The following is a 136,508-nucleotide window of genomic DNA, read 5'->3' as shown; positions in this document are numbered from 1 at the left end:
TTCAGCCAGATCAGGCCTGCAAAGAAACTGCGTTTCACAGGCCTTTGGAAGAGATGTTCCCACTAGGCTGTAAGAGCACTGTGCAGAGCGAGTTGTTTCTTAGCTTCCCAAAGAGCTGGAAGCAAGATGCTGTGGGGCCCAACTCGCCCTTTGGAAAGAAGCCTGCACGTTGTGCCTTTCAGCTCTAGGGCAAAGTAGCACACCCAGAGCAGAAGTCCTACTTCAGCCAGATCAGGCCTGCAAAGAAACTGCGTTTCACAGGCCTTTGGAAGAGATGTTCCCACTAGGCTGTAAGAGCACTGTGCAGAGCGAGTTGTTTCTTAGCTTCCCACAGAGCTGGAAGCAAGATGCTGTGGGGCCCAACTCGCCCTTTGGAAAGAAGCCTGCACGTTGTGCCTTTCAGCTCTAGGGCAAAGTAGCACACCCAGAGCAGAAGTCCTACTTCAGCCAGATCAGGCCTGCAAAGAAACTGCGTTTCACAGGCCTTTGGAAGAGATGTTCCCGGTAGGCTGTAAGAGCACTGTGCAGAGCGAGTTGTTTCTTAGCTTCCCATAGAGCTGGAAGCAAGATGCTGTGGGGCCCAACTCGCCCTTTGGAAAGAAGCCTGCACGTTGTGCCTTTCAGCTCTAGGGCAAAGTAGCACACCCAGAGCAGAAGTCCTACTTCAGCCAGATCAGGCCTGCAAAGAAACTGCGTTTCACAGGCCTTTGGAAGACATGTTCCCGGTAGGCTGTAAGAGAACTGTGCAGATCGAGTTGTTTCTTAGCTTCCCAAAGAGCTGGAAGCAAGATGCTGTGGGGCCCAACTCGCCCTTTGGAAAGAAGCCTGCACGTTGTGCCTTTCAGCTCTAGGGCAAAGTAGCACACCCAGAGCAGAAGTCCTACTTCAGCCAGATCAGGCCAGCAAAGAAACTGCGTTTCACAGGCCTTTGGAAGAGATGTTCCCACTACGCTGTAAGAGCACTGTGCAGAGCGAGTTGTTTCTTAGCTTCCCAAAGAGCTGGAAGCAAGATGCTGTGGGGCCCAACTCGCCCTTTGGAAAGAAGCCTGCACGTTGTGCCTTTCAGCTCTAGGGCAAAGTAGCACACCCAGAGCAGAAGTCCTACTTCAGCCAGATCAGGCCTGCAAAGAAACTGCGTTTCACAGGCCTTTGGAAGACATGTTCCCGGTAGGCTGTAAGAGCACTGTGCAGAGCGAGTTGTTTCTTAATTTCCCAAAGAGCTGGAAGCAAGATGCTGTGGGGCCCAACTCGCCCTTTGGAAAGAAGCCTGCACGTTGTGCCTTTCAGCTCTAGGGCAAAGTAGCACACCCAGAGCAGAAGTCCTACTTCAGCCAGATCAGGCCTGCAAAGAAACTGCGTTTCACAGGCCTTTGGAAGAGATGTTCCCACTAGGCTGTAAGAGCACTGTGCAGAGCGAGTTGTTTCTTAGCTTCCCACAGAGCTGGAAGCAAGATGCTGTGGGGCCCAACTCGCCCTTTGGAAAGAAGCCTGCACGTTGTGCCTTTCAGCTCTAGGGCAAAGTAGCACACCCAGAGCAGAAGTCCTACTTCAGCCAGATCAGGCCTGCAAAGAAACTGCGTTTCACAGGCCTTTGGAAGAGATGTTCCCGGTAGGCTGTAAGAGCACTGTGCAGAGCGAGTTGTTTCTTAGCTTCCCATAGAGCTGGAAGCAAGATGCTGTGGGGCCCAACTCGCCCTTTGGAAAGAAGCCTGCACGTTGTGCCTTTCAGCTCTAGGGCAAAGTAGCACACCCAGAGCAGAAGTCCTACTTCAGCCAGATCAGGCCTGCAAAGAAACTGCGTTTCACAGGCCTTTGGAAGACATGTTCCCGGTAGGCTGTAAGAGCACTGTGCAGAGCGAGTTGTTTCTTAGCTTCCCATAGAGCTGGAAGCAAGATGCTGTGGGGCCCAACTCACCCTTTGGAAAGAAGCCTGCACGTTGTGCCTTTCAGCTCTAGGGCAAAGTAGCACACCCAGAGCAGAAGTCCTACTTCAGCCAGATCAGGCCTGCAAAGAAACTGCGTTTCACAGGCCTTTGGGAGAGATGTTCCCACTAGGCTGTAAGAGAACTGTGCAGAGCGAGTTGTTTCTTAGCTTCCCAAAGAGCTGGAAGCAAGATGCTGTGGGGACCAACTCGCCCTTTGGAAAGAAGCCTGCACGTTGTGCCTTTCAGCTCTAGGGCAAAGTAGCACACCCAGAGCAGAAGTCCTACTTCAGCCAGATCAGGCCTGCAAAGAAACTGCGTTTCACAGGCCTTTGGAAGAGATGTTCCCACTAGGCTGTAAGAGCACTGTGCAGAGCGAGTTGTTTCTTAGCTTCCCACAGAGCTGGAAGCAAGATGCTGTGGGGCCCAACTCGCCCTTTGGAAAGAAGCCTGCACGTTGTGCCTTTCAGCTCTAGGGCAAAGTAGCACACCCAGAGCAGAAGTCCTACTTCAGCCAGATCAGGCCTGCAAAGAAACTGCGTTTCACAGGCCTTTGGAAGAGATGTTCCCGGTAGGCTGTAAGAGCACTGTGCAGAGCAAGTTGTTTCTTAGCTTCCCAAAGAGCTGGAAGCAAGATGCTGTGGGGCCCAACTCGCCCTTTGGAAAGAAGCCTGCACGTTGTGCCTTTCAGCTCTAGGGCAAAGTAGCACACCCAGAGCAGAAGTCCTACTTCAGCCAGATCAGGCCTGCAAAGAAACTGCGTTTCACAGGCCTTTGGAAGAGATGTTCCCACTAGGCTGTAAGAGCACTGTGCAGAGCGAGTTGTTTCTTAGCTTCCCAAAGAGCTGGAAGCAAGATGCTGTGGGGCCCAACTCGCCCTTTGGAAAGAAGCCTGCACGTTGTGCCTTTCAGCTCTAGGGCAAAGTAGCACACCCAGAGCAGAAGTCCTACTTCAGCCAGATCAGGCCTGCAAAGAAACTGCGTTTCACAGGCCTTTGGAAGAGATGTTCCCACTAGGCTGTAAGAGCACTGTGCAGAGCGAGTTGTTTCTTAGCTTCCCAAAGAGCTGGAAGCAAGATGCTGTGGGGCCCAACTCGCCCTTTGGAAAGAAGCCTGCACGTTGTGCCTTTCAGCTCTAGGGCAAAGTAGCACACCCAGAGCAGAAGTCCTACTTCAGCCAGATCAGGCCTGCAAAGAAACTGCGTTTCACAGGCCTTTGGAAGAGATGTTAACACTAGGCTGTAAGAGCACTGTGCAGAGCGAGTTGTTTCTTAGCTTCCCAAAGAGCTGGAAGCAAGATGCTGTGGGGCCCAACTCGCCCTTTGGAAAGAAGCCTGCACGTTGTGCCTTTCAGCTCTAGGGCAAAGTAGCACACCCAGAGCAGAAGTCCTACTTCAGCCAGATCAGGCCTGCAAAGAAACTGCGTTTCACAGGCCTTTGGAAGAGATGTTCCCACTAGGCTGTAAGAGCACTGTGCAGAGCGAGTTGTTTCTTAGCTTCCCAAAGAGCTGGAAGCAAGATGCTGTAGGGCCCAACTCGCCCTTTGGAAAGAAGCCTGCACGTTGTGCCTTTCAGCTCTAGGGCAAAGTAGCACACCCAGAGCAGAAGTCCTACTTCAGCCAGATCAGGCCTGCAAAGAAACTGCGTTTCACAGGCCTTTGGGAGAGATGTTCCCACTAGGCTGTAAGAGCACTGTGCAGAGCGAGTTGTTTCTTAGCTTCCCAAAGAGCTGGAAGCAAGATGCTGTGGGGCCCAACTCGCCCTTTGGAAAGAAGCCTGCACGTTGTGCCTTTCAGCTCTAGGGCAAAGTAGCACACCCAGAGCAGAAGTCCTACTTCAGCCAGATCAGGCCTGCAAAGAAACTGCGTTTCACAGGCCTTTGGAAGAGATGTTCCCGGTAGGCTGTAAGAGCACTGTGCAGAGCGAGTTGTTTCTTAGCTTCCCATAGAGCTGGAAGCAAGATGCTGTGGGGCCCAACTCGCCCTTTGGAAAGAAGCCTGCACGTTGTGCCTTTCAGCTCTAGGGCAAAGTAGCACACCCAGAGCAGAAGTCCTACTTCAGCCAGATCAGGCCTGCAAAGAAACTGCGTTTCACAGGCCTTTGGAAGAGATGTTCCCGGTAGGCTGTAAGAACACTGTGCAGAGCGAGTTGTTTCTTAGCTTCCCAAAGAGCTGGATGCAAGATGCTGTGGGGCCCAACTCGCCCTTTGGAAAGAAGCCTGCACGTTGTGCCTTTCAGCTCTAGGGCAAAGTAGCACACCCAGAGCAGAAGTCCTACTTCAGCCAGATCAGGCCTGCAAAGAAACTGCGTTTCACAGGCCTTTGGAAGACATGTTCCCGGTAGGCTGTAAGAGCACTGTGCAGAGCGAGTTGTTTCTTAGCTTCCCATAGAGCTGGAAGCAAGATGCTGTGGGGCCCAACTCACCCTTTGGAAAGAAGCCTGCACGTTGTGCCTTTCAGCTCTAGGGCAAAGTAGCACACCCAGAGCAGAAGTCCTACTTCAGCCAGATCAGGCCTGCAAAGAAACTGCGTTTCACAGGCCTTTGGGAGAGATGTTCCCACTAGGCTGTAAGAGAACTGTGCAGAGCGAGTTGTTTCTTAGCTTCCCAAAGAGCTGGAAGCAAGATGCTGTGGGGACCAACTCGCCCTTTGGAAAGAAGCCTGCACGTTGTGCCTTTCAGCTCTAGGGCAAAGTAGCACACCCAGAGCAGAAGTCCTACTTCAGCCAGATCAGGCCTGCAAAGAAACTGCGTTTCACAGGCCTTTGGAAGAGATGTTCCCACTAGGCTGTAAGAGCACTGTGCAGAGCGAGTTGTTTCTTAGCTTCCCACAGAGCTGGAAGCAAGATGCTGTGGGGCCCAACTCGCCCTTTGGAAAGAAGCCTGCACGTTGTGCCTTTCAGCTCTAGGGCAAAGTAGCACACCCAGAGCAGAAGTCCTACTTCAGCCAGATCAGGCCTGCAAAGAAACTGCGTTTCACAGGCCTTTGGAAGAGATGTTCCCGGTAGGCTGTAAGAGCACTGTGCAGAGCAAGTTGTTTCTTAGCTTCCCAAAGAGCTGGAAGCAAGATGCTGTGGGGCCCAACTCGCCCTTTGGAAAGAAGCCTGCACGTTGTGCCTTTCAGCTCTAGGGCAAAGTAGCACACCCAGAGCAGAAGTCCTACTTCAGCCAGATCAGGCCTGCAAAGAAACTGCGTTTCACAGGCCTTTGGAAGAGATGTTCCCACTAGGCTGTAAGAGCACTGTGCAGAGCGAGTTGTTTCTTAGCTTCCCAAAGAGCTGGAAGCAAGATGCTGTGGGGCCCAACTCGCCCTTTGGAAAGAAGCCTGCACGTTGTGCCTTTCAGCTCTAGGGCAAAGTAGCACACCCAGAGCAGAAGTCCTACTTCAGCCAGATCAGGCCTGCAAAGAAACTGCGTTTCACAGGCCTTTGGAAGAGATGTTCCCACTAGGCTGTAAGAGCACTGTGCAGAGCGAGTTGTTTCTTAGCTTCCCAAAGAGCTGGAAGCAAGATGCTGTGGGGCCCAACTCGCCCTTTGGAAAGAAGCCTGCACGTTGTGCCTTTCAGCTCTAGGGCAAAGTAGCACACCCAGAGCAGAAGTCCTACTTCAGCCAGATCAGGCCTGCAAAGAAACTGCGTTTCACAGGCCTTTGGAAGAGATGTTCTCGGTAGGCTGTAAGAGCACTGTGCAGAGCAAGTTGTTTCTTAGCTTCCCAAAGAGCTGGAAGCAAGATGCTGTGGGGCCCAACTCGCCCTTTGGAAAGAAGCCTGCACGTTGTGCCTTTCAGCTCTAGGGCAAAGTAGCACACCCAGAGCAGAAGTCCTACTTCAGCCAGATCAGGCCTGCAAAGAAACTGCGTTTCACAGGCCTTTGGGAGAGATGTTCCCACTAGGCTGTAAGAGCACTGTGCAGAGCGAGTTGTTTCTTAGCTTCCCAAAGAGCTGGAAGCAAGATGCTGTGGGGCCCAACTCGCCCTTTGGAAAGAAGCCTGCACGTTGTGCCTTTCAGCTCTAGGGCAAAGTAGCACACCCAGAGCAGAAGTCCTACTTCAGCCAGATCAGGCCTGCAAAGAAACTGCGTTTCACAGGCCTTTGGAAGACATGTTCCCACTAGGCTGTAAGAGCACTGTGCAGAGCGAGTTGTTTCTTAGCTTCCCAAAGAGCTGGAAGCAAGATGCTGTGGGGCCCAACTCGCCCTTTGGAAAGAAGCCTGCACGTTGTGCCTTTCAGCTCTAGGGCAAAGTAGCACACCCAGAGCAGAAGTCCTACTTCAGCCAGATCAGGCCTGCAAAGAAACTGCGTTTCACAGGCCTTTGGAAGACATGTTCCCGGTAGGCTGTAAGAGCACTGTGCAGAGCGAGTTGTTTCTTAGCTTCCCAAAGAGCTGGAAGCAAGATGCTGTGGGGCCCAACTCGCCCTTTGGAAAGAAGCCTGCACGTTGTGCCTTTCAGCTCTAGGGCAAAGTAGCACACCCAGAGCAGAAGTCCTACTTCAGCCAGATCAGGCCTGCAAAGGAACTGCGTTTCACAGGCCTTTGGAAGACATGTTCCCGGTAGGCTGTAAGAGCACTGTGCAGAGCGAGTTGTTTCTTAGCTTCCCAAAGAGCTGGAAGCAAGATGCTGTGGAGCCCAACTCGCCCTTTGGAAAGAAGCCTGCACGTTGTGCCTTTCAGCTCTAGGGCAAAGTAGCACACCCAGAGCAGAAGTCCTACTTCAGCCAGATCAGGCCTGCAAAGAAACTGCGTTTCACAGGCCTTTGGAAGAGATGTTCCCACTATGCTGTAAGAGAACCGTGCAGAGCGAGTTGTTTCTTAGCTTCCCAAGGAGCTGGAAGCAAGATGCTGTGGGGCCCAACTCGCCCTTTGGAAAGAAGCCTGCACGTTGTGCCTTTCAGCTCTAGGGCAAAGTAGCACACCCAGAGCAGAAGTCCTACTTCAGCCAGATCAGGCCTGCAAAGAAACTGCGTTTCACAGGCCTTTGGAAGAGATGTTCCCACTAGGCTGTAAGAGCACTGTGCAGAGCGAGTTGTTTCTTAGCTTCCCAAAGAGCTGGAAGCAAGATGCTGTGGGGCCCAACTCGCCCTTTGGAAAGAAGCCTGCACGTTGTGCCTTTCAGCTCTAGGGCAAAGTAGCACACCCAGAACAGAAGTCCTACTTCAGCCAGATCAGGCCTGCAAAGAAACTGCGTTTCACAGGCCTTTGGAAGACATGTTCCCACTAGGCTGTAAGAGCACTGTGCAGAGCGAGTTGTTTCTTAGCTTCCCAAAGAGCTGGAAGCAAGATGCTGTGGGGCCCAACTCGCCCTTTGGAAAGAAGCCTGCACGTTGTGCCTTTCAGCTCTAGGGCAAAGTAGCACACCCAGAGCAGAAGTCCTACTTCAGCCAGATCAGGCCTGCAAAGAAACTGCGTTTCACAGGCCTTTGGAAGAGATGTTCCCACTAGGCTGTAAGAGCACTGTGCAGAGCGAGTTGTTTCTTAGCTTCCCAAAGAGCTGGAAGCAAGATGCTGTGGGGCCCAACTCGCCCTTTGGAAAGAAGCCTGCACGTTGTGCCTTTCAGCTCTAGGGCAAAGTAGCACACCCAGAGCAGAAGTCCTACTTCAGCCAGATCAGGCCTGCAAAGAAACTGCGTTTCACAGGCCTTTGGGAGAGATGTTCCCACTAGGCTGTAAGAGCACTGTGCAGAGCGAGTTGTTTCTTAGCTTCCCAAAGAGCTGGAAGCAAGATGCTGTGGGGCCCAACTCGCCCTTTGGAAAGAAGCCTGCACGTTGTGCCTTTCAGCTCTAGGGCAAAGTAGCACACCCAGAGCAGAAGTCCTACTTCAGCCAGATCAGGCCTGCAAAGAAACTGCGTTTCACAGGCCTTTGGAAGACATGTTCCCGGTAGGCTGTAAGAGCACTGTGCAGAGCGAGTTGTTTCTTAGCTTCCCAAAGAGCTGGAAGCAAGATGCTGTGGGGCCCAACTCGCCCTTTGGAAAGAAGCCTGCACATTGTGCCTTTCAGCTCTAGGGCAAAGTAGCACACCCAGAGCAGAAGTCCTACTTCAGCCAGATCAGGCCTGCAAAGAAACTGCGTTTCACAGGCCTTTGGAAGACATGTTCCCGGTAGGCTGTAAGAGCACTGTGCAGAGCGAGTTGTTTCTTAGCTTCCCATAGAGCTGGAAGCAAGATGCTGTGGGGCCCAACTCGCCCTTTGGAAAGAAGCCTGCACGTTGTGCCTTTCAGCTCTAGGGCAAAGTAGCACACCCAGAGCAGAAGTCCTACTTCAGCCAGATCAGGCCTGCAAAGAAACTGCGTTTCACAGGCCTTTGGAAGAGATGTTCCCACTAGGCTGTAAGAGCACTGTGCAGAGCGAGTTGTTTCTTAGCTTCCCAAAGAGCTGGAAGCAAGATGCTGTGGGGCCCAACTCGCCCTTTGGAAAGAAGCCTGCACGTTGTGCCTTTCAGCTCTAGGGCAAAGTAGCACACCCAGAGCAGAAGTCCTACTTCAGCCAGATCAGGCCTGCAAAGAAACTGCGTTTCACAGGCCTTTGGAAGACATGTTCCCGGTAGGCTGTAAGAGCACTGTGCAGAGCGAGTTGTTTCTTAGCTTCCCATAGAGCTGGAAGCAAGATGCTGTGGGGCCCAACTCGCCCTTTGGAAAGAAGCCTGCACGTTGTGCCTTTCAGCTCTAGGGCAAAGTAGCACACCCAGAGCAGAAGTCCTACTTCAGCCAGATCAGGCCTGCAAAGAAACTGCGTTTCACAGGCCTTTGGAAGAGATGTTCCCACTAGGCTGTAAGAGCACTGTGCAGAGCGAGTTGTTTCTTAGCTTCCCAAAGAGCTGGAAGCAAGATGCTGTGGGGCCCAACTCGCCCTTTGGAAAGAAGCCTGCACGTTGTGCCTTTCAGCTCTAGGGCAAAGTAGCACACCCAGAGCAGAAGTCCTACTTCAGCCAGATCAGGCCTGCAAAGAAACTGCGTTTCACAGGCCTTTGGGAGAGATGTTCCCACTAGGCTGTAAGAGCACTGTGCAGAGCGAGTTGTTTCTTAGCTTCCCAAAGAGCTGGAAGCAAGATGCTGTGGGGCCCAACTCGCCCTTTGGAAAGAAGCCTGCACGTTGTGCCTTTCAGCTCTAGGGCAAAGTAGCACACCCAGAGCAGAAGTCCTACTTCAGCCAGATCAGGCCTGCAAAGAAACTGCGTTTCACAGGCCTTTGGGAGAGATGTTCCCACTAGGCTGTAAGAGCACTGTGCAGAGCGAGTTGTTTCTTAGCTTCCCAAAGAGCTGGAAGCAAGATGCTGTGGGGCCCAACTCGCCCTTTGGAAAGAAGCCTGCACGTTGTGCCTTTCAGCTCTAGGGCAAAGTAGCACACCCAGAGCAGAAGTCCTACTTCAGCCAGATCAGGCCTGCAAAGAAACTGCGTTTCACAGGCCTTTGGAAGACATGTTCCCGGTAGGCGGTAAGAGCACTGTGCAGAGCGAGTTGTTTCTTAGCTTCCCAAAGAGCTGGAAGCAAGATGCTGTGGGGCCCAACTCGCCCTTTGGAAAGAAGCCTGCACGTTGTGCCTTTCAGCTCTAGGGCAAAGTAGCACACCCAGAGCAGAAGTCCTACTTCAGCCAGATCAGGCCTGCAAAGAAACTGCGTTTCACAGGCCTTTGGAAGACATGTTCCCGGTAGGCTGTAAGAGCACTGTGCAGAGCGAGTTGTTTCTTAGCTTCCCATAGAGCTGGAAGCAAGATGCTGTGGGGCCCAACTCGCCCTTTGGAAAGAAGCCTGCACGTTGTGCCTTTCAGCTCTAGGGCAAAGTAGCACACCCAGAGCAGAAGTCCTACTTCAGCCAGATCAGGCCTGCAAAGAAACTGCGTTTCACAGGCCTTTGGAAGAGATGTTCCCACTAGGCTGTAAGAGCACTGTGCAGAGCGAGTTGTTTCTTAGCTTCCCAAAGAGCTGGAAGCAAGATGCTGTGGGGCCCAACTCGCCCTTTGGAAAGAAGCCTGCACGTTGTGCCTTTCAGCTCTAGGGCAAAGTAGCACACCCAGAGCAGAAGTCCTACTTCAGCCAGATCAGGCCTGCAAAGAAACTGCGTTTCACAGGCCTTTGGGAGAGATGTTCCCACTAGGCTGTAAGAGCACTGTGCAGAGCGAGTTGTTTCTTAGCTTCCCAAAGAGCTGGAAGCAAGATGCTGTGGGGCCCAACTCGCCCTTTGGAAAGAAGCCTGCACGTTGTGCCTTTCAGCTCTAGGGCAAAGTAGCACACCCAGAGCAGAAGTCCTACTTCAGCCAGATCAGGCCTGCAAAGAAACTGCGTTTCACAGGCCTTTGGAAGAGATGTTCCCACTAGGCTGTAAGAGCACTGTGCAGAGCGAGTTGTTTCTTAGCTTCCCAAAGAGCTGGAAGCAAGATGCTGTGGGGCCCAACTCGCCCTTTGGAAAGAAGCCTGCACGTTGTGCCTTTCAGCTCTAGGGCAAAGTAGCACACCCAGAGCAGAAGTCCTACTTCAGCCAGATCAGGCCTGCAAAGAAACTGCGTTTCACAGGCCTTTGGAAGACATGTTCCCGGTAGGCTGTAAGAGCACTGTGCAGAGCGAGTTGTTTCTTAGCTTCCCAAAGAGCTGGAAGCAAGATGCTGTGGGGCCCAACTCGCCCTTTGGAAAGAAGCCTGCACGTTGTGCCTTTCAGCTCTAGGGCAAAGTAGCACACCCAGAGCAGAAGTCCTACTTCAGCCAGATCAGGCCTGCAAAGAAACTGCGTTTCACAGGCCTTTGGAAGAGATGTTCCCACTAGGCTGTAAGAGCACTGTGCAGAGCGAGTTGTTTCTTAGCTTCCCAAAGAGCTGGAAGCAAGATGCTGTGGGGCCCAACTCGCCCTTTGGAAAGAAGCCTGCACGTTGTGCCTTTCAGCTCTAGGGCAAAGTAGCACACCCAGAGCAGAAGTCCTACTTCAGCCAGATCAGGCCTGCAAAGAAACTGCGTTTCACAGGCCTTTGGGAGAGATGTTCCCACTAGGCTGTAAGAGCACTGTGCAGAGCGAGTTGTTTCTTAGCTTCCCAAAGAGCTGGAAGCAAGATGCTGTGGGGCCCAACTCGCCCTTTGGAAAGAAGCCTGCACGTTGTGCCTTTCAGCTCTAGGGCAAAGTAGCACACCCAGAGCAGAAGTCCTACTTCAGCCAGATCAGGCCTGCAAAGAAACTGCGTTTCACAGGCCTTTGGAAGAGATGTTCCCACTATGCTGTAAGAGAACCGTGCAGAGCGAGTTGTTTCTTAGCTTCCCAAGGAGCTGGAAGCAAGATGCTGTGGGGCCCAACTCGCCCTTTGGAAAGAAGCCTGCACGTTGTGCCTTTCAGCTCTAGGGCAAAGTAGCACACCCAGAGCAGAAGTCCTACTTCAGCCAGATCAGGCCTGCAAAGAAACTGCGTTTCACAGGCCTTTGGAAGACATGTTCCCACTAGGCTGTAAGAGCACTGTGCAGAGCGAGTTGTTTCTTAGCTTCCCAAAGAGCTGGAAGCAAGATGCTGTGGGGCCCAACTCGCCCTTTGGAAAGAAGCCTGCACGTTGTGCCTTTCAGCTCTAGGGCAAAGTAGCACACCCAGAGCAGAAGTCCTACTTCAGCCAGATCAGGCCTGCAAAGAAACTGCGTTTCACAGGCCTTTGGGAGAGATGTTCCCACTAGGCTGTAAGAGCACTGTGCAGAGCGAGTTGTTTCTTAGCTTCCCAAAGAGCTGGAAGCAAGATGCTGTGGGGCCCAACTCGCCCTTTGGAAAGAAGCCTGCACGTTGTGCCTTTCAGCTCTAGGGCAAAGTAGCACACCCAGAGCAGAAGTCCTACTTCAGCCAGATCAGGCCTGCAAAGAAACTGCGTTTCACAGGCCTTTGGAAGACATGTTCCCACTAGGCTGTAAGAGCACTGTGCAGAGCGAGTTGTTTCTTAGCTTCCCAAAGAGCTGGAAGCAAGATGCTGTGGGGCCCAACTCGCCCTTTGGAAAGAAGCCTGCACGTTGTGCCTTTCAGCTCTAGGGCAAAGTAGCACACCCAGAGCAGAAGTCCTACTTCAGCCAGATCAGGCCTGCAAAGAAACTGCGTTTCACAGGCCTTTGGAAGAGATGTTCCCGGTAGGCTGTAAGAGCACTGTGCAGAGCGAGTTGTTTCTTAGCTTCCCAAAGAGCTGGAAGCAAGATGCTGTGGGGCCCAACTCGCCCTTTGGAAAGAAGCCTGCACGTTGTGCCTTTCAGCTCTAGGGCAAAGTAGCACACCCAGAGCAGAAGTCCTACTTCAGCCAGATCAGGCCTGCAAAGAAACTGCGTTTCACAGGCCTTTGGAAGAGATGTTCCCACTAGGCTGTAAGAGCACTGTGCAGAGCGAGTTGTTTCTTAGCTTCCCAAAGAGCTGGAAGCAAGATGCTGTGGGGCCCAACTCGCCCTTTGGAAAGAAGCCTGCACGTTGTGCCTTTCAGCTCTAGGGCAAAGTAGCACACCCAGAGCAGAAGTCCTACTTCAGCCAGATCAGGCCTGCAAAGAAACTGCGTTTCACAGGCCTTTGGAAGAGATGTTCCCACTAGGCTGTAAGAGCACTGTGCAGAGCGAGTTGTTTCTTAGCTTCCCAAAGAGCTGGAAGCAAGATGCTGTGGGGCCCAACTCGCCCTTTGGAAAGAAGCCTGCACGTTGTGCCTTTCAGCTCTAGGGCAAAGTAGCACACCCAGAGCAGAAGTCCTACTTCAGCCAGATCAGGCCTGCAAAGAAACTGCGTTTCACAGGCCTTTTGAAGAGATGTTCCCACTAGGCTGTAAGAGCACTGTGCAGAGCGAGTTGTTTCTTAGCTTCCCAAAGAGCTGGAAGCAAGATGCTGTGGGGCCCAACTCGCCCTTTGGAAAGAAGCCTGCACGTTGTGCCTTTCAGCTCTAGGGCAAAGTAGCACACCCAGAGCAGAAGTCCTACTTCAGCCAGATCAGGCCTGCAAAGAAACTGCGTTTCACAGGCCTTTGGAAGTCATGTTCCCGGTAGGCTGTAAGAGCACTGTGCAGAGCGAGTTGTTTCTTAGCTTCCCAAAGAGCTGGAAGCAAGATGCTGTGGGGCCCAACTCGCCCTTTGGAAAGAAGCCTGCACGTTGTGCCTTTCAGCTCTAGGGCAAAGTAGCACACCCAGAGCAGAAGTCCTACTTCAGCCAGATCAGGCCTGCAAAGGAACTGCGTTTCACAGGCCTTTGGAAGACATGTTCCCGGTAGGCTGTAAGAGCACTGTGCAGAGCGAGTTGTTTCTTAGCTTCCCAAAGAGCTGGAAGCAAGATGCTGTGGAGCCCAACTCGCCCTTTGGAAAGAAGCCTGCACGTTGTGCCTTTCAGCTCTAGGGCAAAGTAGCACACCCAGAGCAGAAGTCCTACTTCAGCCAGATCAGGCCTGCAAAGAAACTGCGTTTCACAGGCCTTTGGAAGAGATGTTCCCACTATGCTGTAAGAGAACCGTGCAGAGCGAGTTGTTTCTTAGCTTCCCAAGGAGCTGGAAGCAAGATGCTGTGGGGCCCAACTCGCCCTTTGGAAAGAAGCCTGCACGTTGTGCCTTTCAGCTCTAGGGCAAAGTAGCACACCCAGAGCAGAAGTCCTACTTCAGCCAGATCAGGCCTGCAAAGAAACTGCGTTTCACAGGCCTTTGGAAGAGATGTTCCCACTAGGCTGTAAGAGCACTGTGCAGAGCGAGTTGTTTCTTAGCTTCCCAAAGAGCTGGAAGCAAGATGCTGTGGGGCCCAACTCGCCCTTTGGAAAGAAGCCTGCACGTTGTGCCTTTCAGCTCTAGGGCAAAGTAGCACACCCAGAGCAGAAGTCCTACTTCAGCCAGATCAGGCCTGCAAAGAAACTGCGTTTCACAGGCCTTTGGGAGAGATGTTCCCACTAGGCTGTAAGAGCACTGTGCAGAGCGAGTTGTTTCTTAGCTTCCCAAAGAGCTGGAAGCAAGATGCTGTGGGGCCCAACTCGCCCTTTGGAAAGAAGCCTGCACGTTGTGCCTTTCAGCTCTAGGGCAAAGTAGCACACCCAGAACAGAAGTCCTACTTCAGCCAGATCAGGCCTGCAAAGAAACTGCGTTTCACAGGCCTTTGGAAGACATGTTCCCAGTAGGCTGTAAGAGCACTGTGCAGAGCGAGTTGTTTCTTAGCTTCCCAAAGAGCTGGAAGCAAGATGCTGTGGGGCCCAACTCGCCCTTTGGAAAGAAGCCTGCACGTTGTGCCTTTCAGCTCTAGGGCAAAGTAGCACACCCAGAGCAGAAGTCCTACTTCAGCCAGATCAGGCCTGCAAAGAAACTGCGTTTCACAGGCCTTTGGAAGAGATGTTCCCACTAGGCTGTAAGAGCACTGTGCAGAGCGAGTTGTTTCTTAGCTTCCCAAAGAGCTGGAAGCAAGATGCTGTGGGGCCCAACTCGCCCTTTGGAAAGAAGCCTGCACGTTGTGCCTTTCAGCTCTAGGGCAAAGTAGCACACCCAGAGCAGAAGTCCTACTTCAGCCAGATCAGGCCTGCAAAGAAACTGCGTTTCACAGGCCTTTGGAAGAGATGTTCCCACTAGGCTGTAAGAGCACTGTGCAGAGCGAGTTGTTTCTTAGCTTCCCAAAGAGCTGGAAGCAAGATGCTGTGGGGCCCAACTCGCCCTTTGGAAAGAAGCCTGCACGTTGTGCCTTTCAGCTCTAGGGCAAAGTAGCACACCCAGAGCAGAAGTCCTACTTCAGCCAGATCAGGCCTGCAAAGAAACTGCGTTTCACAGGCCTTTGGGAGAGATGTTCCCACTAGGCTGTAAGAGCACTGTGCAGAGCGAGTTGTTTCTTAGCTTCCCAAAGAGCTGGAAGCAAGATGCTGTGGGGCCCAACTCGCCCTTTGGAAAGAAGCCTGCACGTTGTGCCTTTCAGCTCTAGGGCAAAGTAGCACACCCAGAGCAGAAGTCCTACTTCAGCCAGATCAGGCCTGCAAAGAAACTGCGTTTCACAGGCCTTTGGAAGAGATGTTCCCGGTAGGCTGTAAGAGCACTGTGCAGAGCGAGTTGTTTCTTAGCTTCCCAAAGAGCTGGAAGCAAGATGCTGTGGGGCCCAACTCGCCCTTTGGAAAGAAGCCTGCACGTTGTGCCTTTCAGCTCTAGGGCAAAGTAGCACACCCAGAGCAGAAGTCCTACTTCAGCCAGATCAGGCCTGCAAAGAAACTGCGTTTCACAGGCCTTTGGAAGAGATGTTCCCACTAGGCTGTAAGAGCACTGTGCAGAGCGAGTTGTTTCTTAGCTTCCCAAAGAGCTGGAAGCAAGATGCTGTGGGGCCCAACTCGCCCTTTGGAAAGAAGCCTGCACGTTGTGCCTTTCAGCTCTAGGGCAAAGTAGCACACCCAGAGCAGAAGTCCTACTTCAGCCAGATCAGGCCTGCAAAGGAACTGCGTTTCACAGGCCTTTGGAAGACATGTTCCCGGTAGGCTGTAAGAGCACTGTGCAGAGCGAGTTGTTTCTTAGCTTCCCATAGAGCTGGAAGCAAGATGCTGTGGAGCCCAACTCGCCCTTTGGAAAGAAGCCTGCACGTTGTGCCTTTCAGCTCTAGGGCAAAGTAGCACACCCAGAGCAGAAGTCCTACTTCAGCCAGATCAGGCCTGCAAAGAAACTGCGTTTCACAGGCCTTTGGAAGAGATGTTCCCACTAGGCTGTAAGAGAACCGTGCAGAGCGAGTTGTTTCTTAGCTTCCCAAGGAGCTGGAAGCAAGATGCTGTGGGGCCCAACTCGCCCTTTGGAAAGAAGCCTGCACATTGTGCCTTTCAGCTCTAGGGCAAAGTAGCACACCCAGAGCAGAAGTCCTACTTCAGCCAGATCAGGCCTGCAAAGAAACTGCGTTTCACAGGCCTTTGGAAGAGATGTTCCCACTAGGCTGTAAGAGCACTGTGCAGAGCGAGTTGTTTCTTAGCTTCCCAAAGAGCTGGAAGCAAGATGCTGTGGGGCCCAACTCGCCCTTTGGAAAGAAGCCTGCACGTTGTGCCTTTCAGCTCTAGGGCAAAGTAGCACACCCAGAGCAGAAGTCCTACTTCAGCCAGATCAGGCCTGCAAAGAAACTGCGTTTCACAGGCCTTTGGAAGAGATGTTCCCACTAGGCTGTAAGAGCACTGTGCAGAGCGAGTTGTTTCTTAGCTTCCCAAAGAGCTGGAAGCAAGATGCTGTGGGGCCCAACTCGCCCTTTGGAAAGAAGCCTGCACGTTGTGCCTTTCAGCTCTAGGGCAAAGTAGCACACCCAGAGCAGAAGTCCTACTTCAGCCAGATCAGGCCTGCAAAGAAACTGCGTTTCACAGGCCTTTGGGAGAGATGTTCCCACTAGGCTGTAAGAGCACTGTGCAGAGCGAGTTGTTTCTTAGCTTCCCAAAGAGCTGGAAGCAAGATGCTGTGGGGCCCAACTCGCCCTTTGGAAAGAAGCCTGCACGTTGTGCCTTTCAGCTCTAGGGCAAAGTAGCACACCCAGAGCAGAAGTCCTACTTCAGCCAGATCAGGCCTGCAAAGAAACTGCGTTTCACAGGCCTTTGGAAGACATGTTCCCGGTAGGCGGTAAGAGCACTGTGCAGAGCGAGTTGTTTCTTAGCTTCCCAAAGAGCTGGAAGCAAGATGCTGTGGGGCCCAACTCGCCCTTTGGAAAGAAGCCTGCACGTTGTGCCTTTCAGCTCTAGGGCAAAGTAGCACACCCAGAGCAGAAGTCCTACTTCAGCCAGATCAGGCCTGCAAAGAAACTGCGTTTCACAGGCCTTTGGAAGACATGTTCCCGGTAGGCTGTAAGAGCACTGTGCAGAGCGAGTTGTTTCTTAGCTTCCCATAGAGCTGGAAGCAAGATGCTGTGGGGCCCAACTCGCCCTTTGGAAAGAAGCCTGCACGTTGTGCCTTTCAGCTCTAGGGCAAAGTAGCACACCCAGAGCAGAAGTCCTACTTCAGCCAGATCAGGCCTGCAAAGAAACTGCGTTTCACAGGCCTTTGGGAGAGATGTTCCCACTAGGCTGTAAGAGAACTGTGCAGAGCGAGTTGTTTCTTAGCTTCCCAAAGAGCTGGAAGCAAGATGCTGTGGGGCCCAACTCGCCCTTTGGAAAGAAGCCTGCACGTTGTGCCTTTCAGCTCTAGGGCAAAGTAGCACACCCAGAGCAGAAGTCCTACTACAGCCAGATCAGGCCTGCAAAGAAACTGCGTTTCACAGGCCTTTGGAAGAGATGTTCCCGGTAGGCTGTAAGAGCACTGTGCAGAGCGAGTTGTTTCTTAGCTTCCCAAAGAGCTGGAAGCAAGATGCTGTGGGGCCCAACTCGCCCTTTGGAAAGAAGCCTGCACGTTGTGCCTTTCAGCTCTAGGGCAAAGTAGCACACCCAGAGCAGAAGTCCTACTTCAGCCAGATCAGGCCTGCAAAGAAACTGCGTTTCACAGGCCTTTGGGAGAGATGTTCCCACTAGGCTGTAAGAGCACTGTGCAGAGCGAGTTGTTTCTTAGCTTCCCAAAGAGCTGGAAGCAAGATGCTGTGGGGCCCAACTCGCCCTTTGGAAAGAAGCCTGCACGTTGTGCCTTTCAGCTCTAGGGCAAAGTAGCACACCCAGAGCAGAAGTCCTACTTCAGCCAGATCAGGCCTGCAAAGAAACTGCGTTTCACAGGCCTTTGGAAGAGATGTCCCCGGTAGGCTGTAAGAGCACTGTGCAGAGCGAGTTGTTTCTTAGCTTCCCATAGAGCTGGAAGCAAGATGCTGTGGGGCCCAACTCGCCCTTTGGAAAGAAGCCTGCACGTTGTGCCTTTCAGCTCTAGGGCAAAGTAGCACACCCAGAGCAGAAGTCCTACTTCAGCCAGATCAGGCCTGCAAAGAAACTGCGTTTCACAGGCCTTTGGGAGAGATGTTCCCACTAGGCTGTAAGAGAACTGTGCAGAGCGAGTTGTTTCTTAGCTTCCCAAAGAGCTGGAAGCAAGATGCTGTGGGGACCAACTCGCCCTTTGGAAAGAAGCCTGCACGTTGTGCCTTTCAGCTCTAGGGCAAAGTAGCACACCCAGAGCAGAAGTCCTACTTCAGCCAGATCAGGCCTGCAAAGAAACTGCGTTTCACAGGCCTTTGGAAGAGATGTCCCCACTAGGCTGTAAGAGCACTGTGCAGAGCGAGTTGTTTCTTAGCTTCCCACAGAGCTGGAAGCAAGATGCTGTGGGGCCCAACTCGCCCTTTGGAAAGAAGCCTGCACGTTGTGCCTTTCAGCTCTAGGGCAAAGTAGCACACCCAGAGCAGAAGTCCTACTTCAGCCAGATCAGGCCTGCAAAGAAACTGCGTTTCACAGGCCTTTGGAAGAGATGTTCCCGGTAGGCTGTAAGAGCACTGTGCAGAGCAAGTTGTTTCTTAGCTTCCCAAAGAGCTGGAAGCAAGATGCTGTGGGGCCCAACTCGCCCTTTGGAAAGAAGCCTGCACGTTGTGCCTTTCAGCTCTAGGGCAAAGTAGCACACCCAGAGCAGAAGTCCTACTTCAGCCAGATCAGGCCTGCAAAGAAACTGCGTTTCACAGGCCTTTGGAAGAGATGTTCCCACTAGGCTGTAAGAGCACTGTGCAGAGCGAGTTGTTTCTTAGCTTCCCAAAGAGCTGGAAGCAAGATGCTGTGGGGCCCAACTCGCCCTTTGGAAAGAAGCCTGCACGTTGTGCCTTTCAGCTCTAGGGCAAAGTAGCACACCCAGAGCAGAAGTCCTACTTCAGCCAGATCAGGCCTGCAAAGAAACTGCGTTTCACAGGCCTTTGGGAGAGATGTTCCCACTAGGCTGTAAGAGCACTGTGCAGAGCGAGTTGTTTCTTAGCTTCCCAAAGAGCTGGAAGCAAGATGCTGTGGGGCCCAACTCGCCCTTTGGAAAGAAGCCTGCACGTTGTGCCTTTCAGCTCTAGGGCAAAGTAGCACACCCAGAGCAGAAGTCCTACTTCAGCCAGATCAGGCCTGCAAAGAAACTGCGTTTCACAGGCCTTTGGAAGAGATGTTCCCACTAGGCTGTAAGAGCACTGTGCAGAGCGAGTTGTTTCTTAGCTTCCCAAAGAGCTGGAAGCAAGATGCTGTGGGGCCCAACTCGCCCTTTGGAAAGAAGCCTGCACGTTGTGCCTTTCAGCTCTAGGGCAAAGTAGCACACCCAGAGCAGAAGTCCTACTTCAGCCAGATCAGGCCTGCAAAGAAACTGCGTTTCACAGGCCTTTGGAAGACATGTTCCCGGTAGGCTGTAAGAGCACTGTGCAGAGCGAGTTGTTTCTTAGCTTCCCAAAGAGCTGGAAGCAAGATGCTGTGGGGCCCAACTCGCCCTTTGGAAAGAAGCCTGCACGTTGTGCCTTTCAGCTCTAGGGCAAAGTAGCACACCCAGAGCAGAAGTCCTACTTCAGCCAGATCAGGCCTGCAAAGAAACTGCGTTTCACAGGCCTTTGGAAGAGATGTTCCCACTAGGCTGTAAGAGCACTGTGCAGAGCGAGTTGTTTCTTAGCTTCCCAAAGAGCTGGAAGCAAGATGCTGTGGGGCCCAACTCGCCCTTTGGAAAGAAGCCTGCACGTTGTGCCTTTCAGCTCTAGGGCAAAGTAGCACACCCAGAGCAGAAGTCCTACTTCAGCCAGATCAGGCCTGCAAAGAAACTGCGTTTCACAGGCCTTTGGGAGAGATGTTCCCACTAGGCTGTAAGAGCACTGTGCAGAGCGAGTTGTTTCTTAGCTTCCCAAAGAGCTGGAAGCAAGATGCTGTGGGGCCCAACTCGCCCTTTGGAAAGAAGCCTGCACGTTGTGCCTTTCAGCTCTAGGGCAAAGTAGCACACCCAGAGCAGAAGTCCTACTTCAGCCAGATCAGGCCTGCAAAGAAACTGCGTTTCACAGGCCTTTGGAAGAGATGTTGCCACTAGGCTGTAAGAGCACTGTGCAGAGCGAGTTGTTTCTTAGCTTCCCAAAGAGCTGGAAGCAAGATGCTGTGGGGCCCAACTCGCCCTTTGGAAAGAAGCCTGCACGTTGTGCCTTTCAGCTCTAGGGCAAAGTAGCACACCCAGAGCAGAAGTCCTACTTCAGCCAGATCAGGCCTGCAAAGAAACTGCGTTTCACAGGCCTTTGGAAGAGATGTTCCCACTAGGCTGTAAGAGCACTGTGCAGAGCGAGTTGTTTCTTAGCTTCCCAAAGAGCTGGAAGCAAGATGCTGTGGGGCCCAACTCGCCCTTTGGAAAGAAGCCTGCACGTTGTGCCTTTCAGCTCTAGGGCAAAGTAGCACACCCAGAGCAGAAGTCCTACTTCAGCCAGATCAGGCCTGCAAAGAAACTGCGTTTCACAGGCCTTTGGAAGAGATGTTCCCACTAGGCTGTAAGAGCACTGTGCAGAGCGAGTTGTTTCTTAGCTTCCCAAAGAGCTGGAAGCAAGATGCTGTGGGGCCCAACTCGCCCATTGGAAAGAAGCCTGCACGTTGTGCCTTTCAGCTCTAGGGCAAAGTAGCACACCCAGAGCAGAAGTCCTACTTCAGCCAGATCAGGCCTGCAAAGAAACTGCGTTTCACAGGCCTTTGGAAGACATGTTCCCGGTAGGCTGTAAGAGCACTGTGCAGAGCGAGTTGTTTCTTAGCTTCCCAAAGAGCTGGAAGCAAGATGCTGTGGAGCCCAACTCGCCCTTTGGAAAGAAGCCTGCACGTTGTGCCTTTCAGCTCTAGGGCAAAGTAGCACACCCAGAGCAGAAGTCCTACTTCAGCCAGATCAGGCCTGCAAAGAAACTGCGTTTCACAGGCCTTTGGAAGAGATGTTCCCACTAGGCTGTAAGAGCACTGTGCAGAGCGAGTTGTTTCTTAGCTTCCCAAAGAGCTGGAAGCAAGATGCTGTGGGGCCCAACTCGCCCTTTGGAAAGAAGCCTGCACGTTGTGCCTTTCAGCTCTAGGGCAAAGTAGCACACCCAGAGCAGAAGTCCTACTTCAGCCAGATCAGGCCTGCAAAGAAACTGCGTTTCACAGTCCTTTGGAAGACATGTTCCCGGTAGGCTGTAAGAGCACTGTGCAGAGCGAGTTGTTTCTTAGCTTCCCAAAGAGCTGGAAGCAAGATGCTGTGGGGCCCAACTCGCCCTTTGGAAAGAAGCCTGCACGTTGTGCCTTTCAGCTCTAGGGCAAAGTAGCACACCCAGAGCAGAAGTCCTACTTCAGCCAGATCAGGCCTGCAAAGGAACTGCGTTTCACAGGCCTTTGGAAGACATGTTCCCGGTAGGCTGTAAGAGCACTGTGCAGAGCGAGTTGTTTCTTAGCTTCCCAAAGAGCTGGAAGCAAGACGCTGTGGAGCCCAACTCGCCCTTTGGAAAGAAGCCTGCACGTTGTGCCTTTCAGCTCTAGGGCAAAGTAGCACACCCAGAGCAGAAGTCCTACTTCAGCCAGATCAGGCCTGCAAAGAAACTGCGTTTCACAGGCCTTTGGAAGAGACGTTCCCACTATGCTGTAAGAGAACCGTGCAGAGCGAGTTGTTTCTTAGCTTCCCAAGGAGCTGGAAGCAAGATGCTGTGGGGCCCAACTCGCCCTTTGGAAAGAAGCCTGCACGTTGTGCCTTTCAGCTCTAGGGCAAAGTAGCACACCCAGAGCAGAAGTCCTACTTCAGCCAGATCAGGCCTGCAAAGAAACTGCGTTTCACAGGCCTTTGGAAGACATGTTCCCACTAGGCTGTAAGAGCACTGTGCAGAGCGAGTTGTTTCTTAGCTTCCCAAAGAGCTGGAAGCAAGATGCTGTGGGGCCCAACTCGCCCTTTGGAAAGAAGCCTGCACGTTGTGCCTTTCAGCTCTAGGGCAAAGTAGCACACCCAGAGCAGAAGTCCTACTTCAGCCAGATCAGGCCTGCAAAGAAACTGCGTTTCACAGGCCTTTGGGAGAGATGTTCCCACTAGGCTGTAAGAGCACTGTGCAGAGCGAGTTGTTTCTTAGCTTCCCAAAGAGCTGGAAGCAAGATGCTGTGGGGCCCAACTCGCCCTTTGGAAAGAAGCCTGCACGTTGTGCCTTTCAGCTCTAGGGCAAAGTAGCACACCCAGAGCAGAAGTCCTACTTCAGCCAGATCAGGCCTGCAAAGAAACTGCGTTTCACAGGCCTTTGGAAGACATGTTCCCACTAGGCTGTAAGAGCACTGTGCAGAGCGAGTTGTTTCTTAGCTTCCCAAAGAGCTGGAAGCAAGATGCTGTGGGGCCCAACTCGCCCTTTGGAAAGAAGCCTGCACGTTGTGCCTTTCAGCTCTAGGGCAAAGTAGCACACCCAGAGCAGAAGTCCTACTTCAGCCAGATCAGGCCTGCAAAGAAACTGCGTTTCACAGGCCTTTGGAAGAGATGTTCCCGGTAGGCTGTAAGAGCACTGTGCAGAGCGAGTTGTTTCTTAGCTTCCCAAAGAGCTGGAAGCAAGATGCTGTGGGGCCCAACTCGCCCTTTGGAAAGAAGCCTGCACGTTGTGCCTTTCAGCTCTAGGGCAAAGTAGCACACCCAGAGCAGAAGTCCTACTTCAGCCAGATCAGGCCTGCAAAGAAACTGCGTTTCACAGGCCTTTGGAAGAGATGTTCCCGGTAGGCTGTAAGAACACTGTGCAGAGCGAGTTGTTTCTTAGCTTCCCAAAGAGCTGGAAGCAAGATGCTGTGGGGCCCAACTCGCCCTTTGGAAAGAAGCCTGCACGTTGTGCCTTTCAGCTCTAGGGCAAAGTAGCACACCCAGAGCAGAAGTCCTACTTCAGCCAGATCAGGCCTGCAAAGAAACTGCGTTTCACAGGCCTTTGGAAGAGATGTTCCCACTAGGCTGTAAGAGCACTGTGCAGAGCGAGTTGTTTCTTAGCTTCCCAAAGAGCTGGAAGCAAGATGCTGTGGGGCCCAACTCGCCCTTTGGAAAGAAGCCTGCACGTTGTGCCTTTCAGCTCTAGGGCAAAGTAGCACACCCAGAGCAGAAGTCCTACTTCAGCCAGATCAGGCCTGCAAAGAAACTGCGTTTCACAGGCCTTTGGAAGAGATGTTCCCACTAGGCTGTAAGAGCACTGTGCAGAGCGAGTTGTTTCTTAGCTTCCCAAAGAGCTGGAAGCAAGATGCTGTGGGGCCCAACTCGCCCATTGGAAAGAAGCCTGCACGTTGTGCCTTTCAGCTCTAGGGCAAAGTAGCACACCCAGAGCAGAAGTCCTACTTCAGCCAGATCAGGCCTGCAAAGAAACTGCGTTTCACAGGCCTTTGGAAGACATGTTCCTGGTAGGCTGTAAGAGCACTGTGCAGAGCGAGTTGTTTCTTAGCTTCCCAAAGAGCTGGAAGCAAGATGCTGTGGAGCCCAACTCGCCCTTTGGAAAGAAGCCTGCACGTTGTGCCTTTCAGCTCTAGGGCAAAGTAGCACACCCAGAGCAGAAGTCCTACTTCAGCCAGATCAGGCCTGCAAAGAAACTGCGTTTCACAGGCCTTTTGAAGAGATGTTCCCACTAGGCTGTAAGAGCACTGTGCAGAGCGAGTTGTTTCTTAGCTTCCCAAAGAGCTGGAAGCAAGATGCTGTGGGGCCCAACTCGCCCTTTGGAAAGAAGCCTGCACGTTGTGCCTTTCAGCTCTAGGGCAAAGTAGCACACCCAGAGCAGAAGTCCTACTTCAGCCAGATCAGGCCTGCAAAGAAACTGCGTTTCACAGGCCTTTGGAAGACATGTTCCCGGTAGGCTGTAAGAGCACTGTGCAGAGCGAGTTGTTTCTTAGCTTCCCAAAGAGCTGGAAGCAAGATGCTGTGGGGCCCAACTCGCCCTTTGGAAAGAAGCCTGCACGTTGTGCCTTTCAGCTCTAGGGCAAAGTAGCACACCCAGAGCAGAAGTCCTACTTCAGCCAGATCAGGCCTGCAAAGGAACTGCGTTTCACAGGCCTTTGGAAGACATGTTCCCGGTAGGCTGTAAGAGCACTGTGCAGAGCGAGTTGTTTCTTAGCTTCCCAAAGAGCTGGAAGCAAGATGCTGTGGAGCCCAACTCGCCCTTTGGAAAGAAGCCTGCACGTTGTGCCTTTCAGCTCTAGGGCAAAGTAGCACACCCAGAGCAGAAGTCCTACTTCAGCCAGATCAGGCCTGCAAAGAAACTGCGTTTCACAGGCCTTTGGAAGAGATGTTCCCACTATGCTGTAAGAGAACCGTGCAGAGCGAGTTGTTTCTTAGCTTCCCAAGGAGCTGGAAGCAAGATGCTGTGGGGCCCAACTCGCCCTTTGGAAAGAAGCCTGCACGTTGTGCCTTTCAGCTCTAGGGCAAAGTAGCACACCCAGAGCAGAAGTCCTACTTCAGCCAGATCAGGCCTGCAAAGAAACTGCGTTTCACAGGCCTTTGGAAGAGATGTTCCCACTAGGCTGTAAGAGCACTGTGCAGAGCGAGTTGTTTCTTAGCTTCCCAAAGAGCTGGAAGCAAGATGCTGTGGGGCCCAACTCGCCCTTTGGAAAGAAGCCTGCACGTTGTGCCTTTCAGCTCTAGGGCAAAGTAGCACACCCAGAGCAGAAGTCCTACTTCAGCCAGATCAGGCCTGCAAAGAAACTGCGTTTCACAGGCCTTTGGGAGAGATGTTCCCACTAGGCTGTAAGAGCACTGTGCAGAGCGAGTTGTTTCTTAGCTCCCCAAAGAGCTGGAAGCAAGATGCTGTGGGGCCCAACTCGCCCTTTGGAAAGAAGCCTGCACGTTGTGCCTTTCAGCTCTAGGGCAAAGTAGCACACCCAGAACAGAAGTCCTACTTCAGCCAGATCAGGCCTGCAAAGAAACTGCGTTTCACAGGCCTTTGGAAGACATGTTCCCACTAGGCTGTAAGAGCACTGTGCAGAGCGAGTTGTTTCTTAGCTTCCCAAAGAGCTGGAAGCAAGATGCTGTGGGGCCCAACTCGCCCTTTGGAAAGAAGCCTGCACGTTGTGCCTTTCAGCTCTAGGGCAAAGTAGCACACCCAGAGCAGAAGTCCTACTTCAGCCAGATCAGGCCTGCAAAGAAACTGCGTTTCACAGGCCTTTGGAAGAGATGTTCCCACTAGGCTGTAAGAGCACTGTGCAGAGCGAGTTGTTTCTTAGCTTCCCAAAGAGCTGGAAGCAAGATGCTGTGGGGCCCAACTCGCCCTTTGGAAAGAAGCCTGCACGTTGTGCCTTTCAGCTCTAGGGCAAAGTAGCACACCCAGAGCAGAAGTCCTACTTCAGCCAGATGAGGCCTGCAAAGAAACTGCGTTTCACAGGCCTTTGGAAGAGATGTTCCCACTAGGCTGTAAGAGCACTGTGCAGAGCGAGTTGTTTCTTAGCTTCCCAAAGAGCTGGAAGCAAGATGCTGTGGGGCCCAACTCGCCCTTTGGAAAGAAGCCTGCACGTTGTGCCTTTCAGCTCTAGGGCAAAGTAGCACACCCAGAGCAGAAGTCCTACTTCAGCCAGATCAGGCCTGCAAAGAAACTGCGTTTCACAGGCCTTTGGAAGACATGTTCCCGGTAGGCTGTAAGAGCACTGTGCAGAGCGAGTTGTTTCTTAGCTTCCCATAGAGCTGGAAGCAAGATGCTGTGGGGCCCAACTCGCCCTTTGGAAAGAAGCCTGCACGTTGTGCCTTTCAGCTCTAGGGCAAAGTAGCACACCCAGAGCAGAAGTCCTACTTCAGCCAGATCAGGCCTGCAAAGAAACTGCGTTTCACAGGCCTTTGGAAGAGATGTTCCCACTAGGCTGTAAGAGCACTGTGCAGAGCGAGTTGTTTCTTAGCTTCCCAAAGAGCTGGAAGCAAGATGCTGTGGGGCCCAACTCGCCCTTTGGAAAGAAGCCTGCACGTTGTGCCTTTCAGCTCTAGGGCAAAGTAGCACACCCAGAGCAGAAGTCCTACTTCAGCCAGATCAGGCCTGCAAAGAAACTGCGTTTCACAGGCCTTTGGAAGAGATGTTCCCACTAGGCTGTAAGAGCACTGTGCAGAGCGAGTTGTTTCTTAGCTTCCCAAAGAGCTGGAAGCAAGATGCTGTGGGGCCCAACTCGCCCTTTGGAAAGAAGCCTGCACGTTGTGCCTTTCAGCTCTAGGGCAAAGTAGCACACCCAGAGCAGAAGTCCTACTTCAGCCAGATCAGGCCTGCAAAGAAACTGCGTTTCACAGGCCTTTGGGAGAGATGTTCCCACTAGGCTGTAAGAGCACTGTGCAGAGCGAGTTGTTTCTTAGCTTCCCAAAGAGCTGGAAGCAAGATGCTGTGGGGCCCAACTCGCCCTTTGGAAAGAAGCCTGCACGTTGTGCCTTTCAGCTCTAGGGCAAAGTAGCACACCCAGAGCAGAAGTCCTACTTCAGCCAGATCAGGCCTGCAAAGAAACTGCGTTTCACAGGCCTTTGGAAGAGATGTTCCCGGTAGGCTGTAAGAGCACTGTGCAGAGCGAGTTGTTTCTTAGCTTCCCATAGAGCTGGAAGCAAGATGCTTTGGGGCCCAACTCGCCCTTTGGAAAGAAGCCTGCACGTTGTGCCTTTCAGCTCTAGGGCAAAGTAGCACACCTAGAGCAGAAGTCCTACTTCAGCCAGATCAGGCCTGCAAAGAAACTGCGTTTCACAGGCCTTTGGAAGAGATGTTCCCGGTAGGCTGTAAGAACACTGTGCAGAGCGAGTTGTTTCTTAGCTTCCCAAAGAGCTGGAAGCAAGATGCTGTGGATCCCAACTCGCCCTTTGGAAAGAAGCCTGCACGTTGTGCCTTTCAGCTCTAGGGCAAAGTAGCACACCCAGAGCAGAAGTCCTACTTCAGCCAGATCAGGCCTGCAAAGAAACTGCGTTTCACAGGCCTTTGGAAGACATGTTCCCGGTAGGCTGTAAGAGCACTGTGCAGAGCGAGTTGTTTCTTAGCTTCCCATAGAGCTGGAAGCAAGATGCTGTGGGGCCCAACTCACCCTTTGGAAAGAAGCCTGCACGTTGTGCCTTTCAGCTCTAGGGCAAAGTAGCACACCCAGAGCAGAAGTCCTACTTCAGCCAGATCAGGCCTGCAAAGAAACTGCGTTTCACAGGCCTTTGGGAGAGATGTTCCCACTAGGCTGTAAGAGAACTGTGCAGAGCGAGTTGTTTCTTAGCTTCCCAAAGAGCTGGAAGCAAGATGCTGTGGGGCCCAACTCGCCCTTTGGAAAGAAGCCTGCACGTTGTGCCTTTCAGCTCTAGGGCAAAGTAGCACACCCAGAGCAGAAGTCCTACTTCAGCCAGATCAGGCCTGCAAAGAAACTGCGTTTCACAGGCCTTTGGAAGAGATGTTCCCACTAGGCTGTAAGAGCACTGTGCAGAGCGAGTTGTTTCTTAGCTTCCCAAAGAGCTGGAAGCAAGATGCTGTGGGGCCCAACTCGCCCTTTGGAAAGAAGCCTGCACGTTGTGCCTTTCAGCTCTAGGGCAAAGTAGCACACCCAGAGCAGAAGTCCTACTTCAGCCAGATCAGGCCTGCAAAGAAACTGCGTTTCACAGGCCTTTGGGAGAGATGTTCCCACTAGGCTGTAAGAGCACTGTGCAGAGCGAGTTGTTTCTTAGCTTCCCAAAGAGCTGGAAGCAAGATGCTGTGGGGCCCAACTCGCCCTTTGGAAAGAAGCCTGCACGTTGTGCCTTTCAGCTCTAGGGCAAAGTAGCACACCCAGAGCAGAAGTCCTACTTCAGCCAGATCAGGCCTGCAAAGAAACTGCGTTTCACAGGCCTTTGGAAGAGATGTTCCCGGTAGGCTGTAAGAGCACTGTGCAGAGCGAGTTGTTTCTTAGCTTCCCATAGAGCTGGAAGCAAGATGCTGTGGGGCCCAACTCGCCCTTTGGAAAGAAGCCTGCACGTTGTGCCTTTCAGCTCTAGGGCAAAGTAGCACACCCAGAGCAGAAGTCCTACTTCAGCCAGATCAGGCCTGCAAAGAAACTGCGTTTCACAGGCCTTTGGAAGAGATGTTCCCGGTAGGCTGTAAGAACACTGTGCAGAGCGAGTTGTTTCTTAGCTTCCCAAAGAGCTGGAAGCAAGATGCTGTGGATCCCAACTCGCCCTTTGGAAAGAAGCCTGCACGTTGTGCCTTTCAGCTCTAGGGCAAAGTAGCACACCCAGAGCAGAAGTCCTACTTCAGCCAGATCAGGCCTGCAAAGAAACTGCGTTTCACAGGCCTTTGGAAGACATGTTCCCGGTAGGCTGTAAGAGCACTGTGCAGAGCGAGTTGTTTCTTAGCTTCCCATAGAGCTGGAAGCAAGATGCTGTGGGGCCCAACTCACCCTTTGGAAAGAAGCCTGCACGTTGTGCCTTTCAGCTCTAGGGCAAAGTAGCACACCCAGAGCAGAAGTCCTACTTCAGCCAGATCAGGCCTGCAAAGAAACTGCGTTTCACAGGCCTTTGGGAGAGATGTTCCCACTAGGCTGTAAGAGAACTGTGCAGAGCGAGTTGTTTCTTAGCTTCCCAAAGAGCTGGAAGCAAGATGCTGTGGGGCCCAACTCGCCCTTTGGAAAGAAGCCTGCACGTTGTGCCTTTCAGCTCTAGGGCAAAGTAGCACACCCAGAGCAGAAGTCCTACTTCAGCCAGATCAGGCCTGCAAAGAAACTGCGTTTCACAGGCCTTTGGAAGACATGTTCCCACTAGGCTGTAAGAGCACTGTGCAGAGCGAGTTGTTTCTTAGCTTCCCACAGAGCTGGAAGCAAGATGCTGTGGGGCCCAACTCGCCCTTTGGAAAGAAGCCTGCACGTTGTGCCTTTCAGCTCTAGGGCAAAGTAGCACACCCAGAGCAGAAGTCCTACTTCAGCCAGATCAGGCCTGCAAAGAAACTGCGTTTCACAGGCCTTTGGAAGACATGTTCCCGGTAGGCTGTAAGAGCACTGTGCAGAGCAAGTTGTTTCTTAGCTTCCCAAAGAGCTGGAAGCAAGATGCTGTGGGGCCCAACTCGCCCTTTGGAAAGAAGCCTGCACGTTGTGCCTTTCAGCTCTAGGGCAAAGTAGCACACCCAGAGCAGAAGTCCTACTTCAGCCAGATCAGGCCTGCAAAGAAACTGCGTTTCACAGGCCTTTGGAAGAGATGTTCCCACTAGGCTGTAAGAGCACTGTGCAGAGCGAGTTGTTTCTTAGCTTCCCAAAGAGCTGGAAGCAAGATGCTGTGGGGCCCAACTCGCCCTTTGGAAAGAAGCCTGCACGTTGTGCCTTTCAGCTCTAGGGCAAAGTAGCACACCCAGAGCAGAAGTCCTACTTCAGCCAGATCAGGCCTGCAAAGAAACTGCGTTTCACAGGCCTTTGGAAGAGATGTTCCCACTAGGCTGTAAGAGCACTGTGCAGAGCGAGTTGTTTCTTAGCTTCCCAAAGAGCTGGAAGCAAGATGCTGTGGGGCCCAACTCGCCCTTTGGAAAGAAGCCTGCACGTTGTGCCTTTCAGCTCTAGGGCAAAGTAGCACACCCAGAGCAGAAGTCCTACTTCAGCCAGATCAGGCCTGCAAAGAAACTGCGTTTCACAGGCCTTTGGGAGAGATGTTCCCACTAGGCTGTAAGAGCACTGTGCAGAGCGAGTTGTTTCTTAGCTTCCCAAAGAGCTGGAAGCAAGATGCTGTGGGGCCCAACTCGCCCTTTGGAAAGAAGCCTGCACGTTGTGCCTTTCAGCTCTAGGGCAAAGTAGCACACCCAGAGCAGAAGTCCTACTTCAGCCAGATCAGGCCTGCAAAGAAACTGCGTTTCACAGGCCTTTGGAAGAGATGTTCCCGGTAGGCTGTAAGAGCACTGTGCAGAGCGAGTTGTTTCTTAGCTTCCCATAGAGCTGGAAGCAAGATGCTGTGGGGCCCAACTCGCCCTTTGGAAAGAAGCCTGCACGTTGTGCCTTTCAGCTCTAGGGCAAAGTAGCACACCCAGAGCAGAAGTCCTACTTCAGCCAGATCAGGCCTGCAAAGAAACTGCGTTTCACAGGCCTTTGGAAGAGATGTTCCCGGTAGGCTGTAAGAACACTGTGCAGAGCGAGTTGTTTCTTAGCTTCCCAAAGAGCTGGAAGCAAGATGCTGTGGGGCCCAACTCGCCCTTTGGAAAGAAGCCTGCACGTTGTGCCTTTCAGCTCTAGGGCAAAGTAGCACACCCAGAGCAGAAGTCCTACTTCAGCCAGATCAGGCCTGCAAAGAAACTGCGTTTCACAGGCCTTTGGAAGACATGTTCCCGGTAGGCTGTAAGAGCACTGTGCAGAGCGAGTTGTTTCTTAGCTTCCCATAGAGCTGGAAGCAAGATGCTGTGGGGCCCAACTCACCCTTTGGAAAGAAGCCTGCACGTTGTGCCTTTCAGCTCTAGGGCAAAGTAGCACACCCAGAGCAGAAGTCCTACTTCAGCCAGATCAGGCCTGCAAAGAAACTGCGTTTCACAGGCCTTTGGGAGAGATGTTCCCACTAGGCTGTAAGAGAACTGTGCAGAGCGAGTTGTTTCTTAGCTTCCCACAGAGCTGGAAGCAAGATGCTGTGGGGCCCAACTCGCCCTTTGGAAAGAAGCCTGCACGTTGTGCCTTTCAGCTCTAGGGCAAAGTAGCACACCCAGAGCAGAAGTCCTACTTCAGCCAGATCAGGCCTGCAAAGAAACTGCGTTTCACAGGCCTTTGGAAGAGATGTTCCCGGTAGGCTGTAAGAGCACTGTGCAGAGCAAGTTGTTTCTTAGCTTCCCAAAGAGCTGGAAGCAAGATGCTGTGGGGCCCAACTCGCCCTTTGGAAAGAAGCCTGCACGTTGTGCCTTTCAGCTCTAGGGCAAAGTAGCACACCCAGAGCAGAAGTCCTACTTCAGCCAGATCAGGCCTGCAAAGAAACTGCGTTTCACAGGCCTTTGGAAGAGATGTTCCCACTAGGCTGTAAGAGCACTGTGCAGAGCGAGTTGTTTCTTAGCTTCCCAAAGAGCTGGAAGCAAGATGCTGTGGGGCCCAACTCGCCCTTTGGAAAGAAGCCTGCACGTTGTGCCTTTCAGCTCTAGGGCAAAGTAGCACACCCAGAGCAGAAGTCCTACTTCAGCCAGATCAGGCCTGCAAAGAAACTGCGTTTCACAGGCCTTTGGAAGAGATGTTCCCACTAGGCTGTAAGAGCACTGTGCAGAGCGAGTTGTTTCTTAGCTTCCCAAAGAGCTGGAAGCAAGATGCTGTGGGGCCCAACTCGCCCTTTGGAAAGAAGCCTGCACGTTGTGCCTTTCAGCTCTAGGGCAAAGTAGCACACCCAGAGCAGAAGTGCTACTTCAGCCAGATCAGGCCTGCAAAGAAACTGCGTTTCACAGGCCTTTGGAAGAGATGTTCCCGGTAGGCTGTAAGAGCACTGTGCAGAGCAAGTTGTTTCTTAGCTTCCCAAAGAGCTGGAAGCAAGATGCTGTGGGGCCCAACTCGCCCTTTGGAAAGAAGCCTGCACGTTGTGCCTTTCAGCTCTAGGGCAAAGTAGCACACCCAGAGCAGAAGTCCTACTTCAGCCAGATCAGGCCTGCAAAGAAACTGCGTTTCACAGGCCTTTGGGAGAGATGTTCCCACTAGGCTGTAAGAGCACTGTGCAGAGCGAGTTGTTTCTTAGCTTCCCAAAGAGCTGGAAGCAAGATGCTGTGGGGCCCAACTCGCCCTTTGGAAAGAAGCCTGCACGTTGTGCCTTTCAGCTCTAGGGCAAAGTAGCACACCCAGAGCAGAAGTCCTACTTCAGCCAGATCAGGCCTGCAAAGAAACTGCGTTTCACAGGCCTTTGGAAGACATGTTCCCACTAGGCTGTAAGAGCACTGTGCAGAGCGAGTAGTTTCTTAGCTTCCCAAAGAGCTGGAAGCAAGATGCTGTGGGGCCCAACTCGCCCTTTGGAAAGAAGCCTGCACGTTGTGCCTTTCAGCTCTAGGGCAAAGTAGCACACCCAGAGCAGAAGTCCTACTTCAGCCAGATCAGGCCTGCAAAGAAACTGCGTTTCACAGGCCTTTGGAAGACATGTTCCCGGTAGGCTGTAAGAGCACTGTGCAGAGCGAGTTGTTTCTTAGCTTCCCAAAGAGCTGGAAGCAAGATGCTGTGGGGCCCAACTCGCCCTTTGGAAAGAAGCCTGCACGTTGTGCCTTTCAGCTCTAGGGCAAAGTAGCACACCCAGAGCAGAAGTCCTACTTCAGCCAGATCAGGCCTGCAAAGGAACTGCGTTTCACAGGCCTTTGGAAGACATGTTCCCGGTAGGCTGTAAGAGCACTGTGCAGAGCGAGTTGTTTCTTAGCTTCCCAAAGAGCTGGAAGCAAGATGCTGTGGAGCCCAACTCGCCCTTTGGAAAGAAGCCTGCACGTTGTGCCTTTCAGCTCTAGGGCAAAGTAGCACACCCAGAGCAGAAGTCCTACTTCAGCCAGATCAGGCCTGCAAAGAAACTGCGTTTCACAGGCCTTTGGAAGAGATGTTCCCACTATGCTGTAAGAGAACCGTGCAGAGCGATTTGTTTCTTAGCTTCCCAAGGAGCTGGAAGCAAGATGCTGTGGGGCCCAACTCGCCCTTTGGAAAGAAGCCTGCACGTTGTGCCTTTCAGCTCTAGGGCAAAGTAGCACACCCAGAGCAGAAGTCCTACTTCAGCCAGATCAGGCCTGCAAAGAAACTGCGTTTCACAGGCCTTTGGGAGAGATGTTCCCACTAGGCTGTAAGAGCACTGTGCAGAGCGAGTTGTTTCTTAGCTTCCCAAAGAGCTGGAAGCAAGATGCTGTGGGGCCCAACTCGCCCTTTGGAAAGAAGCCTGCACGTTGTGCCTTTCAGCTCTAGGGCAAAGTAGCACACCCAGAACAGAAGTCCTACTTCAGCCAGATCAGGCCTGCAAAGAAACTGCGTTTCACAGGCCTTTGGAAGACATGTTCCCACTAGGCTGTAAGAGCACTGTGCAGAGCGAGTTGTTTCTTAGCTTCCCAAAGAGCTGGAAGCAAGATGCTGTGGGGCCCAACTCGCCCTTTGGAAAGAAGCCTGCACGTTGTGCCTTTCAGCTCTAGGGCAAAGTAGCACACCCAGAGCAGAAGTCCTACTTCAGCCAGATCAGGCCTGCAAAGAAACTGCGTTTCACAGGCCTTTGGAAGAGATGTTCCCGGTAGGCTGTAAGAGCACTGTGCAGAGCGAGTTGTTTCTTAGCTTCCCAAAGAGCTGGAAGCAAGATGCTGTGGGGCCCAACTCGCCCTTTGGAAAGAAGCCTGCACGTTGTGCCTTTCAGCTCTAGGGCAAAGTAGCACACCCAGAGCAGAAGTCCTACTTCAGCCAGATGAGGCCTGCAAAGAAACTGCGTTTCACAGGCCTTTGGAAGAGATGTTCCCACTAGGCTGTAAGAGCACTGTGCAGAGCGAGTTGTTTCTTAGCTTCCCAAAGAGCTGGAAGCAAGATGCTGTGGGGCCCAACTCGCCCTTTGGAAAGAAGCCTGCACGTTGTGCCTTTCAGCTCTAGGGCAAAGTAGCACACCCAGAGCAGAAGTCCTACTTCAGCCAGATCAGGCCTGCAAAGAAACTGCGTTTCACAGGCCTTTGGGAGAGATGTTCCCACTAGGCTGTAAGAGCACTGTGCAGAGCGAGTTGTTTCTTAGCTTCCCAAAGAGCTGGAAGCAAGATGCTGTGGGGCCCAACTCGCCCTTTGGAAAGAAGCCTGCACGTTGTGCCTTTCAGCTCTAGGGCAAAGTAGCACACCCAGAGCAGAAGTCCTACTTCAGCCAGATCAGGCCTGCAAAGAAACTGCGTTTCACAGGCCTTTGGAAGAGATGTTCCCGGTAGGCTGTAAGAGCACTGTGCAGAGCGAGTTGTTTCTTAGCTTCCCAAAGAGCTGGAAGCAAGATGCTGTGGGGCCCAACTCGCCCTTTGGAAAGAAGCCTGCACGTTGTGCCTTTCAGCTCTAGGGCAAAGTAGCACACCCAGAGCAGAAGTCCTACTTCAGCCAGATCAGGCCTGCAAAGAAACTGCGTTTCACAGGCCTTTGGAAGACATGTTCCCGGTAGGCTGTAAGAGCACTGTGCAGAGCGAGTTGTTTCTTAGCTTCCCATAGAGCTGGAAGCAAGATGCTGTGGGGCCCAACTCGCCCTTTGGAAAGAAGCCTGCACGTTGTGCCTTTCAGCTCTAGGGCAAAGTAGCACACCCAGAGCAGAAGTCCTACTTCAGCCAGATCAGGCCTGCAAAGAAACTGCGTTTCACAGGCCTTTGGAAGAGATGTTCCCACTAGGCTGTAAGAGCACTGTGCAGAGCGAGTTGTTTCTTAGCTTCCCAAAGAGCTGGAAGCAAGATGCTGTGGGGCCCAACTCGCCCTTTGGAAAGAAGCCTGCACGTTGTGCCTTTCAGCTCTAGGGCAAAGTAGCACACCCAGAGCAGAAGTCCTACTTCAGCCAGATCAGGCCTGCAAAGAAACTGCGTTTCACAGGCCTTTGGAAGACATGTTCCCGGTAGGCTGTAAGAGCACTGTGCAGAGCGAGTTGTTTCTTAGCTTCCCATAGAGCTGGAAGCAAGATGCTGTGGGGCCCAACTCGCCCTTTGGAAAGAAGCCTGCACGTTGTGCCTTTCAGCTCTAGGGCAAAGTAGCACACCCAGAGCAGAAGTCCTACTTCAGCCAGATCAGGCCTGCAAAGAAACTGCGTTTCACAGGCCTTTGGAAGAGATGTTCCCACTAGGCTGTAAGAGCACTGTGCAGAGCGAGTTGTTTCTTAGCTTCCCAAAGAGCTGGAAGCAAGATGCTGTGGGGCCCAACTCGCCCTTTGGAAAGAAGCCTGCACGTTGTGCCTTTCAGCTCTAGGGCAAAGTAGCACACCCAGAGCAGAAGTCCTACTTCAGCCAGATCAGGCCTGCAAAGAAACTGCGTTTCACAGGCCTTTGGAAGAGATGTTCCCACTAGGCTGTAAGAGCACTGTGCAGAGCGAGTTGTTTCTTAGCTTCCCAAAGAGCTGGAAGCAAGATGCTGTGGGGCCCAACTCGCCCTTTGGAAAGAAGCCTGCACGTTGTGCCTTTCAGCTCTAGGGCAAAGTAGCACACCCAGAGCAGAAGTCCTACTTCAGCCAGATCAGGCCTGCAAAGAAACTGCGTTTCACAGGCCTTTGGGAGAGATGTTCCCACTAGGCTGTAAGAGCACTGTGCAGAGCGAGTTGTTTCTTAGCTTCCCAAAGAGCTGGAAGCAAGATGCTGTGGGGCCCAACTCGCCCTTTGGAAAGAAGCCTGCACGTTGTGCCTTTCAGCTCTAGGGCAAAGTAGCACACCCAGAGCAGAAGTCCTACTTCAGCCAGATCAGGCCTGCAAAGAAACTGCGTTTCACAGGCCTTTGGGAGAGATGTTCCCACTAGGCTGTAAGAGCACTGTGCAGAGCGAGTTGTTTCTTAGCTTCCCAAAGAGCTGGAAGCAAGATGCTGTGGGGCCCAACTCGCCCTTTGGAAAGAAGCCTGCACGTTGTGCCTTTCAGCTCTAGGGCAAAGTAGCACACCCAGAGCAGAAGTCCTACTTCAGCCAGATCAGGCCTGCAAAGAAACTGCGTTTCACAGGCCTTTGGAAGACATGTTCCCGGTAGGCGGTAAGAGCACTGTGCAGAGCGAGTTGTTTCTTAGCTTCCCAAAGAGCTGGAAGCAAGATGCTGTGGGGCCCAACTCGCCCTTTGGAAAGAAGCCTGCACGTTGTGCCTTTCAGCTCTAGGGCAAAGTAGCACACCCAGAGCAGAAGTCCTACTTCAGCCAGATCAGGCCTGCAAAGAAACTGCGTTTCACAGGCCTTTGGAAGACATGTTCCCGGTAGGCTGTAAGAGCACTGTGCAGAGCGAGTTGTTTCTTAGCTTCCCATAGAGCTGGAAGCAAGATGCTGTGGGGCCCAACTCGCCCTTTGGAAAGAAGCCTGCACGTTGTGCCTTTCAGCTCTAGGGCAAAGTAGCACACCCAGAGCAGAAGTCCTACTTCAGCCAGATCAGGCCTGCAAAGAAACTGCGTTTCACAGGCCTTTGGAAGAGATGTTCCCACTAGGCTGTAAGAGCACTGTGCAGAGCGAGTTGTTTCTTAGCTTCCCAAAGAGCTGGAAGCAAGATGCTGTGGGGCCCAACTCGCCCTTTGGAAAGAAGCCTGCACGTTGTGCCTTTCAGCTCTAGGGCAAAGTAGCACACCCAGAGCAGAAGTCCTACTACAGCCAGATCAGGCCTGCAAAGAAACTGCGTTTCACAGGCCTTTGGAAGAGATGTTCCCGGTAGGCTGTAAGAGCACTGTGCAGAGCGAGTTGTTTCTTAGCTTCCCAAAGAGCTGGAAGCAAGATGCTGTGGGGCCCAACTCGCCCTTTGGAAAGAAGCCTGCACGTTGTGCCTTTCAGCTCTAGGGCAAAGTAGCACACCCAGAGCAGAAGTCCTACTTCAGCCAGATCAGGCCTGCAAAGAAACTGCGTTTCACAGGCCTTTGGGAGAGATGTTCCCACTAGGCTGTAAGAGCACTGTGCAGAGCGAGTTGTTTCTTAGCTTCCCAAAGAGCTGGAAGCAAGATGCTGTGGGGCCCAACTCGCCCTTTGGAAAGAAGCCTGCACGTTGTGCCTTTCAGCTCTAGGGCAAAGTAGCACACCCAGAGCAGAAGTCCTACTTCAGCCAGATCAGGCCTGCAAAGAAACTGCGTTTCACAGGCCTTTGGAAGAGATGTTCCCGGTAGCCTGTAAGAGCACTGTGCAGAGCGAGTTGTTTCTTAGCTTCCCATAGAGCTGGAAGCAAGATGCTGTGGGGCCCAACTCGCCCTTTGGAAAGAAGCCTGCACGTTGTGCCTTTCAGCTCTAGGGCAAAGTAGCACACCCAGAGCAGAAGTCCTACTTCAGCCAGATCAGGCCTGCAAAGAAACTGCGTTTCACAGGCCTTTGGGAGAGATGTTCCCACTAGGCTGTAAGAGAACTGTGCAGAGCGAGTTGTTTCTTAGCTTCCCAAAGAGCTGGAAGCAAGATGCTGTGGGGACCAACTCGCCCTTTGGAAAGAAGCCTGCACGTTGTGCCTTTCAGCTCTAGGGCAAAGTAGCACATCCAGAGCAGAAGTCCTACTTCAGCCAGATCAGGCCTGCAAAGAAACTGCGTTTCACAGGCCTTTGGAAGAGATGTCCCCACTAGGCTGTAAGAGCACTGTGCAGAGCGAGTTGTTTCTTAGCTTCCCACAGAGCTGGAAGCAAGATGCTGTGGGGCCCAACTCGCCCTTTGGAAAGAAGCCTGCACGTTGTGCCTTTCAGCTCTAGGGCAAAGTAGCACACCCAGAGCAGAAGTCCTACTTCAGCCAGATCAGGCCTGCAAAGAAACTGCGTTTCACAGGCCTTTGGAAGAGATGTTCCCGGTAGGCTGTAAGAACACTGTGCAGAGCGAGTTGTTTCTTAGCTTCCCAAAGAGCTGGAAGCAAGATGCTGTGGGGCCCAACTCGCCCTTTGGAAAGAAGCCTGCACGTTGTGCCTTTCAGCTCTAGGGCAAAGTAGCACACCCAGAGCAGAAGTCCTACTTCAGCCAGATCAGGCCTGCAAAGAAACTGCGTTTCACAGGCCTTTGGAAGAGATGTTCCCACTAGGCTGTAAGAGCACTGTGCAGAGCGAGTTGTTTCTTAGCTTCCCAAAGAGCTGGAAGCAAGATGCTGTGGGGCCCAACTCGCCCTTTGGAAAGAAGCCTGCACGTTGTGCCTTTCAGCTCTAGGGCAAAGTAGCACACCCAGAGCAGAAGTCCTACTTCAGCCAGATCAGGCCTGCAAAGAAACTGCGTTTCACAGGCCTTTGGGAGAGATGTTCCCACTAGGCTGTAAGAGCACTGTGCAGAGCGAGTTGTTTCTTAGCTTCCCAAAGAGCTGGAAGCAAGATGCTGTGGGGCCCAACTCGCCCTTTGGAAAGAAGCCTGCACGTTGTGCCTTTCAGCTCTAGGGCAAAGTAGCACACCCAGAGCAGAAGTCCTACTTCAGCCAGATCAGGCCTGCAAAGAAACTGCGTTTCACAGGCCTTTGGGAGAGATGTTCCCACTAGGCTGTAAGAGCACTGTGCAGAGCGAGTTGTTTCTTAGCTTCCCAAAGAGCTGGAAGCAAGATGCTGTGGGGCCCAACTCGCCCTTTGGAAAGAAGCCTGCACGTTGTGCCTTTCAGCTCTAGGGCAAAGTAGCACACCCAGAGCAGAAGTCCTACTTCAGCCAGATCAGGCCTGCAAAGAAACTGCGTTTCACAGGCCTTTGGAAGAGATGTTCCCACTAGGCTGTAAGAGCACTGTGCAGAGCGAGTTGTTTCTTAGCTTCCCAAAGAGCTGGAAGCAAGATGCTGTGGGGCCCAACTCGCCCTTTGGAAAGAAGCCTGCACGTTGTGCCTTTCAGCTCTAGGGCAAAGTAGCACACCCAGAGCAGAAGTCCTACTTCAGCCAGATCAGGCCTGCAAAGAAACTGCGTTTCACAGGCCTTTGGAAGACATGTTCCCGGTAGGCTGTAAGAGCACTGTGCAGAGCGAGTTGTTTCTTAGCTTCCCAAAGAGCTGGAAGCAAGATGCTGTGGGGCCCAACTCGCCCTTTGGAAAGAAGCCTGCACGTTGTGCCTTTCAGCTCTAGGGCAAAGTAGCACACCCAGAGCAGAAGTCCTACTTCAGCCAGATCAGGCCTGCAAAGAAACTGCGTTTCACAGGCCTTTGGAAGAGATGTTCCCACTAGGCTGTAAGAGCACTGTGCAGAGCGAGTTGTTTCTTAGCTTCCCAAAGAGCTGGAAGCAAGATGCTGTGGGGCCCAACTCGCCCTTTGGAAAGAAGCCTGCACGTTGTGCCTTTCAGCTCTAGGGCAAAGTAGCACACCCAGAGCAGAAGTCCTACTTCAGCCAGATCAGGCCTGCAAAGAAACTGCGTTTCACAGGCCTTTGGGAGAGATGTTCCCACTAGGCTGTAAGAGCACTGTGCAGAGCGAGTTGTTTCTTAGCTTCCCAAAGAGCTGGAAGCAAGATGCTGTGGGGCCCAACTCGCCCTTTGGAAAGAAGCCTGCACGTTGTGCCTTTCAGCTCTAGGGCAAAGTAGCACACCCAGAGCAGAAGTCCTACTTCAGCCAGATCAGGCCTGCAAAGAAACTGCGTTTCACAGGCCTTTGGAAGAGATGTTCCCACTAGGCTGTAAGAGCACTGTGCAGAGCGAGTTGTTTCTTAGCTTCCCAAAGAGCTGGAAGCAAGATGCTGTGGGGCCCAACTCGCCCTTTGGAAAGAAGCCTGCACGTTGTGCCTTTCAGCTCTAGGGCAAAGTAGCACACCCAGAGCAGAAGTCCTACTTCAGCCAGATCAGGCCTGCAAAGAAACTGCGTTTCACAGGCCTTTGGAAGAGATGTTCCCACTAGGCTGTAAGAGCACTGTGCAGAGCGAGTTGTTTCTTAGCTTCCCAAAGAGCTGGAAGCAAGATGCTGTGGGGCCCAACTCGCCCTTTGGAAAGAAGCCTGCACGTTGTGCCTTTCAGCTCTAGGGCAAAGTAGCACACCCAGAGCAGAAGTCCTACTTCAGCCAGATCAGGCCTGCAAAGAAACTGCGTTTCACAGGCCTTTGGAAGACATGTTCCCACTAGGCTGTAAGAGCACTGTGCAGAGCGAGTTGTTTCTTAGCTTCCCAAAGAGCTGGAAGCAAGATGCTGTGGGGCCCAACTCGCCCTTTGGAAAGAAGCCTGCACGTTGTGCCTTTCAGCTCTAGGGCAAAGTAGCACACCCAGAGCAGAAGTCCTACTTCAGCCAGATCAGGCCTGCAAAGAAACTGCGTTTCACAGGCCTTTGGAAGAGATGTTCCCGGTAGGCTGTAAGAGCACTGTGCAGAGCGAGTTGTTTCTTAGCTTCCCAAAGAGCTGGAAGCAAGATGCTGTGGGGCCCAACTCGCCCTTTGGAAAGAAGCCTGCACGTTGTGCCTTTCAGCTCTAGGGCAAAGTAGCACACCCAGAGCAGAAGTCCTACTTCAGCCAGATCAGGCCTGCAAAGAAACTGCGTTTCACAGGCCTTTGGAAGAGATGTTCCCGGTAGGCTGTAAGAACACTGTGCAGAGCGAGTTGTTTCTTAGCTTCCCAAAGAGCTGGAAGCAAGATGCTGTGGGGCCCAACTCGCCCTTTGGAAAGAAGCCTGCACGTTGTGCCTTTCAGCTCTAGGGCAAAGTAGCACACCCAGAGCAGAAGTCCTACTTCAGCCAGATCAGGCCTGCAAAGAAACTGCGTTTCACAGGCCTTTGGAAGAGATGTTCCCACTAGGCTGTAAGAGCACTGTGCAGAGCGAGTTGTTTCTTAGCTTCCCAAAGAGCTGGAAGCAAGATGCTGTGGGGCCCAACTCGCCCTTTGGAAAGAAGCCTGCACGTTGTGCCTTTCAGCTCTAGGGCAAAGTAGCACACCCAGAGCAGAAGTCCTACTTCAGCCAGATCAGGCCTGCAAAGAAACTGCGTTTCACAGGCCTTTGGAAGAGATGTTCCCACTAGGCTGTAAGAGCACTGTGCAGAGCGAGTTGTTTCTTAGCTTCCCAAAGAGCTGGAAGCAAGATGCTGTGGGTCCCAACTCGCCCATTGGAAAGAAGCCTGCACGTTGTGCCTTTCAGCTCTAGGGCAAAGTAGCACACCCAGAGCAGAAGTCCTACTTCAGCCAGATCAGGCCTGCAAAGAAACTGCGTTTCACAGGCCTTTGGAAGACATGTTCCCGGTAGGCTGTAAGAGCACTGTGCAGAGCGAGTTGTTTCTTAGCTTCCCAAAGAGCTGGAAGCAAGATGCTGTGGAGCCCAACTCGCCCTTTGGAAAGAAGCCTGCACGTTGTGCCTTTCAGCTCTAGGGCAAAGTAGCACACCCAGAGCAGAAGTCCTACTTCAGCCAGATCAGGCCTGCAAAGAAACTGCGTTTCACATGCCTTTTGAAGAGATGTTCCCACTAGGCTGTAAGAGCACTGTGCAGAGCGAGTTGTTTCTTAGCTTCCCAAAGAGCTGGAAGCAAGATGCTGTGGGGCCCAACTCGCCCTTTGGAAAGAAGCCTGCACGTTGTGCCTTTCAGCTCTAGGGCAAAGTAGCACACCCAGAGCAGAAGTCCTACTTCAGCCAGATCAGGCCTGCAAAGAAACTGCGTTTCACAGGCCTTTGGAAGACATGTTCCCGGTAGGCTGTAAGAGCACTGTGCAGAGCGAGTTGTTTCTTAGCTTCCCAAAGAGCTGGAAGCAAGATGCTGTGGGGCCCAACTCGCCCTTTGGAAAGAAGCCTGCACGTTGTGCCTTTCAGCTCTAGGGCAAAGTAGCACACCCAGAGCAGAAGTCCTACTTCAGCCAGATCAGGCCTGCAAAGGAACTGCGTTTCACAGGCCTTTGGAAGACATGTTCCCGGTAGGCTGTAAGAGCACTGTGCAGAGCGAGTTGTTTCTTAGCTTCCCAAAGAGCTGGAAGCAAGATGCTGTGGAGCCCAACTCGCCCTTTGGAAAGAAGCCTGCACGTTGTGCCTTTCAGCTCTAGGGCAAAGTAGCACACCCAGAGCAGAAGTCCTACTTCAGCCAGATCAGGCCTGCAAAGAAACTGCGTTTCACAGGCCTTTGGAAGAGATGTTCCCACTATGCTGTAAGAGAACCGTGCAGAGCGAGTTGATTCTTAGCTTCCCAAGGAGCTGGAAGCAAGATGCTGTGGGGCCCAACTCGCCCTTTGGAAAGAAGCCTGCACGTTGTGCCTTTCAGCTCTAGGGCAAAGTAGCACACCCAGAGCAGAAGTCCTACTTCAGCCAGATCAGGCCTGCAAAGAAACTGCGTTTCACAGGCCTTTGGAAGAGATGTTCCCACTAGGCTGTAAGAGCACTGTGCAGAGCGAGTTGTTTCTTAGCTTCCCAAAGAGCTGGAAGCAAGATGCTGTGGGGCCCAACTCGCCCTTTGGAAAGAAGCCTGCACGTTGTGCCTTTCAGCTCTAGGGCAAAGTAGCACACCCAGAGCAGAAGTCCTACTTCAGCCAGATCAGGCCTGCAAAGAAACTGCGTTTCACAGGCCTTTGGGAGAGATGTTCCCACTAGGCTGTAAGAGCACTGTGCAGAGCGAGTTGTTTCTTAGCTTCCCAAAGAGCTGGAAGCAAGATGCTGTGGGGCCCAACTCGCCCTTTGGAAAGAAGCCTGCACGTTGTGCCTTTCAGCTCTAGGGCAAAGTAGCACACCCAGAACAGAAGTCCTACTTCAGCCAGATCAGGCCTGCAAAGAAACTGCGTTTCACAGGCCTTTGGAAGACATGTTCCCACTAGGCTGTAAGAGCACTGTGCAGAGCGAGTTGTTTCTTAGCTTCCCAAAGAGCTGGAAGCAAGATGCTGTGGGGCCCAACTCGCCCTTTGGAAAGAAGCCTGCACGTTGTGCCTTTCAGCTCTAGGGCAAAGTAGCACACCCAGAGCAGAAGTCCTACTTCAGCCAGATCAGGCCTGCAAAGAAACTGCGTTTCACAGGCCTTTGGAAGAGATGTTCCCGGTAGGCTGTAAGAGCACTGTGCAGAGCGAGTTGTTTCTTAGCTTCCCAAAGAGCTGGAAGCAAGATGCTGTGGGGCCCAACTCGCCCTTTGGAAAGAAGCCTGCACGTTGTGCCTTTCAGCTCTAGGGCAAAGTAGCACACCCAGAGCAGAAGTCCTACTTCAGCCAGATGAGGCCTGCAAAGAAACTGCGTTTCACAGGCCTTTGGAAGAGATGTTCCCACTAGGCTGTAAGAGCACTGTGCAGAGCGAGTTGTTTCTTAGCTTCCCAAAGAGCTGGAAGCAAGATGCTGTGGGGCCCAACTCGCCCTTTGGAAAGAAGCCTGCACGTTGTGCCTTTCAGCTCTAGGGCAAAGTAGCACACCCAGAGCAGAAGTCCTACTTCAGCCAGATCAGGCCTGCAAAGAAACTGCGTTTCACAGGCCTTTGGGAGAGATGTTCCCACTAGGCTGTAAGAGCACTGTGCAGAGCGAGTTGTTTCTTAGCTTCCCAAAGAGCTGGAAGCAAGATGCTGTGGGGCCCAACTCGCCCTTTGGAAAGAAGCCTGCACGTTGTGCCTTTCAGCTCTAGGGCAAAGTAGCACACCCAGAGCAGAAGTCCTACTTCAGCCAGATCAGGCCTGCAAAGAAACTGCGTTTCACAGGCCTTTGGAAGACATGTTCCCGGTAGGCTGTAAGAGCACTGTGCAGAGCGAGTTGTTTCTTAGCTTCCCAAAGAGCTGGAAGCAAGATGCTGTGGGGCCCAACTCGCCCTTTGGAAAGAAGCCTGCACGTTGTGCCTTTCAGCTCTAGGGCAAAGTAGCACACCCAGAGCAGAAGTCCTACTTCAGCCAGATCAGGCCTGCAAAGAAACTGCGTTTCACAGGCCTTTGGAAGAGATGTTCCCGGTAGGCTGTAAGAGCACTGTGCAGAGCGAGTTGTTTCTTAGCTTCCCATAGAGCTGGAAGCAAGATGCTGTGGGGCCCAACTCGCCCTTTGGAAAGAAGCCTGCACGTTGTGCCTTTCAGCTCTAGGGCAAAGTAGCACACCCAGAGCAGAAGTCCTACTTCAGCCAGATCAGGCCTGCAAAGAAACTGCGTTTCACAGGCCTTTGGAAGAGATGTTCCCACTAGGCTGTAAGAGCACTGTGCAGAGCGAGTTGTTTCTTAGCTTCCCAAAGAGCTGGAAGCAAGATGCTGTGGGGCCCAACTCGCCCTTTGGAAAGAAGCCTGCACGTTGTGCCTTTCAGCTCTAGGGCAAAGTAGCACACCCAGAGCAGAAGTCCTACTTCAGCCAGATCAGGCCTGCAAAGAAACTGCGTTTCACAGGCCTTTGGAAGAGATGTTCCCGGTAGGCTGTAAGAGCACTGTGCAGAGCGAGTTGTTTCTTAGCTTCCCATAGAGCTGGAAGCAAGATGCTGTGGGGCCCAACTCGCCCTTTGGAAAGAAGCCTGCACGTTGTGCCTTTCAGCTCTAGGGCAAAGTAGCACACCCAGAGCAGAAGTCCTACTTCAGCCAGATCAGGCCTGCAAAGAAACTGCGTTTCACAGGCCTTTGGAAGACATGTTCCCACTAGGCTGTAAGAGCACTGTGCAGAGCGAGTTGTTTCTTAGCTTCCCAAAGAGCTGGAAGCAAGATGCTGTGGGGCCCAACTCGCCCTTTGGAAAGAAGCCTGCACGTTGTGCCTTTCAGCTCTAGGGCAAAGTAGCACACCCAGAGCAGAAGTCCTACTTCAGCCAGATGAGGCCTGCAAAGAAACTGCGTTTCACAGGCCTTTGGAAGAGATGTTCCCACTAGGCTGTAAGAGCACTGTGCAGAGCGAGTTGTTTCTTAGCTTCCCAAAGAGCTGGAAGCAAGATGCTGTGGGGCCCAACTCGCCCTTTGGAAAGAAGCCTGCACGTTGTGCCTTTCAGCTCTAGGGCAAAGTAGCACACCCAGAGCAGAAGTCCTACTTCAGCCAGATCAGGCCTGCAAAGAAACTGCGTTTCACAGGCCTTTGGGAGAGATGTTCCCACTAGGCTGTAAGAGCACTGTGCAGAGCGAGTTGTTTCTTAGCTTCCCAAAGAGCTGGAAGCAAGATGCTGTGGGGCCCAACTCGCCCTTTGGAAAGAAGCCTGCACGTTGTGCCTTTCAGCTCTAGGGCAAAGTAGCACACCCAGAGCAGAAGTCCTACTTCAGCCAGATCAGGCCTGCAAAGAAACTGCGTTTCACAGGCCTTTGGGAGAGATGTTCCCACTAGGCTGTAAGAGCACTGTGCAGAGCGAGTTGTTTCTTAGCTTCCCAAAGAGCTGGAAGCAAGATGCTGTGGGGCCCAACTCGCCCTTTGGAAAGAAGCCTGCACGTTGTGCCTTTCAGCTCTAGGGCAAAGTAGCACACCCAGAGCAGAAGTCCTACTTCAGCCAGATCAGGCCTGCAAAGAAACTGCGTTTCACAGGCCTTTGGGAGAGATGTTCCCACTAGGCTGTAAGAGCACTGTGCAGAGCGAGTTGTTTCTTAGCTTCCCAAAGAGCTGGAAGCAAGATGCTGTGGGGCCCAACTCGCCCTTTGGAAAGAAGCCTGCACGTTGTGCCTTTCAGCTCTAGGGCAAAGTAGCACACCCAGAACAGAAGTCCTACTTCAGCCAGATCAGGCCTGCAAAGAAACTGCGTTTCACAGGCCTTTGGAAGACATGTTCCCACTAGGCTGTAAGAGCACTGTGCAGAGCGAGTTGTTTCTTAGCTTCCCAAAGAGCTGGAAGCAAGATGCTGTGGGGCCCAACTCGCCCTTTGGAAAGAAGCCTGCACGTTGTGCCTTTCAGCTCTAGGGCAAAGTAGCACACCCAGAGCAGAAGTCCTACTTCAGCCAGATCAGGCCTGCAAAGAAACTGCGTTTCACAGGCCTTTGGAAGAGATGTTCCCGGTAGGCTGTAAGAGCACTGTGCAGAGCGAGTTGTTTCTTAGCTTCCCAAAGAGCTGGAAGCAAGATGCTGTGGGGCCCAACTCGCCCTTTGGAAAGAAGCCTGCACGTTGTGCCTTTCAGCTCTAGGGCAAAGTAGCACACCCAGAGCAGAAGTCCTACTTCAGCCAGATGAGGCCTGCAAAGAAACTGCGTTTCACAGGCCTTTGGAAGAGATGTTCCCACTAGGCTGTAAGAGCACTGTGCAGAGCGAGTTGTTTCTTAGCTTCCCAAAGAGCTGGAAGCAAGATGCTGTGGGGCCCAACTCGCCCTTTGGAAAGAAGCCTGCACGTTGTGCCTTTCAGCTCTAGGGCAAAGTAGCACACCCAGAGCAGAAGTCCTACTTCAGCCAGATCAGGCCTGCAAAGAAACTGCGTTTCACAGGCCTTTGGGAGAGATGTTCCCACTAGGCTGTAAGAGCACTGTGCAGAGCGAGTTGTTTCTTAGCTTCCCAAAGAGCTGGAAGCAAGATGCTGTGGGGCCCAACTCGCCCTTTGGAAAGAAGCCTGCACGTTGTGCCTTTCAGCTCTAGGGCAAAGTAGCACACCCAGAGCAGAAGTCCTACTTCAGCCAGATCAGGCCTGCAAAGAAACTGCGTTTCACAGGCCTTTGGAAGACATGTTCCCGGTAGGCTGTAAGAGCACTGTGCAGAGCGAGTTGTTTCTTAGCTTCCCAAAGAGCTGGAAGCAAGATGCTGTGGGGCCCAACTCGCCCTTTGGAAAGAAGCCTGCACGTTGTGCCTTTCAGCTCTAGGGCAAAGTAGCACACCCAGAGCAGAAGTCCTACTTCAGCCAGATCAGGCCTGCAAAGAAACTGCGTTTCACAGGCCTTTGGAAGAGATGTTCCCGGTAGGCTGTAAGAGCACTGTGCAGAGCGAGTTGTTTCTTAGCTTCCCATAGAGCTGGAAGCAAGATGCTGTGGGGCCCAACTCGCCCTTTGGAAAGAAGCCTGCACGTTGTGCCTTTCAGCTCTAGGGCAAAGTAGCACACCCAGAGCAGAAGTCCTACTTCAGCCAGATCAGGCCTGCAAAGAAACTGCGTTTCACAGGCCTTTGGAAGAGATGTTCCCACTAGGCTGTAAGAGCACTGTGCAGAGCGAGTTGTTTCTTAGCTTCCCAAAGAGCTGGAAGCAAGATGCTGTGGGGCCCAACTCGCCCTTTGGAAAGAAGCCTGCACGTTGTGCCTTTCAGCTCTAGGGCAAAGTAGCACACCCAGAGCAGAAGTCCTACTTCAGCCAGATCAGGCCTGCAAAGAAACTGCGTTTCACAGGCCTTTGGAAGAGATGTTCCCGGTAGGCTGTAAGAGCACTGTGCAGAGCGAGTTGTTTCTTAGCTTCCCATAGAGCTGGAAGCAAGATGCTGTGGGGCCCAACTCGCCCTTTGGAAAGAAGCCTGCACGTTGTGCCTTTCAGCTCTAGGGCAAAGTAGCACACCCAGAGCAGAAGTCCTACTTCAGCCAGATCAGGCCTGCAAAGAAACTGCGTTTCACAGGCCTTTGGAAGACATGTTCCCACTAGGCTGTAAGAGCACTGTGCAGAGCGAGTTGTTTCTTAGCTTCCCAAAGAGCTGGAAGCAAGATGCTGTGGGGCCCAACTCGCCCTTTGGAAAGAAGCCTGCACGTTGTGCCTTTCAGCTCTAGGGCAAAGTAGCACACCCAGAGCAGAAGTCCTACTTCAGCCAGATGAGGCCTGCAAAGAAACTGCGTTTCACAGGCCTTTGGAAGAGATGTTCCCACTAGGCTGTAAGAGCACTGTGCAGAGCGAGTTGTTTCTTAGCTTCCCAAAGAGCTGGAAGCAAGATGCTGTGGGGCCCAACTCGCCCTTTGGAAAGAAGCCTGCACGTTGTGCCTTTCAGCTCTAGGGCAAAGTAGCACACCCAGAGCAGAAGTCCTACTTCAGCCAGATCAGGCCTGCAAAGAAACTGCGTTTCACAGGCCTTTGGGAGAGATGTTCCCACTAGGCTGTAAGAGCACTGTGCAGAGCGAGTTGTTTCTTAGCTTCCCAAAGAGCTGGAAGCAAGATGCTGTGGGGCCCAACTCGCCCTTTGGAAAGAAGCCTGCACGTTGTGCCTTTCAGCTCTAGGGCAAAGTAGCACACCCAGAGCAGAAGTCCTACTTCAGCCAGATCAGGCCTGCAAAGAAACTGCGTTTCACAGGCCTTTGGGAGAGATGTTCCCACTAGGCTGTAAGAGCACTGTGCAGAGCGAGTTGTTTCTTAGCTTCCCAAAGAGCTGGAAGCAAGATGCTGTGGGGCCCAACTCGCCCTTTGGAAAGAAGCCTGCACGTTGTGCCTTTCAGCTCTAGGGCAAAGTAGCACACCCAGAGCAGAAGTCCTACTTCAGCCAGATCAGGCCTGCAAAGAAACTGCGTTTCACAGGCCTTTGGGAGAGATGTTCCCACTAGGCTGTAAGAGCACTGTGCAGAGCGAGTTGTTTCTTAGCTTCCCAAAGAGCTGGAAGCAAGATGCTGTGGGGCCCAACTCGCCCTTTGGAAAGAAGCCTGCACGTTGTGCCTTTCAGCTCTAGGGCAAAGTAGCACACCCAGAGCAGAAGTCCTACTTCAGCCAGATCAGGCCTGCAAAGAAACTGCGTTTCACAGGCCTTTGGAAGACATGTTCCCGGTAGGCGGTAAGAGCACTGTGCAGAGCGAGTTGTTTCTTAGCTTCCCAAAGAGCTGGAAGCAAGATGCTGTGGGGCCCAACTCGCCCTTTGGAAAGAAGCCTGCACGTTGTGCCTTTCAGCTCTAGGGCAAAGTAGCACACCCAGAGCAGAAGTCCTACTTCAGCCAGATCAGGCCTGCAAAGGAACTGCGTTTCACAGGCCTTTGGAAGACATGTTCCCGGTAGGCTGTAAGAGCACTGTGCAGAGCGAGTTGTTTCTTAGCTTCCCAAAGAGCTGGAAGCAAGATGCTGTGGAGCCCAACTCGCCCTTTGGAAAGAAGCCTGCACGTTGTGCCTTTCAGCTCTAGGGCAAAGTAGCACACCCAGAGCAGAAGTCCTACTTCAGCCAGATCAGGCCTGCAAAGAAACTGCGTTTCACAGGCCTTTGGAAGAGATGTTCCCACTATGCTGTAAGAGAACCGTGCAGAGCGAGTTGTTTCTTAGCTTCCCAAGGAGCTGGAAGCAAGATGCTGTGGGGCCCAACTCGCCCTTTGGAAAGAAGCCTGCACGTTGTGCCTTTCAGCTCTAGGGCAAAGTAGCACACCCAGAGCAGAAGTCCTACTTCAGCCAGATCAGGCCTGCAAAGAAACTGCGTTTCACAGGCCTTTGGAAGAGATGTTCCCACTAGGCTGTAAGAGCACTGTGCAGAGCGAGTTGTTTCTTAGCTTCCCAAAGAGCTGGAAGCAAGATGCTGTGGGGCCCAACTCGCCCTTTGGAAAGAAGCCTGCACGTTGTGCCTTTCAGCTCTAGGGCAAAGTAGCACACCCAGAGCAGAAGTCCTACTTCAGCCAGATCAGGCCTGCAAAGAAACTGCGTTTCACAGGCCTTTGGAAGACATGTTCCCACTAGGCTGTAAGAGCACTGTGCAGAGCGAGTTGTTTCTTAGCTTCCCAAAGAGCTGGAAGCAAGATGCTGTGGGGCCCAACTCGCCCTTTGGAAAGAAGCCTGCACGTTGTGCCTTTCAGCTCTAGGGCAAAGTAGCACACCCAGAGCAGAAGTCCTACTTCAGCCAGATCAGGCCTGCAAAGAAACTGCGTTTCACAGGCCTTTGGGAGAGATGTTCCCACTAGGCTGTAAGAGCACTGTGCAGAGCGAGTTGTTTCTTAGCTTCCCAAAGAGCTGGAAGCAAGATGCTGTGGGGCCCAACTCGCCCTTTGGAAAGAAGCCTGCACGTTGTGCCTTTCAGCTCTAGGGCAAAGTAGCACACCCAGAGCAGAAGTCCTACTTCAGCCAGATCAGGCCTGCAAAGAAACTGCGTTTCACAGGCCTTTGGAAGAGATGTTCCCGGTAGGCTGTAAGAGCACTGTGCAGAGCGAGTTGTTTCTTAGCTTCCCATAGAGCTGGAAGCAAGATGCTGTGGGGCCCAACTCGCCCTTTGGAAAGAAGCCTGCACGTTGTGCCTTTCAGCTCTAGGGCAAAGTAGCACACCCAGAGCAGAAGTCCTACTTCAGCCAGATCAGGCCTGCAAAGAAACTGCGTTTCACAGGCCTTTGGAAGACATGTTCCCGGTAGGCTGTAAGAGCACTGTGCAGAGCGAGTTGTTTCTTAGCTTCCCATAGAGCTGGAAGCAAGATGCTGTGGGGCCCAACTCACCCTTTGGAAAGAAGCCTGCACGTTGTGCCTTTCAGCTCTAGGGCAAAGTAGCACACCCAGAGCAGAAGTCCTACTTCAGCCAGATCAGGCCTGCAAAGAAACTGCGTTTCACAGGCCTTTGGGAGAGATGTTCCCACTAGGCTGTAAGAGAACTGTGCAGAGCGAGTTGTTTCTTAGCTTCCCAAAGAGCTGGAAGCAAGATGCTGTGGGGACCAACTCGCCCTTTGGAAAGAAGCCTGCACGTTGTGCCTTTCAGCTCTAGGGCAAAGTAGCACACCCAGAGCAGAAGTCCTACTTCAGCCAGATCAGGCCTGCAAAGAAACTGCGTTTCACAGGCCTTTGGAAGAGATGTTCCCACTAGGCTGTAAGAGCACTGTGCAGAGCGAGTTGTTTCTTAGCTTCCCACAGAGCTGGAAGCAAGATGCTGTGGGGCCCAACTCGCCCTTTGGAAAGAAGCCTGCACGTTGTGCCTTTCAGCTCTAGGGCAAAGTAGCACACCCAGAGCAGAAGTCCTACTTCAGCCAGATCAGGCCTGCAAAGAAACTGCGTTTCACAGGCCTTTGGAAGAGATGTTCCCGGTAGGCTGTAAGAGCACTGTGCAGAGCAAGTTGTTTCTTAGCTTCCCAAAGAGCTGGAAGCAAGATGCTGTGGGGCCCAACTCGCCCTTTGGAAAGAAGCCTGCACGTTGTGCCTTTCAGCTCTAGGGCAAAGTAGCACACCCAGAGCAGAAGTCCTACTTCAGCCAGATCAGGCCTGCAAAGAAACTGCGTTTCACAGGCCTTTGGAAGAGATGTTCCCACTAGGCTGTAAGAGCACTGTGCAGAGCGAGTTGTTTCTTAGCTTCCCAAAGAGCTGGAAGCAAGATGCTGTGGGGCCCAACTCGCCCTTTGGAAAGAAGCCTGCACGTTGTGCCTTTCAGCTCTAGGGCAAAGTAGCACACCCAGAGCAGAAGTCCTACTTCAGCCAGATCAGGCCTGCAAAGAAACTGCGTTTCACAGGCCTTTGGAAGAGATGTTCCCACTAGGCTGTAAGAGCACTGTGCAGACCGAGTTGTTTCTTAGCTTCCCAAAGAGCTGGAAGCAAGATGCTGTGGGGCCCAACTCGCCCTTTGGAAAGAAGCCTGCACGTTGTGCCTTTCAGCTCTAGGGCAAAGTAGCACACCCAGAGCAGAAGTCCTACTTCAGCCAGATCAGGCCTGCAAAGAAACTGCGTTTCACAGGCCTTTGGGAGAGATGTTCCCACTAGGCTGTAAGAGCACTGTGCAGAGCGAGTTGTTTCTTAGCTTCCCAAAGAGCTGGAAGCAAGATGCTGTGGGGCCCAACTCGCCCTTTGGAAAGAAGCCTGCACGTTGTGCCTTTCAGCTCTAGGGCAAAGTAGCACACCCAGAGCAGAAGTCCTACTTCAGCCAGATCAGGCCTGCAAAGAAACTGCGTTTCACAGGCCTTTGGAAGAGATGTTCCCGGTAGGCTGTAAGAGCACTGTGCAGAGCGAGTTGTTTCTTAGCTTCCCATAGAGCTGGAAGCAAGATGCTGTGGGGCCCAACTCGCCCTTTGGAAAGAAGCCTGCACGTTGTGCCTTTCAGCTCTAGGGCAAAGTAGCACACCCAGAGCAGAAGTCCTACTTCAGCCAGATCAGGCCTGCAAAGAAACTGCGTTTCACAGGCCTTTGGGAGAGATGTTCCCACTAGGCTGTAAGAGAACTGTGCAGAGCGAGTTGTTTCTTAGCTTCCCAAAGAGCTGGAAGCAAGATGCTGTGGGGCCCAACTCGCCCTTTGGAAAGAAGCCTGCACGTTGTGCCTTTCAGCTCTAGGGCAAAGTAGCACACCCAGAGCAGAAGTCCTACTTCAGCCAGATCAGGCCTGCAAAGAAACTGCGTTTCACAGGCCTTTGGAAGACATGTTCCCACTAGGCTGTAAGAGCACTGTGCAGAGCGAGTTGTTTCTTAGCTTCCCACAGAGCTGGAAGCAAGATGCTGTGGGGCCCAACTCGCCCTTTGGAAAGAAGCCTGCACGTTGTGCCTTTCAGCTCTAGGGCAAAGTAGCACACCCAGAGCAGAAGTCCTACTTCAGCCAGATCAGGCCTGCAAAGAAACTGCGTTTCACAGGCCTTTGGAAGAGATGTTCCCGGTAGGCTGTAAGAACACTGTGCAGAGCGAGTTGTTTCTTAGCTTCCCAAAGAGCTGGAAGCAAGATGCTGTGGGGCCCAACTCGCCCTTTGGAAAGAAGCCTGCACGTTGTGCCTTTCAGCTCTAGGGCAAAGTAGCACACCCAGAGCAGAAGTCCTACTTCAGCCAGATCAGGCCTGCAAAGAAACTGCGTTTCACAGGCCTTTGGAAGAGATGTTCCCACTAGGCTGTAAGAGCACTGTGCAGAGCGAGTTGTTTCTTAGCTTCCCAAAGAGCTGGAAGCAAGATGCTGTGGGGCCCAACTCGCCCTTTGGAAAGAAGCCTGCACGTTGTGCCTTTCAGCTCTAGGGCAAAGTAGCACACCCAGAGCAGAAGTCCTACTTCAGCCAGATCAGGCCTGCAAAGAAACTGCGTTTCACAGGCCTTTGGGAGAGATGTTCCCACTAGGCTGTAAGAGCACTGTGCAGAGCGAGTTGTTTCTTAGCTTCCCAAAGAGCTGGAAGCAAGATGCTGTGGGGCCCAACTCGCCCTTTGGAAAGAAGCCTGCACGTTGTGCCTTTCAGCTCTAGGGCAAAGTAGCACACCCAGAGCAGAAGTCCTACTTCAGCCAGATCAGGCCTGCAAAGAAACTGCGTTTCACAGGCCTTTGGGAGAGATGTTCCCACTAGGCTGTAAGAGCACTGTGCAGAGCGAGTTGTTTCTTAGCTTCCCAAAGAGCTGGAAGCAAGATGCTGTGGGGCCCAACTCGCCCTTTGGAAAGAAGCCTGCACGTTGTGCCTTTCAGCTCTAGGGCAAAGTAGCACACCCAGAGCAGAAGTCCTACTTCAGCCAGATCAGGCCTGCAAAGAAACTGCGTTTCACAGGCCTTTGGAAGAGATGTTCCCACTAGGCTGTAAGAGCACTGTGCAGAGCGAGTTGTTTCTTAGCTTCCCAAAGAGCTGGAAGCAAGATGCTGTGGGGCCCAACTCGCCCTTTGGAAAGAAGCCTGCACGTTGTGCCTTTCAGCTCTAGGGCAAAGTAGCACACCCAGAGCAGAAGTCCTACTTCAGCCAGATCAGGCCTGCAAAGAAACTGCGTTTCACAGGCCTTTGGAAGACATGTTCCCGGTAGGCTGTAAGAGCACTGTGCAGAGCGAGTTGTTTCTTAGCTTCCCAAAGAGCTGGAAGCAAGATGCTGTGGGGCCCAACTCGCCCTTTGGAAAGAAGCCTGCACGTTGTGCCTTTCAGCTCTAGGGCAAAGTAGCACACCCAGAGCAGAAGTCCTACTTCAGCCAGATCAGGCCTGCAAAGAAACTGCGTTTCACAGGCCTTTGGAAGAGATGTTCCCACTAGGCTGTAAGAGCACTGTGCAGAGCGAGTTGTTTCTTAGCTTCCCAAAGAGCTGGAAGCAAGATGCTGTGGGGCCCAACTCGCCCTTTGGAAAGAAGCCTGCACGTTGTGCCTTTCAGCTCTAGGGCAAAGTAGCACACCCAGAGCAGAAGTCCTACTTCAGCCAGATCAGGCCTGCAAAGAAACTGCGTTTCACAGGCCTTTGGGAGAGATGTTCCCACTAGGCTGTAAGAGCACTGTGCAGAGCGAGTTGTTTCTTAGCTTCCCAAAGAGCTGGAAGCAAGATGCTGTGGGGCCCAACTCGCCCTTTGGAAAGAAGCCTGCACGTTGTGCCTTTCAGCTCTAGGGCAAAGTAGCACACCCAGAGCAGAAGTCCTACTTCAGCCAGATCAGGCCTGCAAAGAAACTGCGTTTCACAGGCCTTTGGAAGAGATGTTCCCACTAGGCTGTAAGAGCACTGTGCAGAGCGAGTTGTTTCTTAGCTTCCCAAAGAGCTGGAAGCAAGATGCTGTGGGGCCCAACTCGCCCTTTGGAAAGAAGCCTGCACGTTGTGCCTTTCAGCTCTAGGGCAAAGTAGCACACCCAGAGCAGAAGTCCTACTTCAGCCAGATCAGGCCTGCAAAGAAACTGCGTTTCACAGGCCTTTGGAAGAGATGTTCCCACTAGGCTGTAAGAGCACTGTGCAGAGCGAGTTGTTTCTTAGCTTCCCAAAGAGCTGGAAGCAAGATGCTGTGGGGCCCAACTCGCCCTTTGGAAAGAAGCCTGCACGTTGTGCCTTTCAGCTCTAGGGCAAAGTAGCACACCCAGAGCAGAAGTCCTACTTCAGCCAGATCAGGCCTGCAAAGAAACTGCGTTTCACAGGCCTTTGGAAGACATGTTCCCACTAGGCTGTAAGAGCACTGTGCAGAGCGAGTTGTTTCTTAGCTTCCCAAAGAGCTGGAAGCAAGATGCTGTGGGGCCCAACTCGCCCTTTGGAAAGAAGCCTGCACGTTGTGCCTTTCAGCTCTAGGGCAAAGTAGCACACCCAGAGCAGAAGTCCTACTTCAGCCAGATCAGGCCTGCAAAGAAACTGCGTTTCACAGGCCTTTGGAAGAGATGTTCCCGGTAGGCTGTAAGAGCACTGTGCAGAGCGAGTTGTTTCTTAGCTTCCCAAAGAGCTGGAAGCAAGATGCTGTGGGGCCCAACTCGCCCTTTGGAAAGAAGCCTGCACGTTGTGCCTTTCAGCTCTAGGGCAAAGTAGCACACCCAGAGCAGAAGTCCTACTTCAGCCAGATCAGGCCTGCAAAGAAACTGCGTTTCACAGGCCTTTGGAAGAGATGTTCCCGGTAGGCTGTAAGAACACTGTGCAGAGCGAGTTGTTTCTTAGCTTCCCAAAGAGCTGGAAGCAAGATGCTGTGGGGCCCAACTCGCCCTTTGGAAAGAAGCCTGCACGTTGTGCCTTTCAGCTCTAGGGCAAAGTAGCACACCCAGAGCAGAAGTCCTACTTCAGCCAGATCAGGCCTGCAAAGAAACTGCGTTTCACAGGCCTTTGGAAGAGATGTTCCCACTAGGCTGTAAGAGCACTGTGCAGAGCGAGTTGTTTCTTAGCTTCCCAAAGAGCTGGAAGCAAGATGCTGTGGGGCCCAACTCGCCCTTTGGAAAGAAGCCTGCACGTTGTGCCTTTCAGCTCTAGGGCAAAGTAGCACACCCAGAGCAGAAGTCCTACTTCAGCCAGATCAGGCCTGCAAAGAAACTGCGTTTCACAGGCCTTTGGAAGAGATGTTCCCACTAGGCTGTAAGAGCACTGTGCAGAGCGAGTTGTTTCTTAGCTTCCCAAAGAGCTGGAAGCAAGATGCTGTGGGGCCCAACTCGCCCATTGGAAAGAAGCCTGCACGTTGTGCCTTTCAGCTCTAGGGCAAAGTAGCACACCCAGAGCAGAAGTCCTACTTCAGCCAGATCAGGCCTGCAAAGAAACTGCGTTTCACAGGCCTTTGGAAGACATGTTCCCGGTAGGCTGTAAGAGCACTGTGCAGAGCGAGTTGTTTCTTAGCTTCCCAAAGAGCTGGAAGCAAGATGCTGTGGAGCCCAACTCGCCCTTTGGAAAGAAGCCTGCACGTTGTGCCTTTCAGCTCTAGGGCAAAGTAGCACACCCAGAGCAGAAGTCCTACTTCAGCCAGATCAGGCCTGCAAAGAAACTGCGTTTCACATGCCTTTTGAAGAGATGTTCCCACTAGGCTGTAAGAGCACTGTGCAGAGCGAGTTGTTTCTTAGCTTCCCAAAGAGCTGGAAGCAAGATGCTGTGGGGCCCAACTCGCCCTTTGGAAAGAAGCCTGCACGTTGTGCCTTTCAGCTCTAGGGCAAAGTAGCACACCCAGAGCAGAAGTCCTACTTCAGCCAGATCAGGCCTGCAAAGAAACTGCGTTTCACAGGCCTTTGGAAGACATGTTCCCGGTAGGCTGTAAGAGCACTGTGCAGAGCGAGTTGTTTCTTAGCTTCCCAAAGAGCTGGAAGCAAGATGCTGTGGGGCCCAACTCGCCCTTTGGAAAGAAGCCTGCACGTTGTGCCTTTCAGCTCTAGGGCAAAGTAGCACACCCAGAGCAGAAGTCCTACTTCAGCCAGATCAGGCCTGCAAAGGAACTGCGTTTCACAGGCCTTTGGAAGACATGTTCCCGGTAGGCTGTAAGAGCACTGTGCAGAGCGAGTTGTTTCTTAGCTTCCCAAAGAGCTGGAAGCAAGATGCTGTGGAGCCCAACTCGCCCTTTGGAAAGAAGCCTGCACGTTGTGCCTTTCAGCTCTAGGGCAAAGTAGCACACCCAGAGCAGAAGTCCTACTTCAGCCAGATCAGGCCTGCAAAGAAACTGCGTTTCACAGGCCTTTGGAAGAGATGTTCCCACTATGCTGTAAGAGAACCGTGCAGAGCGAGTTGATTCTTAGCTTCCCAAGGAGCTGGAAGCAAGATGCTGTGGGGCCCAACTCGCCCTTTGGAAAGAAGCCTGCACGTTGTGCCTTTCAGCTCTAGGGCAAAGTAGCACACCCAGAGCAGAAGTCCTACTTCAGCCAGATCAGGCCTGCAAAGAAACTGCGTTTCACAGGCCTTTGGAAGAGATGTTCCCACTAGGCTGTAAGAGCACTGTGCAGAGCGAGTTGTTTCTTAGCTTCCCAAAGAGCTGGAAGCAAGATGCTGTGGGGCCCAACTCGCCCTTTGGAAAGAAGCCTGCACGTTGTGCCTTTCAGCTCTAGGGCAAAGTAGCACACCCAGAGCAGAAGTCCTACTTCAGCCAGATCAGGCCTGCAAAGAAACTGCGTTTCACAGGCCTTTGGGAGAGATGTTCCCACTAGGCTGTAAGAGCACTGTGCAGAGCGAGTTGTTTCTTAGCTTCCCAAAGAGCTGGAAGCAAGATGCTGTGGGGCCCAACTCGCCCTTTGGAAAGAAGCCTGCACGTTGTGCCTTTCAGCTCTAGGGCAAAGTAGCACACCCAGAACAGAAGTCCTACTTCAGCCAGATCAGGCCTGCAAAGAAACTGCGTTTCACAGGCCTTTGGAAGACATGTTCCCACTAGGCTGTAAGAGCACTGTGCAGAGCGAGTTGTTTCTTAGCTTCCCAAAGAGCTGGAAGCAAGATGCTGTGGGGCCCAACTCGCCCTTTGGAAAGAAGCCTGCACGTTGTGCCTTTCAGCTCTAGGGCAAAGTAGCACACCCAGAGCAGAAGTCCTACTTCAGCCAGATCAGGCCTGCAAAGAAACTGCGTTTCACAGGCCTTTGGAAGAGATGTTCCCGGTAGGCTGTAAGAGCACTGTGCAGAGCGAGTTGTTTCTTAGCTTCCCAAAGAGCTGGAAGCAAGATGCTGTGGGGCCCAACTCGCCCTTTGGAAAGAAGCCTGCACGTTGTGCCTTTCAGCTCTAGGGCAAAGTAGCACACCCAGAGCAGAAGTCCTACTTCAGCCAGATGAGGCCTGCAAAGAAACTGCGTTTCACAGGCCTTTGGGAGAGATGTTCCCACTAGGCTGTAAGAGCACTGTGCAGAGCGAGTTGTTTCTTAGCTTCCCAAAGAGCTGGAAGCAAGATGCTGTGGGGCCCAACTCGCCCTTTGGAAAGAAGCCTGCACGTTGTGCCTTTCAGCTCTAGGGCAAAGTAGCACACCCAGAGCAGAAGTCCTACTTCAGCCAGATCAGGCCTGCAAAGAAACTGCGTTTCACAGGCCTTTGGAAGACATGTTCCCGGTAGGCTGTAAGAGCACTGTGCAGAGCGAGTTGTTTCTTAGCTTCCCAAAGAGCTGGAAGCAAGATGCTGTGGGGACCAACTCGCCCTTTGGAAAGAAGCCTGCACGTTGTGCCTTTCAGCTCTAGGGCAAAGTAGCACACCCAGAGCAGAAGTCCTACTTCAGCCAGATCAGGCCTGCAAAGAAACTGCGTTTCACAGGCCTTTGGAAGAGATGTTCCCGGTAGGCTGTAAGAGCACTGTGCAGAGCGAGTTGTTTCTTAGCTTCCCATAGAGCTGGAAGCAAGATGCTGTGGGGCCCAACTCGCCCTTTGGAAAGAAGCCTGCACGTTGTGCCTTTCAGCTCTAGGGCAAAGTAGCACACCCAGAGCAGAAGTCCTACTTCAGCCAGATCAGGCCTGCAAAGAAACTGCGTTTCACAGGCCTTTGGAAGAGATGTTCCCACTAGGCTGTAAGAGCACTGTGCAGAGCGAGTTGTTTCTTAGCTTCCCAAAGAGCTGGAAGCAAGATGCTGTGGGGCCCAACTCGCCCTTTGGAAAGAAGCCTGCACGTTGTGCCTTTCAGCTCTAGGGCAAAGTAGCACACCCAGAGCAGAAGTCCTACTTCAGCCAGATCAGGCCTGCAAAGAAACTGCGTTTCACAGGCCTTTGGAAGAGATGTTCCCGGTAGGCTGTAAGAGCACTGTGCAGAGCGAGTTGTTTCTTAGCTTCCCATAGAGCTGGAAGCAAGATGCTGTGGGGCCCAACTCGCCCTTTGGAAAGAAGCCTGCACGTTGTGCCTTTCAGCTCTAGGGCAAAGTAGCACACCCAGAGCAGAAGTCCTACTTCAGCCAGATCAGGCCTGCAAAGAAACTGCGTTTCACAGGCCTTTGGAAGACATGTTCCCACTAGGCTGTAAGAGCACTGTGCAGAGCGAGTTGTTTCTTAGCTTCCCAAAGAGCTGGAAGCAAGATGCTGTGGGGCCCAACTCGCCCTTTGGAAAGAAGCCTGCACGTTGTGCCTTTCAGCTCTAGGGCAAAGTAGCACACCCAGAGCAGAAGTCCTACTTCAGCCAGATCAGGCCTGCAAAGAAACTGCGTTTCACAGGCCTTTGGAAGAGATGTTCCCACTAGGCTGTAAGAGCACTGTGCAGAGCGAGTTGTTTCTTAGCTTCCCAAAGAGCTGGAAGCAAGATGCTGTGGGGCCCAACTCGCCCTTTGGAAAGAAGCCTGCACGTTGTGCCTTTCAGCTCTAGGGCAAAGTAGCACACCCAGAGCAGAAGTCCTACTTCAGCCAGATCAGGCCTGCAAAGAAACTGCGTTTCACAGGCCTTTGGGAGAGATGTTCCCACTAGGCTGTAAGAGCACTGTGCAGAGCGAGTTGTTTCTTAGCTTCCCAAAGAGCTGGAAGCAAGATGCTGTGGGGCCCAACTCGCCCTTTGGAAAGAAGCCTGCACGTTGTGCCTTTCAGCTCTAGGGCAAAGTAGCACACCCAGAGCAGAAGTCCTACTTCAGCCAGATCAGGCCTGCAAAGAAACTGCGTTTCACAGGCCTTTGGGAGAGATGTTCCCACTAGGCTGTAAGAGCACTGTGCAGAGCGAGTTGTTTCTTAGCTTCCCAAAGAGCTGGAAGCAAGATGCTGTGGGGCCCAACTCGCCCTTTGGAAAGAAGCCTGCACGTTGTGCCTTTCAGCTCTAGGGCAAAGTAGCACACCCAGAGCAGAAGTCCTACTTCAGCCAGATCAGGCCTGCAAAGAAACTGCGTTTCACAGGCCTTTGGGAGAGATGTTCCCACTAGGCTGTAAGAGCACTGTGCAGAGCGAGTTGTTTCTTAGCTTCCCAAAGAGCTGGAAGCAAGATGCTGTGGGGCCCAACTCGCCCTTTGGAAAGAAGCCTGCACGTTGTGCCTTTCAGCTCTAGGGCAAAGTAGCACACCCAGAGCAGAAGTCCTACTTCAGCCAGATCAGGCCTGCAAAGAAACTGCGTTTCACAGGCCTTTGGAAGACATGTTCCCGGTAGGCGGTAAGAGCACTGTGCAGAGCGAGTTGTTTCTTAGCTTCCCAAAGAGCTGGAAGCAAGATGCTGTGGGGCCCAACTCGCCCTTTGGAAAGAAGCCTGCACGTTGTGCCTTTCAGCTCTAGGGCAAAGTAGCACACCCAGAGCAGAAGTCCTACTTCAGCCAGATCAGGCCTGCAAAGAAACTGCGTTTCACAGGCCTTTGGAAGACATGTTCCCGGTAGGCTGTAAGAGCACTGTGCAGAGCGAGTTGTTTCTTAGCTTCCCAAAGAGCTGGAAGCAAGATGCTGTGGAGCCCAACTCGCCCTTTGGAAAGAAGCCTGCACGTTGTGCCTTTCAGCTCTAGGGCAAAGTAGCACACCCAGAGCAGAAGTCCTACTTCAGCCAGATCAGGCCTGCAAAGAAACTGCGTTTCACAGGCCTTTGGAAGAGATGTTCCCACTATGCTGTAAGAGAACCGTGCAGAGCGAGTTGTTTCTTAGCTTCCCAAGGAGCTGGAAGCAAGATGCTGTGGGGCCCAACTCGCCCTTTGGAAAGAAGCCTGCACGTTGTGCCTTTCAGCTCTAGGGCAAAGTAGCACACCCAGAGCAGAAGTCCTACTTCAGCCAGATCAGGCCTGCAAAGAAACTGCGTTTCACAGGCCTTTGGAAGAGATGTTCCCACTAGGCTGTAAGAGCACTGTGCAGAGCGAGTTGTTTCTTAGCTTCCCAAAGAGCTGGAAGCAAGATGCTGTGGGGCCCAACTCGCCCTTTGGAAAGAAGCCTGCACGTTGTGCCTTTCAGCTCTAGGGCAAAGTAGCACACCCAGAGCAGAAGTCCTACTTCAGCCAGATCAGGCCTGCAAAGAAACTGCGTTTCACAGGCCTTTGGAAGACATGTTCCCACTAGGCTGTAAGAGCACTGTGCAGAGCGAGTTGTTTCTTAGCTTCCCAAAGAGCTGGAAGCAAGATGCTGTGGGGCCCAACTCGCCCTTTGGAAAGAAGCCTGCACGTTGTGCCTTTCAGCTCTAGGGCAAAGTAGCACACCCAGAGCAGAAGTCCTACTTCAGCCAGATCAGGCCTGCAAAGAAACTGCGTTTCACAGGCCTTTGGGAGAGATGTTCCCACTAGGCTGTAAGAGCACTGTGCAGAGCGAGTTGTTTCTTAGCTTCCCAAAGAGCTGGAAGCAAGATGCTGTGGGGCCCAACTCGCCCTTTGGAAAGAAGCCTGCACGTTGTGCCTTTCAGCTCTAGGGCAAAGTAGCACACCCAGAGCAGAAGTCCTACTTCAGCCAGATCAGGCCTGCAAAGAAACTGCGTTTCACAGGCCTTTGGAAGAGATGTTCCCGGTAGGCTGTAAGAGCACTGTGCAGAGCGAGTTGTTTCTTAGCTTCCCACAGAGCTGGAAGCAAGATGCTGTGGGGCCCAACTCGCCCTTTGGAAAGAAGCCTGCACGTTGTGCCTTTCAGCTCTAGGGCAAAGTAGCACACCCAGAGCAGAAGTCCTACTTCAGCCAGATCAGGCCTGCAAAGAAACTGCGTTTCACAGGCCTTTGGAAGACATGTTCCCGGTAGGCTGTAAGAGCACTGTGCAGAGCGAGTTGTTTCTTAGCTTCCCATAGAGCTGGAAGCAAGATGCTGTGGGGCCCAACTCACCCTTTGGAAAGAAGCCTGCACGTTGTGCCTTTCAGCTCTAGGGCAAAGTAGCACACCCAGAGCAGAAGTCCTACTTCAGCCAGATCAGGCCTGCAAAGAAACTGCGTTTCACAGGCCTTTGGGAGAGATGTTCCCACTAGGCTGTAAGAGCACTGTGCAGAGCGAGTTGTTTCTTAGCTTCCCAAAGAGCTGGAAGCAAGATGCTGTGGGGCCCAACTCGCCCTTTGGAAAGAAGCCTGCACGTTGTGCCTTTCAGCTCTAGGGCAAAGTAGCACACCCAGAGCAGAAGTCCTACTTCAGCCAGATCAGGCCTGCAAAGAAACGGCGTTTCACAGGCCTTTGGAAGACATGTTCCCGGTAGGCGGTAAGAGCACTGTGCAGAGCGAGTTGTTTCTTAGCTTCCCAAAGAGCTGGAAGCAAGATGCTGTGGGGCCCAACTCGCCCTTTGGAAAGAAGCCTGCACGTTGTGCCTTTCAGCTCTAGGGCAAAGTAGCACACCCAGAGCAGAAGTCCTACTTCAGCCAGATCAGGCCTGCAAAGGAACTGCGTTTCACAGGCCTTTGGAAGACATGTTCCCGGTAGGCTGTAAGAGCACTGTGCAGAGCGAGTTGTTTCTTAGCTTCCCAAAGAGCTGGAAGCAAGATGCTGTGGAGCCCAACTCGCCCTTTGGAAAGAAGCCTGCACGTTGTGCCTTTCAGCTCTAGGGCAAAGTAGCACACCCAGAGCAGAAGTCCTACTTCAGCCAGATCAGGCCTGCAAAGAAACTGCGTTTCACAGGCCTTTGGAAGAGATGTTCCCACTATGCTGTAAGAGAACCGTGCAGAGCGAGTTGTTTCTTAGCTTCCCAAGGAGCTGGAAGCAAGATGCTGTGGGGCCCAACTCGCCCTTTGGAAAGAAGCCTGCACGTTGTGCCTTTCAGCTCTAGGGCAAAGTAGCACACCCAGAGCAGAAGTCCTACTTCAGCCAGATCAGGCCTGCAAAGAAACTGCGTTTCACAGGCCTTTGGAAGAGATGTTCCCACTAGGCTGTAAGAGCACTGTGCAGAGCGAGTTGTTTCTTAGCTTCCCAAAGAGCTGGAAGCAAGATGCTGTGGGGCCCAACTCGCCCTTTGGAAAGAAGCCTGCACGTTGTGCCTTTCAGCTCTAGGGCAAAGTAGCACACCCAGAGCAGAAGTCCTACTTCAGCCAGATCAGGCCTGCAAAGAAACTGCGTTTCACAGGCCTTTGGAAGACATGTTCCCACTAGGCTGTAAGAGCACTGTGCAGAGCGAGTTGTTTCTTAGCTTCCCAAAGAGCTGGAAGCAAGATGCTGTGGGGCCCAACTCGCCCTTTGGAAAGAAGCCTGCACGTTGTGCCTTTCAGCTCTAGGGCAAAGTAGCACACCCAGAGCAGAAGTCCTACTTCAGCCAGATCAGGCCTGCAAAGAAACTGCGTTTCACAGGCCTTTGGGAGAGATGTTCCCACTAGGCTGTAAGAGCACTGTGCAGAGCGAGTTGTTTCTTAGCTTCCCAAAGAGCTGGAAGCAAGATGCTGTGGGGCCCAACTCGCCCTTTGGAAAGAAGCCTGCACGTTGTGCCTTTCAGCTCTAGGGCAAAGTAGCACACCCAGAGCAGAAGTCCTACTTCAGCCAGATCAGGCCTGCAAAGAAACTGCGTTTCACAGGCCTTTGGAAGAGATGTTCCCGGTAGGCTGTAAGAGCACTGTGCAGAGCGAGTTGTTTCTTAGCTTCCCATAGAGCTGGAAGCAAGATGCTGTGGGGCCCAACTCGCCCTTTGGAAAGAAGCCTGCACGTTGTGCCTTTCAGCTCTAGGGCAAAGTAGCACACCCAGAGCAGAAGTCCTACTTCAGCCAGATCAGGCCTGCAAAGAAACTGCGTTTCACAGGCCTTTGGAAGACATGTTCCCGGTAGGCTGTAAGAGCACTGTGCAGAGCGAGTTGTTTCTTAGCTTCCCATAGAGCTGGAAGCAAGATGCTGTGGGGCCCAACTCACCCTTTGGAAAGAAGCCTGCACGTTGTGCCTTTCAGCTCTAGGGCAAAGTAGCACACCCAGAGCAGAAGTCCTACTTCAGCCAGATCAGGCCTGCAAAGAAACTGCGTTTCACAGGCCTTTGGGAGAGATGTCCCCACTAGGCTGTAAGAGAACTGTGCAGAGCGAGTTGTTTCTTAGCTTCCCAAAGAGCTGGAAGCAAGATGCTGTGGGGACCAACTCGCCCTTTGGAAAGAAGCCTGCACGTTGTGCCTTTCAGCTCTAGGGCAAAGTAGCACACCCAGAGCAGAAGTCCTACTTCAGCCAGATCAGGCCTGCAAAGAAACTGCGTTTCACAGGCCTTTGGAAGAGATGTTCCCGGTAGGCTGTAAGAGCACTGTGCAGAGCAAGTTGTTTCTTAGCTTCCCAAAGAGCTGGAAGCAAGATGCTGTGGGGCCCAACTCGCCCTTTGGAAAGAAGCCTGCACGTTGTGCCTTTCAGCTCTAGGGCAAAGTAGCACACCCAGAGCAGAAGTCCTACTTCAGCCAGATCAGGCCTGCAAAGAAACTGCGTTTCACAGGCCTTTGGAAGAGATGTTCCCACTAGGCTGTAAGAGCACTGTGCAGAGCGAGTTGTTTCTTAGCTTCCCAAAGAGCTGGAAGCAAGATGCTGTGGGGCCCAACTCGCCCTTTGGAAAGAAGCCTGCACGTTGTGCCTTTCAGCTCTAGGGCAAAGTAGCACACCCAGAGCAGAAGTCCTACTTCAGCCAGATCAGGCCTGCAAAGAAACTGCGTTTCACAGGCCTTTGGAAGAGATGTTCCCACTAGGCTGTAAGAGCACTGTGCAGACCGAGTTGTTTCTTAGCTTCCCAAAGAGCTGGAAGCAAGATGCTGTGGGGCCCAACTCGCCCTTTGGAAAGAAGCCTGCACGTTGTGCCTTTCAGCTCTAGGGCAAAGTAGCACACCCAGAGCAGAAGTCCTACTTCAGCCAGATCAGGCCTGCAAAGAAACTGCGTTTCACAGGCCTTTGGGAGAGATGTTCCCACTAGGCTGTAAGAGCACTGTGCAGAGCGAGTTGTTTCTTAGCTTCCCAAAGAGCTGGAAGCAAGATGCTGTGGGGCCCAACTCGCCCTTTGGAAAGAAGCCTGCACGTTGTGCCTTTCAGCTCTAGGGCAAAGTAGCACACCCAGAGCAGAAGTCCTACTTCAGCCAGATCAGGCCTGCAAAGAAACTGCGTTTCACAGGCCTTTGGAAGAGATGTTCCCGGTAGGCTGTAAGAGCACTGTGCAGAGCGAGTTGTTTCTTAGCTTCCCATAGAGCTGGAAGCAAGATGCTGTGGGGCCCAACTCGCCCTTTGGAAAGAAGCCTGCACGTTGTGCCTTTCAGCTCTAGGGCAAAGTAGCACACCCAGAGCAGAAGTCCTACTTCAGCCAGATCAGGCCTGCAAAGAAACTGCGTTTCACAGGCCTTTGGGAGAGATGTTCCCACTAGGCTGTAAGAGAACTGTGCAGAGCGAGTTGTTTCTTAGCTTCCCAAAGAGCTGGAAGCAAGATGCTGTGGGGCCCAACTCGCCCTTTGGAAAGAAGCCTGCACGTTGTGCCTTTCAGCTCTAGGGCAAAGTAGCACACCCAGAGCAGAAGTCCTACTTCAGCCAGATCAGGCCTGCAAAGAAACTGCGTTTCACAGGCCTTTGGAAGACATGTTCCCACTAGGCTGTAAGAGCACTGTGCAGAGCGAGTTGTTTCTTAGCTTCCCACAGAGCTGGAAGCAAGATGCTGTGGGGCCCAACTCGCCCTTTGGAAAGAAGCCTGCACGTTGTGCCTTTCAGCTCTAGGGCAAAGTAGCACACCCAGAGCAGAAGTCCTACTTCAGCCAGATCAGGCCTGCAAAGAAACTGCGTTTCACAGGCCTTTGGAAGAGATGTTCCCGGTAGGCTGTAAGAGCACTGTGCAGAGCAAGTTGTTTCTTAGCTTCCCAAAGAGCTGGAAGCAAGATGCTGTGGGGACCAACTCGCCCTTTGGAAAGAAGCCTGCACGTTGTGCCTTTCAGCTCTAGGGCAAAGTAGCACACCCAGAGCAGAAGTCCTACTTCAGCCAGATCAGGCCTGCAAAGAAACTGCGTTTCACAGGCCTTTGGAAGAGATGTCCCCACTAGGCTGTAAGAGCACTGTGCAGAGCGAGTTGTTTCTTAGCTTCCCAAAGAGCTGGAAGCAAGATGCTGTGGGGCCCAACTCGCCCTTTGGAAAGAAGCCTGCACGTTGTGCCTTTCAGCTCTAGGGCAAAGTAGCACACCCAGAGCAGAAGTCCTACTTCAGCCAGATCAGGCCTGCAAAGAAACTGCGTTTCACAGGCCTTTGGAAGAGATGTTCCCGGTAGGCTGTAAGAGCACTGTGCAGAGCAAGTTGTTTCTTAGCTTCCCAAAGAGCTGGAAGCAAGATGCTGTGGGGCCCAACTCGCCCTTTGGAAAGAAGCCTGCACGTTGTGCCTTTCAGCTCTAGGGCAAAGTAGCACACCCAGAGCAGAAGTCCTACTTCAGCCAGATCAGGCCTGCAAAGAAACTGCGTTTCACAGGCCTTTGGAAGAGATGTTCCCACTAGGCTGTAAGAGCACTGTGCAGAGCGAGTTGTTTCTTAGCTTCCCAAAGAGCTGGAAGCAAGATGCTGTGGGGCCCAACTCGCCCTTTGGAAAGAAGCCTGCACGTTGTGCCTTTCAGCTCTAGGGCAAAGTAGCACACCCAGAGCAGAAGTCCTACTTCAGCCAGATCAGGCCTGCAAAGAAACTGCGTTTCACAGGCCTTTGGAAGAGATGTTCCCACTAGGCTGTAAGAGCACTGTGCAGAGCGAGTTGTTTCTTAGCTTCCCAAAGAGCTGGAAGCAAGATGCTGTGGGGCCCAACTCGCCCTTTGGAAAGAAGCCTGCACGTTGTGCCTTTCAGCTCTAGGGCAAAGTAGCACACCCAGAGCAGAAGTCCTACTTCAGCCAGATCAGGCCTGCAAAGAAACTGCGTTTCACAGGCCTTTGGAAGAGATGTTCCCGGTAGGCTGTAAGAGCACTGTGCAGAGCGAGTTGTTTCTTAGCTTCCCAAAGAGCTGGAAGCAAGATGCTGTGGGGCCCAACTCGCCCTTTGGAAAGAAGCCTGCACGTTGTGCCTTTCAGCTCTAGGGCAAAGTAGCACACCCAGAGCAGAAGTCCTACTTCAGCCAGATCAGGCCTGCAAAGAAACTGCGTTTCACAGGCCTTTGGGAGAGATGTTCCCACTAGGCTGTAAGAGCACTGTGCAGAGCGAGTTGTTTCTTAGCTTCCCAAAGAGCTGGAAGCAAGATGCTGTGGGGCCCAACTCGCCCTTTGGAAAGAAGCCTGCACGTTGTGCCTTTCAGCTCTAGGGCAAAGTAGCACACCCAGAGCAGAAGTCCTACTTCAGCCAGATCAGGCCTGCAAAGAAACTGCGTTTCACAGGCCTTTGGAAGAGATGTTCCCACTAGGCTGTAAGAGCACTGTGCAGAGCGAGTTGTTTCTTAGCTTCCCAAAGAGCTGGAAGCAAGATGCTGTGGGGCCCAACTCGCCCTTTGGAAAGAAGCCTGCACGTTGTGCCTTTCAGCTCTAGGGCAAAGTAGCACACCCAGAGCAGAAGTCCTACTTCAGCCAGATCAGGCCTGCAAAGAAACTGCGTTTCACAGGCCTTTGGAAGACATGTTCCCGGTAGGCTGTAAGAGCACTGTGCAGAGCGAGTTGTTTCTTAGCTTCCCAAAGAGCTGGAAGCAAGATGCTGTGGGGCCCAACTCGCCCTTTGGAAAGAAGCCTGCACGTTGTGCCTTTCAGCTCTAGGGCAAAGTAGCACACCCAGAGCAGAAGTCCTACTTCAGCCAGATCAGGCCTGCAAAGGAACTGCGTTTCACAGGCCTTTGGAAGACATGTTCCCGGTAGGCTGTAAGAGCACTGTGCAGAGCGAGTTGTTTCTTAGCTTCCCAAAGAGCTGGAAGCAAGATGCTGTGGAGCCCAACTCGCCCTTTGGAAAGAAGCCTGCACGTTGTGCCTTTCAGCTCTAGGGCAAAGTAGCACACCCAGAGCAGAAGTCCTACTTCAGCCAGATCAGGCCTGCAAAGAAACTGCGTTTCACAGGCCTTTGGAAGAGATGTTCCCACTATGCTGTAAGAGAACCGTGCAGAGCGATTTGTTTCTTAGCTTCCCAAGGAGCTGGAAGCAAGATGCTGTGGGGCCCAACTCGCCCTTTGGAAAGAAGCCTGCACGTTGTGCCTTTCAGCTCTAGGGCAAAGTAGCACACCCAGAGCAGAAGTCCTACTTCAGCCAGATCAGGCCTGCAAAGAAACTGCGTTTCACAGGCCTTTGGAAGAGATGTTCCCACTAGGCTGTAAGAGCACTGTGCAGAGCGAGTTGTTTCTTAGCTTCCCAAAGAGCTGGAAGCAAGATGCTGTGGGGCCCAACTCGCCCTTTGGAAAGAAGCCTGCACGTTGTGCCTTTCAGCTCTAGGGCAAAGTAGCACACCCAGAGCAGAAGTCCTACTTCAGCCAGATCAGGCCTGCAAAGAAACTGCGTTTCACAGGCCTTTGGAAGAGATGTTCCCGGTAGGCTGTAAGAGCACTGTGCAGAGCAAGTTGTTTCTTAGCTTCCCAAAGAGCTGGAAGCAAGATGCTGTGGGGCCCAACTCGCCCTTTGGAAAGAAGCCTGCACGTTGTGCCTTTCAGCTCTAGGGCAAAGTAGCACACCCAGAGCAGAAGTCCTACTTCAGCCAGATCAGGCCTGCAAAGAAACTGCGTTTCACAGGCCTTTGGGAGAGATGTTCCCACTAGGCTGTAAGAGCACTGTGCAGAGCGAGTTGTTTCTTAGCTTCCCAAAGAGCTGGAAGCAAGATGCTGTGGGGCCCAACTCGCCCTTTGGAAAGAAGCCTGCACGTTGTGCCTTTCAGCTCTAGGGCAAAGTAGCACACCCAGAGCAGAAGTCCTACTTCAGCCAGATCAGGCCTGCAAAGAAACTGCGTTTCACAGGCCTTTGGAAGACATGTTCCCACTAGGCTGTAAGAGCACTGTGCAGAGCGAGTTGTTTCTTAGCTTCCCAAAGAGCTGGAAGCAAGATGCTGTGGGGCCCAACTCGCCCTTTGGAAAGAAGCCTGCACGTTGTGCCTTTCAGCTCTAGGGCAAAGTAGCACACCCAGAGCAGAAGTCCTACTTCAGCCAGATCAGGCCTGCAAAGAAACTGCGTTTCACAGGCCTTTGGAAGACATGTTCCCGGTAGGCTGTAAGAGCACTGTGCAGAGCGAGTTGTTTCTTAGCTTCCCAAAGAGCTGGAAGCAAGATGCTGTGGGGCCCAACTCGCCCTTTGGAAAGAAGCCTGCACGTTGTGCCTTTCAGCTCTAGGGCAAAGTAGCACACCCAGAGCAGAAGTCCTACTTCAGCCAGATCAGGCCTGCAAAGGAACTGCGTTTCACAGGCCTTTGGAAGACATGTTCCCGGTAGGCTGTAAGAGCACTGTGCAGAGCGAGTTGTTTCTTAGCTTCCCAAAGAGCTGGAAGCAAGATGCTGTGGAGCCCAACTCGCCCTTTGGAAAGAAGCCTGCACGTTGTGCCTTTCAGCTCTAGGGCAAAGTAGCACACCCAGAGCAGAAGTCCTACTTCAGCCAGATCAGGCCTGCAAAGAAACTGCGTTTCACAGGCCTTTGGAAGACATGTTCCCGGTAGGCTGTAAGAGAACCGTGCAGAGCGAGTTGTTTCTTAGCTTCCCATAGAGCTGGAAGCAAGATGCTGTGGGGCCCAACTCGCCCTTTGGAAAGAAGCCTGCACGTTGTGCCTTTCAGCTCTAGGGCAAAGTAGCACACCCAGAGCAGAAGTCCTACTTCAGCCAGATCAGGCCTGCAAAGAAACTGCGTTTCACAGGCCTTTGGAAGAGATGTTCCCACTAGGCTGTAAGAGCACTGTGCAGAGCGAGTTGTTTCTTAGCTTCCCAAAGAGCTGGAAGCAAGATGCTGTGGGGCCCAACTCGCCCTTTGGAAAGAAGCCTGCACGTTGTGCCTTTCAGCTCTAGGGCAAAGTAGCACACCCAGAGCAGAAGTCCTACTTCAGCCAGATCAGGCCTGCAAAGAAACTGCGTTTCACAGGCCTTTGGAAGACATGTTCCCACTAGGCTGTAAGAGCACTGTGCAGAGCGAGTTGTTTCTTAGCTTCCCAAAGAGCTGGAAGCAAGATGCTGTGGGGCCCAACTCGCCCTTTGGAAAGAAGCCTGCACGTTGTGCCTTTCAGCTCTAGGGCAAAGTAGCACACCCAGAGCAGAAGTCCTACTTCAGCCAGATCAGGCCTGCAAAGAAACTGCGTTTCACAGGCCTTTGGAAGAGATGTTCCCGGTAGGCTGTAAGAGCACTGTGCAGAGCGAGTTGTTTCTTAGCTTCCCAAAGAGCTGGAAGCAAGATGCTGTGGGGCCCAACTCGCCCTTTGGAAAGAAGCCTGCACGTTGTGCCTTTCAGCTCTAGGGCAAAGTAGCACACCCAGAGCAGAAGTCCTACTTCAGCCAGATGAGGCCTGCAAAGAAACTGCGTTTCACAGGCCTTTGGAAGAGATGTTCCCACTAGGCTGTAAGAGCACTGTGCAGAGCGAGTTGTTTCTTAGCTTCCCAAAGAGCTGGAAGCAAGATGCTGTGGGGCCCAACTCGCCCTTTGGAAAGAAGCCTGCACGTTGTGCCTTTCAGCTCTAGGGCAAAGTAGCACACCCAGAGCAGAAGTCCTACTTCAGCCAGATCAGGCCTGCAAAGAAACTGCGTTTCACAGGCCTTTGGGAGAGATGTTCCCACTAGGCTGTAAGAGCACTGTGCAGAGCGAGTTGTTTCTTAGCTTCCCAAAGAGCTGGAAGCAAGATGCTGTGGGGCCCAACTCGCCCTTTGGAAAGAAGCCTGCACGTTGTGCCTTTCAGCTCTAGGGCAAAGTAGCACACCCAGAGCAGAAGTCCTACTTCAGCCAGATCAGGCCTGCAAAGAAACTGCGTTTCACAGGCCTTTGGGAGACATGTTCCCGGTAGGCTGTAAGAGCACTGTGCAGAGCGAGTTGTTTCTTAGCTTCCCAAAGAGCTGGAAGCAAGATGCTGTGGGGCCCAACTCGCCCTTTGGAAAGAAGCCTGCACGTTGTGCCTTTCAGCTCTAGGGCAAAGTAGCACACCCAGAGCAGAAGTCCTACTTCAGCCAGATCAGGCCTGCAAAGAAACTGCGTTTCACAGGCCTTTGGAAGACATGTTCCCGGTAGGCGGTAAGAGCACTGTGCAGAGCGAGTTGTTTCTTAGCTTCCCAAAGAGCTGGAAGCAAGATGCTGTGGGGCCCAACTCGCCCTTTGGAAAGAAGCCTGCACGTTGTGCCTTTCAGCTCTAGGGCAAAGTAGCACACCCAGAGCAGAAGTCCTACTTCAGCCAGATCAGGCCTGCAAAGAAACTGCGTTTCACAGGCCTTTGGAAGACATGTTCCCGGTAGGCTGTAAGAGCACTGTGCAGAGCGAGTTGTTTCTTAGCTTCCCATAGAGCTGGAAGCAAGATGCTGTGGGGCCCAACTCGCCCTTTGGAAAGAAGCCTGCACGTTGTGCCTTTCAGCTCTAGGGCAAAGTAGCACACCCAGAGCAGAAGTCCTACTTCAGCCAGATCAGGCCTGCAAAGAAACTGCGTTTCACAGGCCTTTGGAAGAGATGTTCCCACTAGGCTGTAAGAGCACTGTGCAGAGCGAGTTGTTTCTTAGCTTCCCAAAGAGCTGGAAGCAAGATGCTGTGGGGCCCAACTCGCCCTTTGGAAAGAAGCCTGCACGTTGTGCCTTTCAGCTCTAGGGCAAAGTAGCACACCCAGAGCAGAAGTCCTACTACAGCCAGATCAGGCCTGCAAAGAAACTGCGTTTCACAGGCCTTTGGAAGAGATGTTCCCGGTAGGCTGTAAGAGCACTGTGCAGAGCGAGTTGTTTCTTAGCTTCCCAAAGAGCTGGAAGCAAGATGCTGTGGGGCCCAACTCGCCCTTTGGAAAGAAGCCTGCACGTTGTGCCTTTCAGCTCTAGGGCAAAGTAGCACACCCAGAGCAGAAGTCCTACTTCAGCCAGATCAGGCCTGCAAAGAAACTGCGTTTCACAGGCCTTTGGGAGAGATGTTCCCACTAGGCTGTAAGAGCACTGTGCAGAGCGAGTTGTTTCTTAGCTTCCCAAAGAGCTGGAAGCAAGATGCTGTGGGGCCCAACTCGCCCTTTGGAAAGAAGCCTGCACGTTGTGCCTTTCAGCTCTAGGGCAAAGTAGCACACCCAGAGCAGAAGTCCTACTTCAGCCAGATCAGGCCTGCAAAGAAACTGCGTTTCACAGGCCTTTGGAAGAGATGTTCCCGGTAGGCTGTAAGAGCACTGTGCAGAGCGAGTTGTTTCTTAGCTTCCCATAGAGCTGGAAGCAAGATGCTGTGGGGCCCAACTCGCCCTTTGGAAAGAAGCCTGCACGTTGTGCCTTTCAGCTCTAGGGCAAAGTAGCACACCCAGAGCAGAAGTCCTACTTCAGCCAGATGAGGCCTGCAAAGAAACTGCGTTTCACAGGCCTTTGGGAGAGATGTTCCCACTAGGCTGTAAGAGAACTGTGCAGAGCGAGTTGTTTCTTAGCTTCCCAAAGAGCTGGAAGCAAGATGCTGTGGGGACCAACTCGCCCTTTGGAAAGAAGCCTGCACGTTGTGCCTTTCAGCTCTAGGGCAAAGTAGCACACCCAGAGCAGAAGTCCTACTTCAGCCAGATCAGGCCTGCAAAGAAACTGCGTTTCACAGGCCTTTGGAAGAGATGTCCCCACTAGGCTGTAAGAGCACTGTGCAGAGCGAGTTGTTTCTTAGCTTCCCACAGAGCTGGAAGCAAGATGCTGTGGGGCCCAACTCGCCCTTTGGAAAGAAGCCTGCACGTTGTGCCTTTCAGCTCTAGGGCAAAGTAGCACACCCAGAGCAGAAGTCCTACTTCAGCCAGATCAGGCCTGCAAAGAAACTGCGTTTCACAGGCCTTTGGAAGAGATGTTCCCGGTAGGCTGTAAGAGCACTGTGCAGAGCAAGTTGTTTCTTAGCTTCCCAAAGAGCTGGAAGCAAGATGCTGTGGGGCCCAACTCGCCCTTTGGAAAGAAGCCTGCACGTTGTGCCTTTCAGCTCTAGGGCAAAGTAGCACACCCAGAGCAGAAGTCCTACTTCAGCCAGATCAGGCCTGCAAAGAAACTGCGTTTCACAGGCCTTTGGAAGAGATGTTCCCGGTAGGCTGTAAGAGCACTGTGCAGAGCGAGTTGTTTCTTAGCTTCCCATAGAGCTGGAAGCAAGATGCTGTGGGGCCCAACTCGCCCTTTGGAAAGAAGCCTGCACCTTGTGCCTTTCAGCTCTAGGGCAAAGTAGCACACCCAGAGCAGAAGTCCTACTTCAGCCAGATCAGGCCTGCAAAGAAACTGCGTTTCACAGGCCTTTGGAAGAGATGTTCCCGGTAGGCTGTAAGAACACTGTGCAGAGCGAGTTGTTTCTTAGCTTCCCAAAGAGCTGGAAGCAAGATGCTGTGGGGCCCAACTCGCCCTTTGGAAAGAAGCCTGCACGTTGTGCCTTTCAGCTCTAGGGCAAAGTAGCACACCCAGAGCAGAAGTCCTACTTCAGCCAGATCAGGCCTGCAAAGAAACTGCGTTTCACAGGCCTTTGGAAGACATGTTCCCGGTAGGCTGTAAGAGCACTGTGCAGAGCGAGTTGTTTCTTAGCTTCCCATAGAGCTGGAAGCAAGATGCTGTGGGGCCCAACTCACCCTTTGGAAAGAAGCCTGCACGTTGTGCCTTTCAGCTCTAGGGCAAAGTAGCACACCCAGAGCAGAAGTCCTACTTCAGCCAGATCAGGCCTGCAAAGAAACTGCGTTTCACAGGCCTTTGGGAGAGATGTTCCCACTAGGCTGTAAGAGAACTGTGCAGAGCGAGTTGTTTCTTAGCTTCCCAAAGAGCTGGAAGCAAGATGCTGTGGGGCCCAACTCGCCCTTTGGAAAGAAGCCTGCACGTTGTGCCTTTCAGCTCTAGGGCAAAGTAGCACACCCAGAGCAGAAGTCCTACTTCAGCCAGATCAGGCCTGCAAAGAAACTGCGTTTCACAGGCCTTTGGAAGAGATGTTCCCACTAGGCTGTAAGAGCACTGTGCAGAGCGAGTTGTTTCTTAGCTTCCCAAAGAGCTGGAAGCAAGATGCTGTGGGGCCCAACTCGCCCTTTGGAAAGAAGCCTGCACGTTGTGCCTTTCAGCTCTAGGGCAAAGTAGCACACCCAGAGCAGAAGTCCTACTTCAGCCAGATCAGGCCTGCAAAGAAACTGCGTTTCACAGGCCTTTGGAAGAGATGTTCCCACTAGGCTGTAAGAGCACTGTGCAGAGCAAGTTGTTTCTTAGCTTCCCATAGAGCTGGAAGCAAGATGCTGTGGGGCCCAACTCGCCCTTTGGAAAGAAGCCTGCACGTTGTGCCTTTCAGCTCTAGGGCAAAGTAGCACACCCAGAGCAGAAGTCCTACTTCAGCCAGATCAGGCCTGCAAAGAAACTGCGTTTCACAGGCCTTTGGAAGAGATGTTCCCACTAGGCTGTAAGAGCACTGTGCAGAGCGAGTTGTTTCTTAGCTTCCCAAAGAGCTGGAAGCAAGATGCTGTGGGGCCCAACTCGCCCTTTGGAAAGAAGCCTGCACGTTGTGCCTTTCAGCTCTAGGGCAAAGTAGCACACCCAGAGCAGAAGTCCTACTTCAGCCAGATCAGGCCTGCAAAGAAACTGCGTTTCACAGGCCTTTGGAAGAGATGTTCCCGGTAGGCTGTAAGAGCACTGTGCAGAGCGAGTTGTTTCTTAGCTTCCCATAGAGCTGGAAGCAAGATGCTGTGGGGCCCAACTCGCCCTTTGGAAAGAAGCCTGCACGTTGTGCCTTTCAGCTCTAGGGCAAAGTAGCACACCCAGAGCAGAAGTCCTACTTCAGCCAGATCAGGCCTGCAAAGAAACTGCGTTTCACAGGCCTTTGGAAGAGATGTTCCCACTAGGCTGTAAGAGCACTGTGCAGAGCGAGTTGTTTCTTAGCTTCCCAAAGAGCTGGAAGCAAGATGCTGTGGGGCCCAACTCGCCCTTTGGAAAGAAGCCTGCACGTTGTGCCTTTCAGCTCTAGGGCAAAGTAGCACACCCAGAGCAGAAGTCCTACTTCAGCCAGATCAGGCCTGCAAAGAAACTGCGTTTCACAGGCCTTTGGGAGAGATGTTCCCACTAGGCTGTAAGAGCACTGTGCAGAGCGAGTTGTTTCTTAGCTTCCCAAAGAGCTGGAAGCAAGATGCTGTGGGGCCCAACTCGCCCTTTGGAAAGAAGCCTGCACGTTGTGCCTTTCAGCTCTAGGGCAAAGTAGCACACCCAGAGCAGAAGTCCTACTTCAGCCAGATCAGGCCTGCAAAGAAACTGCGTTTCACAGGCCTTTGGAAGACATGTTCCCGGTAGGCGGTAAGAGCACTGTGCAGAGCGAGTTGTTTCTTAGCTTCCCAAAGAGCTGGAAGCAAGATGCTGTGGGGCCCAACTCGCCCTTTGGAAAGAAGCCTGCACGTTGTGCCTTTCAGCTCTAGGGCAAAGTAGCACACCCAGAGCAGAAGTCCTACTTCAGCCAGATCAGGCCTGCAAAGAAACTGCGTTTCACAGGCCTTTGGAAGACATGTTCCCGGTAGGCTGTAAGAGCACTGTGCAGAGCGAGTTGTTTCTTAGCTTCCCATAGAGCTGGAAGCAAGATGCTGTGGGGCCCAACTCGCCCTTTGGAAAGAAGCCTGCACGTTGTGCCTTTCAGCTCTAGGGCAAAGTAGCACACCCAGAGCAGAAGTCCTACTTCAGCCAGATCAGGCCTGCAAAGAAACTGCGTTTCACAGGCCTTTGGAAGAGATGTTCCCACTAGGCTGTAAGAGCACTGTGCAGAGCGAGTTGTTTCTTAGCTTCCCAAAGAGCTGGAAGCAAGATGCTGTGGGGCCCAACTCGCCCTTTGGAAAGAAGCCTGCACGTTGTGCCTTTCAGCTCTAGGGCAAAGTAGCACACCCAGAGCAGAAGTCCTACTTCAGCCAGATCAGGCCTGCAAAGAAACTGCGTTTCACAGGCCTTTGGAAGACATGTTCCCGGTAGGCGGTAAGAGCACTGTGCAGAGCGAGTTGTTTCTTAGCTTCCCAAAGAGCTGGAAGCAAGATGCTGTGGGGCCCAACTCGCCCTTTGGAAAGAAGCCTGCACGTTGTGCCTTTCAGCTCTAGGGCAAAGTAGCACACCCAGAGCAGAAGTCCTACTTCAGCCAGATCAGGCCTGCAAAGAAACTGCGTTTCACAGGCCTTTGGAAGACATGTTCCCGGTAGGCTGTAAGAGCACTGTGCAGAGCGAGTTGTTTCTTAGCTTCCCATAGAGCTGGAAGCAAGATGCTGTGGGGCCCAACTCGCCCTTTGGAAAGAAGCCTGCACGTTGTGCCTTTCAGCTCTAGGGCAAAGTAGCACACCCAGAGCAGAAGTCCTACTTCAGCCAGATCAGGCCTGCAAAGAAACTGCGTTTCACAGGCCTTTGGAAGAGATGTTCCCACTAGGCTGTAAGAGCACTGTGCAGAGCGAGTTGTTTCTTAGCTTCCCAAAGAGCTGGAAGCAAGATGCTGTGGGGCCCAACTCGCCCTTTGGAAAGAAGCCTGCACGTTGTGCCTTTCAGCTCTAGGGCAAAGTAGCACACCCAGAGCAGAAGTCCTACTTCAGCCAGATCAGGCCTGCAAAGAAACTGCGTTTCACAGGCCTTTGGGAGAGATGTTCCCACTAGGCTGTAAGAGCACTGTGCAGAGCGAGTTGTTTCTTAGCTTCCCAAAGAGCTGGAAGCAAGATGCTGTGGGGCCCAACTCGCCCTTTGGAAAGAAGCCTGCACGTTGTGCCTTTCAGCTCTAGGGCAAAGTAGCACACCCAGAGCAGAAGTCCTACTTCAGCCAGATCAGGCCTGCAAAGAAACTGCGTTTCACAGGCCTTTGGAAGAGATGTTCCCGGTAGGCTGTAAGAGCACTGTGCAGAGCGAGTTGTTTCTTAGCTTCCCATAGAGCTGGAAGCAAGATGCTGTGGGGTCCAACTCGCCCTTTGGAAAGAAGCCTGCACGTTGTGCCTTTCAGCTCTAGGGCAAAGTAGCACACCCAGAGCAGAAGTCCTACTTCAGCCAGATCAGGCCTGCAAAGAAACTGCGTTTCACAGGCCTTTGGGAGAGATGTTCCCACTAGGCTGTAAGAGAACTGTGCAGAGCGAGTTGTTTCTTAGCTTCCCAAAGAGCTGGAAGCAAGATGCTGTGGGGACCAACTCGCCCTTTGGAAAGAAGCCTGCACGTTGTGCCTTTCAGCTCTAGGGCAAAGTAGCACACCCAGAGCAGAAGTCCTACTTCAGCCAGATCAGGCCTGCAAAGAAACTGCGTTTCACAGGCCTTTGGAAGAGATGTCCCCACTAGGCTGTAAGAGCACTGTGCAGAGCGAGTTGTTTCTTAGCTTCCCACAGAGCTGGAAGCAAGATGCTGTGGGGCCCAACTCGCCCTTTGGAAAGAAGCCTGCACGTTGTGCCTTTCAGCTCTAGGGCAAAGTAGCACACCCAGAGCAGAAGTCCTACTTCAGCCAGATCAGGCCTGCAAAGAAACTGCGTTTCACAGGCCTTTGGAAGAGATGTTCCCGGTAGGCTGTAAGAGCACTGTGCAGAGCAAGTTGTTTCTTAGCTTCCCAAAGAGCTGGAAGCAAGATGCTGTGGGGCCCAACTCGCCATTTGGAAAGAAGCCTGCACGTTGTGCCTTTCAGCTCTAGGGCAAAGTAGCACACCCAGAGCAGAAGTCCTACTTCAGCCAGATCAGGCCTGCAAAGAAACTGCGTTTCACAGGCCTTTGGAAGAGATGTTCCCACTAGGCTGTAAGAGCACTGTGCAGAGCGAGTTGTTTCTTAGCTTCCCAAAGAGCTGGAAGCAAGATGCTGTGGGGCCCAACTCGCCCTTTGGAAAGAAGCCTGCACGTTGTGCCTTTCAGCTCTAGGGCAAAGTAGCACACCCAGAGCAGAAGTCCTACTTCAGCCAGATCAGGCCTGCAAAGAAACTGCGTTTCACAGGCCTTTGGGAGAGATGTTCCCACTAGGCTGTAAGAGCACTGTGCAGAGCGAGTTGTTTCTTAGCTTCCCAAAGAGCTGGAAGCAAGATGCTGTGGGGCCCAACTCGCCCTTTGGAAAGAAGCCTGCACGTTGTGCCTTTCAGCTCTAGGGCAAAGTAGCACACCCAGAGCAGAAGTCCTACTTCAGCCAGATCAGGCCTGCAAAGAAACTGCGTTTCACAGGCCTTTGGAAGACATGTTCCCGGTAGGCTGTAAGAGCACTGTGCAGAGCGAGTTGTTTCTTAGCTTCCCAAAGAGCTGGAAGCAAGATGCTGTGGGGCCCAACTCGCCCTTTGGAAAGAAGCCTGCACGTTGTGCCTTTCAGCTCTAGGGCAAAGTAGCACACCCAGAGCAGAAGTCCTACTTCAGCCAGATCAGGCCTGCAAAGAAACTGTGTTTCACAGGCCTTTGGAAGAGATGTTCCCACTAGGCTGTAAGAGCACTGTGCAGAGCGAGTTGTTTCTTAGCTTCCCAAAGAGCTGGAAGCAAGATGCTGTGGGGCCCAACTCGCCCTTTGGAAAGAAGCCTGCACGTTGTGCCTTTCAGCTCTAGGGCAAAGTAGCACACCCAGAGCAGAAGTCCTACTTCAGCCAGATCAGGCCTGCAAAGAAACTGCGTTTCACAGGCCTTTGGAAGAGATGTTCCCACTAGGCTGTAAGAGCACTGTGCAGAGCGAGTTGTTTCTTAGCTTCCCAAAGAGCTGGAAGCAAGATGCTGTGGGGCCCAACTCGCCCTTTGGAAAGAAGCCTGCACGTTGTGCCTTTCAGCTCTAGGGCAAAGTAGCACACCCAGAGCAGAAGTCCTACTTCAGCCAGATCAGGCCTGCAAAGAAACTGCGTTTCACAGGCCTTTGGGAGAGATGTTCCCACTAGGCTGTAAGAGCACTGTGCAGAGCGAGTTGTTTCTTAGCTTCCCAAAGAGCTGGAAGCAAGATGCTGTGGGGCCCAACTCGCCCTTTGGAAAGAAGCCTGCACGTTGTGCCTTTCAGCTCTAGGGCAAAGTAGCACACCCAGAGCAGAAGTCCTACTTCAGCCAGATCAGGCCTGCAAAGAAACTGCGTTTCACAGGCCTTTGGGAGAGATGTTCCCACTAGGCTGTAAGAGCACTGTGCAGAGCGAGTTGTTTCTTAGCTTCCCAAAGAGCTGGAAGCAAGATGCTGTGGGGCCCAACTCGCCCTTTGGAAAGAAGCCTGCACGTTGTGCCTTTCAGCTCTAGGGCAAAGTAGCACACCCAGAGCAGAAGTCCTACTTCAGCCAGATCAGGCCTGCAAAGAAACTGCGTTTCACAGGCCTTTGGAAGAGATGTTCCCACTAGGCTGTAAGAGCACTGTGCAGAGCGAGTTGTTTCTTAGCTTCCCAAAGAGCTGGAAGCAAGATGCTGTGGGGCCCAACTCGCCCTTTGGAAAGAAGCCTGCACGTTGTGCCTTTCAGCTCTAGGGCAAAGTAGCACACCCAGAGCAGAAGTCCTACTTCAGCCAGATCAGGCCTGCAAAGAAACTGCGTTTCACAGGCCTTTGGAAGACATGTTCCCGGTAGGCTGTAAGAGCACTGTGCAGAGCGAGTTGTTTCTTAGCTTCCCAAAGAGCTGGAAGCAAGATGCTGTGGGGCCCAACTCGCCCTTTGGAAAGAAGCCTGCACGTTGTGCCTTTCAGCTCTAGGGCAAAGTAGCACACCCAGAGCAGAAGTCCTACTTCAGCCAGATCAGGCCTGCAAAGAAACTGCGTTTCACAGGCCTTTGGAAGAGATGTTCCCACTAGGCTGTAAGAGCACTGTGCAGAGCGAGTTGTTTCTTAGCTTCCCAAAGAGCTGGAAGCAAGATGCTGTGGGGCCCAACTCGCCCTTTGGAAAGAAGCCTGCACGTTGTGCCTTTCAGCTCTAGGGCAAAGTAGCACACCCAGAGCAGAAGTCCTACTTCAGCCAGATCAGGCCTGCAAAGAAACTGCGTTTCACAGGCCTTTGGGAGAGATGTTCCCACTAGGCTGTAAGAGCACTGTGCAGAGCGAGTTGTTTCTTAGCTTCCCAAAGAGCTGGAAGCAAGATGCTGTGGGGCCCAACTCGCCCTTTGGAAAGAAGCCTGCACGTTGTGCCTTTCAGCTCTAGGGCAAAGTAGCACACCCAGAGCAGAAGTCCTACTTCAGCCAGATCAGGCCTGCAAAGAAACTGCGTTTCACAGGCCTTTGGAAGAGATGTTCCCACTAGGCTGTAAGAGCACTGTGCAGAGCGAGTTGTTTCTTAGCTTCCCAAAGAGCTGGAAGCAAGATGCTGTGGGGCCCAACTCGCCCTTTGGAAAGAAGCCTGCACGTTGTGCCTTTCAGCTCTAGGGCAAAGTAGCACACCCAGAGCAGAAGTCCTACTTCAGCCAGATCAGGCCTGCAAAGAAACTGCGTTTCACAGGCCTTTGGAAGAGATGTTCCCACTAGGCTGTAAGAGCACTGTGCAGAGCGAGTTGTTTCTTAGCTTCCCAAAGAGCTGGAAGCAAGATGCTGTGGGGCCCAACTCGCCCTTTGGAAAGAAGCCTGCACGTTGTGCCTTTCAGCTCTAGGGCAAAGTAGCACACCCAGAGCAGAAGTCCTACTTCAGCCAGATCAGGCCTGCAAAGAAACTGCGTTTCACAGGCCTTTGGAAGACATGTTCCCACTAGGCTGTAAGAGCACTGTGCAGAGCGAGTTGTTTCTTAGCTTCCCAAAGAGCTGGAAGCAAGATGCTGTGGGGCCCAACTCGCCCTTTGGAAAGAAGCCTGCACGTTGTGCCTTTCAGCTCTAGGGCAAAGTAGCACACCCAGAGCAGAAGTCCTACTTCAGCCAGATCAGGCCTGCAAAGAAACTGCGTTTCACAGGCCTTTGGAAGAGATGTTCCCGGTAGGCTGTAAGAGCACTGTGCAGAGCGAGTTGTTTCTTAGCTTCCCAAAGAGCTGGAAGCAAGATGCTGTGGGGCCCAACTCGCCCTTTGGAAAGAAGCCTGCACGTTGTGCCTTTCAGCTCTAGGGCAAAGTAGCACACCCAGAGCAGAAGTCCTACTTCAGCCAGATCAGGCCTGCAAAGAAACTGCGTTTCACAGGCCTTTGGAAGAGATGTTCCCGGTAGGCTGTAAGAACACTGTGCAGAGCGAGTTGTTTCTTAGCTTCCCAAAGAGCTGGAAGCAAGATGCTGTGGGGCCCAACTCGCCCTTTGGAAAGAAGCCTGCACGTTGTGCCTTTCAGCTCTAGGGCAAAGTAGCACACCCAGAGCAGAAGTCCTACTTCAGCCAGATCAGGCCTGCAAAGAAACTGCGTTTCACAGGCCTTTGGAAGAGATGTTCCCACTAGGCTGTAAGAGCACTGTGCAGAGCGAGTTGTTTCTTAGCTTCCCAAAGAGCTGGAAGCAAGATGCTGTGGGGCCCAACTCGCCCTTTGGAAAGAAGCCTGCACGTTGTGCCTTTCAGCTCTAGGGCAAAGTAGCACACCCAGAGCAGAAGTCCTACTTCAGCCAGATCAGGCCTGCAAAGAAACTGCGTTTCACAGGCCTTTGGAAGAGATGTTCCCACTAGGCTGTAAGAGCACTGTGCAGAGCGAGTTGTTTCTTAGCTTCCCAAAGAGCTGGAAGCAAGATGCTGTGGGGCCCAACTCGCCCATTGGAAAGAAGCCTGCACGTTGTGCCTTTCAGCTCTAGGGCAAAGTAGCACACCCAGAGCAGAAGTCCTACTTCAGCCAGATCAGGCCTGCAAAGAAACTGCGTTTCACAGGCCTTTGGAAGACATGTTCCCGGTAGGCTGTAAGAGCACTGTGCAGAGCGAGTTGTTTCTTAGCTTCCCAAAGAGCTGGAAGCAAGATGCTGTGGAGCCCAACTCGCCCTTTGGAAAGAAGCCTGCACGTTGTGCCTTTCAGCTCTAGGGCAAAGTAGCACACCCAGAGCAGAAGTCCTACTTCAGCCAGATCAGGCCTGCAAAGAAACTGCGTTTCACATGCCTTTTGAAGAGATGTTCCCACTAGGCTGTAAGAGCACTGTGCAGAGCGAGTTGTTTCTTAGCTTCCCAAAGAGCTGGAAGCAAGATGCTGTGGGGCCCAACTCGCCCTTTGGAAAGAAGCCTGCACGTTGTGCCTTTCAGCTCTAGGGCAAAGTAGCACACCCAGAGCAGAAGTCCTACTTCAGCCAGATCAGGCCTGCAAAGAAACTGCGTTTCACAGGCCTTTGGAAGACATGTTCCCGGTAGGCTGTAAGAGCACTGTGCAGAGCGAGTTGTTTCTTAGCTTCCCAAAGAGCTGGAAGCAAGATGCTGTGGGGCCCAACTCGCCCTTTGGAAAGAAGCCTGCACGTTGTGCCTTTCAGCTCTAGGGCAAAGTAGCACACCCAGAGCAGAAGTCCTACTTCAGCCAGATCAGGCCTGCAAAGGAACTGCGTTTCACAGGCCTTTGGAAGACATGTTCCCGGTAGGCTGTAAGAGCACTGTGCAGAGCGAGTTGTTTCTTAGCTTCCCAAAGAGCTGGAAGCAAGATGCTGTGGAGCCCAACTCGCCCTTTGGAAAGAAGCCTGCACGTTGTGCCTTTCAGCTCTAGGGCAAAGTAGCACACCCAGAGCAGAAGTCCTACTTCAGCCAGATCAGGCCTGCAAAGAAACTGCGTTTCACAGGCCTTTGGAAGAGATGTTCCCACTATGCTGTAAGAGAACCGTGCAGAGCGAGTTGATTCTTAGCTTCCCAAGGAGCTGGAAGCAAGATGCTGTGGGGCCCAACTCGCCCTTTGGAAAGAAGCCTGCACGTTGTGCCTTTCAGCTCTAGGGCAAAGTAGCACACCCAGAGCAGAAGTCCTACTTCAGCCAGATCAGGCCTGCAAAGAAACTGCGTTTCACAGGCCTTTGGAAGAGATGTTCCCACTAGGCTGTAAGAGCACTGTGCAGAGCGAGTTGTTTCTTAGCTTCCCAAAGAGCTGGAAGCAAGATGCTGTGGGGCCCAACTCGCCCTTTGGAAAGAAGCCTGCACGTTGTGCCTTTCAGCTCTAGGGCAAAGTAGCACACCCAGAGCAGAAGTCCTACTTCAGCCAGATCAGGCCTGCAAAGAAACTGCGTTTCACAGGCCTTTGGGAGAGATGTTCCCACTAGGCTGTAAGAGCACTGTGCAGAGCGAGTTGTTTCTTAGCTTCCCAAAGAGCTGGAAGCAAGATGCTGTGGGGCCCAACTCGCCCTTTGGAAAGAAGCCTGCACGTTGTGCCTTTCAGCTCTAGGGCAAAGTAGCACACCCAGAACAGAAGTCCTACTTCAGCCAGATCAGGCCTGCAAAGAAACTGCGTTTCACAGGCCTTTGGAAGACATGTTCCCACTAGGCTGTAAGAGCACTGTGCAGAGCGAGTTGTTTCTTAGCTTCCCAAAGAGCTGGAAGCAAGATGCTGTGGGGCCCAACTCGCCCTTTGGAAAGAAGCCTGCACGTTGTGCCTTTCAGCTCTAGGGCAAAGTAGCACACCCAGAGCAGAAGTCCTACTTCAGCCAGATCAGGCCTGCAAAGAAACTGCGTTTCACAGGCCTTTGGAAGAGATGTTCCCGGTAGGCTGTAAGAGCACTGTGCAGAGCGAGTTGTTTCTTAGCTTCCCAAAGAGCTGGAAGCAAGATGCTGTGGGGCCCAACTCGCCCTTTGGAAAGAAGCCTGCACGTTGTGCCTTTCAGCTCTAGGGCAAAGTAGCACACCCAGAGCAGAAGTCCTACTTCAGCCAGATGAGGCCTGCAAAGAAACTGCGTTTCACAGGCCTTTGGAAGAGATGTTCCCACTAGGCTGTAAGAGCACTGTGCAGAGCGAGTTGTTTCTTAGCTTCCCAAAGAGCTGGAAGCAAGATGCTGTGGGGCCCAACTCGCCCTTTGGAAAGAAGCCTGCACGTTGTGCCTTTCAGCTCTAGGGCAAAGTAGCACACCCAGAGCAGAAGTCCTACTTCAGCCAGATCAGGCCTGCAAAGAAACTGCGTTTCACAGGCCTTTGGGAGAGATGTTCCCACTAGGCTGTAAGAGCACTGTGCAGAGCGAGTTGTTTCTTAGCTTCCCAAAGAGCTGGAAGCAAGATGCTGTGGGGCCCAACTCGCCCTTTGGAAAGAAGCCTGCACGTTGTGCCTTTCAGCTCTAGGGCAAAGTAGCACACCCAGAGCAGAAGTCCTACTTCAGCCAGATCAGGCCTGCAAAGAAACTGCGTTTCACAGGCCTTTGGAAGACATGTTCCCGGTAGGCTGTAAGAGCACTGTGCAGAGCGAGTTGTTTCTTAGCTTCCCAAAGAGCTGGAAGCAAGATGCTGTGGGGCCCAACTCGCCCTTTGGAAAGAAGCCTGCACGTTGTGCCTTTCAGCTCTAGGGCAAAGTAGCACACCCAGAGCAGAAGTCCTACTTCAGCCAGATCAGGCCTGCAAAGAAACTGCGTTTCACAGGCCTTTGGAAGAGATGTTCCCGGTAGGCTGTAAGAGCACTGTGCAGAGCGAGTTGTTTCTTAGCTTCCCATAGAGCTGGAAGCAAGATGCTGTGGGGCCCAACTCGCCCTTTGGAAAGAAGCCTGCACGTTGTGCCTTTCAGCTCTAGGGCAAAGTAGCACACCCAGAGCAGAAGTCCTACTTCAGCCAGATCAGGCCTGCAAAGAAACTGCGTTTCACAGGCCTTTGGAAGAGATGTTCCCACTAGGCTGTAAGAGCACTGTGCAGAGCGAGTTGTTTCTTAGCTTCCCAAAGAGCTGGAAGCAAGATGCTGTGGGGCCCAACTCGCCCTTTGGAAAGAAGCCTGCACGTTGTGCCTTTCAGCTCTAGGGCAAAGTAGCACACCCAGAGCAGAAGTCCTACTTCAGCCAGATCAGGCCTGCAAAGAAACTGCGTTTCACAGGCCTTTGGAAGAGATGTTCCCGGTAGGCTGTAAGAGCACTGTGCAGAGCGAGTTGTTTCTTAGCTTCCCATAGAGCTGGAAGCAAGATGCTGTGGGGCCCAACTCGCCCTTTGGAAAGAAGCCTGCACGTTGTGCCTTTCAGCTCTAGGGCAAAGTAGCACACCCAGAGCAGAAGTCCTACTTCAGCCAGATCAGGCCTGCAAAGAAACTGCGTTTCACAGGCCTTTGGAAGACATGTTCCCACTAGGCTGTAAGAGCACTGTGCAGAGCGAGTTGTTTCTTAGCTTCCCAAAGAGCTGGAAGCAAGATGCTGTGGGGCCCAACTCGCCCTTTGGAAAGAAGCCTGCACGTTGTGCCTTTCAGCTCTAGGGCAAAGTAGCACACCCAGAGCAGAAGTCCTACTTCAGCCAGATCAGGCCTGCAAAGAAACTGCGTTTCACAGGCCTTTGGAAGAGATGTTCCCACTAGGCTGTAAGAGCACTGTGCAGAGCGAGTTGTTTCTTAGCTTCCCAAAGAGCTGGAAGCAAGATGCTGTGGGGCCCAACTCGCCCTTTGGAAAGAAGCCTGCACGTTGTGCCTTTCAGCTCTAGGGCAAAGTAGCACACCCAGAGCAGAAGTCCTACTTCAGCCAGATCAGGCCTGCAAAGAAACTGCGTTTCACAGGCCTTTGGGAGAGATGTTCCCACTAGGCTGTAAGAGCACTGTGCAGAGCGAGTTGTTTCTTAGCTTCCCAAAGAGCTGGAAGCAAGATGCTGTGGGGCCCAACTCGCCCTTTGGAAAGAAGCCTGCACGTTGTGCCTTTCAGCTCTAGGGCAAAGTAGCACACCCAGAGCAGAAGTCCTACTTCAGCCAGATCAGGCCTGCAAAGAAACTGCGTTTCACAGGCCTTTGGGAGAGATGTTCCCACTAGGCTGTAAGAGCACTGTGCAGAGCGAGTTGTTTCTTAGCTTCCCAAAGAGCTGGAAGCAAGATGCTGTGGGGCCCAACTCGCCCTTTGGAAAGAAGCCTGCACGTTGTGCCTTTCAGCTCTAGGGCAAAGTAGCACACCCAGAGCAGAAGTCCTACTTCAGCCAGATCAGGCCTGCAAAGAAACTGCGTTTCACAGGCCTTTGGGAGAGATGTTCCCACTAGGCTGTAAGAGCACTGTGCAGAGCGAGTTGTTTCTTAGCTTCCCAAAGAGCTGGAAGCAAGATGCTGTGGGGCCCAACTCGCCCTTTGGAAAGAAGCCTGCACGTTGTGCCTTTCAGCTCTAGGGCAAAGTAGCACACCCAGAGCAGAAGTCCTACTTCAGCCAGATCAGGCCTGCAAAGAAACTGCGTTTCACAGGCCTTTGGAAGACATGTTCCCGGTAGGCGGTAAGAGCACTGTGCAGAGCGAGTTGTTTCTTAGCTTCCCAAAGAGCTGGAAGCAAGATGCTGTGGGGCCCAACTCGCCCTTTGGAAAGAAGCCTGCACGTTGTGCCTTTCAGCTCTAGGGCAAAGTAGCACACCCAGAGCAGAAGTCCTACTTCAGCCAGATCAGGCCTGCAAAGGAACTGCGTTTCACAGGCCTTTGGAAGACATGTTCCCGGTAGGCTGTAAGAGCACTGTGCAGAGCGAGTTGTTTCTTAGCTTCCCAAAGAGCTGGAAGCAAGATGCTGTGGAGCCCAACTCGCCCTTTGGAAAGAAGCCTGCACGTTGTGCCTTTCAGCTCTAGGGCAAAGTAGCACACCCAGAGCAGAAGTCCTACTTCAGCCAGATCAGGCCTGCAAAGAAACTGCGTTTCACAGGCCTTTGGAAGAGATGTTCCCACTATGCTGTAAGAGAACCGTGCAGAGCGAGTTGTTTCTTAGCTTCCCAAGGAGCTGGAAGCAAGATGCTGTGGGGCCCAACTCGCCCTTTGGAAAGAAGCCTGCACGTTGTGCCTTTCAGCTCTAGGGCAAAGTAGCACACCCAGAGCAGAAGTCCTACTTCAGCCAGATCAGGCCTGCAAAGAAACTGCGTTTCACAGGCCTTTGGAAGAGATGTTCCCACTAGGCTGTAAGAGCACTGTGCAGAGCGAGTTGTTTCTTAGCTTCCCAAAGAGCTGGAAGCAAGATGCTGTGGGGCCCAACTCGCCCTTTGGAAAGAAGCCTGCACGTTGTGCCTTTCAGCTCTAGGGCAAAGTAGCACACCCAGAGCAGAAGTCCTACTTCAGCCAGATCAGGCCTGCAAAGAAACTGCGTTTCACAGGCCTTTGGAAGACATGTTCCCACTAGGCTGTAAGAGCACTGTGCAGAGCGAGTTGTTTCTTAGCTTCCCAAAGAGCTGGAAGCAAGATGCTGTGGGGCCCAACTCGCCCTTTGGAAAGAAGCCTGCACGTTGTGCCTTTCAGCTCTAGGGCAAAGTAGCACACCCAGAGCAGAAGTCCTACTTCAGCCAGATCAGGCCTGCAAAGAAACTGCGTTTCACAGGCCTTTGGGAGAGATGTTCCCACTAGGCTGTAAGAGCACTGTGCAGAGCGAGTTGTTTCTTAGCTTCCCAAAGAGCTGGAAGCAAGATGCTGTGGGGCCCAACTCGCCCTTTGGAAAGAAGCCTGCACGTTGTGCCTTTCAGCTCTAGGGCAAAGTAGCACACCCAGAGCAGAAGTCCTACTTCAGCCAGATCAGGCCTGCAAAGAAACTGCGTTTCACAGGCCTTTGGAAGAGATGTTCCCGGTAGGCTGTAAGAGCACTGTGCAGAGCGAGTTGTTTCTTAGCTTCCCATAGAGCTGGAAGCAAGATGCTGTGGGGCCCAACTCGCCCTTTGGAAAGAAGCCTGCACGTTGTGCCTTTCAGCTCTAGGGCAAAGTAGCACACCCAGAGCAGAAGTCCTACTTCAGCCAGATCAGGCCTGCAAAGAAACTGCGTTTCACAGGCCTTTGGAAGACATGTTCCCGGTAGGCTGTAAGAGCACTGTGCAGAGCGAGTTGTTTCTTAGCTTCCCATAGAGCTGGAAGCAAGATGCTGTGGGGCCCAACTCACCCTTTGGAAAGAAGCCTGCACGTTGTGCCTTTCAGCTCTAGGGCAAAGTAGCACACCCAGAGCAGAAGTCCTACTTCAGCCAGATCAGGCCTGCAAAGAAACTGCGTTTCACAGGCCTTTGGGAGAGATGTTCCCACTAGGCTGTAAGAGCACTGTGCAGAGCGAGTTGTTTCTTAGCTTCCCAAAGAGCTGGAAGCAAGATGCTGTGGGGCCCAACTCGCCCTTTGGAAAGAAGCCTGCACGTTGTGCCTTTCAGCTCTAGGGCAAAGTAGCACACCCAGAGCAGAAGTCCTACTTCAGCCAGATCAGGCCTGCAAAGAAACTGCGTTTCACAGGCCTTTGGAAGACATGTTCCCGGTAGGCGGTAAGAGCACTGTGCAGAGCGAGTTGTTTCTTAGCTTCCCAAAGAGCTGGAAGCAAGATGCTGTGGGGCCCAACTCGCCCTTTGGAAAGAAGCCTGCACGTTGTGCCTTTCAGCTCTAGGGCAAAGTAGCACACCCAGAGCAGAAGTCCTACTTCAGCCAGATCAGGCCTGCAAAGGAACTGCGTTTCACAGGCCTTTGGAAGACATGTTCCCGGTAGGCTGTAAGAGCACTGTGCAGAGCGAGTTGTTTCTTAGCTTCCCAAAGAGCTGGAAGCAAGATGCTGTGGAGCCCAACTCGCCCTTTGGAAAGAAGCCTGCACGTTGTGCCTTTCAGCTCTAGGGCAAAGTAGCACACCCAGAGCAGAAGTCCTACTTCAGCCAGATCAGGCCTGCAAAGAAACTGCGTTTCACAGGCCTTTGGAAGAGATGTTCCCACTATGCTGTAAGAGAACCGTGCAGAGCGAGTTGTTTCTTAGCTTCCCAAGGAGCTGGAAGCAAGATGCTGTGGGGCCCAACTCGCCCTTTGGAAAGAAGCCTGCACGTTGTGCCTTTCAGCTCTAGGGCAAAGTAGCACACCCAGAGCAGAAGTCCTACTTCAGCCAGATCAGGCCTGCAAAGAAACTGCGTTTCACAGGCCTTTGGAAGAGATGTTCCCACTAGGCTGTAAGAGCACTGTGCAGAGCGAGTTGTTTCTTAGCTTCCCAAAGAGCTGGAAGCAAGATGCTGTGGGGCCCAACTCGCCCTTTGGAAAGAAGCCTGCACGTTGTGCCTTTCAGCTCTAGGGCAAAGTAGCACACCCAGAGCAGAAGTCCTACTTCAGCCAGATCAGGCCTGCAAAGAAACTGCGTTTCACAGGCCTTTGGAAGACATGTTCCCACTAGGCTGTAAGAGCACTGTGCAGAGCGAGTTGTTTCTTAGCTTCCCAAAGAGCTGGAAGCAAGATGCTGTGGGGCCCAACTCGCCCTTTGGAAAGAAGCCTGCACGTTGTGCCTTTCAGCTCTAGGGCAAAGTAGCACACCCAGAGCAGAAGTCCTACTTCAGCCAGATCAGGCCTGCAAAGAAACTGCGTTTCACAGGCCTTTGGGAGAGATGTTCCCACTAGGCTGTAAGAGCACTGTGCAGAGCGAGTTGTTTCTTAGCTTCCCAAAGAGCTGGAAGCAAGATGCTGTGGGGCCCAACTCGCCCTTTGGAAAGAAGCCTGCACGTTGTGCCTTTCAGCTCTAGGGCAAAGTAGCACACCCAGAGCAGAAGTCCTACTTCAGCCAGATCAGGCCTGCAAAGAAACTGCGTTTCACAGGCCTTTGGAAGAGATGTTCCCGGTAGGCTGTAAGAGCACTGTGCAGAGCGAGTTGTTTCTTAGCTTCCCATAGAGCTGGAAGCAAGATGCTGTGGGGCCCAACTCGCCCTTTGGAAAGAAGCCTGCACGTTGTGCCTTTCAGCTCTAGGGCAAAGTAGCACACCCAGAGCAGAAGTCCTACTTCAGCCAGATCAGGCCTGCAAAGAAACTGCGTTTCACAGGCCTTTGGAAGACATGTTCCCGGTAGGCTGTAAGAGCACTGTGCAGAGCGAGTTGTTTCTTAGCTTCCCATAGAGCTGGAAGCAAGATGCTGTGGGGCCCAACTCACCCTTTGGAAAGAAGCCTGCACGTTGTGCCTTTCAGCTCTAGGGCAAAGTAGCACACCCAGAGCAGAAGTCCTACTTCAGCCAGATCAGGCCTGCAAAGAAACTGCGTTTCACAGGCCTTTGGGAGAGATGTTCCCACTAGGCTGTAAGAGAACTGTGCAGAGCGAGTTGTTTCTTAGCTTCCCAAAGAGCTGGAAGCAAGATGCTGTGGGGCCCAACTCGCCCTTTGGAAAGAAGCCTGCACGTTGTGCCTTTCAGCTCTAGGGCAAAGTAGCACACCCAGAGCAGAAGTCCTACTTCAGCCAGATCAGGCCTGCAAAGAAACTGCGTTTCACAGGCCTTTGGAAGAGATGTTCCCACTAGGCTGTAAGAGCACTGTGCAGAGCGAGTTGTTTCTTAGCTTCCCACAGAGCTGGAAGCAAGATGCTGTGGGGCCCAACTCGCCCTTTGGAAAGAAGCCTGCACGTTGTGCCTTTCAGCTCTAGGGCAAAGTAGCACACCCAGAGCAGAAGTCCTACTTCAGCCAGATCAGGCCTGCAAAGAAACTGCGTTTCACAGGCCTTTGGAAGAGATGTTCCCGGTAGGCTGTAAGAGCACTGTGCAGAGCAAGTTGTTTCTTAGCTTCCCAAAGAGCTGGAAGCAAGATGCTGTGGGGCCCAACTCGCCCTTTGGAAAGAAGCCTGCACGTTGTGCCTTTCAGCTCTAGGGCAAAGTAGCACACCCAGAGCAGAAGTCCTACTTCAGCCAGATCAGGCCTGCAAAGAAACTGCGTTTCACAGGCCTTTGGAAGAGATGTTCCCACTAGGCTGTAAGAGCACTGTGCAGAGCGAGTTGTTTCTTAGCTTCCCAAAGAGCTGGAAGCAAGATGCTGTGGGGCCCAACTCGCCCTTTGGAAAGAAGCCTGCACGTTGTGCCTTTCAGCTCTAGGGCAAAGTAGCACACCCAGAGCAGAAGTCCTACTTCAGCCAGATCAGGCCTGCAAAGAAACTGCGTTTCACAGGCCTTTGGAAGAGATGTTCCCACTAGGCTGTAAGAGCACTGTGCAGACCGAGTTGTTTCTTAGCTTCCCAAAGAGCTGGAAGCAAGATGCTGTGGGGCCCAACTCGCCCTTTGGAAAGAAGCCTGCACGTTGTGCCTTTCAGCTCTAGGGCAAAGTAGCACACCCAGAGCAGAAGTCCTACTTCAGCCAGATCAGGCCTGCAAAGAAACTGCGTTTCACAGGCCTTTGGGAGAGATGTTCCCACTAGGCTGTAAGAGCACTGTGCAGAGCGAGTTGTTTCTTAGCTTCCCAAAGAGCTGGAAGCAAGATGCTGTGGGGCCCAACTCGCCCTTTGGAAAGAAGCCTGCACGTTGTGCCTTTCAGCTCTAGGGCAAAGTAGCACACCCAGAGCAGAAGTCCTACTTCAGCCAGATCAGGCCTGCAAAGAAACTGCGTTTCACAGGCCTTTGGAAGACATGTTCCCACTAGGCTGTAAGAGCACTGTGCAGAGCGAGTTGTTTCTTAGCTTCCCACAGAGCTGGAAGCAAGATGCTGTGGGGCCCAACTCGCCCTTTGGAAAGAAGCCTGCACGTTGTGCCTTTCAGCTCTAGGGCAAAGTAGCACACCCAGAGCAGAAGTCCTACTTCAGCCAGATCAGGCCTGCAAAGAAACTGCGTTTCACAGGCCTTTGGAAGAGATGTTCCCGGTAGGCTGTAAGAGCACTGTGCAGAGCAAGTTGTTTCTTAGCTTCCCAAAGAGCTGGAAGCAAGATGCTGTGGGGACCAACTCGCCCTTTGGAAAGAAGCCTGCACGTTGTGCCTTTCAGCTCTAGGGCAAAGTAGCACACCCAGAGCAGAAGTCCTACTTCAGCCAGATCAGGCCTGCAAAGAAACTGCGTTTCACAGGCCTTTGGAAGAGATGTCCCCACTAGGCTGTAAGAGCACTGTGCAGAGCGAGTTGTTTCTTAGCTTCCCAAAGAGCTGGAAGCAAGATGCTGTGGGGCCCAACTCGCCCTTTGGAAAGAAGCCTGCACGTTGTGCCTTTCAGCTCTAGGGCAAAGTAGCACACCCAGAGCAGAAGTCCTACTTCAGCCAGATCAGGCCTGCAAAGAAACTGCGTTTCACAGGCCTTTGGAAGAGATGTTCCCGGTAGGCTGTAAGAGCACTGTGCAGAGCAAGTTGTTTCTTAGCTTCCCAAAGAGCTGGAAGCAAGATGCTGTGGGGCCCAACTCGCCCTTTGGAAAGAAGCCTGCACGTTGTGCCTTTCAGCTCTAGGGCAAAGTAGCACACCCAGAGCAGAAGTCCTACTTCAGCCAGATCAGGCCTGCAAAGAAACTGCGTTTCACAGGCCTTTGGAAGAGATGTTCCCACTAGGCTGTAAGAGCACTGTGCAGAGCGAGTTGTTTCTTAGCTTCCCAAAGAGCTGGAAGCAAGATGCTGTGGGGCCCAACTCGCCCTTTGGAAAGAAGCCTGCACGTTGTGCCTTTCAGCTCTAGGGCAAAGTAGCACACCCAGAGCAGAAGTCCTACTTCAGCCAGATCAGGCCTGCAAAGAAACTGCGTTTCACAGGCCTTTGGAAGAGATGTTCCCACTAGGCTGTAAGAGCACTGTGCAGAGCGAGTTGTTTCTTAGCTTCCCAAAGAGCTGGAAGCAAGATGCTGTGGGGCCCAACTCGCCCTTTGGAAAGAAGCCTGCACGTTGTGCCTTTCAGCTCTAGGGCAAAGTAGCACACCCAGAGCAGAAGTCCTACTTCAGCCAGATCAGGCCTGCAAAGAAACTGCGTTTCACAGGCCTTTGGAAGAGATGTTCCCGGTAGGCTGTAAGAGCACTGTGCAGAGCGAGTTGTTTCTTAGCTTCCCAAAGAGCTGGAAGCAAGATGCTGTGGGGCCCAACTCGCCCTTTGGAAAGAAGCCTGCACGTTGTGCCTTTCAGCTCTAGGGCAAAGTAGCACACCCAGAGCAGAAGTCCTACTTCAGCCAGATCAGGCCTGCAAAGGAACTGCGTTTCACAGGCCTTTGGAAGACATGTTCCCGGTAGGCTGTAAGAGCACTGTGCAGAGCGAGTTGTTTCTTAGCTTCCCAAAGAGCTGGAAGCAAGATGCTGTGGAGCCCAACTCGCCCTTTGGAAAGAAGCCTGCACGTTGTGCCTTTCAGCTCTAGGGCAAAGTAGCACACCCAGAGCAGAAGTCCTACTTCAGCCAGATCAGGCCTGCAAAGAAACTGCGTTTCACAGGCCTTTGGAAGACATGTTCCCGGTAGGCTGTAAGAGAACCGTGCAGAGCGAGTTGTTTCTTAGCTTCCCATAGAGCTGGAAGCAAGATGCTGTGGGGCCCAACTCGCCCTTTGGAAAGAAGCCTGCACGTTGTGCCTTTCAGCTCTAGGGCAAAGTAGCACACCCAGAGCAGAAGTCCTACTTCAGCCAGATCAGGCCTGCAAAGAAACTGCGTTTCACAGGCCTTTGGAAGAGATGTTCCCACTAGGCTGTAAGAGCACTGTGCAGAGCGAGTTGTTTCTTAGCTTCCCAAAGAGCTGGAAGCAAGATGCTGTGGGGCCCAACTCGCCCTTTGGAAAGAAGCCTGCACGTTGTGCCTTTCAGCTCTAGGGCAAAGTAGCACACCCAGAGCAGAAGTCCTACTTCAGCCAGATCAGGCCTGCAAAGAAACTGCGTTTCACAGGCCTTTGGAAGACATGTTCCCACTAGGCTGTAAGAGCACTGTGCAGAGCGAGTTGTTTCTTAGCTTCCCAAAGAGCTGGAAGCAAGATGCTGTGGGGCCCAACTCGCCCTTTGGAAAGAAGCCTGCACGTTGTGCCTTTCAGCTCTAGGGCAAAGTAGCACACCCAGAGCAGAAGTCCTACTTCAGCCAGATCAGGCCTGCAAAGAAACTGCGTTTCACAGGCCTTTGGAAGAGATGTTCCCGGTAGGCTGTAAGAGCACTGTGCAGAGCGAGTTGTTTCTTAGCTTCCCAAAGAGCTGGAAGCAAGATGCTGTGGGGCCCAACTCGCCCTTTGGAAAGAAGCCTGCACGTTGTGCCTTTCAGCTCTAGGGCAAAGTAGCACACCCAGAGCAGAAGTCCTACTTCAGCCAGATGAGGCCTGCAAAGAAACTGCGTTTCACAGGCCTTTGGAAGAGATGTTCCCACTAGGCTGTAAGAGCACTGTGCAGAGCGAGTTGTTTCTTAGCTTCCCAAAGAGCTGGAAGCAAGATGCTGTGGGGCCCAACTCGCCCTTTGGAAAGAAGCCTGCACGTTGTGCCTTTCAGCTCTAGGGCAAAGTAGCACACCCAGAGCAGAAGTCCTACTTCAGCCAGATCAGGCCTGCAAAGAAACTGCGTTTCACAGGCCTTTGGGAGAGATGTTCCCACTAGGCTGTAAGAGCACTGTGCAGAGCGAGTTGTTTCTTAGCTTCCCAAAGAGCTGGAAGCAAGATGCTGTGGGGCCCAACTCGCCCTTTGGAAAGAAGCCTGCACGTTGTGCCTTTCAGCTCTAGGGCAAAGTAGCACACCCAGAGCAGAAGTCCTACTTCAGCCAGATCAGGCCTGCAAAGAAACTGCGTTTCACAGGCCTTTGGGAGACATGTTCCCGGTAGGCTGTAAGAGCACTGTGCAGAGCGAGTTGTTTCTTAGCTTCCCAAAGAGCTGGAAGCAAGATGCTGTGGGGCCCAACTCGCCCTTTGGAAAGAAGCCTGCACGTTGTGCCTTTCAGCTCTAGGGCAAAGTAGCACACCCAGAGCAGAAGTCCTACTTCAGCCAGATCAGGCCTGCAAAGAAACTGCGTTTCACAGGCCTTTGGAAGACATGTTCCCGGTAGGCGGTAAGAGCACTGTGCAGAGCGAGTTGTTTCTTAGCTTCCCAAAGAGCTGGAAGCAAGATGCTGTGGGGCCCAACTCGCCCTTTGGAAAGAAGCCTGCACGTTGTGCCTTTCAGCTCTAGGGCAAAGTAGCACACCCAGAGCAGAAGTCCTACTTCAGCCAGATCAGGCCTGCAAAGAAACTGCGTTTCACAGGCCTTTGGAAGACATGTTCCCGGTAGGCTGTAAGAGCACTGTGCAGAGCGAGTTGTTTCTTAGCTTCCCATAGAGCTGGAAGCAAGATGCTGTGGGGCCCAACTCGCCCTTTGGAAAGAAGCCTGCACGTTGTGCCTTTCAGCTCTAGGGCAAAGTAGCACACCCAGAGCAGAAGTCCTACTTCAGCCAGATCAGGCCTGCAAAGAAACTGCGTTTCACAGGCCTTTGGAAGAGATGTTCCCACTAGGCTGTAAGAGCACTGTGCAGAGCGAGTTGTTTCTTAGCTTCCCAAAGAGCTGGAAGCAAGATGCTGTGGGGCCCAACTCGCCCTTTGGAAAGAAGCCTGCACGTTGTGCCTTTCAGCTCTAGGGCAAAGTAGCACACCCAGAGCAGAAGTCCTACTACAGCCAGATCAGGCCTGCAAAGAAACTGCGTTTCACAGGCCTTTGGAAGAGATGTTCCCGGTAGGCTGTAAGAGCACTGTGCAGAGCGAGTTGTTTCTTAGCTTCCCAAAGAGCTGGAAGCAAGATGCTGTGGGGCCCAACTCGCCCTTTGGAAAGAAGCCTGCACGTTGTGCCTTTCAGCTCTAGGGCAAAGTAGCACACCCAGAGCAGAAGTCCTACTTCAGCCAGATCAGGCCTGCAAAGAAACTGCGTTTCACAGGCCTTTGGGAGAGATGTTCCCACTAGGCTGTAAGAGCACTGTGCAGAGCGAGTTGTTTCTTAGCTTCCCAAAGAGCTGGAAGCAAGATGCTGTGGGGCCCAACTCGCCCTTTGGAAAGAAGCCTGCACGTTGTGCCTTTCAGCTCTAGGGCAAAGTAGCACACCCAGAGCAGAAGTCCTACTTCAGCCAGATCAGGCCTGCAAAGAAACTGCGTTTCACAGGCCTTTGGAAGAGATGTTCCCGGTAGGCTGTAAGAGCACTGTGCAGAGCGAGTTGTTTCTTAGCTTCCCATAGAGCTGGAAGCAAGATGCTGTGGGGCCCAACTCGCCCTTTGGAAAGAAGCCTGCACGTTGTGCCTTTCAGCTCTAGGGCAAAGTAGCACACCCAGAGCAGAAGTCCTACTTCAGCCAGATGAGGCCTGCAAAGAAACTGCGTTTCACAGGCCTTTGGGAGAGATGTTCCCACTAGGCTGTAAGAGAACTGTGCAGAGCGAGTTGTTTCTTAGCTTCCCAAAGAGCTGGAAGCAAGATGCTGTGGGGACCAACTCGCCCTTTGGAAAGAAGCCTGCACGTTGTGCCTTTCAGCTCTAGGGCAAAGTAGCACACCCAGAGCAGAAGTCCTACTTCAGCCAGATCAGGCCTGCAAAGAAACTGCGTTTCACAGGCCTTTGGAAGAGATGTCCCCACTAGGCTGTAAGAGCACTGTGCAGAGCGAGTTGTTTCTTAGCTTCCCACAGAGCTGGAAGCAAGATGCTGTGGGGCCCAACTCGCCCTTTGGAAAGAAGCCTGCACGTTGTGCCTTTCAGCTCTAGGGCAAAGTAGCACACCCAGAGCAGAAGTCCTACTTCAGCCAGATCAGGCCTGCAAAGAAACTGCGTTTCACAGGCCTTTGGAAGAGATGTTCCCGGTAGGCTGTAAGAGCACTGTGCAGAGCAAGTTGTTTCTTAGCTTCCCAAAGAGCTGGAAGCAAGATGCTGTGGGGCCCAACTCGCCCTTTGGAAAGAAGCCTGCACGTTGTGCCTTTCAGCTCTAGGGCAAAGTAGCACACCCAGAGCAGAAGTCCTACTTCAGCCAGATCAGGCCTGCAAAGAAACTGCGTTTCACAGGCCTTTGGAAGAGATGTTCCCACTAGGCTGTAAGAGCACTGTGCAGAGCGAGTTGTTTCTTAGCTTCCCAAAGAGCTGGAAGCAAGATGCTGTGGGGCCCAACTCGCCCTTTGGAAAGAAGCCTGCACGTTGTGCCTTTCAGCTCTAGGGCAAAGTAGCACACCCAGAGCAGAAGTCCTACTTCAGCCAGATCAGGCCTGCAAAGAAACTGCGTTTCACAGGCCTTTGGAAGAGATGTTCCCGGTAGGCTGTAAGAGCACTGTGCAGAGCGAGTTGTTTCTTAGCTTCCCATAGAGCTGGAAGCAAGATGCTGTGGGGCCCAACTCGCCCTTTGGAAAGAAGCCTGCACCTTGTGCCTTTCAGCTCTAGGGCAAAGTAGCACACCCAGAGCAGAAGTCCTACTTCAGCCAGATCAGGCCTGCAAAGAAACTGCGTTTCACAGGCCTTTGGAAGAGATGTTCCCGGTAGGCTGTAAGAACACTGTGCAGAGCGAGTTGTTTCTTAGCTTCCCAAAGAGCTGGAAGCAAGATGCTGTGGGGCCCAACTCGCCCTTTGGAAAGAAGCCTGCACGTTGTGCCTTTCAGCTCTAGGGCAAAGTAGCACACCCAGAGCAGAAGTCCTACTTCAGCCAGATCAGGCCTGCAAAGAAACTGCGTTTCACAGGCCTTTGGAAGACATGTTCCCGGTAGGCTGTAAGAGCACTGTGCAGAGCGAGTTGTTTCTTAGCTTCCCATAGAGCTGGAAGCAAGATGCTGTGGGGCCCAACTCACCCTTTGGAAAGAAGCCTGCACGTTGTGCCTTTCAGCTCTAGGGCAAAGTAGCACACCCAGAGCAGAAGTCCTACTTCAGCCAGATCAGGCCTGCAAAGAAACTGCGTTTCACAGGCCTTTGGGAGAGATGTTCCCACTAGGCTGTAAGAGAACTGTGCAGAGCGAGTTGTTTCTTAGCTTCCCAAAGAGCTGGAAGCAAGATGCTGTGGGGCCCAACTCGCCCTTTGGAAAGAAGCCTGCACGTTGTGCCTTTCAGCTCTAGGGCAAAGTAGCACACCCAGAGCAGAAGTCCTACTTCAGCCAGATCAGGCCTGCAAAGAAACTGCGTTTCACAGGCCTTTGGAAGAGATGTTCCCACTAGGCTGTAAGAGCACTGTGCAGAGCGAGTTGTTTCTTAGCTTCCCAAAGAGCTGGAAGCAAGATGCTGTGGGGCCCAACTCGCCCTTTGGAAAGAAGCCTGCACGTTGTGCCTTTCAGCTCTAGGGCAAAGTAGCACACCCAGAGCAGAAGTCCTACTTCAGCCAGATCAGGCCTGCAAAGAAACTGCGTTTCACAGGCCTTTGGAAGAGATGTTCCCACTAGGCTGTAAGAGCACTGTGCAGAGCAAGTTGTTTCTTAGCTTCCCATAGAGCTGGAAGCAAGATGCTGTGGGGCCCAACTCGCCCTTTGGAAAGAAGCCTGCACGTTGTGCCTTTCAGCTCTAGGGCAAAGTAGCACACCCAGAGCAGAAGTCCTACTTCAGCCAGATCAGGCCTGCAAAGAAACTGCGTTTCACAGGCCTTTGGAAGAGATGTTCCCACTAGGCTGTAAGAGCACTGTGCAGAGCGAGTTGTTTCTTAGCTTCCCAAAGAGCTGGAAGCAAGATGCTGTGGGGCCCAACTCGCCCTTTGGAAAGAAGCCTGCACGTTGTGCCTTTCAGCTCTAGGGCAAAGTAGCACACCCAGAGCAGAAGTCCTACTTCAGCCAGATCAGGCCTGCAAAGAAACTGCGTTTCACAGGCCTTTGGAAGAGATGTTCCCGGTAGGCTGTAAGAGCACTGTGCAGAGCGAGTTGTTTCTTAGCTTCCCATAGAGCTGGAAGCAAGATGCTGTGGGGCCCAACTCGCCCTTTGGAAAGAAGCCTGCACGTTGTGCCTTTCAGCTCTAGGGCAAAGTAGCACACCCAGAGCAGAAGTCCTACTTCAGCCAGATCAGGCCTGCAAAGAAACTGCGTTTCACAGGCCTTTGGAAGAGATGTTCCCACTAGGCTGTAAGAGCACTGTGCAGAGCGAGTTGTTTCTTAGCTTCCCAAAGAGCTGGAAGCAAGATGCTGTGGGGCCCAACTCGCCCTTTGGAAAGAAGCCTGCACGTTGTGCCTTTCAGCTCTAGGGCAAAGTAGCACACCCAGAGCAGAAGTCCTACTTCAGCCAGATCAGGCCTGCAAAGAAACTGCGTTTCACAGGCCTTTGGGAGAGATGTTCCCACTAGGCTGTAAGAGCACTGTGCAGAGCGAGTTGTTTCTTAGCTTCCCAAAGAGCTGGAAGCAAGATGCTGTGGGGCCCAACTCGCCCTTTGGAAAGAAGCCTGCACGTTGTGCCTTTCAGCTCTAGGGCAAAGTAGCACACCCAGAGCAGAAGTCCTACTTCAGCCAGATCAGGCCTGCAAAGAAACTGCGTTTCACAGGCCTTTGGAAGACATGTTCCCGGTAGGCGGTAAGAGCACTGTGCAGAGCGAGTTGTTTCTTAGCTTCCCAAAGAGCTGGAAGCAAGATGCTGTGGGGCCCAACTCGCCCTTTGGAAAGAAGCCTGCACGTTGTGCCTTTCAGCTCTAGGGCAAAGTAGCACACCCAGAGCAGAAGTCCTACTTCAGCCAGATCAGGCCTGCAAAGAAACTGCGTTTCACAGGCCTTTGGAAGACATGTTCCCGGTAGGCTGTAAGAGCACTGTGCAGAGCGAGTTGTTTCTTAGCTTCCCATAGAGCTGGAAGCAAGATGCTGTGGGGCCCAACTCGCCCTTTGGAAAGAAGCCTGCACGTTGTGCCTTTCAGCTCTAGGGCAAAGTAGCACACCCAGAGCAGAAGTCCTACTTCAGCCAGATCAGGCCTGCAAAGAAACTGCGTTTCACAGGCCTTTGGAAGAGATGTTCCCACTAGGCTGTAAGAGCACTGTGCAGAGCGAGTTGTTTCTTAGCTTCCCAAAGAGCTGGAAGCAAGATGCTGTGGGGCCCAACTCGCCCTTTGGAAAGAAGCCTGCACGTTGTGCCTTTCAGCTCTAGGGCAAAGTAGCACACCCAGAGCAGAAGTCCTACTTCAGCCAGATCAGGCCTGCAAAGAAACTGCGTTTCACAGGCCTTTGGGAGAGATGTTCCCACTAGGCTGTAAGAGCACTGTGCAGAGCGAGTTGTTTCTTAGCTTCCCAAAGAGCTGGAAGCAAGATGCTGTGGGGCCCAACTCGCCCTTTGGAAAGAAGCCTGCACGTTGTGCCTTTCAGCTCTAGGGCAAAGTAGCACACCCAGAGCAGAAGTCCTACTTCAGCCAGATCAGGCCTGCAAAGAAACTGCGTTTCACAGGCCTTTGGAAGAGATGTTCCCGGTAGGCTGTAAGAGCACTGTGCAGAGCGAGTTGTTTCTTAGCTTCCCATAGAGCTGGAAGCAAGATGCTGTGGGGCCCAACTCGCCCTTTGGAAAGAAGCCTGCACGTTGTGCCTTTCAGCTCTAGGGCAAAGTAGCACACCCAGAGCAGAAGTCCTACTTCAGCCAGATCAGGCCTGCAAAGAAACTGCGTTTCACAGGCCTTTGGGAGAGATGTTCCCACTAGGCTGTAAGAGAACTGTGCAGAGCGAGTTGTTTCTTAGCTTCCCAAAGAGCTGGAAGCAAGATGCTGTGGGGACCAACTCGCCCTTTGGAAAGAAGCCTGCACGTTGTGCCTTTCAGCTCTAGGGCAAAGTAGCACACCCAGAGCAGAAGTCCTACTTCAGCCAGATCAGGCCTGCAAAGAAACTGCGTTTCACAGGCCTTTGGAAGAGATGTCCCCACTAGGCTGTAAGAGCACTGTGCAGAGCGAGTTGTTTCTTAGCTTCCCACAGAGCTGGAAGCAAGATGCTGTGGGGCCCAACTCGCCCTTTGGAAAGAAGCCTGCACGTTGTGCCTTTCAGCTCTAGGGCAAAGTAGCACACCCAGAGCAGAAGTCCTACTTCAGCCAGATCAGGCCTGCAAAGAAACTGCGTTTCACAGGCCTTTGGAAGAGATGTTCCCGGTAGGCTGTAAGAGCACTGTGCAGAGCAAGTTGTTTCTTAGCTTCCCAAAGAGCTGGAAGCAAGATGCTGTGGGGCCCAACTCGCCCTTTGGAAAGAAGCCTGCACGTTGTGCCTTTCAGCTCTAGGGCAAAGTAGCACACCCAGAGCAGAAGTCCTACTTCAGCCAGATCAGGCCTGCAAAGAAACTGTGTTTCACAGGCCTTTGGAAGAGATGTTCCCACTAGGCTGTAAGAGCACTGTGCAGAGCGAGTTGTTTCTTAGCTTCCCAAAGAGCTGGAAGCAAGATGCTGTGGGGCCCAACTCGCCCTTTGGAAAGAAGCCTGCACGTTGTGCCTTTCAGCTCTAGGGCAAAGTAGCACACCCAGAGCAGAAGTCCTACTTCAGCCAGATCAGGCCTGCAAAGAAACTGCGTTTCACAGGCCTTTGGAAGAGATGTTCCCACTAGGCTGTAAGAGCACTGTGCAGAGCGAGTTGTTTCTTAGCTTCCCAAAGAGCTGGAAGCAAGATGCTGTGGGGCCCAACTCGCCCTTTGGAAAGAAGCCTGCACGTTGTGCCTTTCAGCTCTAGGGCAAAGTAGCACACCCAGAGCAGAAGTCCTACTTCAGCCAGATCAGGCCTGCAAAGAAACTGCGTTTCACAGGCCTTTGGGAGAGATGTTCCCACTAGGCTGTAAGAGCACTGTGCAGAGCGAGTTGTTTCTTAGCTTCCCAAAGAGCTGGAAGCAAGATGCTGTGGGGCCCAACTCGCCCTTTGGAAAGAAGCCTGCACGTTGTGCCTTTCAGCTCTAGGGCAAAGTAGCACACCCAGAGCAGAAGTCCTACTTCAGCCAGATCAGGCCTGCAAAGAAACTGCGTTTCACAGGCCTTTGGGAGAGATGTTCCCACTAGGCTGTAAGAGCACTGTGCAGAGCGAGTTGTTTCTTAGCTTCCCAAAGAGCTGGAAGCAAGATGCTGTGGGGCCCAACTCGCCCTTTGGAAAGAAGCCTGCACGTTGTGCCTTTCAGCTCTAGGGCAAAGTAGCACACCCAGAGCAGAAGTCCTACTTCAGCCAGATCAGGCCTGCAAAGAAACTGCGTTTCACAGGCCTTTGGAAGAGATGTTCCCACTAGGCTGTAAGAGCACTGTGCAGAGCGAGTTGTTTCTTAGCTTCCCAAAGAGCTGGAAGCAAGATGCTGTGGGGCCCAACTCGCCCTTTGGAAAGAAGCCTGCACGTTGTGCCTTTCAGCTCTAGGGCAAAGTAGCACACCCAGAGCAGAAGTCCTACTTCAGCCAGATCAGGCCTGCAAAGAAACTGCGTTTCACAGGCCTTTGGAAGACATGTTCCCGGTAGGCTGTAAGAGCACTGTGCAGAGCGAGTTGTTTCTTAGCTTCCCATAGAGCTGGAAGCAAGATGCTGTGGGGCCCAACTCGCCCTTTGGAAAGAAGCCTGCACGTTGTGCCTTTCAGCTCTAGGGCAAAGTAGCACACCCAGAGCAGAAGTCCTACTTCAGCCAGATCAGGCCTGCAAAGAAACTGCGTTTCACAGGCCTTTGGAAGAGATGTTCCCACTAGGCTGTAAGAGCACTGTGCAGAGCGAGTTGTTTCTTAGCTTCCCAAAGAGCTGGAAGCAAGATGCTGTGGGGCCCAACTCGCCCTTTGGAAAGAAGCCTGCACGTTGTGCCTTTCAGCTCTAGGGCAAAGTAGCACACCCAGAGCAGAAGTCCTACTTCAGCCAGATCAGGCCTGCAAAGAAACTGCGTTTCACAGGCCTTTGGGAGAGATGTTCCCACTAGGCTGTAAGAGCACTGTGCAGAGCGAGTTGTTTCTTAGCTTCCCAAAGAGCTGGAAGCAAGATGCTGTGGGGCCCAACTCGCCCTTTGGAAAGAAGCCTGCACGTTGTGCCTTTCAGCTCTAGGGCAAAGTAGCACACCCAGAGCAGAAGTCCTACTTCAGCCAGATCAGGCCTGCAAAGAAACTGCGTTTCACAGGCCTTTGGGAGAGATGTTCCCACTAGGCTGTAAGAGCACTGTGCAGAGCGAGTTGTTTCTTAGCTTCCCAAAGAGCTGGAAGCAAGATGCTGTGGGGCCCAACTCGCCCTTTGGAAAGAAGCCTGCACGTTGTGCCTTTCAGCTCTAGGGCAAAGTAGCACACCCAGAGCAGAAGTCCTACTTCAGCCAGATCAGGCCTGCAAAGAAACTGCGTTTCACAGGCCTTTGGAAGACATGTTCCCGGTAGGCTGTAAGAGCACTGTGCAGAGCGAGTTGTTTCTTAGCTTCCCATAGAGCTGGAAGCAAGATGCTGTGGGGCCCAACTCGCCCTTTGGAAAGAAGCCTGCACGTTGTGCCTTTCAGCTCTAGGGCAAAGTAGCACACCCAGAGCAGAAGTCCTACTTCAGCCAGATCAGGCCTGCAAAGAAACTGCGTTTCACAGGCCTTTGGGAGAGATGTTCCCACTAGGCTGTAAGAGCACTGTGCAGAGCGAGTTGTTTCTTAGCTTCCCAAAGAGCTGGAAGCAAGATGCTGTGGGGCCCAACTCGCCCTTTGGAAAGAAGCCTGCACGTTGTGCCTTTCAGCTCTAGGGCAAAGTAGCACACCCAGAGCAGAAGTCCTACTTCAGCCAGATCAGGCCTGCAAAGAAACTGCGTTTCACAGGCCTTTGGAAGAGATGTCCCCACTAGGCTGTAAGAGCACTGTGCAGAGCGAGTTGTTTCTTAGCTTCCCAAAGAGCTGGAAGCAAGATGCTGTGGGGCCCAACTCGCCCTTTGGAAAGAAGCCTGCACGTTGTGCCTTTCAGCTCTAGGGCAAAGTAGCACACCCAGAGCAGAAGTCCTACTTCAGCCAGATCAGGCCTGCAAAGAAACTGCGTTTCACAGGCCTTTGGAAGAGATGTTCCCGGTAGGCTGTAAGAGCACTGTGCAGAGCAAGTTGTTTCTTAGCTTCCCAAAGAGCTGGAAGCAAGATGCTGTGGGGCCCAACTCGCCCTTTGGAAAGAAGCCTGCACGTTGTGCCTTTCAGCTCTAGGGCAAAGTAGCACACCCAGAGCAGAAGTCCTACTTCAGCCAGATCAGGCCTGCAAAGAAACTGCGTTTCACAGGCCTTTGGGAGAGATGTTCCCACTAGGCTGTAAGAGCACTGTGCAGAGCGAGTTGTTTCTTAGCTTCCCAAAGAGCTGGAAGCAAGATGCTGTGGGGCCCAACTCGCCCTTTGGAAAGAAGCCTGCACGTTGTGCCTTTCAGCTCTAGGGCAAAGTAGCACACCCAGAGCAGAAGTCCTACTTCAGCCAGATCAGGCCTGCAAAGAAACTGCGTTTCACAGGCCTTTGGAAGACATGTTCCCACTAGGCTGTAAGAGCACTGTGCAGAGCGAGTTGTTTCTTAGCTTCCCAAAGAGCTGGAAGCAAGATGCTGTGGGGCCCAACTCGCCCTTTGGAAAGAAGCCTGCACGTTGTGCCTTTCAGCTCTAGGGCAAAGTAGCACACCCAGAGCAGAAGTCCTACTTCAGCCAGATCAGGCCTGCAAAGAAACTGCGTTTCACAGGCCTTTGGAAGACATGTTCCCGGTAGGCTGTAAGAGCACTGTGCAGAGCGAGTTGTTTCTTAGCTTCCCAAAGAGCTGGAAGCAAGATGCTGTGGGGCCCAACTCGCCCTTTGGAAAGAAGCCTGCACGTTGTGCCTTTCAGCTCTAGGGCAAAGTAGCACACCCAGAGCAGAAGTCCTACTTCAGCCAGATCAGGCCTGCAAAGGAACTGCGTTTCACAGGCCTTTGGAAGACATGTTCCCGGTAGGCTGTAAGAGCACTGTGCAGAGCGAGTTGTTTCTTAGCTTCCCAAAGAGCTGGAAGCAAGATGCTGTGGAGCCCAACTCGCCCTTTGGAAAGAAGCCTGCACGTTGTGCCTTTCAGCTCTAGGGCAAAGTAGCACACCCAGAGCAGAAGTCCTACTTCAGCCAGATCAGGCCTGCAAAGAAACTGCGTTTCACAGGCCTTTGGAAGAGATGTTCCCACTATGCTGTAAGAGAACCGTGCAGAGCGATTTGTTTCTTAGCTTCCCAAGGAGCTGGAAGCAAGATGCTGTGGGGCCCAACTCGCCCTTTGGAAAGAAGCCTGCACGTTGTGCCTTTCAGCTCTAGGGCAAAGTAGCACACCCAGAGCAGAAGTCCTACTTCAGCCAGATCAGGCCTGCAAAGAAACTGCGTTTCACAGGCCTTTGGAAGAGATGTTCCCACTAGGCTGTAAGAGCACTGTGCAGAGCGAGTTGTTTCTTAGCTTCCCAAAGAGCTGGAAGCAAGATGCTGTGGGGCCCAACTCGCCCTTTGGAAAGAAGCCTGCACGTTGTGCCTTTCAGCTCTAGGGCAAAGTAGCACACCCAGAACAGAAGTCCTACTTCAGCCAGATCAGGCCTGCAAAGAAACTGCGTTTCACAGGCCTTTGGAAGACATGTTCCCACTAGGCTGTAAGAGCACTGTGCAGAGCGAGTTGTTTCTTAGCTTCCCAAAGAGCTGGAAGCAAGATGCTGTGGGGCCCAACTCGCCCTTTGGAAAGAAGCCTGCACGTTGTGCCTTTCAGCTCTAGGGCAAAGTAGCACACCCAGAGCAGAAGTCCTACTTCAGCCAGATCAGGCCTGCAAAGAAACTGCGTTTCACAGGCCTTTGGAAGAGATGTTCCCGGTAGGCTGTAAGAGCACTGTGCAGAGCGAGTTGTTTCTTAGCTTCCCAAAGAGCTGGAAGCAAGATGCTGTGGGGCCCAACTCGCCCTTTGGAAAGAAGCCTGCACGTTGTGCCTTTCAGCTCTAGGGCAAAGTAGCACACCCAGAGCAGAAGTCCTACTTCAGCCAGATCAGGCCTGCAAAGAAACTGCGTTTCACAGGCCTTTGGAAGAGATGTTCCCACTAGGCTGTAAGAGCACTGTGCAGAGCGAGTTGTTTCTTAGCTTCCCAAAGAGCTGGAAGCAAGATGCTGTGGGGCCCAACTCGCCCTTTGGAAAGAAGCCTGCACGTTGTGCCTTTCAGCTCTAGGGCAAAGTAGCACACCCAGAGCAGAAGTCCTACTTCAGCCAGATCAGGCCTGCAAAGAAACTGCGTTTCACAGGCCTTTGGGAGAGATGTTCCCACTAGGCTGTAAGAGCACTGTGCAGAGCGAGTTGTTTCTTAGCTTCCCAAAGAGCTGGAAGCAAGATGCTGTGGGGCCCAACTCGCCCTTTGGAAAGAAGCCTGCACGTTGTGCCTTTCAGCTCTAGGGCAAAGTAGCACACCCAGAGCAGAAGTCCTACTTCAGCCAGATCAGGCCTGCAAAGAAACTGCGTTTCACAGGCCTTTGGAAGACATGTTCCCGGTAGGCTGTAAGAGCACTGTGCAGAGCGAGTTGTTTCTTAGCTTCCCAAAGAGCTGGAAGCAAGATGCTGTGGGGCCCAACTCGCCCTTTGGAAAGAAGCCTGCACGTTGTGCCTTTCAGCTCTAGGGCAAAGTAGCACACCCAGAGCAGAAGTCCTACTTCAGCCAGATCAGGCCTGCAAAGAAACTGCGTTTCACAGGCCTTTGGAAGACATGTTCCCGGTAGGCTGTAAGAGCACTGTGCAGAGCGAGTTGTTTCTTAGCTTCCCATAGAGCTGGAAGCAAGATGCTGTGGGGCCCAACTCGCCCTTTGGAAAGAAGCCTGCACGTTGTGCCTTTCAGCTCTAGGGCAAAGTAGCACACCCAGAGCAGAAGTCCTACTTCAGCCAGATCAGGCCTGCAAAGAAACTGCGTTTCACAGGCCTTTGGAAGAGATGTTCCCGGTAGGCTGTAAGAGCACTGTGCAGAGCGAGTTGTTTCTTAGCTTCCCAAAGAGCTGGAAGCAAGATGCTGTGGGGCCCAACTCGCCCTTTGGAAAGAAGCCTGCACGTTGTGCCTTTCAGCTCTAGGGCAAAGTAGCACACCCAGAGCAGAAGTCCTACTTCAGCCAGATCAGGCCTGCAAAGAAACTGCGTTTCACAGGCCTTTGGAAGAGATGTTCCCACTAGGCTGTAAGAGCACTGTGCAGAGCGAGTTGTTTCTTAGCTTCCCAAAGAGCTGGAAGCAAGATGCTGTGGGGCCCAACTCGCCCTTTGGAAAGAAGCCTGCACGTTGTGCCTTTCAGCTCTAGGGCAAAGTAGCACACCCAGAGCAGAAGTCCTACTTCAGCCAGATCAGGCCTGCAAAGAAACTGCGTTTCACAGGCCTTTGGAAGAGATGTTCCCACTAGGCTGTAAGAGCACTGTGCAGAGCGAGTTGTTTCTTAGCTTCCCAAAGAGCTGGAAGCAAGATGCTGTGGGGCCCAACTCGCCCTTTGGAAAGAAGCCTGCACGTTGTGCCTTTCAGCTCTAGGGCAAAGTAGCACACCCAGAGCAGAAGTCCTACTTCAGCCAGATCAGGCCTGCAAAGAAACTGCGTTTCACAGGCCTTTGGAAGACATGTTCCCGGTAGGCTGTAAGAGCACTGTGCAGAGCGAGTTGTTTCTTAGCTTCCCAAAGAGCTGGAAGCAAGATGCTGTGGGGCCCAACTCGCCCTTTGGAAAGAAGCCTGCACGTTGTGCCTTTCAGCTCTAGGGCAAAGTAGCACACCCAGAGCAGAAGTCCTACTTCAGCCAGATCAGGCCTGCAAAGAAACTGCGTTTCACAGGCCTTTGGAAGACATGTTCCCGGTAGGCTGTAAGAGCACTGTGCAGAGCGAGTTGTTTCTTAGCTTCCCAAAGAGCTGGAAGCAAGATGCTGTGGGGCCCAACTCGCCCTTTGGAAAGAAGCCTGCACGTTGTGCCTTTCAGCTCTAGGGCAAAGTAGCACACCCAGAGCAGAAGTCCTACTTCAGCCAGATCAGGCCTGCAAAGAAACTGCGTTTCACAGGCCTTTGGGAGAGATGTTCCCACTACGCTGTAAGAGCACTGTGCAGAGCGAGTTGTTTCTTAGCTTCCCAAAGAGCTGGAAGCAAGATGCTGTGGGGCCCAACTCGCCCTTTGGAAAGAAGCCTGCACGTTGTGCCTTTCAGCTCTAGGGCAAAGTAGCACACCCAGAGCAGAAGTCCTACTTCAGCCAGATCAGGCCTGCAAAGAAACTGCGTTTCACAGGCCTTTGGAAGACATGTTCCCGGTAGGCTGTAAGAGCACTGTGCAGAGCGAGTTGTTTCTTAGCTTCCCAAAGAGCTGGAAGCAAGATGCTGTGGGGCCCAACTCGCCCTTTGGAAAGAAGCCTGCACGTTGTGCCTTTCAGCTCTAGGGCAAAGTAGCACACCCAGAGCAGAAGTCCTACTTCAGCCAGATCAGGCCTGCAAAGAAACTGCGTTTCACAGGCCTTTGGAAGACATGTTCCCGGTAGGCTGTAAGAGCACTGTGCAGAGCGAGTTGTTTCTTAGCTTCCCATAGAGCTGGAAGCAAGATGCTGTGGGGCCCAACTCGCCCTTTGGAAAGAAGCCTGCACGTTGTGCCTTTCAGCTCTAGGGCAAAGTAGCACACCCAGAGCAGAAGTCCTACTTCAGCCAGATCAGGCCTGCAAAGAAACTGCGTTTCACAGGCCTTTGGAAGAGATGTTCCCACTAGGCTGTAAGAGCACTGTGCAGAGCGAGTTGTTTCTTAGCTTCCCAAAGAGCTGGAAGCAAGATGCTGTGGGGCCCAACTCGCCCTTTGGAAAGAAGCCTGCACGTTGTGCCTTTCAGCTCTAGGGCAAAGTAGCACACCCAGAGCAGAAGTCCTACTTCAGCCAGATCAGGCCTGCAAAGAAACTGCGTTTCACAGGCCTTTGGAAGACATGTTCCCACTAGGCTGTAAGAGCACTGTGCAGAGCGAGTTGTTTCTTAGCTTCCCAAAGAGCTGGAAGCAAGATGCTGTGGGGCCCAACTCGCCCTTTGGAAAGAAGCCTGCACGTTGTGCCTTTCAGCTCTAGGGCAAAGTAGCACACCCAGAGCAGAAGTCCTACTTCAGCCAGATGAGGCCTGCAAAGAAACTGCGTTTCACAGGCCTTTGGAAGAGATGTTCCCACTAGGCTGTAAGAGCACTGTGCAGAGCGAGTTGTTTCTTAGCTTCCCAAAGAGCTGGAAGCAAGATGCTGTGGGGCCCAACTCGCCCTTTGGAAAGAAGCCTGCACGTTGTGCCTTTCAGCTCTAGGGCAAAGTAGCACACCCAGAGCAGAAGTCCTACTTCAGCCAGATCAGGCCTGCAAAGAAACTGCGTTTCACAGGCCTTTGGGAGAGATGTTCCCACTAGGCTGTAAGAGCACTGTGCAGAGCGAGTTGTTTCTTAGCTTCCCAAAGAGCTGGAAGCAAGATGCTGTGGGGCCCAACTCGCCCTTTGGAAAGAAGCCTGCACGTTGTGCCTTTCAGCTCTAGGGCAAAGTAGCACACCCAGAGCAGAAGTCCTACTTCAGCCAGATCAGGCCTGCAAAGAAACTGCGTTTCACAGGCCTTTGGAAGACATGTTCCCGGTAGGCTGTAAGAGCACTGTGCAGAGCGAGTTGTTTCTTAGCTTCCCAAAGAGCTGGAAGCAAGATGCTGTGGGGCCCAACTCGCCCTTTGGAAAGAAGCCTGCACGTTGTGCCTTTCAGCTCTAGGGCAAAGTAGCACACCCAGAGCAGAAGTCCTACTTCAGCCAGATCAGGCCTGCAAAGAAACTGCGTTTCACAGGCCTTTGGAAGACATGTTCCCGGTAGGCTGTAAGAGCACTGTGCAGAGCGAGTTGTTTCTTAGCTTCCCATAGAGCTGGAAGCAAGATGCTGTGGGGCCCAACTCGCCCTTTGGAAAGAAGCCTGCACGTTGTGCCTTTCAGCTCTAGGGCAAAGTAGCACACCCAGAGCAGAAGTCCTACTTCAGCCAGATCAGGCCTGCAAAGAAACTGCGTTTCACAGGCCTTTGGAAGAGATGTTCCCACTAGGCTGTAAGAGCACTGTGCAGAGCGAGTTGTTTCTTAGCTTCCCAAAGAGCTGGAAGCAAGATGCTGTGGGGCCCAACTCGCCCTTTGGAAAGAAGCCTGCACGTTGTGCCTTTCAGCTCTAGGGCAAAGTAGCACACCCAGAGCAGAAGTCCTACTTCAGCCAGATCAGGCCTGCAAAGAAACTGCGTTTCACAGGCCTTTGGAAGAGATGTTCCCGGTAGGCTGTAAGAGCACTGTGCAGAGCGAGTTGTTTCTTAGCTTCCCATAGAGCTGGAAGCAAGATGCTGTGGGGCCCAACTCGCCCTTTGGAAAGAAGCCTGCACGTTGTGCCTTTCAGCTCTAGGGCAAAGTAGCACACCCAGAGCAGAAGTCCTACTTCAGCCAGATCAGGCCTGCAAAGAAACTGCGTTTCACAGGCCTTTGGAAGACATGTTCCCACTAGGCTGTAAGAGCACTGTGCAGAGCGAGTTGTTTCTTAGCTTCCCAAAGAGCTGGAAGCAAGATGCTGTGGGGCCCAACTCGCCCTTTGGAAAGAAGCCTGCACGTTGTGCCTTTCAGCTCTAGGGCAAAGTAGCACACCCAGAGCAGAAGTCCTACTTCAGCCAGATCAGGCCTGCAAAGAAACTGCGTTTCACAGGCCTTTGGAAGAGATGTTCCCACTAGGCTGTAAGAGCACTGTGCAGAGCGAGTTGTTTCTTAGCTTCCCAAAGAGCTGGAAGCAAGATGCTGTGGGGCCCAACTCGCCCTTTGGAAAGAAGCCTGCACGTTGTGCCTTTCAGCTCTAGGGCAAAGTAGCACACCCAGAGCAGAAGTCCTACTTCAGCCAGATCAGGCCTGCAAAGAAACTGCGTTTCACAGGCCTTTGGGAGAGATGTTCCCACTAGGCTGTAAGAGCACTGTGCAGAGCGAGTTGTTTCTTAGCTTCCCAAAGAGCTGGAAGCAAGATGCTGTGGGGCCCAACTCGCCCTTTGGAAAGAAGCCTGCACGTTGTGCCTTTCAGCTGTAGGGCAAAGTAGCACACCCAGAGCAGAAGTCCTACTTCAGCCAGATCAGGCCTGCAAAGAAACTGCGTTTCACAGGCCTTTGGAAGAGATGTTCCCGGTAGGCTGTAAGAGCACTGTGCAGAGCAAGTTGTTTCTTAGCTTCCCAAAGAGCTGGAAGCAAGATGCTGTGGGGCCCAACTCGCCCTTTGGAAAGAAGCCTGCACGTTGTGCCTTTCAGCTCTAGGGCAAAGTAGCACACCCAGAGCAGAAGTCCTACTTCAGCCAGATCAGGCCTGCAAAGAAACTGCGTTTCACAGGCCTTTGGAAGAGATGTTCCCACTAGGCTGTAAGAGCACTGTGCAGAGCGAGTTGTTTCTTAGCTTCCCAAAGAGCTGGAAGCAAGATGCTGTGGGGCCCAACTCGCCCTTTGGAAAGAAGCCTGCACGTTGTGCCTTTCAGCTCTAGGGCAAAGTAGCACACCCAGAGCAGAAGTCCTACTTCAGCCAGATCAGGCCTGCAAAGAAACTGCGTTTCACAGGCCTTTGGAAGAGATGTTCCCACTAGGCTGTAAGAGCACTGTGCAGAGCGAGTTGTTTCTTAGCTTCCCAAAGAGCTGGAAGCAAGATGCTGTGGGGCCCAACTCGCCCTTTGGAAAGAAGCCTGCACGTTGTGCCTTTCAGCTCTAGGGCAAAGTAGCACACCCAGAGCAGAAGTCCTACTTCAGCCAGATCAGGCCTGCAAAGAAACTGCGTTTCACAGGCCTTTGGGAGAGATGTTCCCACTAGGCTGTAAGAGCACTGTGCAGAGCGAGTTGTTTCTTAGCTTCCCAAAGAGCTGGAAGCAAGATGCTGTGGGGCCCAACTCGCCCTTTGGAAAGAAGCCTGCACGTTGTGCCTTTCAGCTCTAGGGCAAAGTAGCACACCCAGAGCAGAAGTCCTACTTCAGCCAGATCAGGCCTGCAAAGAAACTGCGTTTCACAGGCCTTTGGAAGAGATGTTCCCGGTAGGCTGTAAGAGCACTGTGCAGAGCGAGTTGTTTCTTAGCTTCCCATAGAGCTGGAAGCAAGATGCTGTGGGGCCCAACTCGCCCTTTGGAAAGAAGCCTGCACGTTGTGCCTTTCAGCTCTAGGGCAAAGTAGCACACCCAGAGCAGAAGTCCTACTTCAGCCAGATCAGGCCTGCAAAGAAACTGCGTTTCACAGGCCTTTGGAAGAGATGTTCCCGGTAGGCTGTAAGAGCACTGTGCAGAGCGAGTTGTTTCTTAGCTTCCCATAGAGCTGGAAGCAAGATGCTGTGGGGCCCAACTCGCCCTTTGGAAAGAAGCCTGCACGTTGTGCCTTTCAGCTCTAGGGCAAAGTAGCACACCCAGAGCAGAAGTCCTACTTCAGCCAGATCAGGCCTGCAAAGAAACTGCGTTTCAAAGGCCTTTGGAAGAGATGTTCCCGGTAGGCTGTAAGAACACTGTGCAGAGCGAGTTGTTTCTTAGCTTCCCAAAGAGCTGGAAGCAAGATGCTGTGGATCCCAACTCGCCCTTTGGAAAGAAGCCTGCACGTTGTGCCTTTCAGCTCTAGGGCAAAGTAGCACACCCAGAGCAGAAGTCCTACTTCAGCCAGATCAGGCCTGCAAAGAAACTGCGTTTCACAGGCCTTTGGAAGACATGTTCCCGGTAGGCTGTAAGAGCACTGTGCAGAGCGAGTTGTTTCTTAGCTTCCCATAGAGCTGGAAGCAAGATGCTGTGGGGCCCAACTCACCCTTTGGAAAGAAGCCTGCACGTTGTGCCTTTCAGCTCTAGGGCAAAGTAGCACACCCAGAGCAGAAGTCCTACTTCAGCCAGATCAGGCCTGCAAAGAAACTGCGTTTCACAGGCCTTTGGGAGAGATGTTCCCACTAGGCTGTAAGAGAACTGTGCAGAGCGAGTTGTTTCTTAGCTTCCCAAAGAGCTGGAAGCAAGATGCTGTGGGGCCCAACTCGCCCTTTGGAAAGAAGCCTGCACGTTGTGCCTTTCAGCTCTAGGGCAAAGTAGCACACCCAGAGCAGAAGTCCTACTTCAGCCAGATCAGGCCTGCAAAGAAACTGCGTTTCACAGGCCTTTGGAAGACATGTTCCCACTAGGCTGTAAGAGCACTGTGCAGAGCGAGTTGTTTCTTAGCTTCCCATAGAGCTGGAAGCAAGATGCTGTGGGGCCCAACTCGCCCTTTGGAAAGAAGCCTGCACGTTGTGCCTTTCAGCTCTAGGGCAAAGTAGCACACCCAGAGCAGAAGTCCTACTTCAGCCAGATCAGGCCTGCAAAGAAACTGCGTTTCACAGGCCTTTGGAAGAGATGTTCCCGGTAGGCTGTAAGAGCACTGTGCAGAGCAAGTTGTTTCTTAGCTTCCCAAAGAGCTGGAAGCAAGATGCTGTGGGGCCCAACTCGCCCTTTGGAAAGAAGCCTGCACGTTGTGCCTTTCAGCTCTAGGGCAAAGTAGCACACCCAGAGCAGAAGTCCTACTTCAGCCAGATCAGGCCTGCAAAGAAACTGCGTTTCACAGGCCTTTGGAAGAGATGTTCCCACTAGGCTGTAAGAGCACTGTGCAGAGCGAGTTGTTTCTTAGCTTCCCAAAGAGCTGGAAGCAAGATGCTGTGGGGCCCAACTCGCCCTTTGGAAAGAAGCCTGCACGTTGTGCCTTTCAGCTCTAGGGCAAAGTAGCACACCCAGAGCAGAAGTCCTACTTCAGCCAGATCAGGCCTGCAAAGAAACTGCGTTTCACAGGCCTTTGGAAGAGATGTTCCCACTAGGCTGTAAGAGCACTGTGCAGAGCGAGTTGTTTCTTAGCTTCCCAAAGAGCTGGAAGCAAGATGCTGTGGGGCCCAACTCGCCCTTTGGAAAGAAGCCTGCACGTTGTGCCTTTCAGCTCTAGGGCAAAGTAGCACACCCAGAACAGAAGTCCTACTTCAGCCAGATCAGGCCTGCAAAGAAACTGCGTTTCACAGGCCTTTGGAAGAGATGTTCCCACTAGGCTGTAAGAGCACTGTGCAGAGCGAGTTGTTTCTTAGCTTCCCAAAGAGCTGGAAGCAAGATGCTGTGGGGCCCAACTCGCCCTTTGGAAAGAAGCCTGCACGTTGTGCCTTTCAGCTCTAGGGCAAAGTAGCACACCCAGAACAGAAGTCCTACTTCAGCCAGATCAGGCCTGCAAAGAAACTGCGTTTCACAGGCCTTTGGAAGACATGTTCCCACTAGGCTGTAAGAGCACTGTGCAGAGCGAGTTGTTTCTTAGCTTCCCAAAGAGCTGGAAGCAAGATGCTGTGGGGCCCAACTCGCCCTTTGGAAAGAAGCCTGCACGTTGTGCCTTTCAGCTCTAGGGCAAAGTAGCACACCCAGAGCAGAAGTCCTACTTCAGCCAGATCAGGCCTGCAAAGAAACTGCGTTTCACAGGCCTTTGGAAGAGATGTTCCCGGTAGGCTGTAAGAGCACTGTGCAGAGCGAGTTGTTTCTTAGCTTCCCAAAGAGCTGGAAGCAAGATGCTGTGGGGCCCAACTCGCCCTTTGGAAAGAAGCCTGCACGTTGTGCCTTTCAGCTCTAGGGCAAAGTAGCACACCCAGAGCAGAAGTCCTACTTCAGCCAGATGAGGCCTGCAAAGAAACTGCGTTTCACAGGCCTTTGGAAGAGATGTTCCCACTAGGCTGTAAGAGCACTGTGCAGAGCGAGTTGTTTCTTAGCTTCCCAAAGAGCTGGAAGCAAGATGCTGTGGGGCCCAACTCGCCCTTTGGAAAGAAGCCTGCACGTTGTGCCTTTCAGCTCTAGGGCAAAGTAGCACACCCAGAGCAGAAGTCCTACTTCAGCCAGATCAGGCCTGCAAAGAAACTGCGTTTCACAGGCCTTTGGGAGAGATGTTCCCACTAGGCTGTAAGAGCACTGTGCAGAGCGAGTTGTTTCTTAGCTTCCCAAAGAGCTGGAAGCAAGATGCTGTGGGGCCCAACTCGCCCTTTGGAAAGAAGCCTGCACGTTGTGCCTTTCAGCTCTAGGGCAAAGTAGCACACCCAGAGCAGAAGTCCTACTTCAGCCAGATCAGGCCTGCAAAGAAACTGCGTTTCACAGGCCTTTGGAAGACATGTTCCCGGTAGGCTGTAAGAGCACTGTGCAGAGCGAGTTGTTTCTTAGCTTCCCAAAGAGCTGGAAGCAAGATGCTGTGGGGCCCAACTCGCCCTTTGGAAAGAAGCCTGCACGTTGTGCCTTTCAGCTCTAGGGCAAAGTAGCACACCCAGAGCAGAAGTCCTACTTCAGCCAGATCAGGCCTGCAAAGAAACTGCGTTTCACAGGCCTTTGGAAGACATGTTCCCGGTAGGCTGTAAGAGCACTGTGCAGAGCGAGTTGTTTCTTAGCTTCCCATAGAGCTGGAAGCAAGATGCTGTGGGGCCCAACTCGCCCTTTGGAAAGAAGCCTGCACGTTGTGCCTTTCAGCTCTAGGGCAAAGTAGCACACCCAGAGCAGAAGTCCTACTTCAGCCAGATCAGGCCTGCAAAGAAACTGCGTTTCACAGGCCTTTGGAAGACATGTTCCCGGTAGGCGGTAAGAGCACTGTGCAGAGCGAGTTGTTTCTTAGCTTCCCAAAGAGCTGGAAGCAAGATGCTGTGGGGCCCAACTCGCCCTTTGGAAAGAAGCCTGCACGTTGTGCCTTTCAGCTCTAGGGCAAAGTAGCACACCCAGAGCAGAAGTCCTACTTCAGCCAGATCAGGCCTGCAAAGAAACTGCGTTTCACAGGCCTTTGGAAGACATGTTCCCGGTAGGCTGTAAGAGCACTGTGCAGAGCGAGTTGTTTCTTAGCTTCCCATAGAGCTGGAAGCAAGATGCTGTGGGGCCCAACTCGCCCTTTGGAAAGAAGCCTGCACGTTGTGCCTTTCAGCTCTAGGGCAAAGTAGCACACCCAGAGCAGAAGTCCTACTTCAGCCAGATCAGGCCTGCAAAGAAACTGCGTTTCACAGGCCTTTGGAAGAGATGTTCCCACTAGGCTGTAAGAGCACTGTGCAGAGCGAGTTGTTTCTTAGCTTCCCAAAGAGCTGGAAGCAAGATGCTGTGGGGCCCAACTCGCCCTTTGGAAAGAAGCCTGCACGTTGTGCCTTTCAGCTCTAGGGCAAAGTAGCACACCCAGAGCAGAAGTCCTACTTCAGCCAGATCAGGCCTGCAAAGAAACTGCGTTTCACAGGCCTTTGGAAGACATGTTCCCACTAGGCTGTAAGAGCACTGTGCAGAGCGAGTTGTTTCTTAGCTTCCCAAAGAGCTGGAAGCAAGATGCTGTGGGGCCCAACTCGCCCTTTGGAAAGAAGCCTGCACGTTGTGCCTTTCAGCTCTAGGGCAAAGTAGCACACCCAGAGCAGAAGTCCTACTTCAGCCAGATCAGGCCTGCAAAGAAACTGCGTTTCACAGGCCTTTGGAAGACATGTTCCCACTAGGCTGTAAGAGCACTGTGCAGAGCGAGTTGTTTCTTAGCTTCCCAAAGAGCTGGAAGCAAGATGCTGTGGGGCCCAACTCGCCCTTTGGAAAGAAGCCTGCACGTTGTGCCTTTCAGCTCTAGGGCAAAGTAGCACACCCAGAGCAGAAGTCCTACTTCAGCCAGATCAGGCCTGCAAAGAAACTGCGTTTCACAGGCCTTTGGAAGAGATGTTCCCACTACGCTGTAAGAGCACTGTGCAGAGCGAGTTGTTTCTTAGCTTCCCAAAGAGCTGGAAGCAAGATGCTGTGGGGCCCAACTCGCCCTTTGGAAAGAAGCCTGCACGTTGTGCCTTTCAGCTCTAGGGCAAAGTAGCACACCCAGAGCAGAAGTCCTACTTCAGCCAGATCAGGCCTGCAAAGAAACTGCGTTTCACAGGCCTTTGGAAGAGATGTTCCCGGTAGGCTGTAAGAACACTGTGCAGAGCGAGTTGTTTCTTAGCTTCCCAAAGAGCTGGAAGCAAGATGCTGTGGGGCCCAACTCGCCCTTTGGAAAGAAGCCTGCACGTTGTGCCTTTCAGCTCTAGGGCAAAGTAGCACACCCAGAGCAGAAGTCCTACTTCAGCCAGATCAGGCCTGCAAAGAAACTGCGTTTCACAGGCCTTTGGAAGAGATGTTCCCACTAGGCTGTAAGAGCACTGTGCAGAGCGAGTTGTTTCTTAGCTTCCCAAAGAGCTGGAAGCAAGATGCTGTGGGGCCCAACTCGCCCTTTGGAAAGAAGCCTGCACGTTGTGCCTTTCAGCTCTAGGGCAAAGTAGCACACCCAGAGCAGAAGTCCTACTTCAGCCAGATCAGGCCTGCAAAGAAACTGCGTTTCACAGGCCTTTGGAAGAGATGTTCCCACTAGGCTGTAAGAGCACTGTGCAGAGCGAGTTGTTTCTTAGCTTCCCAAAGAGCTGGAAGCAAGATGCTGTGGGGACCAACTCGCCCTTTGGAAAGAAGCCTGCACGTTGTGCCTTTCAGCTCTAGGGCAAAGTAGCACACCCAGAGCAGAAGTCCTACTTCAGCCAGATCAGGCCTGCAAAGAAACTGCGTTTCACAGGCCTTTGGAAGAGATGTTCCCACTAGGCTGTAAGAGCACTGTGCAGAGCGAGTTGTTTCTTAGCTTCCCAAAGAGCTGGAAGCAAGATGCTGTGGGGCCCAACTCGCCCTTTGGAAAGAAGCCTGCACGTTGTGCCTTTCAGCTCTAGGGCAAAATAGCACACCCAGAGCAGAAGTCCTACTTCAGCCAGATCAGGCCTGCAAAGAAACTGCGTTTCACAGGCCTTTGGAAGACATGTTCCCGGTAGGCTGTAAGAGAACTGTGCAGAGCGAGTTGTTTCTTAGCTTCCCAAAGAGCTGGAAGCAAGATGCTGTGGGGCCCAACTCGCCCTTTGGAAAGAAGCCTGCACGTTGTGCCTTTCAGCTCTAGGGCAAAGTAGCACACCCAGAGCAGAAGTCCTACTTCAGCCAGATCAGGCCAGCAAAGAAACTGCGTTTCACAGGCCTTTGGAAGAGATGTTCCCACTACGCTGTAAGAGCACTGTGCAGAGCGAGTTGTTTCTTAGCTTCCCAAAGAGCTGGAAGCAAGATGCTGTGGGGCCCAACTCGCCCTTTGGAAAGAAGCCTGCACGTTGTGCCTTTCAGCTCTAGGGCAAAGTAGCACACCCAGAGCAGAAGTCCTACTTCAGCCAGATCAGGCCTGCAAAGAAACTGCGTTTCACAGGCCTTTGGAAGAGATGTTCCCGGTAGGCTGTAAGAACACTGTGCAGAGCGAGTTGTTTCTTAGCTTCCCAAAGAGCTGGAAGCAAGATGCTGTGGGGCCCAACTCGCCCTTTGGAAAGAAGCCTGCACGTTGTGCCTTTCAGCTCTAGGGCAAAGTAGCACACCCAGAGCAGAAGTCCTACTTCAGTCAGATCAGGCCTGCAAAGAAACTGCGTTTCACAGGCCTTTGGAAGACATGTTCCCGGTAGGCTGTAAGAGCACTGTGCAGAGCGAGTTGTTTCTTAATTTCCCAAAGAGCTGGAAGCAAGATGCTGTGGGGCCCAACTCGCCCTTTGGAAAGAAGCCTGCACGTTGTGCCTTTCAGCTCTAGGGCAAAGTAGCACACCCAGAGCAGAAGTCCTACTTCAGCCAGATCAGGCCTGCAAAGAAACTGCGTTTCACAGGCCTTTGGAAGAGATGTTCCCACTAGGCTGTAAGAGCACTGTGCAGAGCGAGTTGTTTCTTAGCTTCCCACAGAGCTGGAAGCAAGATGCTGTGGGGCCCAACTCGCCCTTTGGAAAGAAGCCTGCACGTTGTGCCTTTCAGCTCTAGGGCAAAGTAGCACACCCAGAGCAGAAGTCCTACTTCAGCCAGATCAGGCCTGCAAAGAAACTGCGTTTCACAGGCCTTTGGAAGAGATGTTCCCGGTAGGCTGTAAGAGCACTGTGCAGAGCGAGTTGTTTCTTAGCTTCCCATAGAGCTGGAAGCAAGATGCTGTGGGGCCCAACTCGCCCTTTGGAAAGAAGCCTGCACGTTGTGCCTTTCAGCTCTAGGGCAAAGTAGCACACCCAGAGCAGAAGTCCTACTTCAGCCAGATCAGGCCTGCAAAGAAACTGCGTTTCACAGGCCTTTGGAAGACATGTTCCCGGTAGGCTGTAAGAGCACTGTGCAGAGCGAGTTGTTTCTTAGCTTCCCATAGAGCTGGAAGCAAGATGCTGTGGGGCCCAACTCACCCTTTGGAAAGAAGCCTGCACGTTGTGCCTTTCAGCTCTAGGGCAAAGTAGCACACCCAGAGCAGAAGTCCTACTTCAGCCAGATCAGGCCTGCAAAGAAACTGCGTTTCACAGGCCTTTGGGAGAGATGTTCCCACTAGGCTGTAAGAGAACTGTGCAGAGCGAGTTGTTTCTTAGCTTCCCAAAGAGCTGGAAGCAAGATGCTGTGGGGACCAACTCGCCCTTTGGAAAGAAGCCTGCACGTTGTGCCTTTCAGCTCTAGGGCAAAGTAGCACACCCAGAGCAGAAGTCCTACTTCAGCCAGATCAGGACTGCAAAGAAACTGCGTTTCACAGGCCTTTGGAAGACATGTTCCCACTAGGCTGTAAGAGCACTGTGCAGAGCGAGTTGTTTCTTAGCTTCCCACAGAGCTGGAAGCAAGATGCTGTGGGGCCCAACTCGCCCTTTGGAAAGAAGCCTGCACGTTGTGCCTTTCAGCTCTAGGGCAAAGTAGCACACCCAGAGCAGAAGTCCTACTTCAGCCAGATCAGGCCTGCAAAGAAACTGCGTTTCACAGGCCTTTGGAAGAGATGTTCCCGGTAGGCTGTAAGAGCACTGTGCAGAGCAAGTTGTTTCTTAGCTTCCCAAAGAGCTGGAAGCAAGATGCTGTGGGGCCCAACTCGCCCTTTGGAAAGAAGCCTGCACGTTGTGCCTTTCAGCTCTAGGGCAAAGTAGCACACCCAGAGCAGAAGTCCTACTTCAGCCAGATCAGGCCTGCAAAGAAACTGCGTTTCACAGGCCTTTGGAAGAGATGTTCCCACTAGGCTGTAAGAGCACTGTGCAGAGCGAGTTGTTTCTTAGCTTCCCAAAGAGCTGGAAGCAAGATGCTGTGGGGCCCAACTCGCCCTTTGGAAAGAAGCCTGCACGTTGTGCCTTTCAGCTCTAGGGCAAAGTAGCACACCCAGAGCAGAAGTCCTACTTCAGCCAGATCAGGCCTGCAAAGAAACTGCGTTGCACAGGCCTTTCGAAGAGATGTTCCCACTAGGCTGTAAGAGCACTGTGCAGAGCGAGTTGTTTCTTAGCTTCCCAAAGAGCTGGAAGCAAGATGCTGTGGGGCCCAACTCGCCCTTTGGAAAGAAGCCTGCACGTTGTGCCTTTCAGCTCTAGGCCAAAGTAGCACACCCAGAGCAGAAGTCCTACTTCAGCCAGATCAGGCCTGCAAAGAAACTGCGTTTCACAGGCCTTTGGGAGAGATGTTCCCACTAGGCTGTAAGAGCACTGTGCAGAGCGAGTTGTTTCTTAGCTTCCCAAAGAGCTGGAAGCAAGATGCTGTGGGGCCCAACTCGCCCTTTGGAAAGAAGCCTGCACGTTGTGCCTTTCAGCTCTAGGGCAAAGTAGCACACCCAGAGCAGAAGTCCTACTTCAGCCAGATCAGGCCTGCAAAGAAACTGCGTTTCACAGGCCTTTGGAAGAGATGTTCCCGGTAGGCTGTAAGAGCACTGTGCAGAGCGAGTTGTTTCTTAGCTTCCCATAGAGCTGGAAGCAAGATGCTGTGGGGCCCAACTCGCCCTTTGGAAAGAAGCCTGCACGTTGTGCCTTTCAGCTCTAGGGCAAAGTAGCACACCCAGAGCAGAAGTCCTACTTCAGCCAGATCAGGCCTGCAAAGAAACTGCGTTTCACAGGCCTTTGGAAGAGATGTTCCCGGTAGGCTGTAAGAACACTGTGCAGAGCGAGTTGTTTCTTAGCTTCCCAAAGAGCTGGAAGCAAGATGCTGTGGATCCCAACTCGCCCTTTGGAAAGAAGCCTGCACGTTGTGCCTTTCAGCTCTAGGGCAAAGTAGCACACCCAGAGCAGAAGTCCTACTTCAGCCAGATCAGGCCTGCAAAGAAACTGCGTTTCACAGGCCTTTGGAAGAGATGTTCCCACTATGCTGTAAGAGAACCGTGCAGAGCGAGTTGTTTCTTAGCTTCCCAAGGAGCTGGAAGCAAGATGCTGTGGGGCCCAACTCGCCCTTTGGAAAGAAGCCTGCACGTTGTGCCTTTCAGCTCTAGGGCAAAGTAGCACACCCAGAGCAGAAGTCCTACTTCAGCCAGATCAGGCCTGCAAAGAAACTGCGTTTCACAGGCCTTTGGAAGACATGTTCCCACTAGGCTGTAAGAGCACTGTGCAGAGCGAGTTGTTTCTTAGCTTCCCAAAGAGCTGGAAGCAAGATGCTGTGGGGCCCAACTCGCCCTTTGGAAAGAAGCCTGCACGTTGTGCCTTTCAGCTCTAGGGCAAAGTAGCACACCCAGAGCAGAAGTCCTACTTCAGCCAGATCAGGCCTGCAAAGAAACTGCGTTTCACAGGCCTTTGGGAGAGATGTTCCCACTAGGCTGTAAGAGCACTGTGCAGAGCGAGTTGTTTCTTAGCTTCCCAAAGAGCTGGAAGCAAGATGCTGTGGGGCCCAACTCGCCCTTTGGAAAGAAGCCTGCACGTTGTGCCTTTCAGCTCTAGGGCAAAGTAGCACACCCAGAGCAGAAGTCCTACTTCAGCCAGATCAGGCCTGCAAAGAAACTGCGTTTCACAGGCCTTTGGAAGACATGTTCCCACTAGGCTGTAAGAGCACTGTGCAGAGCGAGTTGTTTCTTAGCTTCCCAAAGAGCTGGAAGCAAGATGCTGTGGGGCCCAACTCGCCCTTTGGAAAGAAGCCTGCACGTTGTGCCTTTCAGCTCTAGGGCAAAGTAGCACACCCAGAGCAGAAGTCCTACTTCAGCCAGATCAGGCCTGCAAAGAAACTGCGTTTCACAGGCCTTTGGAAGAGATGTTCCCGGTAGGCTGTAAGAGCACTGTGCAGAGCGAGTTGTTTCTTAGCTTCCCAAAGAGCTGGAAGCAAGATGCTGTGGGGCCCAACTCGCCCTTTGGAAAGAAGCCTGCACGTTGTGCCTTTCAGCTCTAGGGCAAAGTAGCACACCCAGAGCAGAAGTCCTACTTCAGCCAGATCAGGCCTGCAAAGAAACTGCGTTTCACAGGCCTTTGGAAGAGATGTTCCCACTAGGCTGTAAGAGCACTGTGCAGAGCGAGTTGTTTCTTAGCTTCCCAAAGAGCTGGAAGCAAGATGCTGTGGGGCCCAACTCGCCCTTTGGAAAGAAGCCTGCACGTTGTGCCTTTCAGCTCTAGGGCAAAGTAGCACACCCAGAGCAGAAGTCCTACTTCAGCCAGATCAGGCCTGCAAAGAAACTGCGTTTCACAGGCCTTTGGAAGAGATGTTCCCACTAGGCTGTAAGAGCACTGTGCAGAGCGAGTTGTTTCTTAGCTTCCCAAAGAGCTGGAAGCAAGATGCTGTGGGGCCCAACTCGCCCTTTGGAAAGAAGCCTGCACGTTGTGCCTTTCAGCTCTAGGGCAAAGTAGCACACCCAGAGCAGAAGTCCTACTTCAGCCAGATCAGGCCTGCAAAGAAACTGCGTTTCACAGGCCTTTGGAAGACATGTTCCCGGTAGGCTGTAAGAGCACTGTGCAGAGCGAGTTGTTTCTTAGCTTCCCAAAGAGCTGGAAGCAAGATGCTGTGGAGCCCAACTCGCCCTTTGGAAAGAAGCCTGCACGTTGTGCCTTTCAGCTCTAGGGCAAAGTAGCACACCCAGAGCAGAAGTCCTACTTCAGCCAGATCAGGCCTGCAAAGAAACTGCGTTTCACAGGCCTTTTGAAGAGATGTTCCCACTAGGCTGTAAGAGCACTGTGCAGAGCGAGTTGTTTCTTAGCTTCCCAAAGAGCTGGAAGCAAGATGCTGTGGGGCCCAACTCGCCCTTTGGAAAGAAGCCTGCACGTTGTGCCTTTCAGCTCTAGGGCAAAGTAGCACACCCAGAGCAGAAGTCCTACTTCAGCCAGATCAGGCCTGCAAAGAAACTGCGTTTCACAGGCCTTTGGAAGTCATGTTCCCGGTAGGCTGTAAGAGCACTGTGCAGAGCGAGTTGTTTCTTAGCTTCCCAAAGAGCTGGAAGCAAGATGCTGTGGGGCCCAACTCGCCCTTTGGAAAGAAGCCTGCACGTTGTGCCTTTCAGCTCTAGGGCAAAGTAGCACACCCAGAGCAGAAGTCCTACTTCAGCCAGATCAGGCCTGCAAAGGAACTGCGTTTCACAGGCCTTTGGAAGACATGTTCCCGGTAGGCTGTAAGAGCACTGTGCAGAGCGAGTTGTTTCTTAGCTTCCCAAAGAGCTGGAAGCAAGATGCTGTGGAGCCCAACTCGCCCTTTGGAAAGAAGCCTGCACGTTGTGCCTTTCAGCTCTAGGGCAAAGTAGCACACCCAGAGCAGAAGTCCTACTTCAGCCAGATCAGGCCTGCAAAGAAACTGCGTTTCACAGGCCTTTGGAAGAGATGTTCCCACTATGCTGTAAGAGAACCGTGCAGAGCGAGTTGTTTCTTAGCTTCCCAAGGAGCTGGAAGCAAGATGCTGTGGGGCCCAACTCGCCCTTTGGAAAGAAGCCTGCACGTTGTGCCTTTCAGCTCTAGGGCAAAGTAGCACACCCAGAGCAGAAGTCCTACTTCAGCCAGATCAGGCCTGCAAAGAAACTGCGTTTCACAGGCCTTTGGAAGAGATGTTCCCACTAGGCTGTAAGAGCACTGTGCAGAGCGAGTTGTTTCTTAGCTTCCCAAAGAGCTGGAAGCAAGATGCTGTGGGGCCCAACTCGCCCTTTGGAAAGAAGCCTGCACGTTGTGCCTTTCAGCTCTAGGGCAAAGTAGCACACCCAGAGCAGAAGTCCTACTTCAGCCAGATCAGGCCTGCAAAGAAACTGCGTTTCACAGGCCTTTGGGAGAGATGTTCCCACTAGGCTGTAAGAGCACTGTGCAGAGCGAGTTGTTTCTTAGCTTCCCAAAGAGCTGGAAGCAAGATGCTGTGGGGCCCAACTCGCCCTTTGGAAAGAAGCCTGCACGTTGTGCCTTTCAGCTCTAGGGCAAAGTAGCACACCCAGAACAGAAGTCCTACTTCAGCCAGATCAGGCCTGCAAAGAAACTGCGTTTCACAGGCCTTTGGAAGACATGTTCCCAGTAGGCTGTAAGAGCACTGTGCAGAGCGAGTTGTTTCTTAGCTTCCCAAAGAGCTGGAAGCAAGATGCTGTGGGGCCCAACTCGCCCTTTGGAAAGAAGCCTGCACGTTGTGCCTTTCAGCTCTAGGGCAAAGTAGCACACCCAGAGCAGAAGTCCTACTTCAGCCAGATCAGGCCTGCAAAGAAACTGCGTTTCACAGGCCTTTGGAAGAGATGTTCCCACTAGGCTGTAAGAGCACTGTGCAGAGCGAGTTGTTTCTTAGCTTCCCAAAGAGCTGGAAGCAAGATGCTGTGGGGCCCAACTCGCCCTTTGGAAAGAAGCCTGCACGTTGTGCCTTTCAGCTCTAGGGCAAAGTAGCACACCCAGAGCAGAAGTCCTACTTCAGCCAGATCAGGCCTGCAAAGAAACTGCGTTTCACAGGCCTTTGGAAGAGATGTTCCCACTAGGCTGTAAGAGCACTGTGCAGAGCGAGTTGTTTCTTAGCTTCCCAAAGAGCTGGAAGCAAGATGCTGTGGGGCCCAACTCGCCCTTTGGAAAGAAGCCTGCACGTTGTGCCTTTCAGCTCTAGGGCAAAGTAGCACACCCAGAGCAGAAGTCCTACTTCAGCCAGATCAGGCCTGCAAAGAAACTGCGTTTCACAGGCCTTTGGGAGAGATGTTCCCACTAGGCTGTAAGAGCACTGTGCAGAGCGAGTTGTTTCTTAGCTTCCCAAAGAGCTGGAAGCAAGATGCTGTGGGGCCCAACTCGCCCTTTGGAAAGAAGCCTGCACGTTGTGCCTTTCAGCTCTAGGGCAAAGTAGCACACCCAGAGCAGAAGTCCTACTTCAGCCAGATCAGGCCTGCAAAGAAACTGCGTTTCACAGGCCTTTGGAAGACATGTTCCCGGTAGGCTGTAAGAGCACTGTGCAGAGCGAGTTGTTTCTTAGCTTCCCAAAGAGCTGGAAGCAAGATGCTGTGGGGCCCAACTCGCCCTTTGGAAAGAAGCCTGCACGTTGTGCCTTTCAGCTCTAGGGCAAAGTAGCACACCCAGAGCAGAAGTCCTACTTCAGCCAGATCAGGCCTGCAAAGAAACTGCGTTTCACAGGCCTTTGGAAGAGATGTTCCCGGTAGGCTGTAAGAGCACTGTGCAGAGCGAGTTGTTTCTTAGCTTCCCAAAGAGCTGGAAGCAAGATGCTGTGGGGCCCAACTCGCCCTTTGGAAAGAAGCCTGCACGTTGTGCCTTTCAGCTCTAGGGCAAAGTAGCACACCCAGAGCAGAAGTCCTACTTCAGCCAGATCAGGCCTGCAAAGGAACTGCGTTTCACAGGCCTTTGGAAGACATGTTCCCGGTAGGCTGTAAGAGCACTGTGCAGAGCGAGTTGTTTCTTAGCTTCCCAAAGAGCTGGAAGCAAGATGCTGTGGAGCCCAACTCGCCCTTTGGAAAGAAGCCTGCACGTTGTGCCTTTCAGCTCTAGGGCAAAGTAGCACACCCAGAGCAGAAGTCCTACTTCAGCCAGATCAGGCCTGCAAAGAAACTGCGTTTCACAGGCCTTTGGAAGAGATGTTCCCACTATGCTGTAAGAGAACCGTGCAGAGCGAGTTGTTTCTTAGCTTCCCAAGGAGCTGGAAGCAAGATGCTGTGGGGCCCAACTCGCCCTTTGGAAAGAAGCCTGCACATTGTGCCTTTCAGCTCTAGGGCAAAGTAGCACACCCAGAGCAGAAGTCCTACTTCAGCCAGATCAGGCCTGCAAAGAAACTGCGTTTCACAGGCCTTTGGAAGAGATGTTCCCACTAGGCTGTAAGAGCACTGTGCAGAGCGAGTTGTTTCTTAGCTTCCCAAAGAGCTGGAAGCAAGATGCTGTGGGGCCCAACTCGCCCTTTGGAAAGAAGCCTGCACGTTGTGCCTTTCAGCTCTAGGGCAAAGTAGCACACCCAGAGCAGAAGTCCTACTTCAGCCAGATCAGGCCTGCAAAGAAACTGCGTTTCACAGGCCTTTGGAAGAGATGTTCCCACTAGGCTGTAAGAGCACTGTGCAGAGCGAGTTGTTTCTTAGCTTCCCAAAGAGCTGGAAGCAAGATGCTGTGGGGCCCAACTCGCCCTTTGGAAAGAAGCCTGCACGTTGTGCCTTTCAGCTCTAGGGCAAAGTAGCACACCCAGAGCAGAAGTCCTACTTCAGCCAGATCAGGCCTGCAAAGAAACTGCGTTTCACAGGCCTTTGGGAGAGATGTTCCCACTAGGCTGTAAGAGCACTGTGCAGAGCGAGTTGTTTCTTAGCTTCCCAAAGAGCTGGAAGCAAGATGCTGTGGGGCCCAACTCGCCCTTTGGAAAGAAGCCTGCACGTTGTGCCTTTCAGCTCTAGGGCAAAGTAGCACACCCAGAGCAGAAGTCCTACTTCAGCCAGATCAGGCCTGCAAAGAAACTGCGTTTCACAGGCCTTTGGAAGAGATGTTCCCGGTAGGCTGTAAGAGCACTGTGCAGAGCGAGTTGTTTCTTAGCTTCCCATAGAGCTGGAAGCAAGATGCTGTGGGGCCCAACTCGCCCTTTGGAAAGAAGCCTGCACGTTGTGCCTTTCAGCTCTAGGGCAAAGTAGCACACCCAGAGCAGAAGTCCTACTTCAGCCAGATCAGGCCTGCAAAGAAACTGCGTTTCACAGGCCTTTGGAAGACATGTTCCCGGTAGGCTGTAAGAGCACTGTGCAGAGCGAGTTGTTTCTTAGCTTCCCATAGAGCTGGAAGCAAGATGCTGTGGGGCCCAACTCACCCTTTGGAAAGAAGCCTGCACGTTGTGCCTTTCAGCTCTAGGGCAAAGTAGCACACCCAGAGCAGAAGTCCTACTTCAGCCAGATCAGGCCTGCAAAGAAACTGCGTTTCACAGGCCTTTGGGAGAGATGTTCCCACTAGGCTGTAAGAGAACTGTGCAGAGCGAGTTGTTTCTTAGCTTCCCAAAGAGCTGGAAGCAAGATGCTGTGGGGACCAACTCGCCCTTTGGAAAGAAGCCTGCACGTTGTGCCTTTCAGCTCTAGGGCAAAGTAGCACACCCAGAGCAGAAGTCCTACTTCAGCCAGATCAGGCCTGCAAAGAAACTGCGTTTCACAGGCCTTTGGAAGAGATGTTCCCGGTAGGCTGTAAGAACACTGTGCAGAGCGAGTTGTTTCTTAGCTTCCCAAAGAGCTGGAAGCAAGATGCTGTGGGGCCCAACTCGCCCTTTGGAAAGAAGCCTGCACGTTGTGCCTTTCAGCTCTAGGGCAAAGTAGCACACCCAGAGCAGAAGTCCTACTTCAGCCAGATCAGGCCTGCAAAGAAACTGCGTTTCACAGGCCTTTGGAAGAGATGTTCCCGGTAGGCTGTAAGAGCACTGTGCAGAGCAAGTTGTTTCTTAGCTTCCCAAAGAGCTGGAAGCAAGATGCTGTGGGGCCCAACTCGCCCTTTGGAAAGAAGCCTGCACGTTGTGCCTTTCAGCTCTAGGGCAAAGTAGCACACCCAGAGCAGAAGTCCTACTTCAGCCAGATCAGGCCTGCAAAGAAACTGCGTTTCACAGGCCTTTGGAAGACATGTTCCCACTAGGCTGTAAGAGCACTGTGCAGAGCGAGTTGTTTCTTAGCTTCCCAAAGAGCTGGAAGCAAGATGCTGTGGGGCCCAACTCGCCCTTTGGAAAGAAGCCTGCACGTTGTGCCTTTCAGCTCTAGGGCAAAGTAGCACACCCAGAGCAGAAGTCCTACTTCAGCCAGATCAGGCCTGCAAAGAAACTGCGTTTCACAGGCCTTTGGAAGAGATGTTCCCACTAGGCTGTAAGAGCACTGTGCAGAGCGAGTTGTTTCTTAGCTTCCCAAAGAGCTGGAAGCAAGATGCTGTGGGGCCCAACTCGCCCTTTGGAAAGAAGCCTGCACGTTGTGCCTTTCAGCTCTAGGGCAAAGTAGCACACCCAGAGCAGAAGTCCTACTTCAGCCAGATCAGGCCTGCAAAGAAACTGCGTTTCACAGGCCTTTGGGAGAGATGTTCCCACTAGGCTGTAAGAGCACTGTGCAGAGCGAGTTGTTTCTTAGCTTCCCAAAGAGCTGGAAGCAAGATGCTGTGGGGCCCAACTCGCCCTTTGGAAAGAAGCCTGCACGTTGTGCCTTTCAGCTCTAGGGCAAAGTAGCACACCCAGAGCAGAAGTCCTACTTCAGCCAGATCAGGCCTGCAAAGAAACTGCGTTTCACAGGCCTTTGGAAGAGATGTTCCCGGTAGGCTGTAAGAACACTGTGCAGAGCGAGTTGTTTCTTAGCTTCCCAAAGAGCTGGAAGCAAGATGCTGTGGGGCCCAACTCGCCCTTTGGAAAGAAGCCTGCACGTTGTGCCTTTCAGCTCTAGGGCAAAGTAGCACACCCAGAGCAGAAGTCCTACTTCAGCCAGATCAGGCCTGCAAAGAAACTGCGTTTCACAGGCCTTTGGAAGACATGTTCCCGGTAGGCTGTAAGAGCACTGTGCAGAGCGAGTTGTTTCTTAGCTTCCCATAGAGCTGGAAGCAAGATGCTGTGGGGCCCAACTCACCCTTTGGAAAGAAGCCTGCACGTTGTGCCTTTCAGCTCTAGGGCAAAGTAGCACACCCAGAGCAGAAGTCCTACTTCAGCCAGATCAGGCCTGCAAAGAAACTGCGTTTCACAGGCCTTTGGGAGAGATGTTCCCACTAGGCTGTAAGAGCACTGTGCAGAGCGAGTTGTTTCTTAGCTTCCCAAAGAGCTGGAAGCAAGATGCTGTGGGGCCCAACTCGCCCTTTGGAAAGAAGCCTGCACGTTGTGCCTTTCAGCTCTAGGGCAAAGTAGCACACCCAGAGCAGAAGTCCTACTTCAGCCAGATCAGGCCTGCAAAGAAACTGCGTTTCACAGGCCTTTGGAAGACATGTTCCCACTAGGCTGTAAGAGCACTGTGCAGAGCGAGTTGTTTCTTAGCTTCCCACAGAGCTGGAAGCAAGATGCTGTGGGGCCCAACTCGCCCTTTGGAAAGAAGCCTGCACGTTGTGCCTTTCAGCTCTAGGGCAAAGTAGCACACCCAGAGCAGAAGTCCTACTTCAGCCAGATCAGGCCTGCAAAGAAACTGCGTTTCACAGGCCTTTGGAAGAGATGTTCCCGGTAGGCTGTAAGAGCACTGTGCAGAGCGAGTTGTTTCTTAGCTTCCCATAGAGCTGGAAGCAAGATGCTGTGGGGCCCAACTCGCCCTTTGGAAAGAAGCCTGCACGTTGTGCCTTTCAGCTCTAGGGCAAAGTAGCACACCCAGAGCAGAAGTCCTACTTCAGCCAGATCAGGCCTGCAAAGAAACTGCGTTTCACAGGCCTTTGGAAGAGATGTTCCCACTAGGCTGTAAGAGCACTGTGCAGAGCGAGTTGTTTCTTAGCTTCCCAAAGAGCTGGAAGCAAGATGCTGTGGGGCCCAACTCGCCCTTTGGAAAGAAGCCTGCACGTTGTGCCTTTCAGCTCTAGGGCAAAGTAGCACACCCAGAGCAGAAGTCCTACTTCAGCCAGATCAGGCCTGCAAAGAAACTGCGTTTCACAGGCCTTTGGGAGAGATGTTCCCACTAGGCTGTAAGAGCACTGTGCAGAGCGAGTTGTTTCTTAGCTTCCCAAAGAGCTGGAAGCAAGATGCTGTGGGGCCCAACTCGCCCTTTGGAAAGAAGCCTGCACGTTGTGCCTTTCAGCTCTAGGGCAAAGTAGCACACCCAGAGCAGAAGTCCTACTTCAGCCAGATCAGGCCTGCAAAGAAACTGCGTTTCACAGGCCTTTGGGAGAGATGTTCCCACTAGGCTGTAAGAGCACTGTGCAGAGCGAGTTGTTTCTTAGCTTCCCAAAGAGCTGGAAGCAAGATGCTGTGGGGCCCAACTCGCCCTTTGGAAAGAAGCCTGCACGTTGTGCCTTTCAGCTCTAGGGCAAAGTAGCACACCCAGAGCAGAAGTCCTACTTCAGCCAGATCAGGCCTGCAAAGAAACTGCGTTTCACAGGCCTTTGGAAGAGATGTTCCCGGTAGGCTGTAAGAGCACTGTGCAGAGCGAGTTGTTTCTTAGCTTCCCATAGAGCTGGAAGCAAGATGCTGTGGGGCCCAACTCGCCCTTTGGAAAGAAGCCTGCACGTTGTGCCTTTCAGCTCTAGGGCAAAGTAGCACACCCAGAGCAGAAGTCCTACTTCAGCCAGATCAGGCCTGCAAAGAAACTGCGTTTCACAGGCCTTTGGAAGAGATGTTCCCGGTAGGCTGTAAGAACACTGTGCAGAGCGAGTTGTTTCTTAGCTTCCCAAAGAGCTGGAAGCAAGATGCTGTGGGGCCCAACTCGCCCTTTGGAAAGAAGCCTGCACGTTGTGCCTTTCAGCTCTAGGGCAAAGTAGCACACCCAGAGCAGAAGTCCTACTTCAGCCAGATCAGGCCTGCAAAGAAACTGCGTTTCACAGGCCTTTGGAAGACATGTTCCCGGTAGGCTGTAAGAGCACTGTGCAGAGCGAGTTGTTTCTTAGCTTCCCATAGAGCTGGAAGCAAGATGCTGTGGGGCCCAACTCACCCTTTGGAAAGAAGCCTGCACGTTGTGCCTTTCAGCTCTAGGGCAAAGTAGCACACCCAGAGCAGAAGTCCTACTTCAGCCAGATCAGGCCTGCAAAGAAACTGCGTTTCACAGGCCTTTGGGAGAGATGTTCCCACTAGGCTGTAAGAGAACTGTGCAGAGCGAGTTGTTTCTTAGCTTCCCAAAGAGCTGGAAGCAAGATGCTGTGGGGACCAACTCGCCCTTTGGAAAGAAGCCTGCACGTTGTGCCTTTCAGCTCTAGGGCAAAGTAGCACACCCAGAGCAGAAGTCCTACTTCAGCCAGATCAGGCCTGCAAAGAAACTGCGTTTCACAGGCCTTTGGGAGAGATGTTCCCACTAGGCTGTAAGAGCACTGTGCAGAGCGAGTTGTTTCTTAGCTTCCCACAGAGCTGGAAGCAAGATGCTGTGGGGCCCAACTCGCCCTTTGGAAAGAAGCCTGCACGTTGTGCCTTTCAGCTCTAGGGCAAAGTAGCACACCCAGAGCAGAAGTCCTACTTCAGCCAGATCAGGCCTGCAAAGAAACTGCGTTTCACAGGCCTTTGGAAGAGATGTTCCCGGTAGGCTGTAAGAGCACTGTGCAGAGCAAGTTGTTTCTTAGCTTCCCAAAGAGCTGGAAGCAAGATGCTGTGGGGCCCAACTCGCCCTTTGGAAAGAAGCCTGCACGTTGTGCCTTTCAGCTCTAGGGCAAAGTAGCACACCCAGAGCAGAAGTCCTACTTCAGCCAGATCAGGCCTGCAAAGAAACTGCGTTTCACAGGCCTTTGGAAGAGATGTTCCCACTAGGCTGTAAGAGCACTGTGCAGAGCGAGTTGTTTCTTAGCTTCCCAAAGAGCTGGAAGCAAGATGCTGTGGGGCCCAACTCGCCCTTTGGAAAGAAGCCTGCACGTTGTGCCTTTCAGCTCTAGGGCAAAGTAGCACACCCAGAGCAGAAGTCCTACTTCAGCCAGATCAGGCCTGCAAAGAAACTGCGTTTCACAGGCCTTTGGAAGAGATGTTCCCACTAGGCTGTAAGAGCACTGTGCAGAGCGAGTTGTTTCTTAGCTTCCCAAAGAGCTGGAAGCAAGATGCTGTGGGGCCCAACTCGCCCTTTGGAAAGAAGCCTGCACGTTGTGCCTTTCAGCTCTAGGGCAAAGTAGCACACCCAGAGCAGAAGTCCTACTTCAGCCAGATCAGGCCTGCAAGGAAACTGCGTTTCACAGGCCTTTGGAAGAGATGTTCCCGGTAGGCTGTAAGAGCACTGTGCAGAGCAAGTTGTTTCTTAGCTTCCCAAAGAGCTGGAAGCAAGATGCTGTGGGGCCAAACTCGCCCTTTGGAAAGAAGCCTGCACGTTGTGCCTTTCAGCTCTAGGGCAAAGTAGCACACCCAGAGCAGAAGTCCTACTTCAGCCAGATCAGGCCTGCAAAGAAACTGCGTTTCACAGGCCTTTGGAAGAGATGTTCCCACTAGGCTGTAAGAGCACTGTGCAGAGCGAGTTGTTTCTTAGCTTCCCAAAGAGCTGGAAGCAAGATGCTGTGGGGCCCAACTCGCCCTTTGGAAAGAAGCCTGCACGTTGTGCCTTTCAGCTCTAGGGCAAAGTAGCACACCCAGAACAGAAGTCCTACTTCAGCCAGATCAGGCCTGCAAAGAAACTGCGTTTCACAGGCCTTTGGAAGACATGTTCCCACTAGGCTGTAAGAGCACTGTGCAGAGCGAGTTGTTTCTTAGCTTCCCAAAGAGCTGGAAGCAAGATGCTGTGGGGCCCAACTCGCCCTTTGGAAAGAAGCCTGCACGTTGTGCCTTTCAGCTCTAGGGCAAAGTAGCACACCCAGAGCAGAAGTCCTACTTCAGCCAGATCAGGCCTGCAAAGAAACTGCGTTTCACAGGCCTTTGGAAGAGATGTTCCCGGTAGGCTGTAAGAGCACTGTGCAGAGCGAGTTGTTTCTTAGCTTCCCAAAGAGCTGGAAGCAAGATGCTGTGGGGCCCAACTCGCCCTTTGGAAAGAAGCCTGCACGTTGTGCCTTTCAGCTCTAGGGCAAAGTAGCACACCCAGAGCAGAAGTCCTACTTCAGCCAGATGAGGCCTGCAAAGAAACTGCGTTTCACAGGCCTTTGGAAGAGATGTTCCCACTAGGCTGTAAGAGCACTGTGCAGAGCGAGTTGTTTCTTAGCTTCCCAAAGAGCTGGAAGCAAGATGCTGTGGGGCCCAACTCGCCCTTTGGAAAGAAGCCTGCACGTTGTGCCTTTCAGCTCTAGGGCAAAGTAGCACACCCAGAGCAGAAGTCCTACTTCAGCCAGATCAGGCCTGCAAAGAAACTGCGTTTCACAGGCCTTTGGGAGAGATGTTCCCACTAGGCTGTAAGAGCACTGTGCAGAGCGAGTTGTTTCTTAGCTTCCCAAAGAGCTGGAAGCAAGATGCTGTGGGGCCCAACTCGCCCTTTGGAAAGAAGCCTGCACGTTGTGCCTTTCAGCTCTAGGGCAAAGTAGCACACCCAGAGCAGAAGTCCTACTTCAGCCAGATCAGGCCTGCAAAGAAACTGCGTTTCACAGGCCTTTGGAAGAGATGTTCCCGGTAGGCTGTAAGAGCACTGTGCAGAGCGAGTTGTTTCTTAGCTTCCCACAGAGCTGGAAGCAAGATGCTGTGGGGCCCAACTCGCCCTTTGGAAAGAAGCCTGCACGTTGTGCCTTTCAGCTCTAGGGCAAAGTAGCACACCCAGAGCAGAAGTCCTACTTCAGCCAGATCAGGCCTGCAAAGAAACTGCGTTTCACAGGCCTTTGGAAGAGATGTTCCCACTAGGCTGTAAGAGCACTGTGCAGAGCGAGTTGTTTCTTAGCTTCCCAAAGAGCTGGAAGCAAGATGCTGTGGGGCCCAACTCGCCCTTTGGAAAGAAGCCTGCACGTTGTGCCTTTCAGCTCTAGGGCAAAGTAGCACACCCAGAGCAGAAGTCCTACTTCAGCCAGATCAGGCCTGCAAAGAAACTGCGTTTCACAGGCCTTTGGAAGACATGTTCCCGGTAGGCTGTAAGAGCACTGTGCAGAGCGAGTTGTTTCTTAGCTTCCCATAGAGCTGGAAGCAAGATGCTGTGGGGCCCAACTCGCCCTTTGGAAAGAAGCCTGCACGTTGTGCCTTTCAGCTCTAGGGCAAAGTAGCACACCCAGAGCAGAAGTCCTACTTCAGCCAGATCAGGCCTGCAAAGAAACTGCGTTTCACAGGCCTTTGGAAGAGATGTTCCCACTAGGCTGTAAGAGCACTGTGCAGAGCGAGTTGTTTCTTAGCTTCCCAAAGAGCTGGAAGCAAGATGCTGTGGGGCCCAACTCGCCCTTTGGAAAGAAGCCTGCACGTTGTGCCTTTCAGCTCTAGGGCAAAGTAGCACACCCAGAGCAGAAGTCCTACTTCAGCCAGATCAGGCCTGCAAAGAAACTGCGTTTCACAGGCCTTTGGAAGAGATGTTCCCACTAGGCTGTAAGAGCACTGTGCAGAGCGAGTTGTTTCTTAGCTTCCCAAAGAGCTGGAAGCAAGATGCTGTGGGGCCCAACTCGCCCTTTGGAAAGAAGCCTGCACGTTGTGCCTTTCAGCTCTAGGGCAAAGTAGCACACCCAGAGCAGAAGTCCTACTTCAGCCAGATCAGGCCTGCAAAGAAACTGCGTTTCACAGGCCTTTGGGAGAGATGTTCCCACTAGGCTGTAAGAGCACTGTGCAGAGCGAGTTGTTTCTTAGCTTCCCAAAGAGCTGGAAGCAAGATGCTGTGGGGCCCAACTCGCCCTTTGGAAAGAAGCCTGCACGTTGTGCCTTTCAGCTCTAGGGCAAAGTAGCACACCCAGAGCAGAAGTCCTACTTCAGCCAGATCAGGCCTGCAAAGAAACTGCGTTTCACAGGCCTTTGGAAGACATGTTCCCGGTAGGCGGTAAGAGCACTGTGCAGAGCGAGTTGTTTCTTAGCTTCCCAAAGAGCTGGAAGCAAGATGCTGTGGGGCCCAACTCGCCCTTTGGAAAGAAGCCTGCACGTTGTGCCTTTCAGCTCTAGGGCAAAGTAGCACACCCAGAGCAGAAGTCCTACTTCAGCCAGATCAGGCCTGCAAAGAAACTGCGTTTCACAGGCCTTTGGAAGACATGTTCCCGGTAGGCTGTAAGAGCACTGTGCAGAGCGAGTTGTTTCTTAGCTTCCCATAGAGCTGGAAGCAAGATGCTGTGGGGCCCAACTCGCCCTTTGGAAAGAAGCCTGCACGTTGTGCCTTTCAGCTCTAGGGCAAAGTAGCACACCCAGAGCAGAAGTCCTACTTCAGCCAGATCAGGCCTGCAAAGAAACTGCGTTTCACAGGCCTTTGGAAGAGATGTTCCCACTAGGCTGTAAGAGCACTGTGCAGAGCGAGTTGTTTCTTAGCTTCCCAAAGAGCTGGAAGCAAGATGCTGTGGGGCCCAACTCGCCCTTTGGAAAGAAGCCTGCACGTTGTGCCTTTCAGCTCTAGGGCAAAGTAGCACACCCAGAGCAGAAGTCCTACTTCAGCCAGATCAGGCCTGCAAAGAAACTGCGTTTCACAGGCCTTTGGAAGAGATGTTCCCGGTAGGCTGTAAGAGCACTGTGCAGAGCAAGTTGTTTCTTAGCTTCCCAAAGAGCTGGAAGCAAGATGCTGTGGGGCCCAACTCGCCCTTTGGAAAGAAGCCTGCACGTTGTGCCTTTCAGCTCTAGGGCAAAGTAGCACACCCAGAGCAGAAGTCCTACTTCAGCCAGATCAGGCCTGCAAAGAAACTGCGTTTCACAGGCCTTTGGAAGAGATGTTCCCACTAGGCTGTAAGAGCACTGTGCAGAGCGAGTTGTTTCTTAGCTTCCCAAAGAGCTGGAAGCAAGATGCTGTGGGGCCCAACTCGCCCTTTGGAAAGAAGCCTGCACGTTGTGCCTTTCAGCTCTAGGGCAAAGTAGCACACCCAGAGCAGAAGTCCTACTTCAGCCAGATCAGGCCTGCAAAGAAACTGCGTTTCACAGGCCTTTGGGAGAGATGTTCCCACTAGGCTGTAAGAGCACTGTGCAGAGCGAGTTGTTTCTTAGCTTCCCAAAGAGCTGGAAGCAAGATGCTGTGGGGCCCAACTCGCCCTTTGGAAAGAAGCCTGCACGTTGTGCCTTTCAGCTCTAGGGCAAAGTAGCACACCCAGAGCAGAAGTCCTACTTCAGCCAGATCAGGCCTGCAAAGAAACTGCGTTTCACAGGCCTTTGGAAGAGATGTTCCCACTAGGCTGTAAGAGCACTGTGCAGAGCGAGTTGTTTCTTAGCTTCCCAAAGAGCTGGAAGCAAGATGCTGTGGGGCCCAACTCGCCCTTTGGAAAGAAGCCTGCACGTTGTGCCTTTCAGCTCTAGGGCAAAGTAGCACACCCAGAGCAGAAGTCCTACTTCAGCCAGATCAGGCCTGCAAAGAAACTGCGTTTCACAGGCCTTTGGAAGACATGTTCCCGGTAGGCTGTAAGAGCACTGTGCAGAGCGAGTTGTTTCTTAGCTTCCCAAAGAGCTGGAAGCAAGATGCTGTGGGGCCCAACTCGCCCTTTGGAAAGAAGCCTGCACGTTGTGCCTTTCAGCTCTAGGGCAAAGTAGCACACCCAGAGCAGAAGTCCTACTTCAGCCAGATCAGGCCTGCAAAGAAACTGCGTTTCACAGGCCTTTGGAAGAGATGTTCCCACTAGGCTGTAAGAGCACTGTGCAGAGCGAGTTGTTTCTTAGCTTCCCAAAGAGCTGGAAGCAAGATGCTGTGGGGCCCAACTCGCCCTTTGGAAAGAAGCCTGCACGTTGTGCCTTTCAGCTCTAGGGCAAAGTAGCACACCCAGAGCAGAAGTCCTACTTCAGCCAGATCAGGCCTGCAAAGAAACTGCGTTTCACAGGCCTTTGGGAGAGATGTTCCCACTAGGCTGTAAGAGCACTGTGCAGAGCGAGTTGTTTCTTAGCTTCCCAAAGAGCTGGAAGCAAGATGCTGTGGGGCCCAACTCGCCCTTTGGAAAGAAGCCTGCACGTTGTGCCTTTCAGCTCTAGGGCAAAGTAGCACACCCAGAGCAGAAGTCCTACTTCAGCCAGATCAGGCCTGCAAAGAAACTGCGTTTCACAGGCCTTTGGAAGAGATGTTGCCACTAGGCTGTAAGAGCACTGTGCAGAGCGAGTTGTTTCTTAGCTTCCCAAAGAGCTGGAAGCAAGATGCTGTGGGGCCCAACTCGCCCTTTGGAAAGAAGCCTGCACGTTGTGCCTTTCAGCTCTAGGGCAAAGTAGCACACCCAGAGCAGAAGTCCTACTTCAGCCAGATCAGGCCTGCAAAGAAACTGCGTTTCACAGGCCTTTGGAAGAGATGTTCCCACTAGGCTGTAAGAGCACTGTGCAGAGCGAGTTGTTTCTTAGCTTCCCAAAGAGCTGGAAGCAAGATGCTGTGGGGCCCAACTCGCCCTTTGGAAAGAAGCCTGCACGTTGTGCCTTTCAGCTCTAGGGCAAAGTAGCACACCCAGAGCAGAAGTCCTACTTCAGCCAGATCAGGCCTGCAAAGAAACTGCGTTTCACAGGCCTTTGGAAGAGATGTTCCCACTAGGCTGTAAGAGCACTGTGCAGAGCGAGTTGTTTCTTAGCTTCCCAAAGAGCTGGAAGCAAGATGCTGTGGGGCCCAACTCGCCCATTGGAAAGAAGCCTGCACGTTGTGCCTTTCAGCTCTAGGGCAAAGTAGCACACCCAGAGCAGAAGTCCTACTTCAGCCAGATCAGGCCTGCAAAGAAACTGCGTTTCACAGGCCTTTGGAAGACATGTTCCCGGTAGGCTGTAAGAGCACTGTGCAGAGCGAGTTGTTTCTTAGCTTCCCAAAGAGCTGGAAGCAAGATGCTGTGGAGCCCAACTCGCCCTTTGGAAAGAAGCCTGCACGTTGTGCCTTTCAGCTCTAGGGCAAAGTAGCACACCCAGAGCAGAAGTCCTACTTCAGCCAGATCAGGCCTGCAAAGAAACTGCGTTTCACAGGCCTTTGGAAGAGATGTTCCCACTAGGCTGTAAGAGCACTGTGCAGAGCGAGTTGTTTCTTAGCTTCCCAAAGAGCTGGAAGCAAGATGCTGTGGGGCCCAACTCGCCCTTTGGAAAGAAGCCTGCACGTTGTGCCTTTCAGCTCTAGGGCAAAGTAGCACACCCAGAGCAGAAGTCCTACTTCAGCCAGATCAGGCCTGCAAAGAAACTGCGTTTCACAGTCCTTTGGAAGACATGTTCCCGGTAGGCTGTAAGAGCACTGTGCAGAGCGAGTTGTTTCTTAGCTTCCCAAAGAGCTGGAAGCAAGATGCTGTGGGGCCCAACTCGCCCTTTGGAAAGAAGCCTGCACGTTGTGCCTTTCAGCTCTAGGGCAAAGTAGCACACCCAGAGCAGAAGTCCTACTTCAGCCAGATCAGGCCTGCAAAGGAACTGCGTTTCACAGGCCTTTGGAAGACATGTTCCCGGTAGGCTGTAAGAGCACTGTGCAGAGCGAGTTGTTTCTTAGCTTCCCAAAGAGCTGGAAGCAAGACGCTGTGGAGCCCAACTCGCCCTTTGGAAAGAAGCCTGCACGTTGTGCCTTTCAGCTCTAGGGCAAAGTAGCACACCCAGAGCAGAAGTCCTACTTCAGCCAGATCAGGCCTGCAAAGAAACTGCGTTTCACAGGCCTTTGGAAGAGACGTTCCCACTATGCTGTAAGAGAACCGTGCAGAGCGAGTTGTTTCTTAGCTTCCCAAGGAGCTGGAAGCAAGATGCTGTGGGGCCCAACTCGCCCTTTGGAAAGAAGCCTGCACGTTGTGCCTTTCAGCTCTAGGGCAAAGTAGCACACCCAGAGCAGAAGTCCTACTTCAGCCAGATCAGGCCTGCAAAGAAACTGCGTTTCACAGGCCTTTGGAAGACATGTTCCCACTAGGCTGTAAGAGCACTGTGCAGAGCGAGTTGTTTCTTAGCTTCCCAAAGAGCTGGAAGCAAGATGCTGTGGGGCCCAACTCGCCCTT

This window comes from Equus caballus, unplaced genomic scaffold, assembly GCF_041296265.1.
Source record: "Equus caballus isolate H_3958 breed thoroughbred unplaced genomic scaffold, TB-T2T haplotype1-0000016, whole genome shotgun sequence".
In the NCBI taxonomy this organism is placed as follows: Eukaryota; Metazoa; Chordata; class Mammalia; order Perissodactyla; family Equidae; genus Equus; species Equus caballus.
This window is presented reverse-complemented; position numbering follows the sequence as displayed.